The 144,179-nt window shown below is 45.8% G+C and overlaps 1 protein-coding gene and 1 long non-coding RNA gene across 2 annotated transcripts; both read right to left on the minus strand.

Annotated features, from left to right (window-relative positions):
* Positions 1–214: 214 nt before the first annotated feature.
* On the minus strand, positions 215–4,169 carry LOC136007449 (uncharacterized). Its single transcript, XR_010609716.1, has 5 exons — positions 4,070–4,169; positions 3,841–3,975; positions 1,358–1,682; positions 998–1,236; positions 215–289 (listed from the first exon to the last, which is right to left on the minus strand). It is a non-coding gene; the product is annotated as an uncharacterized LOC136007449 (long non-coding RNA).
* Positions 4,170–19,191: 15,022 nt separating this feature from the next.
* Positions 19,192–97,405, minus strand: DNAAF9 (dynein axonemal assembly factor 9). The gene is made up of 37 exons (XM_065662229.1): positions 97,312–97,405; positions 85,330–85,409; positions 78,487–78,606; positions 77,574–77,698; positions 74,577–74,673; positions 72,981–73,087; positions 70,275–70,352; positions 67,639–67,737; positions 66,486–66,541; positions 65,214–65,349; positions 63,542–63,623; positions 62,590–62,626; positions 60,715–60,802; positions 60,226–60,302; positions 59,907–59,951; positions 59,150–59,195; positions 58,701–58,812; positions 57,766–57,836; positions 56,844–56,894; positions 55,961–56,048; positions 52,205–52,308; positions 48,463–48,609; positions 44,478–44,566; positions 44,156–44,254; positions 43,769–43,886; positions 42,103–42,191; positions 40,509–40,667; positions 39,294–39,419; positions 37,316–37,353; positions 31,318–31,453; positions 30,880–30,966; positions 29,726–29,832; positions 28,944–29,018; positions 28,585–28,787; positions 26,560–26,625; positions 25,684–25,777; positions 19,192–24,191 (listed from the first exon to the last, which is right to left on the minus strand). Exons 1-37 carry the CDS (start codon positions 97,395–97,397, stop codon positions 24,079–24,081), a joined length of 3,531 nt encoding a protein of 1,176 aa, XP_065518301.1. The 5' UTR covers positions 97,398–97,405; the 3' UTR covers positions 19,192–24,078.
* Between the last annotated feature and the right edge of the window lie 46,774 nt (positions 97,406–144,179).

Genomic DNA, 144,179 nt, shown 5'->3' on the forward strand with positions numbered 1-144,179 from the left:
TACAAGGCTGAGGAGGAATCTGTACATTGATCCACTAAGCCAGCACCTTAGCAGGGGTGATGTTTGGAAATCAGGTTAGGGTCATTCAAACTGGAACCAAGCTGCATTTTGTTTCTTAAACCATATATAAGTTGTTAGAAAAGCTTTGAAGCAAGATCAAACATCGTATTGGAATATATCCTCAAGTGACAGGCCTTGGTAGAGGAATCATCCCTCTGCAGCTTATATGGTCATCTTGACAGGTTGCTGGAAGAGTTCTGGTACAGGGCTGGGAGCTGCGGTTTCAGCTCTATGGGGAAAATAGAGAGAAAATAAAGACAGCAGAGAATGAAATACCAAATGAGAGCTTGCTCCTCCCTTGCTGATGTTGGTGCAGCCCTGATGGTACGGAGGGAGCTCTCTTCCCTTATACTGGTGCACCATGACTACTAGGGATGCCAAGGGTCTTCTTGCTCCTTCCATAGCATCTTCTCCTCTCACCTTGCAGGCATGATGACTTTTTCTTCCTTACTGACCCTGAGCACTTCATTGAGACCCACTGGCCAGAGGACCCCCAATGGCAGCTTCTGCAGCCCCCCGTCTTGCAGGAAGACTTTGAGCAGAGAGTGTTTAAAACATCAGAGTTTTTCAGACTCCAGCTCTCCCTCCTTTCTCCAGACACTTCCCTCCTCAAAACAGGTAAATACAAAACGAGGGATTAATTCAGGTTATATAAAAGCTCAATTGCTTTTAAGAAGTTAGTTTGGGTTCAGGAAAACATTCCTCCTCCAGAAGTGGCCCATCTGTCTATTTTTATGCACATGTTTAACATCTAATGGAGCAGAAGCACTTATTTAAGCCAATTCTGAAATCACGGCCATTGTGTGATGCTGTCATTAGTAAACTGGGAATTAGGCTGCGTAAATTATGGTTAATTGAGTCAAATCGCTTAAGCCCTTTTGTGCCTGGCTTTTCCCATCAAAATTCACCAACAGTAGCAGAATAGCTTTGACGTTACCTGAGATACAGTCCTCCTCGTGTTCAGGAGCTGGGGAGGGAGACTCGCGGATAAAGCATAGCCTCAAATGTTCATGTCCCAATTGGAAAATGAAGGGAGGGGGTGGAAACGAAGGGAGGGGGTGGACTTGGTTTTCCTTGATTGTAGTTTTAGGTTGGATAATACATGATCTTCTTCTAACCTGGACATTCATTACACATCCATTCCCTCAGATAGCCCCGGGATTACATCGATTTTTCCTGCAATGTATTTTATCAAGAGATAAAGCAATGTCAGGTTGAGGGGAGTTGTTGGGTTTACAGAAAATATGACAGAGCAAGCACACTGTAAAGCTTTGGACCAAGAGAGGTTATTGCTTACCCAGAAATCAAACTCCTCCAGTGTTTCTCGGGTGCTGGGGCTTTGTTAAGATGGGTTATCATGCACTTCTGGAGCAGGAAATGGTATGTGGAAATCAAATTAACTTGGGAATGGCTGAAAGGTCGATGCTGCCTTTTATGCAAAGCTCTTGGAGTGCATCCCCAGTGCAGAGCCTCAGAGCATCCTGTGGAGGGGATTTTGTCTACCTCTACTCAAGGTCACACAGCAACTACGTGGCAAATGCAGGAATGGAGACTTGGAGAAAGCCCTTTCAGGGCCAGGTCACCAGGGAGGCTCCAGGGAATAAACCCAAACAACACAGTGTCTGCGGTCGGAGAGGAAAAACAGATCAATAGTGCAACCAGCCCCTTCATCTGGGTGCCAAAGCGGTAAATTGCAAAACATAGGCTCTCACCAAACATCATTAGTGGCGGTGCAAAAGCCCAAAGGGAAGAATAAGGGAAAATAAGCATTTCATCATTCCCTCCCCTCCCTGACCCAGCTTTTGATAGCTAAAAGTCAAAGGGGTGAAGCCCTGAAGCAGCTCAGGGCTTTAGATCCTTGATGGCCACTTGCTGCCTTGAGCCAAAATGGATCTGGGGATTGATCATAGAATCCCAGCCTGGTTTGGGTTGAAGGGACCTTAAAGCTCCTCCAGTTCCAATCCCTGCCATAGGCAGGGACACCTTCCACTGGAGCAGCTTGCTTCAAGCCCCTGTGTCCAACCTGGCCTTGACTCCATCCAGCTTGGTCTTGTCATGGAAGAGAACCTACCCAGCACATCCCAGGTACATCCCTCCTTTTACACCCCTTTTCTAGAGGAGCTCCTGTCCCTAAACTCACAAAGCTGGGTTGGCTACAGGCTGTTTTCCTTCTTACCTCCAAATATGAGATGAAAGGAGATACTTGCATTAGAACAGGGAGGGAATGAACCGTATTCCTGGACCTAACCTGGACAGTTTAACCTCTGCAATTCACCTCAGCAACCAGCCCCGTATCAGAAGTGTGCTTAAAACCCTGATTGCGAATCAAACCAGACATCTGCTTTTGTTGATGCAAATCATGGTTGTATTGTTCTAGGTTGATGGAATTCAGCCATCACCTTACAGGGCACACTTAAACATCTAAAGCAATCTCTTCAAAACTGCTTTAGATCTTTGGTACAGAGTCAGCCTCTATTTCCTCTTTGGCTACTGTGGATCAATTCCTGCTCTCTCCTATTTGAGCAGCTCCCATCTGATTAAAATGCCAAGATTCCTCCCACAAACGACTGACGCGAGCTGAAGGTGGGACACTTTGTGAAGGGACCTGATTTTCGGGACGTACTTGGCACCCATCCTTTGAAAGCCCAGCCCTTTGAATTGCTAATATTGTCCACGCTGTTGGGGTTGGAGCAGTGGTGAAGGGCATTGAGCCCTATGGAATTAAGACAATATAAGATAGAGGTTTTTGTATAGAAGGCAGTCATTGGTGGCATGCTGTAGATACAATAGCTAGGGTGGGAGAGGGGAAGGGAAGCCTTTTAAACAAGGCTTTGAGAAATTAGAAACATGCCTGTACTTTAATGGTGGTTTCCCCCTCCAACAATTAACACAACATACATTGACCTCCTGCAGCACTGAGTGTGCTGATGTGGGAACACATCCCCAGCTTCACCTGGAAACCAGGAATCTCTAGTGCATGGCTTCAATTCGCCCAATGAAACAACGAAATGTTTGTTTTAAACCTAGCCACCCATTATCTCCTCGGGTCTCCTTCCCAAAGCAAAACGCATCGCTGGCTTTCCCTATCTCCCCACCGCTGGCTCCGCTGCATACAATGTTCTGTTCTTTTCTTTCTTCCTAAAGCTCCTAACACGATGCAGCCGGCCAGGCCAGCAGCTTCGGAAACTAACATAGAGAGAATTTAATAACAAGCAAACCTGCAGTTAATAAAGTCTGTCATCAGTAATGTCTCCACTGAACACTTGCCAGGGGAGAATTGTTTGCACTTACTGTGTGAGCCAAGTCACAGCTTTAACAGGCGAGGCACAAATAAAAGCCAGCCTCCCCATTCTTTTCACATCTCTTTTCCAACCTACCAACAAAAACTGTGGGGCAAACAATGAAAAAATCCAGATTCAAACAGAATTAACTAAAAAAAAAAAAAAGAAGAGTCGTGCCCCCCCCCCCCCCATTATTCATTAGATTATGAAACCCGTTTCATAATCTAATAATTAGCGAGGGACCATTTTTTCAGCATGAAGCTGGAGTCTTTGTGTCATTCCGTGTTAGCACCCAAAACAAATGAGCATTGTGCACAGCACGGGTGCTGATACCAGCCGTGGGCTCCTGCCGTGCCATTGCTCTATTCAACCCTCTCTCCAGCAAAACCATGGTGAGGATGGGAGGATGCAGAGCAGCCCCACACTCTGGATGGGAGACAAGCCATCCGTGGGCACTTGGGACCTTGGGTAATGAAGTGCAGGCTCCATTTCCACAGACCTTCAGGATGGCAGGCTTAAGCACGCATCTGTATGCCAGTGCCAGGCTCTGTGAGGAGCTCTGGGATCCTTCCAGGGCAAAAAGACTCAAAGCCTTGCTCTGCTGTGGCCACTTTTCTCATGCGTTCATCTAAACCTGGAGGAAAAAAGGTATAAAGGACCATTAAACCAGGGTTTTCTAGCCAGGATGCCCCAGTACCTGTGGCTTCACATGGGATGATGTAGCTCACCACGTGCTGAAAGCAGCCTGCTGTCTGCTGGTTACACAGTCCCTTCTTCAGGGCTTGCAAAACCTTGCCGTGTCTCCACTGCAAAAGCAACCAACTGCCCCCCTTCTGCCCAGCAGCCGATGGAAATCCCTTGGGAGTGCTCGTTGCACAGGGAATCGCCCTCTCTTACTGTGGGTTTGTAAGCAGCAAGACGTGAAACATGGAGGGTGGGGGTGAAACCAAGGCCCCCATGGCTCTTCACTTGTGGGTGCGAAGGTGGGCGCAGACTGGGTTTGAAGGCACGTGCGGTGCTCAACCTGAGGGAGCAGGAGATCATAGAATAGAATCACAGAATAGTTTGGGTTGGAAAGGACCTTAAGATCACCCAGTTCCAACCCCCCCTGCCATGGGCAGGGAGATCATGTCCACTCGGAGAGCAAAAGTCACTGGGAAAGAGCCCCAGCGCTCATCTACCAACCATGGTACCACCACCAGGCAGCCGTACCAGTGCACGTACCTTTGGACCCCCTGCTCTCCTCTTCTCCTTGGTTAGCACACACTCCAGGTTTGTGGATTTCTGTGATTTGGTGAGGAAAACACTCTGAAAAACTATTATAATAATAATAAATGGGGAAAATTAAATTCAGTCCTAAAACTGTGGCAGTGATGTGGGATCTCCTACCAGCCAGGCTGGGTTAGTTTGATCCTCCCAGCTGTTCTATTGGTTTGAAGCCACAGTGTAAGACCTGCGGCTTAGAGGGGTTACTCCAGCTCAAGAAGCCATTCAAGGATTACCCTGTATGAAACATAATTAGCTTAGTTTCAGATGTCTCAGGCTCCATATAGTTATAGGTGTCTCAGGTCCAAATACTTACCTGGGCCTGTCCCTTTCAGATCCAGTGGTATCATCATCCTTCTTTCAGCAGGAGTTGAAAAATGGTAAAAGGTGGAGAAGGTAGAGGCAAAAAAAGAAGGAAAATCAGGTCTCTGTCCGCCCTGTAGGTGATCTGGTTCAAGACTGTAAAAGTGAATGTGTTACTGCTGGTGAAGGGGTTGTAAAAGGTGTTTTGCTCACTCTTTACAGCCCATGGGGAGGTGTCAGTGATGCTGGGGAGCACGCACCCAACAGAGTTCACCTACCAGCTCTCCAAACTCCAGGGCACCACAACGGAAGGGGATGTAAGCGCAGATCATGGGATGATGGTGATGTCCGAGAACAGGGTGACCATCAAGGTGACTCCCCCAACCGAGGGCCTGTTTGACCTCATGGTCTTTGCTCGTCACGCTGACTCTCAGGACCCTTACAACTGGGTGTGCTCCTATCAGATCCAATGCTTGGAGCCACACAATGGAGAGAAACTGCCCGAAAACCCTTTTCATTTCTGGGGCCTTCACCAAAAGCTGAGAGATTTTGGCATCAAGGAGAGCAGCCACAAAGGGGAGCTGCTCGTTGCACCAGAGGGAACTTTGCTCTTGACTCTCCAGACATCCCGACCCTTGCTTGCTATGTATGAGCTGGTTAATAAAGACTTAGACACTGCTTTGAGCAAGAAATGCCTGGCCGCTCAAGCTGAGGAGGACAAACTCAGTTGCCACGTGCTCTGCCCTTTCCAGGGTTACTACCGGCTCTCTGTGTTCGTGAAGGATGCAGGAGGCATCGCATTCAGGAACGTGGCCAATTTCCTCATGCGCTGTTCAAGGCCCATCAACCAGAACGAGCTCTTCCCCTTGGGGCTGAGCATGCACTGCGGGAGCGGGATCAGCTCCAGCAGCCATGGCCTCTCCAACCCCAGCCATTCAGCCCCCATCATCGCTACCAAGGTGGGGAAGTGCAACATCACCTTCCACACGACCACTGACGTCGAGGTCGCTGCCAGCTTGAGTAAGGACAAAGTCATCAGCACCAAGTACCCCTTGGAGAGATACGTCCTGGTCACCCACCTAAGGACTAAAGTCAGCGTGTGTGTTGTGCTCCCTGAGTCAGGCGTCTATAAAGTGGGGCTTTATGGGAGAAGCAAGGACCACAAGGACTTTGTCCATATTTGTGACTATGTTATACGCTGCTTCTCCGATCCCAGCTGGCCTCCCTTCCCCAGGGTCTACAGCTTATGGAGGACAGGATGCGTGTTGCTAGAGCCACGCACAGGGGTGCTCCAAGAGCAGAGCTGGGTCCGGTTCAGGGTCAAGGTTCCAAAAGCCAACCAAGCTGTGGTCTTTGGGCAAGAGAAGACGGTGCTGCAGCAGACCACGAACATGGTGTGGGAAGGGGATGTGCTCACCGGGGCTGCGGGGACACAGGTCAAACTGGCAGCCAAGTTCAACCAGCACTGCTCTTCCCTGGAGGTCCTCCTGCTGTTTGAGGTGGGAGATGGCTCAAATGCTCCCCTTGGGTGTTCGGGGTAAACCGGTGAAGTGATGGAGTCATCTAAAAAAGCCAGGGAAGTAATGGAAAGGGCTAAAAAACCCAGGGAAGGAAGCAAACGCTCTCAAAGCGAGGATGTTGAGGAGATGGGGGCAGAACTCCCAGAACTTTATGGCATGTCAGGGTGAAACCCACAGAGCTTTTCTTCCCGCAGGATATCCAGATACTCACTGGGGCCTCCTATCCCACTCAGAGCTGTTGCCGCCGTATAAATCAGCCGCAACATATGGAAGGCTCCTAATAGTTTGCTTCTGTCCGAGGAGACCATTGTTCAGCTTCTCTACAGGAAGGATGTCTCACTGCCTATTACCAGCTTGAATAATTGCTTGGAATGTTGTATTTGACGTTTATTCAAGAACTTGGAAAGCCGCGTAGTTTCTTTCTCTTGAGAGGATAACAACCACAACAACCCCGAAACAACCCAGACCAAAAGAAAAGAGCCCAAACTGGAGCCAACAGCTTCAGATGGGAGCAAGACTTGGAAAACATAAATATCTAGTAAAGGAAATGAGAGCTCTTTGTAGATGGGCTCTGTGCTTGGGTGGAAGAAAAGGGAAAGGAGGTAAAGAGGTGCTGTATTTTGTCTTTAAAACATCTTCCAGGCCTGCATCATATGGAGGACATGTAGATATATGGACTTATGAGCATTAAGGGCTTGAAACAAAGACAAGGAACAGGCAAGAAATCAGCTCTGTAACCAAAGCTGAGCCAAATCACTGAGCAGAAAGCACTGAAACTCTGACACATGCTGCAAGAAATCACAAGCACCGACCTACTGACAGCAAACTCAATGTTCATACATTGATGAGCTTGAAGATACACATGGAAATACTTCCACATGCCTGCAGTGGATTGATGCTTGAAATGGGGATTCTGGCTGCAATAATGACTCATAGAACCCCAGGCTGGTTTGGGTTGGAAGGGCCCTTAAAGCTCATCCAGCTCCAACCCCCTGCCATGGGCAGGGACATCTTCCACTGGGGCAGCTTGCTCCAAACTCCATCCAACCTCATCTGGGGCTTTGAAAAAGAAGAACCAGAACTCTAGGTTATTTTTGGATGCTATGCAAAAGATAGCGGGGCAACAGGGTCTGCTTTCTTCTGGTTTGGCAATGTAAATTTGCCTTGTAGCAAAAAATCAAGCAGAGTTGAACCATTTATGGGCTTGGAAATTAGGTAGTGCAGCTAATACATCAGGATCCACTTGTCACACCAGACTTGTTGGAACCATACTGACATGTTGGAAGATTCCTCTGAAGAACAAAGTATAAGGACTACTTCGAACTAAGGGAAGCACTTGCAGTGGTAAATGTAGGCTGAACTGTTGCCTGTGGTGCTAAACAACAGTTCAGGAAGTGCACATCCCTAGATCTTTCGTTTTTGACCAACGTTCTGGCTGCTACATGTCGGCCATCCACTTGGATGGATAAGTGAAAGAGAAGTACATGACTTGGCTCTCTTCTGTGGCCTTCTATAAATGAAATATGACATAAATGAATAATGATAAAAATGAAATATATGAATTATATAAATGGAATTATACCAATGAAACATAAGTGAAAAAATGACAATGAAAATCTGCTCCCTGCAAGGCTGAACAGATAATCCAGAGCACAGCCCCAAAACTCAGAGCCTGGAAAGCTGCTGCTGGGTGGTGTTGCCCTCCAAACTCCCCCCAGCAGCTCAGTACCGTGCATCTCAGTACCATGATGAGACGACCAATGATCCTCTGACCACATCATGCTCCCTTAACCAGCGGATGCTGCTCTGCAGCTCTCCGGACCTCCTCAGTGCATCCCAACCACTTCATTCTCCACAGGCAGCACCAGTAGTGAAACCACATCTTCGGACCCAGCAGGCTCCCAAAGCCTTTATTTTTGCTCGTGTTTTATGGAAGCATTTTGCCTTGGTGAGCAAAACCATCTGGCAAGTGACACGATTCCCAGGTCCCATTGCCACCCTCCTCTCCCTGTCCTTTTCCTCTCCAGTTTTGCTGTTAACACCTATCAGCTCTGGCCCTCTTGAGCCCCTCTATGTACCTGTGTGTTCACACACACGTTGTTAGCTGAAGCTGTCCCATCTTTGCCCAAACTGAAGCAGGCAGGTCATGATCACAAGCCTCCAAGGACAGCCCAGCTTCCAGCTCCAGTGGCTAATTCATCTTTATCCATCATAACGAAGTCCAGATTAGAGTTACATTCAACTGGGATCCAAACAGTTTATGTCAGAATATAACTACCTGGAGGAGCTGAGAACTTCGCTGGTACTCCCACAAGGGGCTTTTTACTTGAAGGATCTGAAGTCAATCTCCTATCTCCTCTCTACGCACACTAGGGTATAGCACGGAAGTGTTCTAAATGTCATTCTGATTTAGATTTGCATAGCTCAAAGCCTGCACCCAGGGCTCCAGGAGCCTTCACAATAAACAGGAGCACCAGCTCTCCAAAAATAACAGCCTTGGGCAAGCGTCACTCATGAAAAAGCAACGAGAAGCAGAAGAACAAAGCCCTGGGTCTCCTCTCCTCTTGCTCCCTTTGCCCAGCAGGATTAAATTAGGTAGAGACAGATTACAACAGATTCCTGCAGTTATAAAACACACCTAGTTCTGAGGAAACTTAGTGCAAAAAGTCATTAGGAGGCATCCAGGCATGCATCAAACTGTGGATGGCCAAAAACCAAACAGGAGTGTGATGGGCTGACCCAGGCTGGATGATGGGTGGCCACCAAAGCTACTCCACTGCCCTCTTCAGCTGGATGGGGAGAGGAAACGAAAGGTTCATGGGTTGAGATAAGGACAGAGATCACTCACCAGTTACCATCGTGGGTAAACAGACCCGGCTTGGGGATCCCTCTAGGTTCCTCTCTCCATGGGTCCACAGGAGTTTGCTCCAGCATGGGTTTCCTATGGGGTCACGGCTTCCATCAGGCATCCTCTGCTCCCCCATGGAGCTCCATGGGTTGCAGCGCACAGCAGCCTTGCCATGGGCTGCACCACGGGCTGCAGGGGAACCTCTGCTCTGGTGCCTGGAGCACCTCCTGCCTCCCCCTGCAGTGACCCTGCGGTCTGCAGGGCTGCTCCTCTCGCGTGTTCTCACTGCTCTCTCGGGCTTCAATTGCAGGTTTTTTCTCCTTTCTTAACTCCTGTATCCCAGAGGTGCTGCCGTCATCACCGATGGGCTCAGCCTTGGCCAGTGGTGGGTCCGTCTTCGATCCGGCTGCACTGGGGGAAGCTTCCAGCACCTTCCCACCGAAGCCACCCCTGTAGCCCCCTGATACAAACCATTGCCACACAAACCCAAAAGGAGGCTGAACCCAACTCTAAGAGCCTTCTTGGCTGACAGACTCCCTTACAACCAATGCCAGAGCAGGGAAGATCAGGAAGGACTGAACCAGAAACCTGCATCCTAAAAATGCATGTCCTTCCTGGGTATGGTAAGACAGAAGTCACCAGCTGGACTGAGCTTTCGTCTTCCTCTATGGACCAATGTCCACCAAGCGCTGTGCCCAGACTCTTTGGCTTTACCTGTGTTTTGATTGTTGTTAGTGTCACTTACGTTAACACTTGTTCAGGTTGAATTTATCCAATGAAGCTGTACTGTTGAGGTGTCCGTGCAAATTGTGTTTTCTTTGGCTTCTTCTTGTGCTTCTTCACTTCAGTGATATTAAAACCCGAGATGAACATCCCTTCCAGTCTGTATCTGGACTCCAATGAGTGTGTTGGGTGGGGAGTGAGGGTGTTGGAGTTAGCAGAAACAAATGGAGATGTGTGGTTGGGTGTCAGACTGCAGCAAATGAACAGCAGGACATAGGATCATATCATAGAATGGTTTGGGTTGGAAAGGACCTTAAGAAGATCCAGTTCCAACCCCCTGCCATGGGCAGGGACACCTCACGCTAAACCATCTCACCCAAGGCTCTGTCCAACCCAGCCTTGAGCACTGCCAGGGATGAGTTAAAGCTTTCCCATTTGTATGCTACAGTTGGGATGGATTGTATCCCAAATTCATACATGTGCATGGGTTTTCTCCATCAGGTCATGCCATCATACCGTAAGTCATCATGCCAATACAATGATGCATCTTCCACCCTTGGAGCAAGTCCTGGCTGTACACATATGCCTACATGCGTACTCCATGTTCATGCGTGTCATGAGCCACATCGGTTCACCTCCAGCATGGGTATCCTTGCATCCTGTACTGCTCTTACAGGTTCTGTATTGAGGGCAGGATCCAGCTGTGGGGATACCTTGGATATGGGGTAGGATTCACATCTTTGAAAGACCAAATCACGTTAAATCCCTATGCATGGCCATGTGAGTCCCACAACGAGTATCAGAACAGCACAAAAACTGCTGAACTTCGATCAACCAGGCCAGAGAATATGCCAGGAAAACCAGTCCTTATTGCCCAAATGTCTTTAGATTACAGGAAGACAAAGTAAAAAATCAAGTAGATTTCAAACTTTTCCTCTTTGGCTTCACAACAGGGATTTCATGGCAAAGACGCGAGGAAAAGACGGGTACAGACAAGAATATATGTAAGAAGTGTGCTTCTCAAAGCAGAGCTAAGCTCTTGCATGCAGTCACAGGAGACGTGTAAGTGAGAACAATCTTGTTCAGCAAGTCCCTGAGGATCTGCCAGGGAAAACGAGTGGGAAGGATGAGGGGTTAAAGATAGTTTTCAGAGGAAGCTTGGCTGTGGCTTCCTGCAGGCTGGCATGGAAGAGCAGCTGGAGATAGACTCCTATGGAGGCTCCGTCCGCCTTGCAGACCAGGGACACGGTATTGATAACTCGGAGCAGAGTGGGGAAGATGAACCTGGAAAATCCCTAAAAGAGTATGAGGATGTAGCACAAGTGGCTCTCATTGTGGAAATCCCCCTGTAAGGATGGAAATGATGAGCAAGCGCTTTGTACACAGTAGGAGAGAGACCTTCCAGAGCCAAAGGCTGATGGGAAAGCAACAAAGGGCATTTCTATAACGACAGAACCAAGAGATTAGGCTAAGCACTGGGCAAACATATCTCCCAAATCCCACATTATTAAGGATGTAAGCTGCAAACCCTCTTACAAAGCCATCCGACCATGGACACCTCGTTAGCATGTTCGTGACTGCAGCCAAAGATGGTTCATCTCCAGGAGCTACAAAAACAAACCACCGCGGGACTTAAGTTGGGCAAGAACAGAAGTAACAACGACTTCCCACTGTGTTGGAGCTGACCTCCTTAGGAGAGACTGGCCAAGAGCGCTGGAGCGATGAGAGAACCATTACATCACATTTACTTGTCTTACCAAAGCCTTCCTTGCCCTGGCTGTGCTGGTCTCCATCCGCGGGTACATGGCGTGCTCAAAACGTCCATGAAAAAAAGGGATTCTGCTGCCAGCTGCTGCGTGCACCACGAATAAAAGCACAGTAACCAAGGTTACTTGCGTTTTGCTCCTGTGATTTCCCAGAGAAAGCAATATTCCCCCTCCTTCTTCTGGTGGTGCGCTGACAGCAGCTCCTCGGATGAAACAGGGCTCCATTGCATCAAACCCTGAGTGCAGAAAGATGGGTCCCTCCAAAGGGACCTTGCAGCCAAGAAACATCCAGATCCCCCGGGATAAGATGCTCCAGTGGTTGGCCACCGTCACTTGGTGTATGAGGAAGCCGCTGCCTCCTGGGCAGTTACCTCCAGGACAAGTTAAGCTGTCCCAGCTCTGCCCTAGACCCTGCTGCAACAGAGCCTCAGCTCTAGGAAGATCCAAGGACCTGCGTCTGCTGACGGACACCTGAGCTGTTGCAGACACATCACAGCATCCCAGCCTGGTTTGGGTTGAAGGGAGCTTAAAGCTCATCCAGCTCCAACCCCTGCCCCGGGCAGGGACCCCTTCCACTGGAGCAGCTTGCTCCAAGCCCCTGTGTCCAACCTGGCCTTGAGCACTGCCAGGGATGGGGCAGCCACAGCTTCTCTGGGCACCCTGTGCCAGCGCCTCAGCACCCTCCCAGGGAAGAGCTTCTGCCTAAGAGCTCATCTCAGTCTCCCCTCGGGCAGGGTAAAGCCATTCCCCTTGGCCTGGCCCTACAGGCCCTTGTCCCAAGCCCCTCTCCAGGTTCCCTGCAGCCCCTTTAGGCACTGGAGCTGCTCTCAGGTCTCCCTTGATTCTCCCTCATTATGAACATCGATTTGTCTCATTAACTTCTTGTCTTGAGGGTTTTGTTGCAGTCGATGTCCCGGGTCCACCAAGGCCTTGCTGGAAGTCAGAGCCAGTGCCAGTGAAAAGACCAAAGCTGTTCAGTGATGGTCACCTTGCCTTATCCTCCTAGTGTTCAGCAACCTGCAATGTCCACCCTGGCAGACACGCAGTGTGCCTCTACGTTATTCTTACTGGCTCCTGATGGAGCATTTCTTCAGCAACATTTGCAAGGAGTTCCTGAGCTGAACCACAGACGGCTCAAAAGAGACCCCAGAGAGGATGCTGGTAGCCAAACCCATCCCTGTTGGGAAATACAGCGGTGCTGCTGCAGGTCAACTGCAGCAGGGTCTTCTGACCTTGAGGCAGCAAATAGTGAAACAGTAAGGAACGGTAAGAACTGACTTGATCCTGTGATGGTGGATTAGCAGCAATGCTGACTGGCTGGAGGAGGATACGTTGCACCCTCACTACTTGGCATGACTATGAGCTTGGGCAGTAATGCACAGCCGAATACGATCCAGCAAGAAGGACCAAGCACCCACGAATCTCATGGGAAGAGCATAGCTGAAGCAGCAACAAGGCAGCCAGTGATGAGCAAACCTCCTCTTTGGGCTCTTTAGCCCTGATGGACCCTTTCGAACCTTAGACTCCAAGGACACCCAAACATGTGTTGGGTTTCTTCTTTCCAAGAGCTGAGACAGGACATGAGGGAAAACCCACTCCCAGTGACTCCTTTCGGTCACCAAGGGTGTATAAACACAGCAGAAAGGACTTTTGATCATAGTTATTAGCGTTTTCTTCTCCAGAAATGCTCATTTCCTTGGACAACTTGGTCCCCTGTGGTCAAGGGGGCATCCCAAGATGGGACAGCAGGTTTGGGGTTCCATTTCCAGGTCACGTTATTGTCACGGTGCCACCTCCTGTGCAGTACATAAAGTCAGTTTTAGTTCCAGTACCTCTTTACTAGAAAGGTGCTGAATCTGTTCGTTCTCTTCTTCTTCCCTGAGCCTCCCCAAAGCCAGCCTGCATTGAACATTTCAGGTATCTAAAAATGGGAACAAAACATAGCTCAGATCCCTCAAAGAGGCCACACAGAAGCAAGGAAGCAGCCGTGCTTTCTTCCTCCTACCTTTTCATCTTCACTTGGGAGAACAGGGTAACCTCTGCTCCTTGCCTTGCAATACTCTGAGGGAACGGCTCCATGCAGGGATCTGAAGCTCCACATGAACTTCAGACACAGGCTGGGGCCTCTCAAGGGCTTTGACCTGGATTTAGCGCACTGAATCAAGGCTGATCCCCTCCTTACATCGTTTGTAGGGTAACTAGAAAGCTGGATCTGGTAAAAGGGATTTGGTGCTCGGAGTCTTCTTTAGCTGAGATTTCCCCTCCAAGCCAGAGAGGAGAGATGCTCAATATATTTCCCCATTGTTGTGCTTTCTTTCCTGCCTTCCTCCCATGGAGGCGGATCTACAACAGCATTGAGGCTAAACCCATGTCTCTAACACAGCAGAAGAGATCAAAGCCACCCCTGTGTGGCATTGCTATATGAATATATATACCCATGGGGAGAAGGAGGAGTCTTTAATGTGCTTCCGATGGGGAAGGATGAACCCAGAGGGTGGCAAAGCCATGCAAGACAAGGGCAGCCTTCACCAACCCTGGTGCTACCAGGCATGCCAAGTAAACCAGGCATGATAGAGCAGGGAAGAGCTAGTGATGAAGCCAAGGCACAAACAGCTCAAACCGGGGCTGTACTTTGAACCAGCAACCACCATTGCCCCCAAACCCCAGCAGCTCTTCGCTCTGAACAGGGTCCCCCAGCTCCCTCTTCTTCCATTGCAACGAAAGAGGAAATCCGGCTGCCTGTGATATGTAATTAATTGGAAGACTCTGATCTACAGACAAAAAAGGGGGGGAAAAAGAGGGGAAAAAAGCCAATTTGAGGAAGTTACCCAAATTAATCCGTGGTGGGATGCCTTGGTTGACAGGTCGAGACCAACTTTCTGCAAGCTTAGGTTATCGGTGAACTCTTCCAGGGCTGACTGACAGCCTCAAGTCTTGCTGCAATGCAAAAGGAATGTCTTCCTTGGGTAAAGCTGAAAGCATCCGTCACGTTTACTGAGCTTCCCTCTTGCTTTCAATGCTTGGCATTTTCCGGCAACCCCTGTACTCCGTGGCGGGGGACTCTGGGAACAACAGTTAGGAAGGAGAACATGGGTAAGGGCAGCACTGCACGGTCAGCTGCACATCCAGAGCGGAAAAACGGGGAATTAAACAATTAGAAACCTCTCAAATGTCCAGATCACAAAGAAAATACCGAAGTTTTAGCATCCTGTAGTAGGGTTTGCGTGAGATTGCTGGCCTGGACAGCAAAGGGAAAGCTGAAGACCATAAGCCCCAAACTCAGCATCTTCACATCTCACCCTTTGAAGGCTGCCTGCAACAGCGCCCACATTGTGCCTGAAACGTCAGGACCGCTGGAGGCACAAAGGGGGTGAGAGCACCTCTGTGGCGAGCAGGAGCCGCTTGGCCACGGCAGACTTGCTGCGGACAATCAATCAGAGCCCTTCACTCACAACACGAGGTTGACCCAGGGCAGGGGGCAAAGAGCCGTCCTGGTGCAGCGCAGCAGCTGCCTTCCCCACGGCAGGAGCTGCCAAAGGGATGCTCCGGGCTGCTCTTTGCACGCATTAAGCTTTGATTGAAAACGATTGTTTCTTTCCCCACCCTCAGCGGCTGCCAAGAAAGCGGCAGACGGGCGAGCTCAGCGCTGTCAGTGAGCCAGAGCAACCAGAAGCAGTGCAAGCACTGAACAACTCCATGCGTCCCAGAGGGACCGGCGAGCTCAGGACAGGGCTTAGCATAGCCTGGATGGTGCTGATGTGTCCATCTTCTGTCACTGTGCCCCATGGCATCAGGTAGAGGGTTCCATCTAGGACTGAGAGGGATGCAACCTGCAGTTAGAGTGCGGTTGAAGGAAGGAGAATGGCTCCAGCCCTATAGGAAAGACATTGCCTCTGCATCCCAATGACATAATCCTGCCCTAGATAGCAACACCCTGGGCTTGCAACATTTCTGGTTTCCTTTCCTCCAGCTGGAGGTGAGCTCTGCCCTTCACTGCTGCTCTGGGTTGTCATGTCATGCCAAGGGGTGATGGCTTAAACTAAAACAGGGGAAGTTTAGATTGGATATAAGGAGGAAATTCTTTACTGTGAGGGTGCTGAGGCACTGGAATGGGTTGCCCAGGGAAGCTGTGAATGCTCCGTCTCTGGTGGCGTTCAAGGCCAGGTTGGACAGAGCCTTGGGTGGGATGGTTTAGTGTGAGGTGTCCCTGCCCATGGCAGGGGGGTTGGAACCGCCTGGAACTCTTAGGATCCTTTCCAACCCAAACCACTCTGTGACTCTATGTCTATCCCAAAAAGGCACCACCAAGGCAGGCTCCTACCTCAATTCTAGCAACGAATCCCAACATTTTTCCTTCCCAAACCCAGCAAAGCAGCACCATTGGGTTTTCCTGCAAGGGAAATCAAGGCAGAGTCTTTCCTTGCTTGGGTGAATTGATCTGGGCTTGGCCTCATGCTAACATCATTACAAGGTGCTGGGTAGTTATATTCTCTATATTCTCTGTACAAGGTTGTCGTGGTTTAAACAAAGTCAGCCATAAAGAAATAGTTATGTAAGTAGTAAGTAAGTAAGAAGCTGTATAAGTAGCTATGTAGAGAATTATCTCCATTGGTCCCTTCCAACCCAAATCAGGTACGACCATGAAATTACTGGTCCCCCATATCTCACATTCATAGAACCCCAGCATGGTTTGGGTTGGAACGGACCTTAAAGCTCATCCAGCTCCAACCCCTGCCACGGGCAGGGACCCCTTCCACTGGAGCAGCTTGCTCCAAGCCCCTGTGTCCAACCTGGCCTTGAGCACTGCCAGGGATGGGGCAGCCACAGCTTCTCTGGGCACCCTGTGCCAGCGCCTCAGCACCCTCACAGGGAAGAGCTTCTGCCTTAAGGAATGGTTTGTAGCTTTGCCATTCTCCATAACACCTCTGAGCCCCTCGCCAACCTCAGCTGGGTCTGAAGGAAGGTCTCAAGAGCTCACATAACTGGGCTACTTTAGCAGAGGAAAGAGATCCGAGCCATCCACCATTAGGGTGCTAACCATTGCTCACCAGAAGAAAGCCAAGAGCAGCCACTCTTGCAAGCCTGCCCCAGCCTGCACCACTACCTGAAAGACCTGGTAGGATGTGAGGTTGCTTCCCTGCGAGCATGTTTGCTGCTGCCTTCTTTCTCTGCACACAGGGCCAACCAAGGCCAGGATCAGCAAGCCATTTCTTAACTTCTCTCCTGAAATTTAAAGTCTCTCACTGTATCCTAAAGCAGAAGTCATTTATCCATTGCAACTTCTAACAGCATCTGCGGTCACCAGTGCACATGAAGACATGCGTTCAGTAGATGCACAGCATCCTGGTGGTCCGTTCAAGGATGGACCACACCAGAAAGGGGCAGGTCACCTCTGACAGCACCAGGCATAGAAGAGGCTAATTCTGTCTTTGTGCTCTTTGTGCCAACAAAGGGAGAAGGGATGTGTCTGCTGGTACAGGATGAACTTCAGCCCTTATCTCGAGAGGTTCCATGGGGAAATACAACAGAACTCTCTATTGTTGCACAGGAAGCACATCTTTCAACAGTCTTCGGCATCAAACCAGCCTCTGGGACCTTCCCTGTCTGCTGCTGACATCCCTCCTGACCTCGAGCAAAGCGCTTCCTCCACATGTCCCTGCGATGAGGTGAAGCCTGTGAATAGAATCAGACATCCAATAGCCCCAGAGCACTGGGAAGGCAGTGATCCCCATCCAAACACCACTGCTGGGATGGTGTATGAAGCCTCCACGTCCAGCGCTGGGTGTTGGGGAAGAGGAGACTGAGGTAGAAGGTGGACACATGGGGCTAGGACCTGCTTTCGCCTGTGCTCCTACAGTCCAAGCTCCAGCAGCAGGACACTGAGCACATAATGCACGTTTGCACCCCTTTGACTTCAGAGGCAACCCAGCAAACCCACCCAGCTCCTGATTTAACACACACAAGCCACCCTCGATACTGTGCATCTCTCTCCACAAGATCCTGCAACCCATCCTCACCATCCCTATCGCCTCCCTGCTTCTCCAGCTCCTCAGTTACTCTTTCTCCAGTGCTTCACAAAGCAGAGGTGCAAGGAAAAGACTGTGGGCAAAACCAGCTCTGCAGACAAGATAAAGAGTTAAAGCAGGCAAAGCTCAAGCTTTAGAAGAGAAACGGGTATATAATAAATCAGATATTAGAAGGCAGGAAGGTACGCTATATAGAGGAGTCAAAGTCCGGAACAGGATGTATATAAAGCAAATATTGAACTAACTTTGATAACACAGAGAAAATAGAAGAGTTTTGGTGGGGTTAACTGAAGGCTCAATTTTCACTATTAGAAGTTTCCTGTTTTACTCGTGTCGGGCGGGTTTACAGTGATCTATACAATACATTGTGTGCTCAGTGATTTCCTAGCCGTGAATGGCTCACCCAGATTTTACTTTCCATGCTTTTTTTTTGCCTGTCCTGGAGCAATAAAGCTATTGAAATCCTCCAGGCCTTGCCCATTGGGTGTTTTCTTTCCTACCAAGACATCAAACTACCCCGAAGGTTTATTTTAAGCGAATTCAATAGGAGAGATCACACAAGCACCTTGTTGAAAATGTACAATGGGAGCCAAACCCAGAGCTATTCAATTGGCAAGTGCTCCATTTATGTGCAATTCCTGTTGTGAATTCATTACTCTAATGAAGTGAGTTTAATTTATGAAGCTATGGACATGTAGGCTAAGACATTCCAGAGGCATTTACACTGGAAGGTAGCGGAGCTTGCGTAAAATGAAGCAGAATGGAAACCTCCGCAGATAGTACCAGACTCAACAAGTTTAGACAACTGAGACCAAGGAACAGGACTTGAATCCCTGACTCGAGGGATAAGATTTATCCAGAAAAATCTAACTGATCTCTCTTTGGGAATGAAACTCGAGGAGCAGGCATCCCCATCACCAATTGCCTTGAAAAGCATTTTAATCTTTGTATCAGTTGAGGGTTTTGCTCTTCCTGACTTGTAGAATCCCAGCCTGATTTGAGTTGAAGGGACCTTAAAGCACATCCAGTTCCAGCCTCCTCTGGCCTCGCTCCAACAGCTCCACGGCCCTCTTGTGCTGCTGCCCCAGAGCTGGATAAGGACTGCAGGGGGGGTCTCCCCAAAGTGGGAGCATCCTCTTCCTTGTCCCGAGTTTTCCATTTTACTCAATCAGAAACACAGAAAAATAAGGTCTAAACTTAAAACTGCAGCTTAATAAACCCTCCGCTCAAAAAACAAAAATCAACCTTAAATCCTTAATTCTTCACAATATAATTTGAATATAAACCAGTCACCTTTCCACCAGCTTAGAAAAGTGTCAAATTTGAGAAGAAAACTGCTTTAAAAGCTTAAAAGTTCAAGTTTAGGAAATAGTTGATTAAAGGAGTCAAAGACCGACGGCAGATGGACACTGTTTATTGGTTCCTTCCATCACATCTGAGTTACAGGTGTAAAAGTCACACAAAACTGCAGGTATAAACATGTAAAACAATACAAAAATAAATGGAAAGGTAATTTTATATTTACTGGATCAAGTCGTGTAATAAATACGATAGGCAAAAAGCTTCAATCACACCGTTCAGTTTAACTGAAGTTACAGTAGTGTTTGTAAAGACAAGTTCTTAACTTAAAGTTGCAAATATTAAAGCATCGAGAACTAGTATAAAAGTGAATTTTGGCACATTGTAAAGTGAGAAGTGTTACACGAGTATCTGACCCTTGTGTCAAAACGAAGCAGTTTCTCACTAGCTTTCTGAGGTACATCTTTAAACAATCTAAAATGAGATCAACAACGCGGTTCTACCAACTCACAGTTTACAATTCACTCTACTAGTTGCAATTGGGTTGTTTTTTTTTTTCCCTTTTAAGAATACCAACGTATTCCAGAGCTTAAATCTGTGCAAATTCAGAAAAGTTTCAATTAAAAATAATAATAATAAAAAAAGAAAACTTATTAGGGAACTTTTAGGTGCAACTTAACTCCTCCCTGCAATCCCTTCTGTTAATTGCAAAGTGTAAAGTCAGACTACTACCAAATTGCACAGCTTAAAGATAAAAGACTCCGAGATTGCAGCGTGAATCCAGTTGCACACGTTCCTCTCTTAAGTTTATCACATTTTGTTCTCCCTATAACTTCAGTAACTCCTGATCACACTCATTCTTGGTGAGGAAAATAACAAAACCACCACCACAAGCTGCTAACATGAAGGTCAGCAAAGCACGTAAACCCCTTGAGGACTCTCAGCATTTCTTCACCAGATCAGAAATGCCTGGACACAACGATACTGTCACCAATTTCCAGAATACAGTGAACAGAAAGGAACAGTGTAATGGCACTTCTTCTGTATCCAAACATTTGTGGCGTAGAAATGGTGCTTTTAGTTGGTTTTAATAGTTTTACAGTAGCTAAAAAGAGTTTCAAAACTAGAAGTATCTCGATCCTCACCTTAAGACTGAGGAAACCAGATTACCCTATAGATGGGGTTTGGTACAGTATAAACTCTCCCACCAGAGTACAAAAGTTACCCTCTTCTACAAAAACAAAGTGCTGCTGATTGTTAGAAGGAACTCCGAGATAATCAGCAACTGCTCTTAAACTATCAGCAGCATCAGGCATTTACACATTGTAGTCCTCAAAGAGTTTTCTTTAATACAGTTTAACCATTTGTGCTAATATTCTTTCACTAGGTTAATTTTTAAGTCCTTTCACCAAAACCGTTTTTCCTTTAAAAACCAAAAAGTGGGTGCAAGCAATACAACCCATGACGCCCATTTATTGTATGCTTCAGGAATAAATGGGGTCACCTGCAAGGCACTACTACGTTTAAAGGATATCATTGTCACAGTTTCACTCTTTCGGTATCTCTTTTTTTCCCTGTTTTAAAGTCACAGTTAAAAACTAAGGAAAAAAAAAACCCACCAGTAATTGAGGTAATCAATTTCTTTCCATACCAAAATATATGAATTGAAATAGTACCAGTATGGTGAAAGGTCTTCTTAATACACAGCTATTACCATATAGCATGCAGTACAGTATAGAAGTATACTAGGCCTTTGTTCCGAGCTCGGCTGCTTCAGTTTTTAAGGAACAGCTCCATTTGCACAGTAGCAGCCAATTTTGGAATACTCATTTCTTTTTTGTTCATAGGGCATCTCCTAATTTAACAGGACTTGTTCCACCAGCCCCGGATGCATCAGCCCCATTCAACATTTCATTTTGAGAGCTGCACAAATAGGAGTTCTTAAAAAGAGTTCAGCAGAGCAAAATAAGCTACAGTATCTTCATCTATTGGTCAATTGCACTTAAATCTACTCTGATATTGACTTAGGAGTTGAGACGAAGCATCAACAACATGCCCATGGTCCCAACCACTGGTGTTTCTTCCAGCGTTACATAGTCATACCACTAGTCTAGAAATATGGCTTTGCGGATTAGATAACTTGGACTGGAAAGGAGCACACTGGGTTTACACTAAGTTTACTGGTAAAGAACTAGAATTTGTGAAGAATTTTCTAATGCCCCTTTTTATTGCAGTGTTACGACCAGGATTTTCTATTCTAATAATCCTGGTTTGATCAACAGTTACATGCAACCAATTGTACTTAGTTTGTAAACCACTTGCTAGCCCCCCCAATTCACTGCTAGCTACACTTATCTACCAGGCACTACAGTATCTTAAGACTAAAGTATAGCCATGCATAGATAAACTCACGAGCCTTATCATGATGCTCTATACCTGTAACATGGGCTACCCCACAAAACCTAGGAACACAAACTAATCGCTGGCTTTTAATTGTACTTCAACAGGATACAAGTAGTTTATAAAGTCTCGTGGTGTGCAAAATCAAAATGAAAATTAACTCTTAAATTCAGACAGCTTCTTAAATCTAGAAGGAAAGCTAGGAACGAAACCTTACCAACAGCTAGATCCCAACCTGCAGCACCTGGAATTCCACCTCTGTGCTGTGCAACTACCACAGCGCAGGCACCGAGGCAGCTAGTAGCAACGTGGACTGAAAGTCTACCTAAAAGGTGTTTCAGTTATTGAAATTTCAGCCATTTCATATTCCAAAGGTAAAAAATACATCTCTTAAGGAAGGCATAAAACTATATCTAGCCTTAGGTTTGATGGCAGGAGTTAAATCCCACTTTCCTGCCACAGAAAGAGACTGCATGGACATGTTACAAGTATTTTAAGTGTACTGTAAGGTATTACTCAACCCACTTCTTACTGCATTGCATACATCTGACTAAAAAGTTGCAGTTGCATTAACAGATTGAGCTGTTCCTAAGGCAAAGGAACATGAAAATAAAGAGTTCCTCCTGGACTGTTGGACTACATTCTGAACACACAGCATGCTACAATAATCTGGTTATTCAAATAGGCTTCAATAATTACCTTTAAGTAGCTGCTGGGTTACCTTATAATCCTTCAGTGGTGAGCTATGAAATCTCACTGAAATTTGTAGCAAATTAGGTTAAAGGACAAGTTGCCAGAATTCCTATTATATTATTTAGTAAGCTATTAAGGTTCTCTTGTAAAGTCCTTAAAACCTGGTGCATCAGTTTAGTGAAATGCTACGACCTGCAAATTCTTTTGAAAGCTTCACAAGCAAGTTCTTTCCATACTTCAAGTGTATCTTCGGATATTTTTTACCTTTGGAAATAAGTCATTTTCACAACAAGGAAATCTTCAGCTTCGGAATCTCCCTTGTCTCTTGCTCTGCTCAAGTCTTCTTGTGCTGAAATAAGCCTTCAGAGATAAGCTTCTAAGCAACAGCAAGTTGCAGATTACCAGCACTCATGCCATGTATTTTCTAGCACACCAATAACTGGGTAGAAAACAAGGTATCTCTCCACTTACCTCGTTTCACCCTGAAATCTATGAACATCTTTGCTTTAGACAAGCCATAATTTCAACTGCAGGTTCAAACTGTGCAGAGGTGCTGAGACACACGAGGGCCTCAGAAAAATGCAGATCCCTGAGTGTTCCCCCAGTTTTTGCTTTGGGAACACCCTGACAGCAGTGGGATTAGGCACTCTTCCCAGTTTGTGAAGTATTCCCCCATTTGTCACTTTGGGAACACTGTGATAACTGTGGGATTAGGTACTCTTCCGAGTTTGTTAACTGTTTCCCCCATTTCTCGCATTGGGAACAGCCTCACAGCTGTGGGATTAGCACTCCTCTGAGTTTTTTTACAGGTTCCCCCATTTCTCGCTTTGGGAACACTGTGACAGCAGTGGGATTAAGGGATTCTTCTGAGTTTCTTAAGTGTTCCCCCATTTCTCGCTTTGGGAACACCCTGACAGCAGTGGGATTAGCACTATTCCAAGTCTTTAAACTGTTCCCCCATTTCTCAATTTGGGAACACCCTGAAAGCAGTGGGATTAGCACCATTCCAAGTTTTTGAAGCATTCCCCCATTTCTCGCTTTGGGAACACCCTGACAACAGTGGGATTAGCACTATTCCAAATTTGTTAACTGTTCCCCCATTTCTCGCTTTGGGAACACCCTAAAAGCTGTGGAATCAGCACTATTCCAAGTTTTTGAAGCATTCCCCCATTTCTCGCTTTGGGAACACCCTGACACCAGTGGGATTATGTACTTTTCTGAGTTTTTTACATGTTCCCCCATTTCTTGCTTTGGGAACAACCTAACAGCTGTGGAATCAGCACTATTCCAAGTTTCTGACGCATTCCCCCATTTCGCGCTTTGGGAACACTGTAACAGCAGTGGGATTAACACTATTCCAAGTTTTTGAAGCATTCCCCCATTTCTTGCTTAGGGAACACCGTAACAGCTGTGGGATTGGGTACTCTTCCGAGTGTTTTAAACGTTCCCCCATTTCTCGCTTTAGGAACATCCCCCAATTCCACATACTGATCCCACTGCTCCTGTGCAACAAGCTTCAAGGGACACCCAGAGATTAAAGTGGTTTGATTACCTGCATGACAGACCAATTCCATTATTACATTCTGACCTATTAGGAAATACAGTTTTGCTTCTTTTCTTCTTCTTCTTCTTCTTTTACATAAGTTTCCACTACTAGCCAGAGATTCCAAGTGATGCTTTTTACAGTCTGGAATTAAGGTGAAGTGGAAGCAAACCTGACAGTAGAAACAGCTAAGCAGTTACCATATTAAAATGCCAACCTTACAGGAATGATCTCTTTAAGTTTTAAAAGGAGTGCTGAAAACTGTCATTACACTTAATTTTCTAGCAAGGACAACAGCATTTTTGGTTACTGACAGTAGGTGATTCAGAAAATGCACCCAACACACATGCTTATGTCTTCTGCTCAAAGAGATCATGATACTCTTGTTCTTCTAGTTCTCTGTTGTACTTCTCTATCTCCCTGTTGGCTTCCTCCAAGTAATCGTTCATGAATTGGTCCATCACTGATTTTGAAACATTAAGGAAAAACATTGATACAAATGGCAAAGAACATACAGGTTGGAAGGAGGAGTCAGTTTAGGGACACTTACTGAAAGCAGAAAACCAATGCATTACCTTCTGGGAGTCCCACAGTCAGACCTAACCACAACTACTCTGTATTACTGGGAAATAAAGGAGTTGCACAATAGACATTTCCCAATCAAGAGGAAGAATATAAGAACAGCAAAACTACAGAAGGTTTGCAGATGTTTACAACTATTTCGGTTAAGTGGAAGTCTAAAAATCTCTGCCCCACATTCAAATCATCCCAAAGTGGTCAACCAGTGCCTGTATCTTTTATTGCCAGACACCAAGATGGTGAATACTGAAGTCAAAGTGCACTATTAAGACTATTTTCTGACGCTCTACCAGGAGTAGGAGGTGGTTTCAAAGTTAAAATTCTCCCATCAGACACAGAAAACAACTGTTTGGTCTTATTCCAAAACAGAATCACAGAATCCACTTGGATTTTTGTGAAGTTTGTCCAAGATAAAGTGAAAAGTAAACTCGGAATAGAAAACCAAATTTGAAAATGATAATGAACAAAGACAAAAAACAATGGGAAGTTATGAAAACAAGAAAGGAGAATGGGAATCCACTGGAACATTAGTATTATTGTGGTGTTTCTTGCCAAAACCAGAAACGTGATCAGGTTTAAATAAAAATAATCTCTGGAAAGAAATGCAGAAGATCCTACTTTACCTTTAGCTCGTGCTCTGTCCACTGACACTAAACAAGACCAGCAAGGACAGTGCATTTGCAAGTGTGTATATGCCACAAATTGGTCAGTAAATCACTGCTAAGATGAAGCGGGTTTAAAATAAGGTTTTTACCTGATTGAGTTTTAAAAGTGATAACAAAAAGATACACCTCTCCACCTAACTCTGAACACCCTGTTCAGAACATTCCTGCAGTGCATCTACTAAGGTTTCCCTCATACAAAATGAGAGCAATCACTGAACATCAGCTTCACCACAAAATATGTGGCAGAAGAAAAGGATTCTGTAGTAAAAACTAAAAGAACCCCCATTGTTTTGACTTGAGTGTGTGCACGCACATGCCTGCACACAAGATTATATTCATTTGGAAGTTTTATTAGTCATGACCAGGCATTATGCAATATTACAGCACTATTTGGCTTGAAAAGGATTTCTTTGACAAGCTGTGGTCCATAAATTATGCTCTGTGTGAGCTCATGTACAGTTGGGGAATTGTTTGGTTGGTTCTACTCTGCTTTTTAGATCCTATCTCTGAAGTGTTTTAACAGTTAGCTCGGAATGGCAAGTAGCCATGCACAGACTGAAGGAACTAAACTTTTTACTTCACATTACCACCTGCAAATCAAACTGGCTCTTTACCATATCATCTGCTTAGACACTCTGCATTTCAGATTTGCATAGCCTGTTGCCTACCTAAAAACCCTCACCAAAAAGAACCCCACATTTTAAAGGATACATGGATGATAATCCATTTTGTCACCAAAAAAATTCACAAATTGAGTCCCGTTGTAAAAATAACCAGCTGGAAGCGGATCCAAGTGGCGTTTCACCTATATTAAGAAAGAATACAGCATACATTAAACATTTAAAGCCCAGAATTGCTTAAAGACAGTCCTCACAAACTTAAATAGATGAAAGAAAATCTCAGCAGAAGGAATTTAACAGCCTTGGAGGAAGGTATGGCTCCTGGCTATAAAAGACAGCATGAGAAATGACAACCATAGAGACTAAGGGAGTTCTGGGCAGCAACACTAGCCATAGCCGTGCCAAACTCTTAGGAACCCAATTCCAGCTCTTACAACCAAAAGGCAGTTGATGAGGGCAGGATTAGGCATTTGGGATCCTAACCTGCACAGCACAGAAAAGGGAGAAAACACAGGGAAAGACCATTACAGTAACCAAAAGCATGCACTTGTCCAACATCCAGAGAAGCTGTGGCTGCCCCATCCCTGGCAGTGTTCAAGGCCAGGTTGGACACAGGGGCTTGGAGCAAGCTGCTCCAGTGGAAGGGGTCCCTGCCCGTGGCAGGGGTTGGAGCTGGAGGAGCTTTAAGGTCCTTTCCAACACAAACCAGTCTGGGATGATTCTACAGCACCCTCCCCCTACTTTTCAGAGCTAACTTGAAGCACTGAGATAACACCAAGATTTATATCTCAAATGCCTCCTGGACAGCCTCAGTTGTGTTTCAAGTATATCAACAGACAGTAAGTGCCGTAATAATTTAGTGCTGAGCACACTTGTTGGGGCAGGTATGGGAGGTGCTCTATCATACAAATGCATATTAAAAAAAATAAGCCAAAAGAAAGGCTCGCTATTAATTGCTTCTACTTACGTGAATGTTTTTTATTTCCTGAAGGGTTAACATTCCTCTGGTTTTCAGGGCTTTCCTCTGAGGTTTCTGTAGGAAGAATTAGACCTCAGCTAGACAGATACATAGACAGACAGATAAGGAAGAAATTCTTTACTGCGAGGGTGCTGAGGCGCTGGCACAGGGTGCCCAGAGAAGCTGTGGCTGCCCCATCCCTGGCAGTGCTCAAGGCCAGGTTGGACACAGGGGCTTGGAGCAAGCTGCTCCAGTGGAAGGGGTCCCTACCCGTGGCAGGGGGCTGGAACTGGATGAGCTTGAAGGTACTTTGCAACCCAAACCATTCTATGATTCTATATACATGCACACCTTATGAGTGACAATATAATCCTACAGTTTCATTGCATTTAAAAAACAAACAGGAAAAACCCAAACCGAAATCACAAACCAGAAAATTTCTTTCTTAAAACTGCAGATAATGGTAGTGAAATCTATGATCACGTTATTATGCCCAAGCCCAGCATACACGTACTCCTTTTAATAGCATGTATTATAAAATTGGGTTTCTAGAGATAATTATTCAGTTATATCAATGCACTCAACTTTGTTCTGCAAACAAAAGTAAAAATCAAGTGATCTTACATAAAGCACTTGCAGAAATGTCAAATTCTAAAAGTATCTTAAAGAACACAATTTCAATAAGGCTTTATTGAAAAAAAGTGAAGAAAACTGGCACAGGAACAGAAAAACAACCTAGTTTTTAGTCTGAGGAGTTTTATGCCTCATTTCTTTCAAGTAGCATGCAGTAATTCTCAGAACAATCTGAAACCCTGAATTAGCCATGAATAGTGAGACTGTGCAAAGACTATTTGTAGTCTTCAACTGCTCAGCTTCACACTTGAGATAGCATTTTAGCTCCAAGTTTTCATAAACTTAAAATAGTATCGCATAGTGAGCTTCCTTACATGCCAAAAGCATTTCTCTCCCTCTATTACCCATGTGATATGTACAGAGTATGAGATATCATCACAGAAAATGTGTACTTCAAGTAACAACCTGCCAGGAGAACAGAGGGAAGAACCTGAAGATGCTTAGAAACAGCTCCAACAAAGATCTGAAGGAAACTTTTTCCCTTCCTACACAACTTTCTAGAGATACTCTGCAAATCCTAAGCCATAAAGTAACCATGAGCATTTTAAGTAATAAATGTTCCAAAATGGCATCACCAAAAGGCACAGTTGGAACTATAGGCTCATGTTCCAACTAGAATGCTAAAATATGCCGTTTGCATGGTTGAACAGTTTCTGTCCAAGTGTATTTCTGAATCAGGACTCAACTTCTTAAGACCCTGATGGGCAGCCTGGTGAATGCCTGCTGCTATTACCTGGCTATGTAGCAGTGAACCATATTGTCCTGCACTCCTGGTCAGGTTGAACTACTCACTGTGTGAAGTTAGCAAGAACCAAAGCTGCAAAATATGCCTTCTAGGCTTCTTAGGATGTGCATATTCCATGTTCTCTACTTCAACTTCTATTGCCTGGGTACATTAGCCATGCAGAAAGTCTTAACATAGCTGCACACTTGACAAATTAAGCCAGACAAAAATGAAAAGAACTACCCTCTATTTCAGTGGATTAATTCCAATAGAGTTTAATTTAGTGAATCAAAACAAGTTTTCAGCTTTGAAGCGTTCAGGTACTTCAGGAAGATTTATTTTGTACTACACTTCAGTTTTTTAGCAATCACATCTCAGCTAAATCATCTTGTGTTTATTCTGGACATACTCCATTTGCCCAAGTGTTCAAGAGCAGCTCAATCCATGCATAAGCTGTAGCAGATATTAAAACAATACACAAATTACAATGCACATTTGCAAACTATTACTCCTCTTTCTGAAACACATTTACACCCTGGAATCATACATACCTTGGTAGAAGAGAAAGGAGATTTTAACCCCCCCACCAAGTTTCATCCAGACACTCAGAATCTTCCTTTTGTTGGTAAGAAATGCAAAATAGATCACACTCAACAAACATAAGCATGCCCACGAACCTGTTTTGCTGTTTCTCTGAGCCAGTCTTTTATATCCTCTTCCTTAAGAGAGCAGCCAACGAACACAAGGAAGCACTCCTGTTGACTGCTGCAGTCTCTGTTATCACCTCTTGAATCAGGAGGAGTTGGCCCCTCCTGAACAGGCACAAGGCTTAGTGAATTAGATGATGTGTTGTGACAGACTTCAATCACTTTATCAGAATCTAAGAAGGAGAAGAGGCAAGAAAGAAAACGTCTTGATAAGTGCTGATCTACTTTAACATCAACACGTTGGTGTAGAAAGAATACAGTCCATTAAAAAGTGTTCATATACAGAGATGCAATCACAAGACAATGCCTACATAGTAATTTGCCCTTACCTGAAAACTTAACTTTGCCCATGATGTGATAAATGTTTCCAGAGAAAGGACTTGGCTTGAGCAATGACTTAATCGCTGTTTGAAACAGAAGACAAACAGATTATCTCACTTATTTTCCTTCTTCTTGGTTTAGCTTCTGGTCAAACCTATACTACAGGTCTCTAATGCACATCCCAAAGCTGCAGTGCCCTCCAGAGCCCCACTACATAACATCTCTATTAATTCCAGGGAGCAATCTCTGTATGTTCTCATTTCTTTGCTATGGGGTAGGTGGGAAATACCATGTGTTTGGCTTAATGAAGGCTTACAGTGTGTATGGAAAGTAAACTGGTGCTCCTTAACACTGTTTTGCTATGGAAAGAAGGAAAGACATGATTATATATATCTACTCTAGCAGCCTAACATAGAGTTGAGCCTATTTTCTAGTAACTACAAAGCATTATTTGGCATAAAAAGTAGAAGCCAATGGTCACTTATAAACTATTTCAACACCACCAAATAAAATTAAACACAAAATAAAAAGCTAACATATGAAGATAAGTGTCTCTAGAAACCCCAAATTAAATTAGCTTCTCAGCTGAACAAAATCATGGGTCATTTTCCCAGAGCAGACACTAAAGAGGATGATTTACTGTACTTGAAGGAAGGAAAGCTGAATTTTCAATTAGAAGTTTACTTCAGCAGTAATTAAATAACTGTGCTACGTCAGTGCCTTCCTTCCCCTCTACTCATCAGTATTTCCAACTTGGATTTCAATCAACTCAGTCAAAGTTCAGCTGTACCTTTACATTTGGTCACGAATCTTGTCTTTTCTAGAGGACGGTTGAACCATACACAGATCTGAACCATTGGAGGGAAGACAGACCCGGCTCCATATTTGCCTTCATACCTTAAAGACAATTAATATTGTGTTACTATTGGGATATTAACAGTATTAGGTTGTTCAAAGCACCCAGGACTCCAATGATGCTCTTTTTGCATCTTTTTGGATGGGGCTTTGAGCAATCTGGTCTAGCAGGAGGTGCTCCTGCCTATGGCAGCAGGTTGGAACTAGATGATCTTAAGGTTCCTTCCAACCCAAACCATTCTATGATTATCAAATAGATTAACAGTTGTCTAAAAGCTTTAAATACTTTCTTTTCCTTCTTTCTCCCTCTCCCTCTGGCTCCCACAATCCACAAGCAGCTCTGACATCCAGAGTTTTGTGCCAATTTACTTCAGGTGCTTTACTTGCATCCAATTTTGAGCAAGCATTATGAATAAAGATATACATACACACAGGGCTGGCAAGGCATGGTAAATAAATCGTGCTTCCAGCACTATAAACCTAACGAGAAACCAGTCAGGCAGCAGTTATGAAGCCTGACAGGTTTGTATTTTCTGCCAAATAGGTGCAGCACAGATAACTGCAACAAGATGTGTAAAGAACCCTGAACCATGCAAAATATCACTCAGTATTAAATGGCAAGCTTGGTATCACGTATTACTGTGGCCTCCACCTCTGCCAAGACTGTCAGTAACGTTGCTGGGGTTTATGAATAATTGCCCTGCTAATAGCTAGGCTGACATAGCAAGTTCATTCCAGTAAGGCTGAATAGCTGTCAGAATGAAATTACTCCAGTCATTATTGACCTCACCCATCCCAATCCTTCCCAGCTTATTCCCAGAGGGTTCTTTTCTATTCTTCTGAAAAGCAACAGTAATTTTGCCATTCATTTAAATGGTGTCCAGAAAAGATCCTTTTCCCCATAAAAGGACAGCAATCGTGTATCTACTAAGCAAACTCATCAGCTCTCTTTTAAAAGTGATTTATAAAGCTATTGCTTGTTCCAAATGAGTAGTCTTGATAAAAACATAAAAATTAAGTTAGTAAGACTTCTTAATCTTCAAGTTAATTAGAAAAATAGTTGTAATAGTTCTCAGCCTAGATACTTGCCAGCCAGGATACATCAAATACCGAGCTCTCATCATCTGAGGATCTGAAAAACTGCTTTCTGAGAGAATTAATTCAATGTCCTCATTCCTATAAAGAGATAAAGATGAAGATTCTTCAGTTCAATAAAATGGTTGCTATCTGCATGCTACTTACATAAAACAGAGCATCAGTCACAGTAAAGAGTAGTTTAGTCACAGTAAGAGTATTTTTCCCTTAGTATGACAGTAACCTAAGTCATACTCTGCTAACAAATAAAGTTTCCTAAAACCTATATTTATACAACTATAAAATAAAGGGAAGCTGCCTTTTGCATGAGAAGCAATTAAGAAGAAACTGAATCTTCTTTGCGTAAGTTACCAGAGTAAAACAAGAGAATACAGGTTTTTAAGCGTCCTAACCTGCCCCAAGTGACAACTACTAGACAGTGATCAACATTACCTAGTCACAACTCCATTTTCAGCCAAGATGAAGGCAACACCAGGATTTGCTGCTCTGATGAGGCTCTGCAGCTGCACGAGGAGCGGATGCTTCTGCTCGGTAGCGTGACTTGTAAAAACCACGTTACTCACCAGGCCTGTGAAAGGAGATCAGAGGATGGTTTACAGAAGTCAGGTATGCAACAGTGACTGCTAAACAATTAAGTGATGTAACAGACATTCTCCTCTTATTTTCCTTCCATCCCACTACATTAAAGTTACTAATGAGAACAACAAGCAAGGAATGTTTCATCTAACAGAAGCAATTTAGACTCAATCAATCACAAAAACCTATTAATTAAAACAGTAAGTTCATACAAGAATCAATTTGAGGAAGAATTTAATGACAAACACTAAGGTTTAAAGCCTCTGGCAAATTCAGTGTGTAGAAGGATTGGTTAAACAGCTAAAAATCAGTATTCTGGACTCTGACAGTTGTCAATTCCAAAAATAAGAGAAGGGTTTGGGGGTTTTGTCTCTGTATTTAAAGAAAGACCCCAAAATGGCACTCTCACAGCAAGACTGAACTCAAGGCATCAAAAAAGATAACAGAGAAAAACAATGGGATCACTATTTGTCCTGAGCGCCATTTCCTGAAAAGGCTCAGCTTTTCCAGACTTAAATGTGCCTTCACCTTGCACCTAGTGCCAATGATTTCATTGAAGAAATGGTTACTCTTCCTAAGCAAAAGCTTTCCAAGATTTGAAGATGGCATCACCTATAGTTCCAACCCCCTGCCACGGGCAGGGACCCCTTCCACGAGAGCAGCTTGCTCCAAGCCCCTGTGTCCAACCTGGCCTTGAGCACTGCCAGGGATGGGGCAGCCACAGCTTCTCTGGGCACCCTGTGCCAGCGCCTCAGCACCCTCCCAGGGAAGAGCTTCTGCCTAAGAGCTCAGCTCAGTCTCCCCTCGGGCAGGTTCAAGCCATTCCCCTTGGCCTGGCCCTACAGGCCCTTGTCCCAAGCCCCTCTCCAGGTTTCCTGCAGCCCCTTTAGGCACTGGAGCTGCTCTAAGCTCTCCCCAGAGTCTTCTCTTCTCCAGGCTCAACTCATCACTGTTCAAAGCAGAATGTGTGATGAAGCTCACCTCATGACCTGCTCCTTACAGTTATTCCCTATCTTTACAGAAGTCACTAAAGAACACAATTCCTTGTGGAGGCTGCACAACACAGAAATCTCTCTACCAAATGTTTCTGGGGTGCCTAAATTATACCACATCCTCCCAGTCACTGTCACTTGCATCACTGACCCTTTCAAGATAGAATTTTAATAATAGCAAGTTTCCTTCATTAATATTTTTCCTTTTTTTTTCATCTCCCCCAGAAGTTTCCAATCCAATTTTGGAAATATCCATATTTTCTCTATGACACAGTTGCTCTTGAAAGAGGTGGGGTGGGAGGATAACAGCAACAAGCACACATAGAACTCTCAGTCACAAATGTGCCTGAAATAATTATGTACACCACGCAATTAAGATGGAAAGTATGAATAAGGTAATCAACAACCACACTGTAGGTGTGCTATGTGTGCAGTGGGGTTTTCTTCTTAATATCCCCAACCTGATACTGATTTAAAGGTCAAGTTTAATTAAAAACAGTTATACTTTCTCATCACATCTCCATCTTCCCTCTGGCAGGTTAAAGCCATTCCCCTTTGTCCTGCCCTTACAGGTCCCTGTTAAAAGCCCCTCCTCTAGTTTTCTTGTAGCTCCTTTAGGCATTTGAAGTTGGCACAGAACAGTAAAAGGACTGTGTAACATAAATGCTGTGAAGCATTTACAGTTAGAAAAACCAGGTAATTCATCATGGACTAAGCTGGCAAAGCTTACAGTTAATGAAAAGATTCAAGGCAGAAAATACTGAGGAAATCAGTAACCTGTGCATCTTGTCTCATGCTCACCACCTATGCTCTTTCTCCATCAATCTCTGCTTCATTTTTGCTTGTCTAAGGGAACAGCTTTCGGGCATTAGCTGTCATTCTTGCTTATAAACTCCCACACAAAGCTTGGAAGTAACAGAAGATGCTCAGAGCTAGGGAACCTGCTTCAGCTCCATGCACACCTATGCATAAATCTAGCAAGTGCCAGTATTGACCAAGAATTGGCCCTGTGCTGGCAGGCAACAGTCTATGATACAAAACTGATGGACAAGTAGTGTAATCCAGAAGAAAAATAGCTTTTGAGAACTGGAAGGTGCCTACACAGCTTCAGTAACAAATAATTTTGACCTCTTCTATTCAAATTACCACTGTCATCTCTGTTTCTATGGCATTTTGAAGACCACCCACTTCTGTTTAATTCCTTATTTATATATTCATGTAAAGAAAACAGTATTTGCAGCCTGGGGAATGCATGTTCAATGGAAGCGCTACAGGAACAGGAGGGATAGATTTAAAGTAAGTATGGTTTACAGGAATAACAGATCCTCTTTGCTCCTAAATGTATAATGGGTATATTTAACAACGGTGATGTCTAAATCTGTAGAACAACTTCATATACAAGAGATGCCAATGTAATTAGGCATGTACATTACTTAAACTAGTGAGGTGTCATCTTACAGCTTCTGTGCAAGAAGAGGAAAGGATATTTGGAGACAAAAGGAAATTACAGCACACAGATGGCAGCAAGATCTTTACAAAGGTTTAAACAAGTATGCAAGGGAGAGACAAAGCAAAACTGCTAAAATTGGTCACTCTGCTCAAGGCCTTACCAGTTATCCCTGATCCTCATCTGTTTCTGTTAGCCTTGCGGCTTTGCAAAGTGTAACTCATGTAAAATGATGTCATGTTGATAACACGCATAGGTACCCCTTCATCACAGAGAAAGCCATGCAATAGAACAGACATGGAAAGCAGCAGCAAAAGGCTGAAAGTCTGCTCACTCCCAAAATTTGCCAGGTAGTTATTGGGGTGCAAGACACACAAAGCCAGTATGATAAACATCTCTCAAAGTGAATGCCTCACTAAATATCCCACTCTGCTCAGAACCTGTCAGGCCATCTCTAAAATACTGGGCTCAGTTTTGGTCCCAGCTGTACAAAAAAGACGTGGATGGGCTGGAGAGGGTGCAGAGAAGGACAACAAGGACAATCCAAGGGCTGGGCAATGTGTGAGGAAAGGCTGAGAGACCTGAGACTGTTCAGCCTGGAGAAAAGGTGGCTCAGGGAGCCCTTGTCACCATAGTCCAGTATTTAAAGGGTGGCTACAAAGAAGATGGGGACTTCCTTTGGACAAGGAGTCCCATGGGAGAGACAAGGGGTGATGGGCACAAGTTACCGGTGGGGAGATTCCAACTGGACCCAAGAGGAAAATATTTCCCAACGAGAATAAGCAGCCACTGGAATAATCTCCCCAGGGAAGTGTTGACTCCCCAGTGCTGGACACTGTTAAGACTGGGCTGGACAGGGTGCTGGGACATCTGGTCTAGGTCATGCTGTGCCTGGAAAGGTTGGAGCAGATGATGCTTGAGGTCCCTTCCAACCCGGGATTCCAGGATTCTATGAAATATTGCTACTGTTGCATCAGAAATGAATTCTTGATTATGCAGAAGTAAATTATCTACCTTACTTGTGATACATTCATGCATTTGTCTGGAAGGTTTAAGAGCATACCCCATCCTGGTTCAAAGCATACTTTTCCTCTTAGAACTTTTTACACAAAAATTGTTCCTATTCATGTGAAACAATTCACTGCACACAAACAGACCTCTGGGCTATCTAATGTCACATCTTGTATCTGAAAACTAGATGACAAAACCTTGCAACATGCATAAACCATTTACTGCCAGAATCATCTTCTAACCACCAATATGCTACCCTTCTTTCAGTGTTTGGACCATAGGAGAATTAGCTATACTTGTTCTAAGCTGCTTCTAGTTCCTCCTTGAACAATGACAAATGCTCATCCAATCATATTTGGACAAATGGACTCGAAAAAAGATAGATTTGAGTATTTATTTGTTTTATTCTGGCATAAACCAAAAAGGGCATTTGTGCACTATGAATTTCTCAGTAGTTATTGATAATTTGTTATATTCTTCACTCTCAGCCTTCTCCTGCTCTCTTCATTTTCACCCATGGCTATAATAATGATAGTTATTTATTTGGTAGCTCCCCAATTCGTAGCACCAAGATTTTTCTCCAAATAAGAATAAAATACTGATCATAGCAGCCTTCCAGTATCTGAAGGGGAGCCTACAAGGAGAGGGACTCTTCACCAGGAACTGTAGTGACAGGACAAGAGGTGACGGGTTAAAACTTAAACACGGGAAGTTTAGATTGGATCTAAGGAGGAAATTCTTTCCTGTTAGGGTGGTGAGGCACTGGAATGGGTTGCCCAGGGAGGTTGTGAGTGCTCCATCCCTGGCAGTGTTCAAGGCCAGGTTGGATGAAGCCTTGGGTGGGATGGCTTAGTGTGAGGTGTCCCTGCCTATGGCAGGGGGGTTGGAACTGGATGATCTTGAGGTCCTTTCCAACCCTAACTATTCTATGATTCTATGAAACAGGAGAAGTTCAGGTTAGACCTCAGGCACAAGCTCTTCCCTGTGAGGATGATGAGGCCCTGGCACAGGTTGCCCAGAGAAGCTGTGGCTGCCCCATCCCTGGCAGTGTTCAAGTAAGGAAGTACTTCTTTACTGTGAGGGTGGTGAGGTACTAGAATGGGTTGCCCAGGGAAGTTGTGAATGCTCCACCCCTACAGTGTTCAAGGCCAGGTTGGACAGAGCCTTGGGTGAGATGGTTTAGTGTGAGGTGCCCCTGCCCATGGCAGGGCGGTTGGAACTGGGTGATCCTAAGGTCTTTTCCAACCCTAACTATTCCAAGATTCTATGATCTATACAATAGCACCTTCATACTCTCATGCTTCTTCACAACTTCATTCTTTTGGGCTCCCTTCCTTCATGAATAAAAGGTGGCATAATTCTGGCAGCAAAACAGCACTACAGAGACTAAACAGGCACCAGAAAAGTGCAGCACCCGACTCCAACAACTGCATTTCAATACAAACACAACAATGGCAGCCCTGCAGTTCACTTGGGAAGACGTAAGATAAGCAAGTCATGCTGCAGTAACTGCAGTCTAACAGTGACTTAAAACCAACTCGACTGTTATTGGTCTATCCAGTTTCAGCCTCGGCTTATAGTCTGCCCAAAATAAAGATTATCTGACTGGAGAGATCTGTTCTTATATATATGCACAGATCCCACATAGTGGTTTTAATGTTGTGAATCAGCTACACAAGTGTTAAAAACAACTGTAAATGTGCTAGAGTCGAATTTGCTTCTGCTCTTGAAACTTATTTGATGATATGTCAGGAGGAAGGATATCCCAACTTAGGCTAACACCAGTTCTAAGTTCCAAGCCTGACAAGGAGGATGGTGCAGCCAATGATTCATCTCAGAGTCAGGACATCAAACTAAATATACAGGTAAGAAACAGCTCTTCTGCAACTGAGCTTTTTTGTCTGCTGCAATGTCAAATGAACACTGTGAGGATCCTCTACACCGCATTAAGAGGAGGATATGGGGAACAAAGTAACCAGCTCATTTTTCCCTTTCTAAAGTAGCATTAAAATTAAAGGAAAGCTCCATTTCCTTATGCTGACTCAAAAGATGCTAGAACTCAAATCCAGTCCATTTTTGCCCTATATTAACAGCATAGTATGAGTTACAGCAGTTCAAGATAAGCAGCTTAAGCCATAGTCTTAAGAAGCCCATCCTCCAGATGAGGACAACAAAAATGCATCATGCTCCAGAGTCCTGCATCATGTTCCAGAGTCTTACATCTTCTCCAGGTGGCTGTGATGTTTAATAGTGTAGGCAGAGATTGTCTGTTCTGCACAGATGGCTTCTACCTCCAAGAGCTTATTATGATCCTTTGACTATATGCATTTACAGTGTATTTATTTGGCCATATGGCTCAGCTACTTGCTCTGTATAGTTCAAAGTCAAGAGAAGTGACACATACCTTGTGAACACTGGTCCAAGAACTTGGGAAAAAGAAGCCTAAAGAAATAAGAAGTTTATATGTCACGAATGGATATTGTTAAGTAAAGCATTTACATTCATTTGGACACCGACAGCCAATACTTTCGTATTCAAACCATTTTCATATTCCCTTTCCTCACTCCATGTAACTGGAACATCCCTACAGGTTACGTCTTTCAGTTCTGCAAAACTTAGTTTTGTAGATGGTTTTAATTCTTTAATGCATTTAAGAGCTAATTCCCACCACACAATCCATTCTGTACTGTAGGAAGTCAGCAAAGCTTCAACGTTACTTTAATTCCTACTAAAACAATAGGAATTTTCAGCTGTCCTAAAGAATTGTGCCTTCCAGACATGCTGGGAACTCTTTATGGAAGTGCTCAATGTGCACAATGCTTTCTCTATACATCATACCAATTGCTGGTACCGCGTCAGACAAGTGACAACTATTTTTATGAGCTTTACCATGCAAACAAAAGCTGCAGAGTCCCTCTTCGACTACCTCTGCCTGCCCTGTTGTGCTATTCAACACAGGGAAGAGCTCCATCCTAGGTTCATGAGAGAGCTAAAGCTCTCCAGTAATGAACTTTGAGACAGGAAAGGATATTGACTTTCCAGACTGCAAAGTCTCAAGTCAAACATTAAAATCACTCTTCTTGATTCTCACAGTGAACTCGTCAAAGCTTCCCAACTGAAAGGTTTGTCGTTGGCAGTATGTGGCTACTTGGTAAGTTCTTATCAGGAGAAACTTCAAAGTGAGACACAAATAGCCCACAGCATAGGCTAGGCCTCTTCCTTCAATTGCTACTGCAGTTGAGGAGACAAACAATGTTAGTCAAAGGACTGCAGGCTACTGCTACTGTAAATACTACTCAATACCATGAACAGTAACACATTACTAAGCTTAAAATACCCCAAAAACCTAAAAATAGAAGTTGTGTTTCCTATAATTATGGAATGAACAAGTTTAAGCACCATTCCAGGAGCAATTCACCAATATTTTATGTAATCTTTATTATTTATTTACAATCTTTGTAATGGAGACAAAAAAGCAGTAAAATAACATCTATTTATTGACTAGTGCAAAGCACAAGAAGCACGTTGGTTAGTGTTCTAAAAACGGCTAGGAAGTTTAGGGAACACACTTCTATTTATTGGCGAGTTCACCTCTAAGCTGCGATGCACAGTTTTAGCACAAACAGAACTGACGCTAAGAACTCCCAAAACTGTAAATGCTTTAACTTACTTTTATGAAATCATTTTAAAGGCATAATTGCAACACTTGAATATGACTATTTTAGAGATAGATATGAAATTAGCTCCATGTTTGCTGAACATATACTATGAAACAGCAACCAAACCACTCTGTTTAAAATGTCACTGACTTGGCTTTGCCACTGTTTCCTCCCCACCCTCTGCCTCTACAGTAACCCAGGATATCAGACTTCAATACTTGCAATTCTTTTGCTTCCGTGCTTTGTCATTCTCTTCCACTAAACTTGGGACTGCTTCCATGTTTTAAATCTGTAAAGTCTTCATTTAATACCCAAAAGCAATGATACAATTGATAACCCAAACTGAGATTACATCTCAATTTTCAATCATACTTAAATAAAGATTGTGGAAAGAACGATTTTTAAAAGCACCCAAGAGGACAGTCGACTGTCCAGATTTTGAAGTCCTTACCCATTATAGGTATATTAAAGCAGGATGCTAATGACAATCTGTGCCTACTCTTCCACAAGCCAAACTTTTATTACTATATATTATTATACACCTGGTGGAAACCAAGTGTCATCCTTCTAAACTAAACAGCACTTCAAAGTTCATCCAAGATAGATTTCCTAAAGACTGAAGGCAGTTCAATGACATTTAGCCATCATATCTCTAATTATTATAAAAGTCATCTCAAACTTACATATCCATTTTCAAACTAATTAACATATTTTAGAGTATACCTGTGTTCCATGTAGCAACTCAGTGGCTCCACGCAAGTATTAATTGCTCCAATGATGAAAGAAGACTTCACATCTGGGTCAGGATGAGTTTGCAGAGCCTGCACAACATCAATAACATCAGTATACCTGTAAGAAAAAGAAATGAAATATGGCTTCAGAGAAACAGAATGACACATTCCAGCAGCTAGTAAGAAATAAAACAAGAGGGACGTGGAGCTGTTGGAGTGAGTCCAGAGAAGGCCATGGGGATGCTGCGAGGGCTGGAGCAGCTCTGCTCTGGAGCCAGGCTGAGAGAGCTGGGCTGGGGCAGCCTGGACAAGAGAAGGCTCCTGAAGGGGAGACCTGAGAGCAGCTCCAGTGCCTAAAGGGGCTGCAGGAAAGCTGGAGAGGGGCTTGGGACAAGGGCCTGTAGGGACAGGCCAAGGGGAATGGCTTGAACCTGCCCGAGGGGAGACTGAGATGAGCTATTAGGCAGAAGCTCTTCCCTGCGAGGGTGCTGAGGCGCTGGCACAGGGTGCCCAGAGAAGCTGTGGCTGCCCCATCCCTGGCAGTGCTCAAGGCCAGGTTGGACACAGGGGCTTGGAGCAAGCTGCTCTCGTGGAAGGTGTCCCTGCCCGTGGCAGGGGTTGGAGCTGGAGGAGCTTTAAGGACCCTTCCAACCCAAACCCATCTGGGATTCTACTGCCTTCATCTAAATCTACGGCTTTAAAGACAGGCAAACAGTACTCCAGCAGTCTTTGAAGACAGAAAACCAGCATGAAGAAGTCTCACCATCCTTTGTAGGGCAAATTCCTCTCTACCTAGGACCTCTGGGGGTAAAAAGCCCTCAAACCCAAAAGCAAAACACACACAGCTGCACCAATAAACAAAGTGCCGTTTAACAACAGCCTTCGATGTAGCTGGAAAGGGTAAGAAGATTTCTTTTGAGAAGTCAAAAAACTCCCCAGTAGGGAAGAACCACTAAATACAGTCCTTCCTTCCAATGGACGACTATGGACAATTTTTTTCCAATGGAGTAACAAGGAATAAAATTTAGAGGTTGTAGAAAAGTTGAGTTTAGTATGAGTGTAAAACACACGTCACTGTCTGCTATGCTATGCACAGAAATTTGTCTGCCTCAAAGTGATCTGAAAGTTTAGAAGTGCCTTGGAAATAAGGAAGGGAAGAGAAAATCCCTTATTCCATGCAACAGTTCAAAGAGCTTCAAACATTTACCCTTGCAAGACCACTAAGAGACGCTTCTTCTTCTTGGCATAAGCAGACTGACGGACGTTGCGGTTCTGCTGAGCCTCCAGGACACTGGAGAGGTAACGTTGGAAGTGGGTTGCACTGAAGCATTCAGGACTATCCATAGTTTGCCTATAAACTATCCACCTGAAGAACAGAAAACAAGGAAGGAAGTTTATGTTTTATGACATAATACCACTGTTCTCTTTTTATTTTGAACCAACAGCCCAAAAATACATTCAACAAGCCCTGAAATTCCGTATCTCTCATTCTACATGGGAAAAAGGAATTTACTTGGCTTTCTGTCATTTCCAGCATAAGCACATTCTTTACATTACTGCCAGGAGGTTTTGTGGGGTTTCTGCTGTTGTTTCCTAATAAAACAATGTTCAACAGCTTCTTCAAGCAGCTCATCATATGAACAATTCTGATCTCTGTTAGTGATGCAGTAAACAAAAGGTACATGAATCGAGCTCAAAGGCTTTGGGCATGAAAATATTTCACTGCAAAAATAGAAGGTAACCCTGACATTTGGAGGAAAACATGATGAGATGTGTTATTACAGAACCTTCAAAAGTCACCTTATGTTTGCCCTATAAACAGAACCACAAAACTGTCCTGAATCGACTTGCTAATATCAAGACACGAGTTAAAAGTAACATGAAAAACCTCAAAGATGAAACACTACAGTGCTTGGCTGTAAGATTTTAAAGGATAAGAATTTATTCATTTTCTTCTTTTCCAGAAACTGTATTAAACACACAGAACTGCAAATTCCTATCCCATATTTATCTTATTGCCATACAACACATCCTGATTATATCCCCTGCTATTGTAGAATAGAAACCAGGTCAGATTAAGAACAATGCCATAGTAAGGACAGGTAGTACAGCCTTTCCTCCAAGAAAAAGGCATTTTAGACTCTCTGCCACAAGTCAATAAATGGAAGCTTTTCACTTGTTTCCTTCAAATTGTGAGGGCTTCCACACTTGCTTAAGGCAGGATTCATTCAGCCCTTCTAAGATTATTCTTAACTTGAATGCCCCATCCCTGGCAGTGTTCAAGGCCACAGGGACTTGGAGCAAGCTGCTCTAGTGGAAGGTGTCCCTGCCCATAGCAGAGCGTTGGAACTGGATTAGCTTTAAGGTCCCTTCCAAACTAAAACAGCCTATGACTCTATAATTCTGTTTGTAGGATCAGTGATAGTTCCAGATATACATTACAAATTTGCAGCAATACCTGTGGTATTCTTCACATGAAATATCCCATCTCCTGTGCTATTTTTCTTGTCTAAATGCCTAAAATCTAAGGGTAAATCTACCTGGAATAACAGCTAAATGAAATGCCTGAAGTGAATAAATCTTATCCTACAGTGTGCCACACAGAACTAAGTTAAGATGTCTCATAATATTTACTGAATTTATTCTTATAACACATCTGTTTACAAATTAGAACTGGGATATAAAACAAAGGCATCAACAATGTGAAGAAATACTAATAGCTTAATGTCCTTCATGCTGAATAACTCTTTAGTGATTAGTATGACCAGTGCTGTGAACTGTAAAACCAGAACTGTACAAACCTGCCATGCTCCTTGTTAAAAGTCACCAGAAAAGCACATAGATCACTGGAACGACATCCTGGAAGACCCGTTATAATGGTGATAACCACCTGAAAGACAGGGACCAGGTGAGAAGGGGGGGTAATTTGAAGATCAGAAGTGAGCTACAATGATCACACACATGTAAGGCTTCTATCTTGATACAATCTTAAGTCTAAACACAGAAATGGCAAGATAGCATAGAACTGTAATTGTGTTTATGCAATTACTCAGGTATGCATGGCTTTAGAAAGATGTTTATGCTGGTTTTCATACCTTTAATACAGCAAAAGGATAATTAACAAATACAGAAATCAGCATTATGAAAAACTTGACATTAAAATGTAGTCTGCAATGAAAGTATTATTGCAAATGTCAGAGAAAACACTGCAAAAGACAGCAAATGGGTTATGTCTGCTATGAAGAAAAGGGTACATTCAAATACAGAGAACAGTATTTGAGCAAAATGGCTTCAAAAGGGCTAGTGAATGCGAAACAGCCTTGTCAAACACGCAGAGTAACTCTAGGTTTGTGACACTGAACCAGTCTTCTTCTATACAAAAGTTATTTCAGCAAAGCTGCATTTTGGGTAGGCTAAAACAGCTCTCTGTGCTGAACCTGGCTTAAGAAATTCTGTCACACTGGTAACCAGCCATCACACTGTGTATGAACCTGCTCCTAAGAGACAAATTACCTCTTCCTGGCTTCTAAATACAGGATATCTGAAGATAGCCATCTGCAGAGTATTTGTATCCTACCCTCCAAATTGCTTTCAGAAGGGATATAGAAAATGAGTATTCATGGTAATAGATATAGAGAAGTGACCCAGAAAAATCAGAGGTACTAAGTGTATGCTACATAGAATTTGGTATGGATACTACAGAAAGACCTGCCTTTCAATTTTAAACGTACACAACACAGTTAAACCAACCTTAAAATCAGATTTAAAAACATTCATAAGGGTTTATTACGTTATTCTTCATTTAAACGTCAGTATGGCTGGTCTCTGTGCTAGACCCCAGGTAGCCTATCACCATATTGCAATATTCAAAGAGAAGAACTGCATTCCTGCTGCTCTGTTTTCTTGCTTACAGCAGATTTCAAATGTTGGAGAGTTACAAGGAAGCATTTTCTCTGAAAATGCTATTTGAAGCACTCCTTTAGCTTGACAATTGTTATTGCCCCTATAGAGAACCGAGTGTTCTACAGATAATATCAGCAAATGTTAAGTATCATGTGCTATCTCTATGCTATTTAAAGGACTTTAATGTTCCAGAGAACAATTCAGTTAAATTATTCAGCAATTCATAAAAACAAGCTACTGCTCGAGGGCTCACACTCTCTGGACATGAGAGAAAACTGTTCACTTGAACAACTGTGCCTCATTTGCTGCCTCTGATTTATCAGGCTGAAGGACCATTAGTACTTCCAAAAGACTGTTTCAATGAAAAACTAAGTAGTAATCAGGAAAGCAGAGCAATTTATTCTAATAAATAGACTTGAAGCATGTTCAGTGTGAACTGGTCATAGTGGAGAAGGAAGCTAAACTCGTATCAGTACTTTACTTACGTTACTTGCAATAGATGACAGAGCATTAGCTACCTATTCCACACTAGGGTTAGGAAGTGGTGTTGGGTTACCTCCTTACCTTATCACTTTCTGCTTTGCTGTCAGGAGTGATGTCCGACTGTTGCAGTACAATAGGAAGATGTGCTCTCATGACTGGCTTGTGACTGATGCTGCTGACTGTAAAATGTTGCACAAACCTTTCAAAAGCAAAAGAAGTTTTATTTTCTTACAATCAACAGTAGAAGATTTCATTCATATTTTACTGATTTCCCAACTGTTTTAAACTGTCTTTAACAATAAGATTGTTAAAAGGTCAAACAGAGGATTCCTAGAGACAAAATAATTCATTTCAGAGTAAAAGTATCTAAGGACAGTTATTTAATAAGCAATTTTTACAGGAACAATACATCTCCCAAAATAATTCAGTATTATTTCTGATGTCCTGAAAACAAAAATCATTTCTCACCTCTCCAGTTCTGGAAGAGCAGCAGACAGTTTCAGCTCCCTGCATCTTTCCCCAGAAGGAAAAGGCAAGGAATTAAATAGCTTCTGAACGCTGGAATGCCTGAAACAAGCAAAGTAATGAACTGGTTGGTTAAAGGAGAAATCTAGACATTTATCCTCTTTAAATCACATAAAACTAATAAAAAAAAAATTAAGCTGGTGTTGCACTAAGACTGCAACAATTCCTTTTTGCATCATTAAAACCTTCAATGGGTGACAGCAGTTTACGGTTTGCAGCACATGGTTAATGTACAATTGCACAGGAGTAAGTGGCATGAACTTACATTCTCTTTTGATCCACAGACAGGAATTCTTCCTGAACAACCCTTAAAGATAATCCTGAGTTTGCCTGGTTTTGCCATGAAGAGAAAACCTGGAACAAACCAAACCTATGCATAAGTGCCATTATTCTGCAAAATCTGGGTTGAATTTGTTTAGGAATTGGTTTTGTTACCCTAAATAAATACATGCATTTTAACTAGCCATTAAATATGTTGCAATACTGGTTTTGCTGCAAGAATTCAAAATCTGGAAGAAGTCTCCACAGATGACATTCTGTAAGGTTCTCTTTGGTTAGACTGAAACTGCTTTAAGAACTTTACTGAAATGGTCTAGTTATCCTGGGACCAAAAGAGCTCCTTGAAAAGCACTCACAGAATCCCAGCTTGGTTTGGATTGGAAGGGACCTTAAAGCTCATCCAGTTCCAACCCCTGCCACAGGCAGGGACTCCTTCCACTGGAGCAGCTTGCTCCAAGCCCCTGTGTCCAACCTGGCCTTGAGCACTGCCAGGGATGGGGCAGCCACAGCTTCTCTGGGCACCCTGTGCCAGCGCCTCAGCACCCTCACAGGGAACAGCTTCTGCCTAAGAGCTCAGCTCAGTCTCCCCTTGGGCAGGTTCAAGCCATTCCCCTTGGCCTGTCCTTACAGGCCCTTGGCCAAAGCCCCTCTCCAGCTTTCCTGGAGCCCCTTTAGGCACTGGAGCTGCTCTAAGGTTTCCCTGGAGCCTTCTCTTCTCCAGGCTGAACAAGCCCAACACATCCAACTGCTGTACACAGCAGGAACAGAATTAATCTAAGTAGTGTTGTAATTTCATGGGGTAAGTTTGCAGCAATCATTTCTAGAAATTTTAGAACAAACTCTATTCCCTTGCAAAAGAAAAGGGAGCCCTTCATTTTGCTAGGGAACAGTGATTTGGCTCACATCCTATTGCTCCAGCCAAGTCACATTAATATGAATGGAACTCTGAACCTAGAAATCAGATTCAGATGAATCACACAGTCATTTAAGTGTTCGGTATTTCCCTTCTTTTAATAAGTAAAGGCAACAGCCATTGTCATTCTTCACAATAATTTGCTGCAAGACAAAACAATTATGGGGGAAAGACTGCTTTCCATTAACAAATCAGTATCCTAAACACAAGGGTACTGAGATAAAAACCCATCAAAATAAAATCACCTTTTTCTATTAACAAAGATATTATTGCTTGCATAGAAGAATGCACACAACCAACCAAAGAACCACTTCGAAACATGTAAAAGAGATGAAGGAAAATGACTACAAAGGATGATAAGGAATGGTCAACAGAAGGATGTATTCCTTAGAAGGGAAAACACAGGTCAGACTGAGAGAGAGCACAATGGAAATGAATTGTTCCTTTTTGTGTAACTAAATGAACATTGGAGAAAAGAGCTGCTGTGGCATTAGAGAAAGTGAATAAAACTACAGAATAGATCACAGAATCCTGGAACAGTCTGGGTTGGAAAGGTCCTTAAAACTCATCCAGTTCCAACCCCCGGCCATAGGCAGGGACACTTTGCACTAGACCAGGTTGCTCCAAGCCCTGTCCAACCTGGCCTTGAAATACGTAACACTGACTAAATAGCACTGAAGAAAAGCAGCAGGAGGATAGGGATATTCACCAGCAGAGTTGCTTAAGGAATACCCACCCTGTGACACCATTTGCAATGAATCTGGCATAGACTGAACTGACAGCATTTTGGGAATTAAGGTGGGAGACAAGTCGACACAGTATGGAGATGCTTCATAGAAATATACATCTAACAGTAAGAATGGAAGAAACAGAAAGAAGAATAGGAGGAAGGTAAGGATGAAAGCAAGCATGAGCACTCAAACATTTCTGGAATCAGATGGAGTATCAGTTGGTAGTAAAAAAGAAAGAACCTGAAGGAGTTTGTCAAAAAATGAGCACTTCCATTAGTTCAAGGTGGCAGTGAAGAGTAAAGGCAAACCCAGGGTATCTCTGAGCATTTGCAGCAGGGGGAACTATACTGCCTTTGTACAAGACACAACTACCTTCATCTCAGATACTACACACAGTATGTACAGCCAAAAATCAGATCAAGAGTATTACAATGATTAGAGGAAAACAGAACTTTTTGTAAGCATACAGTAAAAGGATTTGGTTTTATTAAGCCAAATAAGTCAGGAAGAATAGGCCCGAAATTTCTGACTACCTCAAGGATGTCTACTGGTAGAGCAATAGGAAAAAACACAAAACACCCAAATATATAAAAGTAGACCTAATAAAACAAGCTGAAAATTCAAGAACAAACCAACCAACCATTCCCAACCACTCACACACTGGAACAGTGGGAGGATTCTAAACACTTTTAAGGCCCAGAAATGTTATGGTACCATTAATGCTACCAGTGGGGACTGGTCACTGAGCTAGGTGGTCTTTCCCTGTCCAGTGTCAGGAGCATATACCAAACCCCTTGTGAAGCCCTAAAATTTCCAGGCCCGTTTCCTCAAAAGTGCTATTGTTATAAAGTTATGTTTATTAAAAGCCTCTGCATTACAATGCATAAAGCCAATATACTCAGAGAATAATACAATGCCATATGGGATACTTAGAGACTCTAACAAAACTTCCCTAAGGATCACGATCCAAATGTGTCTAACCACAAAAAAACACAATAGAACCTTTGCCACTACATACAATTGCTGTAGCCAATTATACACCAGTGCTACATTTAAAATGCAACTACTAGAAAACAAGCTGTTAGAGCACTCACTGGCTTCAGAAGGCAAAATGAAAGCACATGGTGAGCATTATGTTTAACGAGCAACAAAATCACTAGAAATGCATACATAAGTTTGTTTCTCACACATGGAAGTTCCTAAGACCAAGAGCAATAATGCTCCATAGAATCATAGAATCCCAGATTGGTTTGGGTTGGAAGGGACCTTAAAGCTCATCCAGTTCCAGCCCCTGCCACTGGCAGGGACCCCTTCCACTGGAGCAGCTTGCTCCAAGCCCCTGTGTCCAACCTGGCCTTGAGCACTGCCAGGGATGGGGCAGCCACAGCTTCTCTGGGCACCCTGTGCCAGCGCCTCAGCACCCTCACAGGGAAGAGCTTCTGCCTAAGAGCTCATCTCAGTCTCCCCTCGGGCAGGTTCAAGCCATTCCCCTTGGCCTGTCCCCTACAGCCCCTTGTCCAAAGCCCCTCTCCAATCTTCTTGCTGGTTCTTTAGGTATTGGAAAGACTGGGAAGGTAAAGCAAGCCCAGTCCATGACAATCTTAAGTCAGCAAGGCAGATACTGTAGGTCACACAGGGAATCAAGACTTTCTGGTTGAAGGTCTCCGGACCCACCTCGCACTCTAAGCAGGACTACTGATGGCAGTACAGATCAGCTCAGCCATGACTTCAAAGTCTTCAAAGGTGGAGGTTTACTGTCTGGGTGACCTGTTGCAGTCACTGCACAAATCTCCTCCTAACAATCAGTCTCTGTCTTCAAAGCTGCAGTCTATGGTTACTGCCCTTGTTATCTACACCACTACTGAAAAAGCTCTCTGTAGCTGTCCTTCCTCTTGCTGCACCCTGATTTTATATATAAGATAGGCAGCCTCAAAATCACATCAAGCCATTTCTCTCAATACCCTCCATAAATCCCATGAAGCTTCAAAGAGGAGGTTTTCAATGTATTTCCTAACTTGATGCTTCCTCAGTATTAACTGCCTATTTTCCTCTCTACACTGTTTCTCGTTCACTGAGACATAGGAAAAGCTGAGATATAGGAAAAGGTTTTGGTTGGGAAGACTGATGCAAGAAACATCTTGAATTTTAACCTTGTCTGTATTTACTTACCTGGTGACAAGATTTAGTGGCTCAACTAATAGAGAAATTAACTACATTTGAAAGAAGGGGATCAGACAGACATTGACAAACTCAACCTTCATCTGAAACACAAAGAATAATCGTGTGGTCCCCCCCTGTGCACCCAAACCAATCTTTTATTACTGTACCTGGGAATAAAAAGCTTTATAAATCTTTCTTTTGGGGAAAAGAGCAATCATCAGGAAGTTGTCTCGGGTACGGAATTCAACTGGTAGATGAGCAAGCAAGGAACTTTTGTAGTCTATGAAGAGAGCCGCAACAATACTGTTTGAATCCTGGAAAAGGAAGAAACAGGACAACGGTTACTGAAAGTGAAAAAAAGGCTTAATACATGAAACAGCAGAGATCATAACTACTACAATAATAGCTAGGCATGCATGAAGACCTAACATTCATTAGCACAGGTATGGAGCAGAAGGATCAGCTGCAGCCTCTGACAGGACTCCTCACTTTGTACTTTACAGCTACTAGAGGTACCATAAGCTTTAAAGAAAGCATTTGAGATTGTCTTAAGCATCTAAGTCTTGTCTTGCCTCAAAAAGAGAAGCTTGCATTTTAATATCTACTCTTTTCCCTCCACCAAAACTAGACCTTGAGCCCTTTCCTCTGCTAATGTTTCACAACAAAGCCATCTTCATCTACACCTACACATCTCTGACATGAATACCCTGGAAGAATGAATTCAGTATCAGCTAAAAAGATTGGAAGGATGTTACGGTGCTATTGCAGACTGGCTTTTCTATCACTTCTTGAGTTTCTGACCTGAAAGGAACCATACTGCAATGAAACTCAACTATCAGGTCTGTAATTTGAAGTGTAGGTCACCTGCAAGTTGTAAACATCCCATTCCTCTCATTCTTCAATGAGCACAAGTTCTACTAAATCTATTGCTTCTTCACCTGAATCGTGTCTTCACCAACAAAATGCTGAAGCCCCCACGGTCAGACTGCCTTAGTAACAGTGAACTCTGGTTGTCCTATTTTTGGTCTAATAAAACAACACCAACCCCTTGTTTTCTGGATTTCAAGATGGGCATTTATATGCAACTCTGAGAATGCTGAAGTAATTTACGCTTAAGCTTTGACCTGTAGCTATTTTCACACCGAAGTAGTAGAAAAACAGTACAATTGAGCAAAACGAAACATCCCAGGAAAGCAGAGTTCTAAGCAGAACTGAGCAGCATCTATCTCCCTTTAAACAAAAGTGAGCAAAGAACTCAACTTACTAACTTTAGAGAAGAAAAAGCACAAGTTGGGGAACACTTACATAGGAACTGGTATCAATTCAGGGACATTTGCAAAGAGAATCTCAACCCTTTCCTGTCTGAGGGATTAATTATAGAAGTAATCCTCTCAAAGTCATTGAGGCTACAGAAGAACATGCAAAAATGTTCTCCTAAAAGAGAACAATTTCTTTTAAGAAGAAATGGTTTTCACAACATAGTCCTCAGATCCCAGATCCTGTAGGACAGCTTAAAGCTTTCATAAGAAGTGACTAAAAGGCCATGCTGCAATCTGCATGTGAAGTGCCCAACAGCATGTTCCTCCTCCTGGAAAATGTTTAGGGTCCCATAAATTGGAAAAAGCTGAAAAACAGCAGCAATAATCCTTATGGACATTAGGTTAAAAGAAGCCAGTTCAGTGTTTTACAAGATGTTAAGTGCTGTTGTGAAATCTAAATATTACTCAGTAATGTTTCTTCACTTAATAAATGGCCAAAATGAGGGCTGGAATCAGTTATTTACAAGCTGAAATACTTGGTCTTGAATAAAACCTTAAAACTAAGCACATGGCATCTTAAACCCTACACAGTAAAGATGCCTTGATACAGTTTACAGAGACTGAATTTAGATTGAGCTGAGCTCTTAGGCAGAAGCTCTTCCCTGGGAGGGTGCTGAGGCGCTGGCACAGGGTGCCCAGAGAAGCTGTGGCTGCCCCATCCCCGGCGGTGTTCAAGGCCAGGTTGGACACAGGGGCTTGGAGCAAGCTGCTCCAGTGGAAGGGGTCCCTGCCTGTGGCAGGGGTTGGAGCTGGAGGAGCTTTAAGCTCCCTTCCAACCCCAACTATTCTAGGATTCCATGATTTCATGAACAACTACAGAAGACAGCCAAATAAACCCAGGAGTTTGGAGACTGGGTGGCAGTGGAGCCTCTTGGGTTTTCTTTCACTCCCAGGATGGCTGGTGCCAAATTTGAATAGTGTTGCCCTACAAGACAGGTCATTTATGTTTGACTCTGCTAAGATTAGGATGGTGTCTGCTTTAGACCTTCATAGTCCTTTCCAACCCTAACTATTCTATGATTCTATGATAGTACAGTTTTGTGAGGAATCTACCCTGTCCTCCATGCACTCATGGTCTCTGAGCTCCACAGACTTCAGGACCTCAAGCAGAAGGTAGGTATCCAGCTTCTCAGATTAGAAAGCCTGCAGCACGTGTTGGAGGCAGAAGTGCAGATACTTTCCAGTTAAAAAGAGAAGTACCTAGCAGGCATAGAGACACAGCTGCTAAGAAACTGTCCTTTGAATCCATAAATCCTTTGTACCCTTTACTTTAATCCTAGCATTAAATCAGCTTATCTTTTCCGTCAATATTGTTCCAAAAACTTTAGGAAAAAGCAGACTAACAATTACCCTTCTTCTGTCATTTCTGAACATTTTCAGCTCTCCACCCCTGTATTATGCCAAGTCAGTTGAACAATCAAATGCTCTCTCTGTCAAGGTTTAGCTTTACACAAAAATCTGGCACCAGTTCAAGAGTGATAGCCAGGCCCCATAAATAGCTAGTTTCATGAAAGTGAGTGTCTTGACTCAAACAATAGAAGGAAGGTCAGTGTTAAAATAGCTTCTTAAACTACCACGGAGCAATCAATATCATATACAAGAAAAGGCAGCTAAGGTAAGATTCTCTTCACTGTTGTGTTTTCATATCAATGGAATCACACACTTTGATTGTATTTTACTGGTTTCCTCCATTAGATGATGAAATCATAGCAACACAATGCTTTCTGGAGGTCACTGAACAAATGTGTAATACTGTACCTGAAGAAAATAGAAACCAAAGGAAACTGAGATTTTTAGGGCTTTTTTGTCAGTGCTTAGGAAACAATAACCAACCAAAATAATCTCTTTTCCATTCTCAAAAAGTGATGGCTAACCCAGTGTGTCTGCCTTGAAGAGGGGAAAAAATAAGCTGAGTTGCCATCATTAGCCTAATTCTCAATTCCCACTAAGCCAGAAGACCAAAATATTACCTTGGCAAGGTGGCCAAGTGATAAAAGTTGACGACAGGAACATCCGAAGTCTACCCCCAACTCAGAATATGTATTATTACATGGAACAGGCCTTTTCTTCTCACTTCTCAACATGAACCAGTCAGTCCCTTCACCCTGTCAGTTACACAAGGCTCTAGGACAGTAGACAGACATCGCTCGTGACCTCTCCAGAGATAAGGAATACACTGCCACAAGCTTTTGTCTGAAGGTTAAATGTATTTTGAATACAAGGCAGCATTTCACTCTCCATTACCCTACATGGCTCCACGGTGCTTGAACTTTTCTCTATCCATCACCTAAAACTGCTCAATGCTCTATGAACGTTACATTCTGCATTGTTTAATAAAAAGTAATTTTCCATGCTATTAAGACCACATTGGTAACTCAGCCTAATACAAAACTCCCTCCTCCTTACAGTTTAGGTCATCACTAAGTGGTTAAGCTAATCAATACCAAAAGTGTGGAGATTTGCATCAGTTATTACAGTTTAATGCTTGGGGAACTGCAACTGAAACTGAAGCTCTGCGCTAGTACCCTAAAGAAGTATTGTTAAAAACTGATATAAAATTTATGACAGTAAGAACAAATGCAATACTCACCCCATCATAGAAGGAAATGGAACTCATATGGTTCTTTGAAATGGAAATGCTGCCATGGTGGGGATCAGAAAAGAGAATGCCATCGGAAAAGAAGTACACTTTGCCTAGAATTTGAAAGAAAAAATACCAGATTAGCTTTATCTCCAGATTTCAGCACCACAGAATCACAGAATCGACTGGGTTGGAAAGACATTTGAGATCATCAAGTTCAACCATTACCCAGAACTGCCAAGACCACCACTAACCCATGGCATTGAGGCCTCCTCTCCACGGTGTGCGAACACTCCCAGGGACGGTGACTCCAGCCCTGCCTTGGGCAGCCTGTTCCAATGCCTGAGCACCCTTTGGGGGAAGAAACTCTTCCTAATATCCAGCTAAACCTTCCCTGGTGCAGCTAGAGGCCGTTTCCTCTTGTACAAGAGGAAAAGAACTGGCATTACTCGGAGTTAGATTTAGAGCAAAAGCAAAGCCAGGCAGCAAAGTATTTAAAACATAGCTAAACATGACTGCCCATGCAGCTCATCGACCAAAGGATACTCAGAAGAAATAATAAAGAAACTCGGACATTCTCCCTCTTGAAATGGCAACTTAGAATAAGGTCTTCAAAACTGTTCAGTATTAATGCTTCACTTTAATGAAAAAGAGTTTGATATGAAATAGAATCTTCACAGAATCCCAGAGATGTTTTTGTTGGAAGGGACGTTAAAGCTCCTCCAGTTACAGCCCCTGCCACAGGCAGGGACCCCTTCCACTGGAGCAGCTTGCTCCAAGCCCCTGTGTCCAACCTGGCCTTGAGCACTGCCAGGGATGGGGCAGCCACAGCTTCTCTGGGCACCCTGTGCCAGCGCCTCAGCACCCTCACACTAAAGAACTTCTGCCTAAGATCCAAGCTAAATCTGCCCTCTTTAATCTTAAAGCCATTACCCCTTGTCACTACATGACCTTGTCAAAAGCCCCTCTCCAACTTTCTTCTTGGCTTCTGGGCAACCAGGGCCTCATCAGAGATGTTCATTCTTTTGTAACAGAAAAGCAAGCCAAAAACATATTAATCAATCCAAACTAACCCAGCTTCCTTTAACATGGAAGCCAGCAGACTGTATCAAGAATGTACTATACTACTTGTGTGTGTTCCACAAGTGATTAATCACAAAAGAGAGTTTCAGACTGATTGACTTTGTTCAGTTCATCCTACAAAAATCCCTAACAGAGCAGATGCATTAACACACAAAAGGTTCAGCGGCCTGAGCTTTTCTGATGCATTTTAGTCACGAATGCATACCTTGTCACATTCAGACACAAGTGACAGGGAGAGAACATGAGTGCCTGTCTGGCAGTACCTTTTACACCTATCCTTGCCAGACTACATAGCTGCAACCTCAGCAAGCCCAAATTAGAGCACAGCAAACTGTCTCACACTGTACATGGAAGGCAATGAGATCAAGTTCATTTTCACTTGACACCTAAGAGAATATCTCCCCTGTTGAAGTGTTACATCATAGCCCTTATACCACCTACTTACACCTCTCCAGCCCAAGAGTTATCAAAACTTTAACTTCACAAATCTCCCCAAAAAAGGGAAATTGTTCCAACAGGACACACAGAGCCGGTTTTCACAAGCCAAAAATACCAAGCCAATCAGTAATTCACCATTCTGTAGTTATTTACCGATTGAATTATGTGCCCACAGCACTGTATTGCAAAACAGCTAAATACATTATTCTGCACTAACCTTTCTGTAAAAACTGTTCAATGAGAGCAAAAGCAAATTATGCTCTGTGAAGGCTGCTATTTAATTGCCTTCCACATCATTATTTATCCTCAAGACTGCATTGCACTGTTGCAAAAACATTAAAGCTGAAGGCTCCCCTCTAAAGATCGTCAGCTTATCTGAGCACTTAAATGTCAGGCAGGTATTCATGGAATCATAGCACCAAAAAATGGTTTGGGTTGGAAGGGACCTTAAAACTCATCCAGTCCCAACCCCTGCCACGGGCAGGGACCCCTTCCACTAGAGCAGCTTGCTCCAAGCCCCTGTGTCCAACCTGGCCTTGAGCACTGCCAGGGATGGGGCAGCCACAGCTTCTCTGGGCACCCTGTGCCAGCGCCTCAGCACCCTCCTAGTGAAAAGCCTCTTCTTAAGACCTAATCTACTGGTTCTCTTCTGCTGTACAGCAGTACTGCAACAACTGCATATTCCCTGTACAGTGGAATATAAAAATACTATGCCTTAAGAAGCATCTATTGATTCAAGTCAAAGTATGGCACACTAACACAAGGCTGTGGAGTGAGGGAAACCCCCCCAAAAGAACTCCCCAAATGTCCTTTAGTTATATTACTGTGATATTCATGTCATTTTTAAGTTCTTGAAGGTAAAAGGACCTAAAGAGGAGGAATGATCCAAGACTGTTGCTAGTAATCTTGTGTCATAAAGCAGTGACTTGACTGAACTTGAAAAGGATGAAGATCAAGCATTTTACAAGGTCCTGTAGGGACAGGCCAAGGGGAATGGCTTGAACCTGCCCGAGGGGAGACTGAGATGAGCTCTTAGGCAGAAGCTCTTCCCTGTGAGGGTGCTGAGGCGCTGGCACAGGGTGCCCAGAGAAGCTGTGGCTGCCCCATCCCCGGCAGTGCTCAAGGCCAGGTTGGACACAGGGGCTTGGAGCAAGCTGCTCTAGGGGAAGGGGTCCCTGCCTGTGGCAGGGGGCTGCAAGTGGAGGAGCTTTAAGCTCGCTTTAACCCAAACCAGTCTGGGTTTCTATAATAACACAGTGAGCATTTGTGCTAACATGCACTGCAGCTCCTAAGTGAAAATGACAATGGTAAAAAACTGGGACAGCATGTCAACTGCAGGAGGAGGCTTTGCTAGGAGCAACGAACACAATTCCATAAATAAATTTAGAAAGAAATCATTCCAATCTCCTCCTACATCACAGGCAGCATGTCTCATTGCCCAAAAGGTACCTATTTGCCTTCGCTTCTTGAGCCGGGAGCCCATGGCATCCTGTCACTACTGTAATGCCCAATCTTTCCAACCTAATGTTCCTGGAGGTACAGAAAAGGCAGGGAACATATGGTACATGATCTCTTAAGGACAGAATCAGCCAGTTTGTGCACAATTTGAATGTTAACTATGGAAAAAAAATCCATCTTCTAGGTCTGCAAAGCCTCACTGTCAATCATGTAAGAATCCCATGTGCCTCAAAAAGCAAGCCTATGGCCCTGGTAGGAATCCTTCTAGAGCTAGTGATTTGGGGCCTCCAAGGATGCTGGAGAGGAACTCTTCGTCAGGACTGTAGCGACAAGACAAGGGATAATGGGTTCAAACTGAAACAGGAGAAGTTCAGGTTGGATATAAGGAAGAAGTTCTTTACTGTGACAGTGGTGGGACACTGGCCCCATCTCTGGCAGTGTTCAAGGCCAGGTTGGACAGAGCCTTGGACAACATAGTCTAGGGCATCCCTGCCCATGGCAGGGGGTTGGAACTGGATGATCTTAAGGTCCTTTCCAACCTAAACCATTCTGTGATTCTATGATTTCAAGCAGAGATTGGGTACAAAAGAAGTAAGACATGGAGTTTTACAAGAGAATTCTAAAGGCAAATGGAAAGAAAGCTTAAGACAATATAGGTAGGCTCACCAGATGTGTGAAACCCAAAAGCTCTGCATCATTCATGTTTAAAAAACCCCAAAACAAACACAAAACAAGGACAAGGTGAACAACTCTATAAGCAACTGAAAACAATAAACCACACCTCACCTTCTGCAGGCTTTGCCTGTGGATTGCTAGAATAAATATACGCTCCATCACCTCCGGTGAGTAAAGTGCCCAGGAAAGATTTGTCTTCCTAAAGAGAAAACACAAACAGGAGGAATCACAGACTGGATCAAGGACTGTAATCCAGGCAGGAATATTTTCTCATGCTTTTGCTTCAAGAGAAAGACTTTTTTAACCAGCATCTGTCAGAACTTTTAAACAGAAATACTAGTGAAAGACAGAATGTCAAAGGACCATTTATCAAATGACACCCCTCTCCCCATTTTATGCCAGTAGCTATTAAGTTACAAGCTATTGTCACAACCACAAGGCATAGCTTTTTGTTTTTAGATTGTCAATCCACTAACTAAAAGTATATAACAGGAAAATAAATCTATTCATAATGAAGATTCCTGGTAACCACAAATGAAACCACAAATGTGAAACTCATGTGGTTTAAGATGTTCCCAGATCCCAAATTCTTTTCTTTTTCAGAGCGCTTACAGTGTTTTCCTTTAGCCATTTAGCATGCTAACTAAGTTAAAAGAAAGTTGCATGTAGAATGGCATTGGGTTTGGGGTGTTTCTTTGGAACACATGTGCTGCATGGGTAATACTCAGCGAGACTTCCATGAAATCCAAGCTTTAGTAGAACTCTTTCTGCTCTTGGCTTTTGTCATTCTTTGAAATGACTCAAACTTTTACACCCATTGTGTATTTTTTTGGGTAGGTCAAACTTCGAAAGAAACAGGGTAGAACAGGCAAGTCTTTAGTAGAAGAGGATTAACAAGCATAATAAAAGCCACTATGACTAGCAGCTAAGATTTTTCAACAACTGGCTCTTGCAAGTGTAACTTCTATAGTTGAACAAAAATAATTCATTTTACCTTCAATATATGCTGTGCCTTTTCAGACATTTTCACATCACTATCTTCAACCTGTAGCCAGAAAGAGTTTCCATTTGTATTATTAGTAGATAAAGCAAGTCCGATGTTAAATAAAAAGCATCAAAGAAGATGGAAGGCAAACAAGACCCTGAAGTACTGTGAATAGTTTAAGCCCTGAGAGCAGAGGGATTCAGCCAATGCAGTGCTCTTGTTACTGTGATACCCTGGGGCCTAAGGAGTTCCTTGAAACACCTTCATAGAATCCCAGCCTGGTTTGGGTTGGGAGGGACCCTAAAGCTCCTCCAGTTCCACCCCCGTGCCACAGGCACGGACACCTTCCACTAAAGCAGCTTGCTCGAAGTCCCATCCAATCTGGCCTTGAAATTCAAGGGAATATTCCCCATTGAAGACTAAAATATTATTGAATTGACACAAACAGAGTATTCCATTCAGTCTTACTTTTTATTACTCTTAAAGTGTTTAAATATGGATTGCCAAAGGCACAATGTTGCCTAACCTCGTAAAACTCATTCAAATTACACCTCTAACGCAGCATAATACATCAGAGGTCTGGAAGGAGCCCTTGCTCTCTGCTGGGGCAGACACTGAACTGATCCACAATAAACACAAGTCACATTGTGTACTTGAAAAACACCCAGGCCTTTACACAGCTAAAAACTGAAGTGGTGAAAATGAAATAATTTAAAACTCGTGCTGTGAATGAAACCAGATGCCTGTTTCTACTTACTAGTTTTTCACTCCATGCCCCAATTCAAAGTCAGAATAGTATTAATACAGTAATATTCTGTTCCAATGCCCAAGTTCCAGGTTTTTTTCCTCATACATCCATACTTCTATAACACGTTCTCATTTGTGAATTTGTATGTATAGAAGAAACCCAAAGAAGTTTTGGTGTACTAACCAGCCAAGAAGCGTATCTTGGGATTGGTGCCGTCAGTATTATGTGGCTGGTTTCTGAATTAATGCTGCCATCTGCAGGGGAGTAAATGGAAAGCAAAGTAGCATAATTCCACCCACATCCTTCAGACTGTTCAACGAGTTACTTTGAGGACTTGAAATTCCTTTAGGAAATCATCAAATCATTTTAAGGACTTATTAGTGTTTAAGTAAAGCTTTCACAGCAGACTAGCTCCTGGTCTTGGTCTGTAACATGCACAGAGCTGCTACACGATGCTGAAGAAGCCCTGCTTTTATTCTGAAGCATATGGCTTCTTCCTTTGCATTCCTCGCTACCAAAAGTGTTCCGACTCCTATAATTAAAACCCCACAGCCTGCCTGGATACAAGAGTTCATACATATTACTCAGACAACATCAGCATCTATCTTTGTCACATGTAAACAACCTGGAGAACATGCACTTGTCTGAAGTTAGGGAAATTCCTTAGTATCCTGTATTTTCAATGTTCCAAACCCAAGCTTCTTAAAAATCATATCCTTTTTCACTTCTATTTCATCTTTTCCAAATAAAAAGCAACTGAAACTAACACATAAGATGAGTGTTACAAAAAGGATGGAGAGAGCTGTTTGAATTTCCCCATACAGCAGAAAACAGTCACTAAGGTTGAAGAAAATGCAGGAAGGGTGCTATTACACTTGAATTTTTCACACCTCAGCCCTGCTGTATCACAAAACAACCATAAACCCCAAAGTCTTTTAAGTGAAATGAGAGAAACTTGACACTTAAGATATTCAAGCTAAACCACTGGGGTCTTTTAATGAACCCAAAGGCTTAAAACCATAATGCTAATAGTAGTAACAATCGGAAGCCCTTTTGCTCTTCCATCACATCAAAGCTGTCAGAACTGCAACACTGGTATTAGCATTTAAAATAGGTACCTTTTTCTTTCACTTGTATCTGGGATGTTAGAAAGGACTCTGAAAAGACAACAGATCCCAAGCATCCTTTTCCTGTGAGCAAGTCTGGAATGTCAAATACCATCATCGATGCCTACAGCAATCAAACAGAGAGAAAGGAAGAGAAAGCACAACTTGAAACATCGCAATTGAAGCAGCAAAATCCATTTGTCTTAAACCTTCTGAAACACTCTTAGACTGGGTGGAAAGTCTGAGATCATTATTCTATGTTAATACTGTATTCTAAATTGCACTGTCTGACATCATGTTAAACTCAATATTACCTTGTTTCAGCACCTGGAATCTCTCTCATCTCTCCCTTATGTTTGCATTCACACAGATAAAAACTTCAGCATGTCCCATTAAAAAAGAGGCCACTTGAGCTCAATTCTCTAATAAAATGGATGATCAGAACACAGCAGCTTACTTACCGTTTTAATCAAACTCAGGCTGTCCTCATTATCTAATGGAGTAATTCTAGAAGAGTAATGATAATGAAATATTTAAAGGTTAGATCATCGAGTCACTTCAGAGCAGCCAAAATAGCTATTGCATTTTCAAATAAACTCTTAATTGTGTAGGCCATTTTAGTCAATTACGCAGGATGGGGCTTAAAAAAACACAAGTTTGGGACTGTAGTAACAGGACAAGGGGTGATGGGTTCAGACTTACACAGGGGAAGTTCAGGTTAGATCTAAGGCAGAAGTCCTTAGGAGTGAGGCCCTGGCACAGGTCGCCCTAAGAAGTGATACATGCTCCATCCCTGGCAGTGTTCAAGGCCAGGATGGACAGGGCTTGGGTGAGATGGTTTAGTGTGAGGCATCCCTGCCCATGGCAGGGGGGTTGGAACTGGATGATCTTAAGGTTCTTTCCAACCCTAGCTATTCTATGATCCTATGGTATCAACTCAGTTAAAGGCAAACTCAAACAGTTTATGCTGCTTCTGCTCACTAACAGTGAATAAAATCGGTTTGCCCACTTGGTTTAGATATTTTACAGGTTTTTAAGATTGCACGGAATTACAGATATGAAACGATTAAACTGCCTCATACACAAAACCATTCAGAACATCTTGCCTGAAATAATCAATGCAATGTTTTCTCAGAAGTTCCAAGACAAGAAAAAGAAACTTATTGCTGTATTAAAGCCACTAATTCATAACAAGAAGTATAAGATGATGATACAAACCTGCCAAGATTATTCACAGCCTGAATTTGAAATGTGATTTTGGAGCTGTAAAAGAGAAATTGTACTGGTGAAAAATGGAGTTTGTATTTCTTCTGTATGTCAGAAATAAGCAATAATAGATTTAAAGCAAAATAACTGCTCATGCGATTGAAAAAGGGAGGAAAAGATAAATGGAATTATTATAATAGTTTTAAAAGCAAATTCCTGGTATTTGGCAGCCAGGAAAGTTCATTTTAAACTTAATATTTGACATACACTTTCCCCTCAACGAAGCTAATACATTGACACAATACATCAATAAGTACTTGATAATACATACCGCAGTGCTGTTTTAAGTTGGGTTAAATGCAGGGTATCAAACACAGACATTAGCATCTGCTCTGCCACCTCCTTTGCCTGAAAAAAAAAGGAAATGGAGAATAAAATCTCTTTTCCTACACTCCCAAATCCCAGCCACCACAGGAGCACCCGTATGGTAAACAGAAGACCACATACTAGACAACACCACACTGATGCACCAGGCTAAAATTTGTTCTTTCACGTAACTGATATTCCTTACTATAAGGTTGGGAAAACTCATGAAGGATGGAAAAACAATTGTAGATGGATAAAATTAGATATACTTTGAAATTTCTCTGTTTTAGACAAAATTCAGAGAGACTGGTTGGAGGCCACAGTATTAATGTCATTAATGTTATGAAGCTGATGGAAACATCTATTTTATGTTTTCTTTTGGTTTGCATGTAATCTTACATTGCAAGCAATCCAAATCAACAAGGACAGTGTACAGAATGGGTGCTTCATTTACCTTGGATTCAGTGGAAGTTTTAGCATAGCACTCAATGCCAGCAAGCACAGCCTCTACAACAGCAGTATATATTTGCGACAACAGCGTACTGAAGAGAGATACAAACACAACATTTACTAGACAGATAGAGTTTTCTTCCTCCCCTGTTTTAAAGGAGCTGGTTGTCCTCCCATAACACAGCTCCTATATTGAAGGGGTCCTTGATGAATTAAGTGTGGAAATCATAGAATGGGTTGGTTTGGATGACCTTAAAGCTCATCCAGCTCCAACCCCCTGCTATGGGCAGGAATATCTTCCACTGGAGCAGCTTGCTCCAAGCCCCTGTGTCCAACCCGGCCTTGAACACTGCCAGGGATGGGGCAGCCACAGCTTCTCTGGGCACCCTGTGCCAGTGCCTCAGCACCCTCATACTTTTATATTTAACCTTTTCAATTAAAATAAACTGAATTACAGCAAGTAAATTGCTCGAATTACAAATATCTTGGGGGAAAAACCTCATGGCACAAGTGTATCCCTGCTCTCATCAGTCAAGGAAAAAAAAAAACAGTGTTTTATCATTGACTTTCGTGGCAGTTGTGTTGAGGAGCACAGCCTAAATACTCCAACAAGAACAGAATGGGAGCCCCGTGTTCCACAAAGCAAAACTGGAAAACAGTGAAGCACCTTCGGCAAGGGAGCATGTCAAAAAAAAGATACCAAAGCAAACCAGTCTTTTGGAACACAAAGGCAAGCAGATCAACAAAACAGTCCTAATTCCCCCAATTTTCACTCCTCTGCAACTGCCAGACATTGAGGGAGGGAAGACAGAGAAGGATACAGCATTTAAGCTATATGTACCATATGTAAAGCATTTCTGAGGGATGAAAAGAAGGGTCTGAGGCTCCCAAACATGGCCCAAAATGCACCAATGCTTCTCCATGAACTTCCAGGGATGGGCAGCCACACCTTCTCTGGGCAACCTGTGCCAGTGTGGTCTGGTAACTTCACTCTTTTGCCTTTGAGAACCACACCACAACTGCCAAAAGTCAATAGTACTCAGCATGAAAGGTCACCACCACCAGCTCCCTCTGACACATATTCAATTTCTTGCTAACCTGCTTCACTGCAAGAAGCAAGAAAAGGCTCCTAAAATCATCCTAATGAGCAAGGAGGACAAAATCTCTAAGGAAAGGTCTGGTTTATCAAGACTGAGACTGAGAGCAGTACCAAAGCAGGTTATCTACTATGTTCTTCAAGCTCGACAGGCATCTACAACATGCAGAGAAGTGGACATCAACATGGATAAACAAAGTCTTGTTTTGTGAAGGTTAAAATGTGCTGGAGCTCTGCTGCTTACTAATAAAAGAATTCAGAAGTTAACTTCTATCTATCCTCTATACAGTGAACTTACTTTATCCTTTAATACAGTGAAATTTCTTTACAAGTTTCAGTGTTCCCTGCTGGCATTTTTACTAACCATTATAAATTTAACACGTTGTTTAGCTTAACTGAAACTAACAAAAAAAATCACTTTTACTTCTATCAGTGGAACATTCATTCTCTCATTCAGTTACAGATATTTTCCCCTTAGTATATATAAAGTATATTTTAAAGCTATTTAAGTGTTAAGATACAAGAATTCAAACAAAATTTACTAATATTTCCTTGCGTACTTTGCTGTACAGTAGAAGGAACACCACACTAACAATTCCTAGTTTGCTTACTGGAACCTTCGATGAGCAATTTGCCTTTGAGACCCTCTCACATTCACAGGACGCTAAATCAAAGTGTAGCTCTGCAAATGCCAACAGCCACTGCTGACTAAAAGCAGCTTTGACCTACTGCCACCAGGTAAAGAGTGAAGAATTAAGCCATAATACAAAGTTGGCAGCTTACATTTGTTCAGCTTCCTTGTGCGTCTCGTTGTCATTTCCTGTGATGAAGAAAAAAGTGTTTGGTTTAAGCACTTTCAGAAGCATTTACAAAGATCTTCTTGGACATAACATTTCTGCTGAGGATCTTACATGACATTTAGCCAGTATTTTATACAACTGCACATTTAAAATAGAGCCAAGCACAGGTTAAGCTGTTTCAGTACAGACAGTACAACCCACAGCCAAGACTAAGATCTGCAACCCCTAAAATTAGCTACACTGGGTCGTAACTAAGATCCTGTCTCCCACGCGTGGATGCCTAAGAAAAAAACACAACTAGAGCATAATATGCCATAATTCCTCTCATTTTGCAAGCCTCCAAACATCTTCTTTTCAGATGCTTTCTGAGCTGGTTATGGTTTCAGGATAAGGAGACTGACTTTATCCATGGACTCCTGCAGGCATTTAAACTGCGTAAGAAAATTGCTTTTAAAGATTACACATGGCTTGTTTTAATTAGGGAAGACAGTTGTTGTAACATACTCCACTGGACCCAAACCAGAGGATAAAGGATAAAAATCAAAGAATTTTCTCTATCCTATAAAAATCCTCAATTATATTCTCAAATCAAAGATAAAGCAGGCTTATTTGACAACTACCACTTTGAATTATTCTATTTTGGGGGAATGTTTTGCTATTAGCCAGTATGGAACATGGATTTAAATGCTTATGGACTAGTTGTAAAAGGCCTGCACACTCAGCTCTGAGAGATTTTCACACTGGAAGGTAGGATGTGGAAAGGAACAGTGATCTATGATGATTTCATGCACTAATACAGAACTACATATTATCTACCACTCCATACCCTAGTGCTCATAAAGGAATCAAAGCCCTGTTTTAATTGCTACAGCTTTTAAGTAATTAAAGAGAATAACGGCCTTCCATCACTGCTTGGCATTTTTTAATGTACTTACCCAGGAAAGGAATATGAGTGGTTCCAAAAAAATAGGTCCTTGAACAAGCCAGAGGTCCCTTTGGAGATACACACTGCACTACCTAGTTGTCAGTAGTAATGAGATACAAAAAGACTTTAGTAAAACAAATTGGTGCCATCACCAACCATCAGCTAAGCTCCCCTTAAGTCTTCTAACCACTGACATACTACAGGAAGAGTACAACACAGACTGAACTGGAGTGTAAAAAAGCAACTTACGTTTTCATAGGAATATTTCACTTTTGACTTGACCTGAATGGTTGAAAGACTTTGGAAAGGAGATGAGCTCTGACTTCCGTAAGCGTTAATGTGTGTTCAATTTCCTACGTCAACTGCTCTTTTCATGAAGAGGAAAGTGTGTCAGGGTCCCAAAACTATGCTTGCACTTGGTCTTATTTACTATTTTCATGACACCCTATTAAAACAGTATCACCTGTACCTGTAAATAAACCACCTTTTTAAGAACAACATCAGAATCTGAGGACAACAGCGGAGCAAGTACATCAGAATAAAACTGTACTTGCATTTTGGAAGATATCAAATAGTCTTAATGGGAATGTTAACATGGAAAGAAAAAGCAAAATTTGAACTGTTTTTACAGAAACAGACTTAGAGTAGCAAATGGAGGATGAGATTTCACCAGGATGCTAAAACAATCCTTTCTCAGGCTCTCAACACAGGCAGTGCTCAGAATACCCACGTCCATCCAGCCCTAAGGCATCTCCGCATGAAATGTTGTCACAACAAGATCATAAACTCACTCCCTCAATCATCCTCTCACTCCACGATGACCTGTACTCAACCACATCCATCTCCTCAGCAGCACAGACTCTGGACTCGCACAACTGATGGACACTCCTGGAGCCCATGGGAATTGCTCACAGGGAGAACTATGCAACGCAAGCTCCACGCTACCTCTCCTCCTTCGCTGCGAGTTACCTTCTTGATGCACCCAGCCCAGCCAGGCAGAGGATCTGAATTCCCTGGGGTCGCTTCCCCAGTTACGTGCAACAAGCCATCGACCTCATCATATGTTTTAAAACTAAGCTTTTACTTGAAAATGGAAACAAGTTAATCTTACAACTTGAGCTTAACATTGCTTTTGAACACCAGAAAGAGTTGCAGAGTTTCATGAACTGTTCAGTTGCTGAAGCATACATGGAAATTTGGATACACAGAAGTACCCTGTGTCTACCCACAAAGTCATTATCAAAATGTGACTATTTCTTTTTAAGAAGTGGCTAAACAGTGCTGATTAAAATAAGATTCTGTGTGTCAGAGTTGAGTACATCATACGCTACTTTCAGGATATTTTTACTTTATAAAGGAATGCTAGAACAAAGGACCTCATGAAAACCTTTCCCCCACCCTACATATTTACAGCACCACATGAAAAGCTGTCTTGTCATAGGGGAAAAATGTTTTTTCACTCATTGAGGAATCCTTGATTTAACATTCATTATAATATGTCTTGGACAAAGTAAGAAATAAGAAATTTGTCCCTTAAACTGGGTGCTAAGGTAACGTGGTTGTATATACTAAGAAGAAATGGGCGTTTAACTCAGGGAAGGTAACCATTTTAAGGGCACAAAAAGTATACAGGGAAAATGCACGCTACTTCAACACAGCAGGTAACTACTTAGAAGCCTTACCATATGCTTTGCAGTGCTTCCCTCAAGACCAGTGTTTCGAACCAGATGTCCTTCTGATGGAAAATTAAAGTTACCAGAGTTCAAGTTTTCCTTAGTCGAGTGGCTACCGAACAGGACGAAGGGCTGCCGGCTAGGGCTAAGGAGGAAAGAGGGCATCAGCGCCATAATATACAAAGAAAACTTACAAACAACAAATGAAATCAAAGATTTCAAGTCTGATGGACCAACTATTGGATTTATAGAAGAGTAGGACAAAAGCAGCTTACTATAGTTGTAGAAAAGTTCCCATCGAAAAGACCAAGTTCCAAAGGAAAACCTGCTTTAAATATCTCAAGGCTGTTTCCCAAATGCTATTAGGGTTTTTTTTTTCCCCCTCTTTTTTAATGTAAATTGCCTTGAAAAGCTGACTAGCTGAAAATTTACCATCTTGAAAAAGCCTGAAATGACTATATTGTTGAATTAAGCAAAACTATTTTGGTTGCAGTTCTGGCTTTGGGCCCAAGACTCAGCTGCAGAGGTCAAGGTCTTTCTTTTCATTATTTAAATGCAAACAACATAGGATGCTGAAAACAATGAAGGACATTGAACTCCACTGTTTAATTCCAAATAAAGAGGAATCTGCAGACATTCAAGTAGCTAAGCAACCTTTATTTAGCTCAAAACAGCAGAAGTCTTGGTTTTGCAACACAGGACAAGCAACCTTCCTCTCTCAGTTACTATTTCACGCTGAAATGAAATCAAGCTCCATTTCTCAGCTTATACTGGCTAAGATTTAGGTTTTAACGACCCTAATTTAAGCATTGGTTCTTGTGCATGTTCTGACACACAAAAGCATACTGACTTTTTCAACCTTCATATTTTACTTGGGTTTGAGTATCATAAATAGGACCAAGAGTATCACAGAAGATCATCATACATATAGGACCAACTGAACTGTGTAAGATCATGAGTTTGTTTAGATCACAGGATATCACATAAGAAGGGACCAGCTATCTGACCATGAAGACATTGATCATACTAGAATGCACAAAGTGGATTGTTTCAAACATATTGACGTTCTATATGTAATAACTGCAGCACTACATTTCATTAAAATCTGGCTTACCCTTCCCAGAAATGCCTTTGCACATTTTTTTTTCCCCTATGTAAAGATGAGATTCAATCTACTGAGATGGTCCCAAAGGAATTAAAATCATTATAGCACCAGAGATACAGAAATAACATAGAGGTACTAGTGACAGCACAATTTCACAGGGAATAATGAGTCAATACCTGTTATCTGTTATATGGCTTGAGATCATTCCATGACTGAAATAACTTCTGAAAGGCTGTGAAGTAGAAAAAAACCAAACACATGAGCAAGTAAATGAACAGAAAGCATGATATATTTTCACTATCACTGAGAAGAAACCTGAATTAGCCTTCTCTGAGAAAACTCCTAAACCTTCAGAAACCACTTCTAACCTTTATGAGCAAATCCAAACACCATTAAGTCTCATACACAATTAAAAAGCAACAGCCACTACCAAAAACTACTGTGCTATTTTCACCCATGCTGTATGGTATCATCAGTTATCATAGAATCTCAGACTGGTTTGTGCCAGAAGGGACCATAAAGCTCATCCAGTTCCAACCCCTGCCAGGGGCAGGGACCCCTTCCACTGCAGCAGCTTGCTCCAAGCCCCTGTGTCCAACCTGGCCTTGAGCACTGCCAGGGATGGGGCAGCCACAGCTTCTCTGGGCACCCTGTGCCAGCGCCTCAGCACCCTTCCAGGGAAGAGCTTCTGCCTAAGAGCTCAGCTCAGTCTCCCCTCGGGCAGGTTCAAGCCATTCCCCTTGGCCTGGCCCTACAGGCCCTTGTCCCAAGCCCCTCTCCAGCTTTCCTGCAGCCCCTTTAGGCACTGGAGCTGCTCTCAGGTCTCCCCCTTCAGGAGCCTTCTCTTGTCCAGGCTGCCCCAGCCCAGCTCTCTCAGCCTGGCTCCAGAGCAGAGCTGCTCCAGCCCTCGCAGCAGCTCCATGGCCTCCTCTGGACTCACTCCAACAGCTCCACATCCCTCTTGTGTTGAAGTCCCAGAGTTATGTTTGAGATTTGACACATGCAGCCTTGTTTGGAAATGCACATACCAGAGCTTCCACCAAATTAAAGTCAATCTACAAACAGGTATTTGCTGTGCAGACATCTATCAACTAAATTTAACTATCAATGAACAAACACTCAACTGAATTACACCAGGCACTGCTAAGCCATGGATAGATAAGGTGGGATGGTAAACTGAACAGGAACACAATAGGTTTCTGCTCCCAAACCATAAAAGGTGATGTGGGGCAGGGGGAAGAAATTAAAACCCAGAAACCACAATGCTGAATACTTATTCCTTGTGTGAGAATGCCATGAGGGCTCAAAGGTTTACTGAAGTTGGCCTACCTCCCCGGCCTGAGATTCCGAGAGCTCCAGAATGAAGGGAATTTCAGTATCAAAATTAGCAAAAAATTTGGTCCACTGGTGCTCAAAAACCATTAAATCCTACAAGAAAAAATATTCAACATTAAGGGAAGTGTTATAACAGAGAAAAGAGTTCACAGATAGTACTGAATGAACCCGAATTACTTTAGAACAACACAGATTACATTTCACTATGCAGTATAGAGTACAGCCTGCCCAAAGAAACAGGAAGTACAAGAAAATAAACCTGATTTAAAAGATAAGGACTTTCTGCTGGATGTTAGGGGTCTTTTTTAGGTGTGTGTGGTTATTTGTTTGTGGGTTGGGGTTTTCTGAAAGATAGAAGAGGCAGGAGAGGAGAAATGACCAGAGCTTTGCACTATCTGCTCTTAACCTAGGGGAATACACTGGTTTGAGATCATTCCCAACTCCGACCTCCTGTTTCCCCTTAAGATCTCCAAATTGAATGCGTGGACAGCTTTAAGTTTTGATTTTTAGATCTGTAGCTGGTTCTGCAATAATGTGTATCTGATGTTAAACAAGCTTGTGGACAGAAAATGAGCAACAGGGTGGGGAATTGTGGGAGTTCGTGATACACAAGTGCTAGACAGTCATTTCTTCATCTGCATTTGTAAAGACAATTGGTAAGTGGAAAAGGCAGTATCTGTAACACCTCACTGAAGCAGAATAAAACAGGAAGGCGATTACAGGTAAAAGCTGCACTCATAAAAATCCAAGCATCAGTGAAGAAAAGATTGCAGCATGCTGATAAAGCAGGAACCTTATAGAACTAGGCTGCTCTCAAGCTTCCTTTCAGTTACTTGTCACATACTAACTTAGAAGATGACACTTACCCTGATTTTGAAAATTGTAGTTCTCAGATATATACAATGAGCAAACCCAGAACTATGTTTTTAGCAGTGGTACAAGTATTCTACAGTATTTTACATCAGCTACTTCATTACTGCAGCAATGAATGAAATTTAGAGAGTCAATGTTGATGATATCTTACAAGCTAAAATACCAATAAAGCTATATTAGTAGTTTAAAATACAGGTTTACAATTAGAGGGGAAAACTATCATTGAAGAATACTCCAGCGTCAATCTTTTCATGGAAGATAAGAACTAACAAGTGTTTTTGTCAGGTTTTGGAACATGCCAATATTGTACAGAACACTCTTTTAAACCCCAAGCAGAGCTCAAATCAGAACTTAGCAAAATCAAAACTATGTTAACAAAGCATAAACATATATCAGCTTCAAATGGTCTTTAAAGTCGCCTAACTTCACACTCACTGCAAAAATAAGTCATTTTTGAAATCACCAATGTCTATGAAACCATAGTTGTATGAAAATCCCATTCTTTACTTTGCTTTCCAGGAAAATTTGAAGCCAATTTAACAACTCTCAGGTTCAAAACTTCAAAATAGGATAAATAAGTATACTTCAGGGTCGACTTACCAAGTACAAGAAAAGTCCCAAACATTTACCCCACTTCAACAGGAATCATAGAATCATAGAACAGTTAGGGTGGGAAAGGACCTCAAGATCATCCAGTTCCAACCCCCCCTGCCACGGGCAGGGACACCTCACACTAAACCATCCCACCCAAGGCTTCATCCAACCTGGCCTTGAACACCGCCAGGGATGGAGCACTCACAACCTCCCTGGGCAACCCATTCCAGTGCCTCACCACCCTCACAGGAAAGAATTTCCTCCTTAGATCCAATCTAAACTTCCCCTGTTTCAGTTTGAACCCGTTACCCCTTGTCCTGTCACTACAATCCCTGACGAAGAGTCCCTCCCCAGCATCCCTACAAGCCCCCTTCAGGTACTGTAAGGCTGCTATGAGGTCTCCACGCAGTATCAGAAACGGACTGTTTAGACTGACAGCCTTGTAAGCTGTATGACATTCTAATTTTCATGACAGCAGTTGGTAAAACAACCAAATTGGGGTGAACTACCAGTATTTTATTCACAAAGGATACTTACTGTTGAAATTCCTACATATTAAAATCCTATTTTGCTGCCAAGCTAGAAACTGAACAAAAATGAACAACAAAATCATATGTCCTAATAGTCATATGTTGGTTGTTTTCTTCTCCAGCACTGAGATCAGAGCATCACTTTAAAATCAAGAATCACTTTATACTGGCCGTTGGTATTTCACAAAGCATCAGTTCAGCCACTATGTGTCACTGTTACCCACTTAAAGCGATCCTGAGAAGTGGTTTTTCCGGAAGAATGGCTGTATGCTAAAGTGGATTTTCCCCCCACCCTTGCTGCAGGAGGATTAACCCACACAAACATACCACCAGTCTGTTCTTTGTACATAATCCTATGATGTGAAGAGTACTCACATGCCATTTAGAAATACTTTAAGGAGAATTTCAGGCAAATTAAGAAATTCCAGGAATCCAAAGCAAGCTATTCTAGTTTTTTGTGGATTTTATGATAGATTTGAGGAAAGGAAAGAGACCCTACAAACAACACTATGCAGAGCCAGTAGATTAAGTTCATAACCACTATTAAAACCAAGCAAACAAAACCACATCAGTTTTGTTCTGCAGCTACCCGAACAGAGTAGCAGCTGATTCAGAGTATTTCACCTGCATTACCTCAAAGAGCAGGTCCTCCAAGGAAACAGGATCCATTTTGCTGTATGTCTTCCACAAATCGACGCTGACATCCATTAACTGAAAAAGATTTTAAACACACTGCTGTGAGAAACACCATGAAGAATGGCACAGATTCGGGTTTAAGCCATACAGCCATACTTGCAGCACACTGCCCAGTCTAACAGCCTCCTTAACTCTGAATTCAGCGCTATTTTTACACAACTGGTCACAAAACAACTGACCAGATGTCAGTGCTCTGGTTTCCAAGACTCATCTCCTCAAGTGAGGGTTTGATGTGGAAAGTTTTGCTTTCACCTTTCAAACAAATCATCTCCCAGAGTTTTTCAAGTTGAGTTAATAGCAAAGAATAGCATCAGCTGGTGCAAGCAAAAGGGAAAGATCAGTTTTCTGAGACAAGACAGACAAGAAGCAGACTCCAAGGCTACTTGTACTCCACACCAGGCAATTCTTACTGTAAGCATAATGTAAATATAGGCTGAGCTGGCTGAACTTAGCAATCAGCAATACCTCTTTGCAAGTAGTGAGACGATGCATGAGAACACTGTTCCAAAATATATTAAGGAAAATTTGACCCTGAATAATTTCTGCATTCACAGAATCCCCACCACCCACTTGATTAAAAGTTCACCTAATGGCACGCTAAATTGTCTGAATTACAGCATCTTGAGCAATTCTGATTTCTGTAGTAAGAGCAATAGAGCAACAGCCTTTAAAGCACTGAAAAAAAACAGAGTAAGTTACCATAGAATCCCAGACTGGTTTGGGTTGGAAGGGACCTTAAAGCTCATTCAGTTCCAACCCCTGCCACGGGCAGGGACACCTTCCACTACAGCAACTTGCTCCAACCCCTGTGTCCAACCTGGCCTTGAACACTGCCAGGTATAGGGCAGCCACATCTGTGGGCTAAATACTACAGAGCATAACAAAAGCACATTTTATGAAGCACATTTATTGCATGGCTCATTAGATTATCTTCAAATCTAGCAGCACAGAATGCACAGCAGAGGGGAAGTCTGTTTGAGGAGCTAAAAATGCACTGAGAACACCCCCTTTTAATAACGGCAGTTTTCACTTACAGGTCATCTACAGTGATCCAAATGTACTTCCTCCCATAGATTGTTTTTCCACCCCTTCTGTGACATACAGCAGCTGCCTACCAGACAACCATGCATAAACAGTTGCGTAAAGAGTCAAGAATGCCACTTCCCACTTGAAATGCCCTTATGATTTTAAGGGGGCAGAAAGCAAAAACTCAGGCTGGAACTGGCTGAAGTGCCAGAGCTAAAAGGCTTACTCTTAGATACTAAGAATTCCCATTGCTCCTTAAGCCTTCAAGAGTGCTGTAAAGACAGTAGCAACTCCCACAGTTTAACAGGAGAGGCTCTGTCTTTATGAATGTCATTGTATTTCCTCAAAGCAGCTACAGATTCCTGAAGGGAGCTGGCAATTAAAGACCCAAACAACTCTTGAACTTACAGTCAGATTTCCATTGACTCATTTCAGACATCAATAAAGGCTACTGATACTTAGGCCAACCACTACAAGGATGCTCATCTATTTGCACTTTGTATTTATTGGTCTGATTAAAACCATTAAAGTATTATAAGTTGCATAGATAAGTTAAAGTACTGACAGGTTGATACAAGAAGATGATTACAGTACTAGTGATGGAATTAATTAAAAGAAGAAAAGCATTAAGAAAGGTATCAATAGCAATGGAGTGAATTAAAAAATGATGAAGAAAGGTATCAATGTGAAGAATATAGTGCTCAGAAAGGCACACTTCGACTCATATAATAGATTACTGAGTAAGCGTGTACAGTACTACATGTGATGAGACTTTAACAATGGTACTATGAATTCCCTGGGGGCTTTTCCAGTTGTCAGAAGCCAGACAAAGAACATTCTGGCTGTAAAAATGGAGGATTGACAAGAAAAATAGGACATCTGCATTTCTGGGGCAGAGGTCCAAGAAAATGAAATAAGAAAAGCTTCAAACAAGTACATAAACACAAAGCTGTCCTCTGAAGATGCTGCTAGACTCGAATTAATCAATAAGCAAGTCAAACAACACAAGTGGCTTAGAATGGAACAGCAAACCATTATTAAAACTAGGAACATCATCCAAAACCTTGACTGTTGCCCTATTCAGCAGCATGTGATGACCTAACGATATATAATGTTAGTGAGAAAAGTAGATGCATCTCTTGCGTCAAAACCAATGACACAAGAAACACAGTTACTTCTTATTTTCCCAGTTTATCTCAAGGCATTGGTCACTAACCAGTCTAACCAGCTTCTTTTGCATTGCTCTTGAAGATCTATACGCATGTAGCTGAGTTTAAAGAAGTGTTTTCTGTTATTGATACAGGAGGCTCTAGAAAGTAAGGAAAGAAGCTCTAAATCACAACAGGGGGCTTGGAGAATGATCAAATAATCACGGTTTAGCCAGGACCAAGCGCTGTGCAGCTCCTAACAGTTTCTCAACAAAACTGTGGCATCTCCATCCCTGCACATTCAGAACTCAGCTGCATAAGGTCCTTAAAAACATCACCCAACTTAGAAGCTTGAGTGGTGAGTCAGGAGGAGAAGATGTCAAACAGTACTTTCCAGTGGAAGTAATTCCATGAGTCAACTTTTGCTTCAGAATAGGAATGGAATAAAAGGGAAAAGGTAACTACTCACTTCATATTTCATTGTAAAGAAGCCATCGCCCCCGATTCCCTCCAGTGCAAAAGCCTGCACTATCGGCCACTTCTCAACAATGAACATGTCAAAGATCTGCAGATGACCTGCAAAAGAAATGTTTCTGTGTTTAACATTGTCTCACAAACATCAGCAGTTGAACTTGCTGTGTGATATTAGAGTTGTTCTGAGTTGTTCTAATAAAGGATCTCAATTATCCTGTCTTTGCACAATGTAAAGTCTCTAATGAAAAACTGGGTTTTGTAAAGTATCTAGCTTTCAGAAATTTCTTTCTCTACACCCCAGATTATACCCTTTTTTTCCAGCTATCGCTCTAGTACAGGGTGTTCTGTCTCTGCAAATTTCATTCCAACATTATTAGTAAAACTGTACCCACTAAAATTCAAGATAAAAACCAGGGAGCTTTGCTTACCCCAATTTCTTCAGATGTTCAGCCTTAAAATACTGTCATCATCATAGAATCCCAGAGTGGTTTGGGTTGAAAGGGAGCTTAAAGCTCATCCAGCTCCAACCCCTGCCACAGGCACCTTCCACTGGAGCAGCTTGCTCCAAGCCCCTGTGTCCAACCTGGCCTTGAGCACTGCCAGGGATGGGGCAGCCACAGCTTCCCTGGGCACCCTGTGCCAGCGCCTCAGCACCTTCACAGGGAAGAGCTTCTGCCTAAGAGCTCATCTCAGTCTCCCCTCTGGCAGGTTAAAGCCATCATCCCTCTGTTAATCAAAATTTTAAGTTGGGGGAGAGGAAACCCCTTCTGCCTGGTACTCCTCAGTGCAGCCATAAACCATCTGAAGTGATGTGTGATCATCCCACACACCTTCTTTAGATACTTCACAGCAAAGCATTGTCACCTTTCCCCCACACCCTGACCTGTTAGTGATTTTTCAGGCAGTCAGAGTGTATCATCCTTTCTTCAAGAGGTGCAGGGAAGAATTAGGAATTAAATGGAAAAGAACCAAAAAACTGAATTAGCTTGTTTTGAACTGACGTGATTCAAAAATAGAAAGTAATTTCCTTTATGGTTTGCCTCTCACCTACTGTACTAAGGTTCCTCACCACAGTAAATCATACAAAGCCCCACATGCTCATGCTGCACCGTGAAGTACAAGTACCGCATTGCTTTGGCATTATTCACCGTTGGGGATACTGCAAACCTCCCTGAACAATGCAAGATTACACTGTTGGGGCTGTGAGGCTGGCTAGAGATCACAACAGGAAGTCGCACAGTCCTGGTTTTTTCAGTGCTAAAAAAGGAACCTTGCATAACGAAATGTTTATTCTCTCCTTACATAAAGAAGTATTTATCTGGAGCTCCCATCTGAACAGAGAACTTGTGTAGCAGCAGAACACACTTCTCTGAATGCAAATTGAGTCACGCTGTGAGCATTCACCCTTCAGATGAAGCTTCCATTTTTCAGAAAGGAATCCAACTCTTAAGTAAAAAGAGGCTCAAAGGCAACTACTGACACACTAATAGTTATTTCTTACCAAAGGCAAGGAAATCTTCATTCTCTAAGCTGCTGATTTGCATGCTGCAGAGCACTTACAACACTATAAGCAGAAACCAAGCTACCCTACCTTGGCAGCTGTATGGAATGCCAATGCGACTGCAATCCCGAACCATGTCTACAAAGCTGGAAATCTTGAATTCCTCTGCAGCTTCTTCATCTTCATACTGAAGGAAGTAATTGAAAAGAACATGTGATTAGGCATGCCTAATTAATTGTTAGTTTTGCAGAAAAGAGGATATTTATGCTACTGTTTCAATTCCATAGCAAGTGTCACGTAATCCACTAAAATATCACCTAAAGCTTCCAGAAGCTTAAGAACCTCTTTAGTCTCTACTTTGGAAACTCCATCACAGCAGTGATTTATTTAAGCCAATGGAAATAGTTCTTTAAAAATCAAACTTCACAGAAAGGTTTTCAATAAGGTCATATGAAGGCATTACGATATACTTTATTTTCAGCTTTTGGTGAAGTCTTTCAATATCAGCTACTGGATTATGGACAACTTCTAAACAATAAAAGATATTTTCAGGATACCAACTGATGTGGCACAAAAAACTTGCCATACCTCATGGGGAGAGATATTCCTCAGGTCACAGAACAAGCAAAGAGAAGCAGTTGCTGTCTGAGGGAGAGATGGATATAGGAAAAGGAGGAGGAAAGAACACCACTACACTGCTGTTTCACACCAGTAGCAGACTGAAATTGTCTGAAGACTTCAGTAGACTGAAGAGCAGGAGTGAAGAACCAATATCATACTCACAGCTCAGAAAAGTGTAAAACCTAGACTGAAGAGCCAAATCGGACAAAAAACATCTTTAGAACATAAGAAAACCATAAAACTGCTGATTTTTATCTGGAAAGGGATAGTTTCGCAGCAAGTCTGAAACCAACAGGGTGAGGCCCAATGGGTACTTCAAGAGTCATTTGCTTTCTGGAACAAGATCAGAAGGTAGTGGTGTTTTGTCTATTTACTTTCTTCCTTTTTCTATATACAGTGCTCTGAACTTAATATCAAGGCAAATTACCCAATTATAAACTTCTTGTATACAGCTCTTGCGAGCTTCAGGGTACACCCAACAAGTTATTTTAAGAACAGGTTCTTTTAAGACAAGCCTGAATTGAAGATGCAGCCCCAGTTCCTCCCAGATATGTTCTTTCTTCAATCCCAGGAAGTCAGATCAAAGTTCGAGTTCCAAGCCAAGCCCCAAACAACTGCCAGTTTCTCAAGGCTTAAAATGCTGTTAGAATAAGACCTTAGGTTTTGGCAGGGTGCTAAAGGCTTGCTCACTATCTAAGATTGCATAAATACAGGCCGGTCCATAAACCACACAGTCATGACACCCAGAAAGCTTATATCATATTCATGAGATTTCAGTACTTTATCTTATTTGGCTATTTTGGAATATGTTAATAATAGGGGTTTTCTTCCAAGAAGTAAGAAAGAAACGGAATGCTGCAGGTTTTGCCATATTCAAGGTGCATAGATCCAGGTACGGCATTCACTTGCTTTATTTTTATAACCCCTGAGCTTTTTGGGTTTCATTTTTATAAAAGCAAGCAAAAGCTATTTTTATCACTGAAAAAAAACAACCTTAAAGGCCACTACAGACAATGCTCCTGTAAACAGGATGCACTTAAAGCCTGACATTGCAATAGTTATTCGTTTCTCTTTCAGAAGTAATCTAGGAACCTGGCAATACTTATACATTAGGAATGTGGCTGGGAATGCATTGCTCAGCTCATTCAGAGGAAGCAGCAATGAAGTAAATGTATTTTCAGCTTCAGAAATCAAACGTTTCCATTCCTTTTCACAAACAGCAAGATGTGTGGTTTAGCTTTCTAGTTACACAGCTATTTCAAGCCAATACTGTGTGATTAAGATTACTACTCAGCACAATAAATCATATAGAAATACATAAGCAGATGCAGCTTAAAATTCAATAGCTGAGATTGCAGTTGTCCTAGCAATAGTGTGTTAAGAACCACTCCATTCTCGATTCCCAAATGCATGTGTTTTACCACCATTCAGTTATGCTTTAGGATTTGCCTTTTCAGTAGGGATTTTGGCATCAGAAAAAAATTGTGAAGCCAGGCTTCAGATTTTGCTGTGGCATGCTTTAACCTGCAGCTCTGCAGTTTATATCTGCAGATAAAGATCTTATCCCCCTCCACGGAGCACTCAGAGGAGTCTACCTACAATACTGCATCCAGCTTTGGGATCCATGTACAAGCAAGACATTGGTTCTTCTTGTGGAGCAAGCTCACTGGAGGGCCACCACAAGGGTTGACGCACTCATCCTACAAGCCTGAAGGAGGCAGTGACTGGACCTCATAACTGCCTTCAAACACCCACAAAAATGCTACTGACATGGGTGAAGCCAGGTTCTTCACAGTGGACTGTAGTTGCAGGATGTGTGACAAAGGGCATGATGTGTGACAAAGGGCATGATTTAAAACAAGACAGGTTCAGATCAGATAAAAGAAAACTCTTTCTTACTGTTAGGAAGGATGCCCCATCCCTGGCAATGTTCAAGGCCAGACTGGACAGAGCCTTGGGTGACATAGTCTAGGGTGACACATCCCTGCCCCTGGCCAGGGGCTAGAACTAGATGATCTGAGTAAGGTCTTTTCCAACCCTAACTATTCTATGATTCTATGAACTATTGGCAAACACCACATTAAAGCACTACTTTGGTAGCAAACAAGGCCATCATTGGAAATCTCACTGCCAACTGTAATAGTTGATTCAGAGTCTGCATTTCTCACAACCCACATGTTTTTCCTCATTAAAAGATCATTGACTCAGGTCAAAACAATAGTAATTAGTGGGCGAGGGGAACAATTTGTCTTCATGCTCCAACAAACACGAAGTATTAAAACCATATTCTTCTAGCACACATTAGCAAAATGATTAATATCCATTAATACACAGATCACTCCCCTGCTGAGTACGAAAAAGAAGAGAAAAGAGCTAAAAAAGCATTCAGGAAGGAATGTTACAAAGAAGTTGCACTGTGAATATCAATTCATTAGCAAATCTCATCTGTATTCATGTTGCACTTACCTCATTTTCAGTTAGACAGTGAAAATGCAAGTTCCTCCAGTATGCCACATATGGCAGAAGATGATTATAATTCACAGGGTTACAGTACAGATGGACACTGTCAGGCTTTATCAATATGATTATATCTGTAACAAGCAGAAGCAATATTATTCCAGCATCAAGCCTCCATCAACAGAATTAGATGTGCGTTAAAAAAACCCTCACAGAAACTGGATAGAAAACATTTTTCCTATGCTGTACCTCACTGAAAGAAAATAGTTGAACTATTTGAACACACAGTCATTCCCCAATTCTCAACAAAAAGAACAAGAAACAGCTGGCAGCCACACACAGTTCTAAGCACAAGGGCATTTCTTACTGTTCTGAACAACCGTGGGTTTATTCTGAAGTCTTGCATAGAACTTGCATCAGCCTCTCCTTTGAAAAGCCAAGAGTGTCAGTGAGGAGTCCCGAACACAGCACTTACGCAACTGGAAACTAGAGCTGCTCTTGCCTGATATTACATTAGGTTACTCCAACTAAAACTGTGGAGTAGATATTCAAAGTTTCTTGTAAGGGAATAATAATCTACGATCGTGGTGACTGCCACCTTCCAAATGTTACAGAAACAAGTTGATATGTTAAAGTAAAAAAGAGCTCAAGTATTCTAGAACTCTGGAGATGTGATCACAGTCATCGCTGACACGTGTACATACATACCGTGGCTGAAGTAGGGCTCCTCATCACGGGCTGGATTTGTTTAGATTTCAAACAATTTGCGGTACATGTTTAAAAACAAGAGCTCTTCAGAGGTGTTTTTCAGATGTATATACACAATTAGAGACTTATTTTCTCTTTTTTTGTAGTTTTGCCCCTTTTTCTGCTCACCCTCCTTCCACAAAGACGGAAGAATAGGTCTGAGTATGTTACTCACCATCCAGAACTTCTTCGGGAAACTCAGTTCTTTCAAAGTCATTGTTATACTGGTTATACAAGCCAAAAAGCAGATAGTTTGCCAGTTCCCTGCAGCCTTCATTGTACCGGCTATCTATTCCTGCAAAAGCAAAACCATGTGAAGTGTTACATGTCCCAGCTACACCTGAGAAGGTTTAATTCCTTCACAAAAGGCCTTTAAAACAGGAGTATTAACTCCCTCACATAGTCAATGGGAACTTAAACCCTGTGAACACACTGGGAAAACAGGGTAGAGGAAAAAAAGGAGTTGTTGCAAGGTCATTGCCACACACTGACATTCCACTCTTGACCTAAATCCACAGGCATTGCTTTAAAAACATTAAGTCTAGTTTTGTGCTGTACTCTGCATCAACTAAAGTTCCATTTTATCTCATCATTCAAACTTCAACATCTGTCTGGGTGCAGGATGCATTGTAATTAATATGTTCTTGATTGAAGCTTCCTAACAAACTAATCCCGTGACCTAAATCTCCTGCTTTGGAATACATGATTAAACATTATCTTACCGGTATTACAGTGCAATCCCTGAGTCACCAGAAAGCCAGTGAGGCCTTCTAACAAATGATGAAGAGGTATTCTGAAAAAACATATGGTATAGGAGCAGTTTCCAAGGAAAGCCTTTACTGGGCCTTGGGAATATCAAATTAAAACACTTGGAGATCTGGAGCGTGAAGAGATAGAAGATAAATGCTAGAAGAAAGGAAGCATGCCACAAAAAAAGAAGGACATGGAGCTGTTGGAACAAGTCCAGAGGAGGCCACAAGGGTGATCAGGGACTGGAGCACCTCCCGTATGAAGACAGGCTGAGGAAGTTGGGGCTGTTCAGTCTGTAGAAGAGAAGGCTGCGTGGAGACCTCAGAGCACCTTCTGAAGGGGGCCTATAAGGATGCTGGGGAGGGACTCTTCATTAGGGACTGTAGTGATAGGACAAGGGGTAACGGGTTCAAACTGAAACAGGGGAAGTTCAGGTTAGATATAAGGAAGAAGTTCTTCACTGTGAGGGTGGTGAGGTGCTGCCACAGGGCACCCAGAGAAGCGGTGAATGCTCTGTCCCTGGCAGTGTTCAAAGCCAGGCTGGACAAAGCCTCAGGTGATAGTCTAGAGTGAGGCATTCCTGCCTATGGCAGGGGGTGGAACTTATGGTCCTTTCCAACCCAAACTGTTCTATGATTCAGGAAGCATTTTTCATCTCTCTGGAAGACAGTCACAGGTCCTAAATCTACTGGAATACATCAAGCTTTTTCCACAAGTAAAGTTATGCGTAAAGCAGGATCCTTGACATCCACCTTGAACAGAGGTCACCAGTCTCGACTGCTTCAAAGAATCTTAGTCACGTCAGGCTTTCCTACCAAGTTGTATTAGGATACAGTTGGATGGTGGCCAACAAGTTAAGGTCTGTTTCCACTGTCCAAAGCAAGACCAGTACAACGATAATGTAATAACACAGCCTGAATGTCTGGGTTTCAGGACTTGCATCGGAAACCAAACTACACAAGAGTCACCTGAACTTAGCAGAAGTTGGAACAAATCCTAGATACTCCTAATGATATTCCTTTATTTATGTTACCTTTCAGCTTTAAAGTACTAACCAGAGGCCATGTCTGCATCCAGCTACTGAATCACACACCTCAATAAAACTCCATTGTTTGTTTAGTAACTGGCCTTTGGAGATCTCATGTATACTCGAAGGTATCAATACATGGTGTGAGGCTACAGAAGAGACAGAATCAACCACCCAAACTTCTAGCACAGATCTCCCATTCATACATATATCCCTGGAGCATGCTCTTTACAAAAGTCACAATCCTCTGTGTTCAGGGGCATCCCTTGACAAAGGGAGAACCAAGAGCCTCAGCAGCCCATTTACAGCTCAGGTCTGAATCCGTAAGACTCAGCTAAAGAAAGCCCAGTCACTCATTTCCAACCCCTGTTGCAATGTTATGCCATTGCTGAACCAGTAGTATTCTGCATAATCAGACTGCCCTGGATCTGCGAACTCAGAAATACAGCTTAAAAGAGACAGAAGAAGCAAACACACCATCCCTACTTTATTTATATTTCCAGACACATGAAAACTGGGGCTGAAGTATAATCTAGATTTCATTGGGACTCAGTGCACTAATACTGGTCCTAAAGCCCCTGTCTCTAGGTGGGATTTTAGTTACAATCAAGACTGGAGACTCTGTTCTTCCAGGAAGCAACTGTCCCATTGTTGCAGGGAACTCCATTTAAACACAATCAGTCTCTTTGAAATCAGCTCTAGCCTTAGCAAGCAGCACATACAATGTCCTGAAGATAATCTGGTTTACTGATTACTTGCCTGAGGCAACTTTTGAAGGCAATCAGATGAGCACATAATCTGGCACAAAGGAGGAATGAGGACAGTCCCTTTCAGGGACAGCAAGGTGATAGGTCAATCCTAGAATCCAAGGTTGGAAGGGACCTCAAGCACCATCTGGTCCAACTAGGCAAAGCATCACCTACACTAGATGGCCCAGTACCCTGTCCAGCCCAATCTTAACAGTGTCAAGCGCTGGGGAGTCAACACTTCCCTGGGGAGATTATCCCAGTGTCTGGCTGTTTTCATCGGGAAACATTTTCCTCCCGCATCCAGTTGGAATCTCCCCAGCAGTAACTTGTGCCCATCACCCCTTATCCTCTCCATGGGACTCCTTGCAAAAAGGGAGTCTGTCTTCTTTGTAGCCACCCTTTAAAGACTGGCACATGGTGCCAAGGTCTCCCCTGAGCCTTCATTTCTCTTTAGCTTACCAGAAAGGCATTAACTCTGAAGAACGCTTGGTTTGTGTAGGTTTTATTGGTTGGGGCTTTAAGTATTCAGTACAGCAGCTTTCATACTGAGGCTTTAATACTATTCTACAGAAACATATGGAGTTAAATGAACAGATACAGTCAGCGGAAAATAAACAGGAAATGAAACAATGACAAAGATACCTCCAGAAGCATATCAGGAGTCCTCCATGGAACAATGGGGAAGGAATTAATGAGGAAACCCCCACGCCTGCCTCGGGCTGAGCCAGGAGTTTAGTAACTCCCAGCCTGTTCCCAACTCATCACAAGGGTTTAGTGAGACAATGACTCAGTCCAACAGCCCACTGCTGCCCGAAGAGCCATTCCCACTCCTTCTCCTGCAGTTAGGGTTAACCCAACCCGATTCAGTTTGCTAAACAAGCAGGAAATGAGTTTGGCCAAATACAGAGAGGGAGGGAAGAATTCTTGTCTGCTCAGTAAGATGAAGCAGATGCAAGATGTCAACCACCAGCAGTGATGTAAAATGCATGTGGGGAGTAAAGAGAGGAAAGGAGTGGTCTGAGGGTAGGCTGAGACTCCCCTTTGGCACAGCAGAAAGTATTCAGCTCAGCCATCCTTTATGTCTGAGATATCACAGCTGCTAAGCTGACATAAACACAGCCTGCAGGTAAAAGTCCTGTTTTTTGTCCCAGCCATGCACTCCTGACATGTCCTTGTGTATGGAAACAAAGAACAGTTGTTCCATAACACATTGAACAGCCACGTGAGCTCCAGGGAGAGCAGGGAGGTGGTAGCATGGTGAGGCTGGAGAATGGACATATCACCTTTAGAGATTTGCCCAAAACCCAACATGCAGCTGCAGAACTGCCATCAGAAGTGACAGGCCAAGGGGAATGGCTTGAACCTGCCCGAGGGGAGACTGAGATGAGCTCTTAGGCAGAAGCTCTTCCCTGTGAGGGTGCTGAGGTGCTGGCACAGGGTGCCCAGAGAAGCTGTGGCTGCCCCATCCCTGGCAGTGCTCAAGGCCAGGCTGGACACAGGGGCTTGGAGCAACCTGCTCTAGGGGAAGGGGTCCCTGCCTGTGGCAGGGGTTGGAGCTGGATGAGCTTTAAGCTCCCTTCCAACCCAAACCACTTGGTCATCCTATGATTCTGAGTGGCACAACAGTCATTAACATCATCTCTATTTGGAAAGGGAATGTGATGAGCAATCAATGTAACGTACTAAACGCTGGTGAGGTTTCTCCTACATCCTCAGAGCAAGAGCTCTGTGTGGGATGGATTATAATGGAGGGGGAAAAAAAAAACAAACAAAAAAGATATCAAAAGAAGTAGTCATACTTGAACAGAAGATAAAGATTTACTGGTAAAGCCCCTAATGTATTCCTATCCTCTTCAGGAAGGATAAAAAGTAAGTATCAATACTTAGCCCACTGTCATCTCTCTTTGCAATCTCACAACGCTGTTTTCAGTTTCAATATAAATATTAATCTCCTTGAAGCAAAGCCATAGAAGTTTATATTGTTTTGATCTCACAGCCCAGTGTGTTAAATTAAGGTTGGGGTGAGGGAACTCTTGGTCATTAAAGACAGACAAGTGAAACAGAACACACACTGACTGTCTAAAAACACCATTATGCCTATGTTTCCCATACAAGTCAACAGGACTAAAAACATAAGACTACATATTTTTTGTCACCTGAAGGTAGCATTTGAAGACAGATTTAATGCATTTGTAACAGTAACACGCCTGCTTAATCAGAAGTTATGCTAAAAATCCTGCTGGCTACATTAGACAGGTCAGATTAGGCAACAACAGTTCTTTTGTGGGTGCTAAAAGAGATTAGTGCAAAGCACAAGACTAATAACAAAACACACTTCCTGTAATTCCATAGCAGAAATACTTCTTTATTAACAGCTATGATCTTATGCATGGACTTAAATATTCCACATTACACTGAGGATTACATAAAGCAATTCCTTTTGCCTGTAATACTTTCCCAGAGCTGCACAATGTTTTGAGTGACTATTCTCTGTTTGGGACTTAGTGCAGCTTCAGAGTTAACAACAGTCAAGAAATACCATGGTATCAATGGCGAGATGGCACAACTTGATGTATTTTATGTAATTCAACTAGCATCAAAGGCAAAATCCAAGTATGCTATTTCTGTATCAGCACCAGTGTGGCAGCAGGACCAGCACAGTGACTTTCCACCTGTACTGGGCACTGGTGAGGCTGCACCTTGAATCCTGTTCTCAGCTCTGGGCCCCTCACTACAGGAGAGGCATTGAGGTGCTGGAAAGGGGCCAGAGAAGGGCAATGGAGTTGGTGCAGGGCCTGTAGCACAAGTGTGATGGGGAATGGCTGAGGGACCTGGGGGGTTCAGTCTGGAGAAAAGAAGGCTCAGGGGGGACCTGATGGCTCCCTACAAGTTCCTGACAGGAGGATGGAGCCAGGAGGGGCTGGGCTCTGCTCCCAAGGAACAAGGGATGGGACAAGAGGAACCAGCCTCAAGCTGCCCCAGGGCAGGTTTAGATGGAGCTGAGGAACAATTCCTGCCCCAGAGGGTGCTCAGGCATTGGAACAGGCTGCCCAGGGCAGGGCTGCAGGCACCAGCCCTGCAAGTGTTCACACAGCGTGGAGATGAGGCTCTTAGTGCCACAGTTCAATGGTGGCCTTGGCAGTGCTGGGGAATGGTTGGACTGGATGATCTTAAAGGTCTTTTACAACCTAGTTAATTCTATGACTCCACATTATCCCGCATGATTAAGTTTCCTTGGAAGGTTGACACAGTAACCTTACAGACCTTCTAGATTTAAAGTTACTAATGAGCTGAAGACTTCTTAAACTCCTACCCTAGAAAATAGGGACAGTCATGTCACACAGTTAGCATTGACCGAAAGAGAGCTAAGTTATACACATTTACAACTTCTCTGTGGTTCAGTAAAAGAGCTTCTTCAAGTTTTCTTGCTACATCTTTAAAAAAGGTCACAAAAATCCCAAATAACACCCCAAAAAAACAGGCTGTTGTTTAATTTCTTAATGTTATTACACACTTTTGGGCTACACTAGATTCCTCCACCTTTAACTGTAACACATTATTTAAACAATCACTCCTTAGTCCTTTTCTCTAAGGAATTTCAATCATCATTCCTTAATTTATCCTTTAATATCTTGATAGTGATTATATAATAAGAAACAAGAGTCAATGTGACATATAGAAATGACATTAAAGCAGTACAAAAAACCTGTTACTTTTCTAGGGGATATTTGCACATACAGCTGGATTTCATATCCCTCTTTCCCCCAACCCCAGAAGAAACAAAGGACTAAAACCACATAAATGCTCTGTATATGCCACCATTTGACTCATAACTGCATCCCAGATTTGCCATGCAACTCTAAGTGCATTTTGAATTACTGAGGCAAGATGTCCCTCCCCTAAATTCAGGGTTTATTAATTCTGCCAGTTTGCTGATTATTTCCCCCCTCTCTATATCTCTTTCTCAGCCACCACTTGACTCTGTACACCACGGTCCCTACCCTTGGTGCTCCTCTTGTCTCTTCTCCACTCCCTTAACCTCAGCATCTTCTAATCCTTTCCGCTTCCTTGCCTCCATGGGGAAACCAGCTCCAGCAAAAGTGCCCTCAGTCTTGAGCTTTTATGCCAAGCACCAGCCAGAAAGCAAACACTGCCTAGACTGCTGAATGTTTACTCCAAATAGATATGGATTAAATTCTCTCCATTTCTCCTTCAATTTAGAGATTAATGAAGATTCTCTCTTCTCTCCAGCCACTGAATTTTCATAAGGCTTCATAATGTTGATGTTATTACTATTATAGCAAGTCTGCCTAAAATTAGTAAATAGGCTTAAGAATAATGTAGGGAGAAAAGAGTGTGACAATCCAATAACTGCCCATTCACTGAGAAACAGAGCTGGGCCTTGGGGAAGGAAGGAGATGATCATCTTTCTTAAACTCATGGTACCCTTATCAGTACAGTGAGAATAAAAGGAGAGAAAAGTAAAACTAACCTAAAATGCAGAGGATCCCATCAGGTTGAGATTTGCTGCTCTGTGTCAGGATGCTCTGAATGTTTCGAAGGCGGCTGCAGCTGCAAAAGAGAATTCAAACTTAAGGTCAGTGCTTTGGAGTGCTCAAGTTTGGTAGGTTAAAGAGCTGACCTTGCTTTTTTTCTTTATTATATAAACTAAGTGGACACACTTCAACTTGGGTCTCTTCAGTGTGAAATACGTTTAGACATCATAGTAAACCATTCTGGCATTACTACTTTTTGTCCACTAAAAGAGGAAATACAAAGCCTTGAAAGATTAGAACCTGTGACTATCCCTTCAAGCCAAGTACCCTGTTCGTATCTAGCCTTTAGCAAAAGTTTCCTCTCACCAAGCCAGCAACGCTCCTTTCTCTATGCGAGAAGCAAAGCAACACGGGGGTAGGTGAGGCCCAAGCAGAAAGTTGACAAGAAACTGAGTAGCTCCTACACCCCAAAAGGAGTTTCCAAAAGATCAGTTCAGCATCATCAGACCACTTCCACCCTGCGTAAGTACATAACACAGTCACGTCCCAGCCAAGATCAAAGCGTGGTATTTGTGTAGGGAAGAAGAGGGGAAGGCACAGAGAACTCCGCCTGCACTCACAAACCTGCAGGGTCTCACTCAAATCCTCCGCTCCTAAAGCCTGTGTCATGCAACCTGCAGTGTCCCAGTGATGCTTTTCCTTACCGGTACGACAAAGACTTGAACAGGTCACCCTGTCATTGTCACAAGCACATACATAAATGCAGAACCAAGGGAACTTTCAGACAGAAAAGAGAAAGCAATTTTAGCAAACACCCTGAGACACAGCTCCTGACCAGAGGATTTTCTCTTCTATTTAAGCCTCAGGGGCTACAGCTCTTCATTGCATCTGCCATTACTCTCTAGAGCATTATTTAGTCCGTAATGGAAAAATACAGTCAATACTCTCATTTAACACAACAAAAGCTGAACTCCAGGAGAGTTGAACACCTTTAAAGAAAGATTATTTTTCTGCAAGACAAGTTAATAAAGTGAACTTGTGGGTTTCTGGTCAGAAATGAAATCACAGCTCGAAACAAATAACACAAGGAAATCATATAACTTTAATAATAACTTTAAATCATAACATTCACTGTGAGGGTGCTGAGGCGCTGGCACAGGGTGCCCAGAGAAGCTGTGGCTGCCCCATCCCTGGCAGTGCTCAAGGCCAGGGTGGACACAGGGGCTTGGAGCAAGCTGCTCCAGTGGAAGGTGACCCTGCCTGTGGCAGGGGTTGGACTTGGATGAGCTTTAAGGCCCCTTCCTACCCAAACCAGTCTGTGATTCCATGAAATATCTAGATAATTTTCCTATGATGCATTTTACCTCTCTCATGTATTATTGCTATATTAAATCAATGATATTTTTCTAAAATGAACAGCCAGGGAAAATTAAAAGCCCGAAGTATAATCTTCAGGAACAATCTACAATAAAAACAAATGAAACAATGCCGAATCTTGCCAAGATCGTCATAATAAAATGAATTGCTGATTATATAAAGTTAAATTCAGTTGGCCAATATGCGTCTTTTAAGCCAGGCAAAGCATTCAGCTACAACAGCCAGAGAGAGAGCAACATTAATTTGGGCTTCTAGGCAACGTTTTGTGAGCTTGTGTTAATACAGAGAGAAGGCAAGAAATTTCCCTGCTGATATCACTGTGTCTTCTTGTAACGGTCTTGTTTATACAACTAAGAGCTGTTCAGCTCTAAGAAACAAATGTCTCTTGCAGAAACACTTAAACAGAGCTATATTTATGATCAGCTCGAACAAACAACGAGTATTCCTATTTTCATAGCTAAGCCATGGAAAAAGCAAATCAATCTTTTCAGTAAGGCTACAATGATCATGCTCTACTTCCTCTGAAAGACAGACTGAACCCCAATGGTTTCCATTATAGCTCATCTAAGCACAGTTTGAACACCCACTGTAATAAACAGACATTTGAAGATGCTTTCATGGGAAATACAAAATCAGTGCAAACCACCCCAGGTTTTTAGATTGCCTATTTGAGGTCTGAATTTCTCAATTCTTCTTTTTGCCTGAAATTTCTCAATTCATATTTTATGCTGTACTGTATCACAGTATGTGTATGTGTGAACAGATATTCTGATCAGTCTTAGATACAGAAACAAATTAAAGACACAGATAATGGCTGACAAGAAACCTGGAGAGGGGCTTGGGACAAGGGCCTGTAGGGACAGGCCAAGGGGAATGGCTTGAACCTGCCCAAGGGGAGACAGAGATGAGCTCTTAGGCACAAGCTCTTCCCTGGGAGGGTGCTGAGGCACTGGCACAGGGTACCCAGAGAAGCTGTGGCTGCCCCATCCCTGGCAGTGCTCAAGGCCAGGTTGGACACAGGGGCTTGGAGCAAGCTGCTCCAGTGGAAGGGGTCCCTGCCCGTGGCAGGGGTCTGGAGCTGGATGAGCTTTAAGCTCCCTTTCCAACCCAAACCACTTTGTGATTCTATGATTAAGACGCTTGATTCAGGTATTTTCAGATGTTGCTGCTCATGTAGGTGATGCTATGAAGTCGGTGAAAGAAGCATTCAACTTTATGCTTCTCATTTTAGCATCTTTAAATATTAGCTCTTCAAAACCTAACCAAAAGCTGACTCTCAGAGCTATCCAAACTTAACATTTTATATTGTATTCCCAATATCTTCATCCCACCATTAAACAGGACCCCAGACTATCTAGGTGAGAGATGATCCACCACAGCAAGCAAGATCAAGAGCAGAAAAACTTGCTAGACTCTTCACTGTGGGTACAAACAAATTTGACTTACTTAATTTTTCCATATGCAAACAGATCTACAGTTATTTAAGGACCAGATGTTGGCAAGCAAAACTGCTACAGCCTCTCTAAAACTCATGAAATGGAAGCAGCTTTATGTATAAAGCTAGGATGAGAACTAAAATGCTTCTCAACCTCCCTGCAGAGTTCTATTCAAGAGAAGCCCACACTTCTACAACTATGTGAAGGATGGAATGAGATGACTGTGCCAAAGCATGTCCAAAGACATCCCAAGTGACACAGCAAGCAGAGTTTTATTACAAGATTTACCATATCAGAGGATGCATCTTCCTGCTTCTGCTCAGAGAGTGAAAAGAAACTGTCATCAGAAAAAAACTATCATGAAGGCTTCCAAGCTGCAGGCACAAGAGGCAGATTTTCATTCAACTCCTCTCAAGATGCAACAGACCCTTTATTACTTGTGTTCAGCTTCACTCTCAAGGCACATTTAAGTTATGCACCAGCCAAAGACAGGTTCTGCTGGATTGTAAAGTGGTTTTAAAACCTCTTGTGCATTATAAACACTGCATGAATATACACTTTGATTTTGCTATTATTCCCCCCCCCCAGCACTAATAAAAGAAAGGAACAGTTAGCACTCAATTTGAGAAAGAACATGTACAGAAACTCCTTTTATGAAATGCATGGGTAAGATACTCCCATTTGTTAAAAAAATCATTATATGTTACAACGTAAATTATTCCTAAAATCTTTAACTTCTAATGCACGCTAACAGCTTCAACAAAAGGGAAATCTGATGAAATCTCTCATTTAAAAGTAGTGTTATGAGCTTGTGCAACAAGACAAGCAAAATCCACAACGTTTTTGTCTTCTAGAGCTCTGTGAAAGTATTTTGCGATGTGCTGCAGTAAACTGTGATGGTGGAGAGGGAAAGAGAAATTAGGGGAGGAAAGGACTTCCATGTTTGTTGTGGGTTGGGCATTTCTTTCCCTCTTTAAGTTTTGATTTAAGATTAGGCATCTTCCTCTCCTAGAGCCACTTCCAGCATCTTTCACAGATAAAACAACTTTGGTGCACCCCTTAAAAAACAGATACAGTTTTGAGATTAAGCTGCTAAGAAATTTCTGCCATGTGAATAATAAAATCAACTAGGTAGGAAAAGACCTTTAAGATCATCAAGTCCAACTTTTACACCAGCACTGCCAAGGCCACCACTAACCCATGGCACTAAGGGCCTCGTCTCCACGCTGTGTGAACCCTTGCAGGGCCGGTGCCTGCAGCCCTGCCCTGGGCAGCCTGTTCCAATGCCTGAGCACCCTCTGGGGCAGGAATTGTTCCTCAGCTCCATCTAAACCTGCCCTGGGGCAGCTTGAGGCCGGTTCCTCTTGTCCCATCCCTTGTTCCTTGGGAGCAGAGCCCAGCCCCTCCTGGCTCCATCCTCCTGGCAGGCACTTGTAGGGAGCCATCAGGTCCTCCCTGAGCCTTCTCCAGACCAAAACCCTCCAGGTCCCTTAGCCGTTCCCCATCATGCTTGTGCTCCAGGCCCAAGTGAGTTGAATATTGGTGCTAAACTTCCTTAAGGAGACAGTCCAGACATAAAAGGAAAAAGCATGCAGCAGATTATATATTCATTATTCCATTACATTTATGACCATAAAGATGTTTATTTCAATCTTAATATTGAAGAGCCTTCAGCAGCAGATGTCTCCTTGCCTCATTTAAAGTGGTTTCTGGGAAAGAAATCTTTAGAAAAGCTTCTTGACAGATTAAAATATTTTCAACATCATTTCCAGTGTGTATAAATCATTATATTCAAAGGCTGACATTAAGAACAGAAGACTTCTGTGGCTGGAAAAAGGCAGCATTCAGAAATGGTGAGGAGAATAATTAGAATTCTTACTACATGCCTTTAAACAATACAGGCTAAGCTGTGGATAAAGTCAGAGGGGGGGGAATGGCATTTTCTTGCATTTCGCATTAAACAGTCATCTGACAAAAACAAAGCAACTGTGCTGGGAACAAATATCCACGATTCTTCCCGCCTCCAAATCAAGCACCCCAACAAGAGAAGAGTTACTTCTTTTCAGTTGATCCCGATAACTCAATTTCAAAGAGAAACTATGAAGAAAAACCTCCACAGAATAGCATAAGCTCACTTTCCTGGAGGATGTGGCTCCACATCCACCACATACGTAGCCACAAGCATTTTTTATAGTAGCTTACTGCTGAAAAATCTGCATAAGTTGTGTTTGAAAACACAACTGAAGCCCTTCTTAGGAAGCCCCAAACTCCTGGACTTCAGTGAGACCTGGACAAGACATGAGCTGCAGGTTACTTATCCAACGAGACAACCACAGACAATGAGGTTGCTTTACAAGTGGATAACAAGTTGAAGTATCAAAGTGAGAATTTGCCCAGCATGCACTTTGGAACCTAAGATGCAATTCCTACATTGTCTTAAGCCAGTGCAAGAGCCCAGAGCGCTGAAAATGATGGTTCAGCCACCCCTGCTGTCCTGCATCCAGCTCTGGGGCAGCAGCACAAGAGGGACGTGGAGCTGCTGGAGTGAGGCCAGAGGAGGCCAAGGAGATCCTGCAAGGGCTGAAGCAGCTCTGCTCTGGAGCCAGGCTGAGAGAGCTGGGCTGGGGCAGCCTGGACAAGAGAAGGCTCCTGAAGGGGAGACCTGAGAGCAGCTCCAGTGCCTAAAGGGGCTGCAGGAAAGCTGGAGAGGGGCTTGGGACAAGGGCCTGTAGGGCCAGGCCAAGGGGAATGGCTTGAACCTGCCCGAGGGGAGACTGAGATGAGCTCTTAGGCACAAGCTCTTCCCTGGGAGGGTGCTGAGGCGCTGGCACAGGGTGCCCAGAGAAGCTGTGGCTGCCCCATCCCTGGCAGTGCTCAAGGCCAGGTTGGACACAGGGGCTTGGAGCAAGCTGCTCCAGTGGAAGGGGTCCCTGCCTGTGGCAGGGGTTGGAGCTGGAGGAGCTTTAAGCTCCCTTCCAACACAAACTATTCTATGATTCGCACTGCCTTTGTATTTGCACCGTCAATCTTGAAGCCATGTCAAGCCAGACCAACTTAAGGATCCAAACCAATCCTAGCCTAAGAATTTAAAGACAACCCCACAGAATCTTAGAACCAAACACGCAGAAACACCAGCAAGCTGATCCTACTGCTGCTGAAGGCAGCACAGAAGGCAAAGCCACCCTTTGGGGTAGCATCTGGCAATAACATGTACTTGGGCAAATTAAGAAACCAGATATTGAGGTACTTGATATTCCTCTCATCTTGGACTAGAGCCAAATGAAAGGGGGCAGATAACTGACAATCATTAACTTCTAAGAATTAGTGCTCATCTGTTCACACGTCTTCATTCTCATTATGCAAAGTACCTGGCTTTACGACAGGCTGGTCTGTCACAGCTTAGGAACAGACACGGTGCTGCAAGCCATGTGTGTTGGCAAATAACACGACATTAACAACTGTGTCTTTCTCAATCAAGAACGAATTAGTTTTTACATTATACCCCACAGCATTTTCCTTTTATTTATGTTTCCACAATGCCATTATATAGTTTCCGTACATAGTGTTGCTAGCATTCAGCCTGCGTGCAAGCTTCCTTTCCTTGACATTGTAATCCAGCAGCAATGATAACAGCATTGATCCTGGAGTGATTCCCGATGGATTCCCACAGGCTGGTTTACCATACGGCTGGGATGGCTGCAGCTAGGGTTGACAAAGCTGACAAAGGACGTGACTGCACTGTGGTGAATATGGTTTTGCTCCATACTGGCAGATGTTACGCTCCTCCCCCACAAAGACTCCAGTCCTAAAACCCCACACGTGCTGAAGCCTTGAGAAACAGCAGTGAACAAGAGGAAAAACCCGGGACAGCCATGGCCAGCTTGTGCAAACCCTTACATTGACAAGATTGAACGCTGGTTTTAACATAAAGGACTTAAGGAAGAAAAAGCTGGAAAATAAATAAAATGGAAAGATAAAAGAGTTTATTTTTTTCCCCCAAATCTCACTTCTTGTTAACTTGCCGCTACCACCATCTGTTTCCACTCTAGCCCCAAAACGTCCAGTTTATTTTTCATGAGCCTTTTGTTGACCTCACTGTTTCTAACAGAGACATTATTACTGTCTGCTTACATTAGAGGCCAGGATTTCCCATGCTCGGACATTATCACCATCTTAATGTATTTGTGAAAGAGAAACAAGAAGTCAGACTGAATCCAAGACACTTGGAATTTCATTTTAAAGCAGTTCCTTTGAATATTACTATCTAGCTTGAACAGTAACATACACAGTTTGGGGTTTGGTTGATGGTTTTTCTCCTCCTTAGCTCACCAAAATACCTGTTTTACTGCTGACAAAAGACAACAGTATTCACCTACTTCAAAATACATGACAGTTTTCCAGCTGTTTTCAAGATTTCTCTAAATTGAACATAGGGACTATAAATAGGAAATATAGCAACTTTAAAAACCACTTAGCATGTTTAGGAACAGTAAGCAGCAAATATTAAAAGTGGACCTAAAAGAAGACAATTCAATGCTGCATGCATTTTACAGGAACAAATCTTTTGTTTCATGACTTGAAATGGACAATAATATTCAACTCTAATTCAGAGACCTCAAAGCACGTACAAACAAGCACGAATCTCTGCTTACTAAACACTTGGGACTGCCTGATTCTATTTGCAAATTACAAGTTTATTCAGGATCTTTGGCACTTCAGCACATCTTAACAGTAGCACTATTTATTAAGGATGAACATCACTATCCATGCTGGTATTTTATATAACCACACTGGATAGTGCAGCCCTTCCGCAGACTTGTTTGCTATAAGCAACTCACAAAATCCCAGCCTGGTTTGTGTTGCAAGGGAGCTTAAAGCTCCTCCAGCTCCAACCCCTGCCCCGGGCAGGGACCCCTTCCACTGGAGCAGCTTGCTCCAAGCCCCTGTGTCCAACCTGGCCTTGAGCACTGCCAGGGATGGGGCAGCCACAGCTTCTCTGGGCACCCTGTGCCAGCGCCTCAGCACCCTCACAGGGAAGAGCTTCTGCCCAAGAGCTCATCTCAGTCTCCCCTGGGGCAGGTTCAAGCCATTCCCCTTGGCCTGGCCCTGCAGGCCCTTGTAAAAATTCTCTCTCCAGATCAGACCTCAACACCAGCTAACAGGCTGCAAATGAATCACAGAATCAAAGAATGGCTCCCCTCTGAAATGAAGTTCCTCCATGGACGCAACCAAATGATAGGTTGCCCATCACCTACAGCATATACACACCAGTTAGACCTGCAGCTTTGATGCATTCTTCCACAGGTTGATTTACAAATATCAGGTCTGCGTTTTCACTCTCTTAAATTGCAGCACACTATCAAGAATGCCAACATTATCACCCGACAAAATACCTGAAGCAGTAGCAAAGACCAGCAGCTGAAGTGTAATTATTCTGCTATCAGTCCATCTCTGATCAGAAAAACAAAGCAAGCACGTGGCACTTCAGCAGAAATCAGAAGTTAAGCTGCAGTGCCTTAAGACTAAATATACTTTCAGAGCCCACTGCTGGACTACAACCACTGCAGCCACAAAACCCTAAGCCAGATGATATACTATCCATTCAAACTAAAGGATCACAAAGGGGTGAAGCTTCCTGCTGAAGCGCCATAGGCAGCTCAGTTAACACGATGGCTCTGCTCCCCACCTTTAGCAGCTTTTCCTTCACAAGCACTCATTCTACTTTTCTAGTCCTATCAACCACCCAGTCCCACATCCCTCTTTTGCCTTAGCCTGGCACTCAACAGGCTTCTTACATCCTTAACACAGTAGAAAACCCATCCATATTCAAGCAACGGGTTCTGTTTCTCTTTGTTATCCTCCTGTATTTCAGCAAGTTCAATTAGTTCTCTCTTTGCAAGGCTAAAATACAGCTTGTTCCTTAAAAACAACTTGGTGAAACTGTTCTCTTACAAAATCCTGAACCTCAGCATAATTACACAAGGAACACATGGATACAAACCGTTAATCTTTCAACACAGATGTGTCCCTTAATAAAACTGGTTGGGAAACCACAACTTCTTCAGCCCTGTACCACCTCCCAAACACCCCCCCAACCGCTCCTCTGAAGCCACAGGAGAAAAGCCACACAATTAACCACGATGTAATTAAAACCAGAATGAATTTCAGCGTGATAATATTAGGCATGTAGGCAGAGACAACATAAAAATTAACCCAAGTACTCATTTTCTACAGACACACAGTGAGAATTAATCTGTATTATGCTGACAAAGTGAGTAACTAATGAGGATTTGCCTGCTCTACGTAAAGGTAATGAAACATCGGGTGGGTGCACTATGAAATAAAACAGATTCACCTTGATTTTAGATGGTGATATATAACAAAAGCATTGAATAAATTAAGTTCAGAAATGCATGTACTCTTAAGGAAAACACCACTAAACAAAGACACATGAACATGACATCACCTTCTAAAAAGCCATCCCCTTTTTGGACAACAGGCATCCCCTAGTTCCTTTTTATTTACTAAAACCATCCTTTCTTATGTTGCTACAACGCTGAGGATCGCTGTGGTAAACGCCAGCTCCTGACACACCATATGGCAGACCAAAACTCTGAGGTATGTGGAAGAACTCCAAGAATTATCTCTATTCTTTATATAGTCTTCAGAATTTTTCCATTCCTGTTTGGGACTTTGGAGGGGTGGGGAAAAGGGGGACTGTTTTGTTATAAGTTATTTTTATTAAGTGCCTGCTCTCTGCTGACTGCTTGGGAAATTTATTGCAAATACTGGTCTCCCTGCCTCCATCTGGCCTGCAAAATAAAACCACCCCCAAAACTGCACATGAACAAATGTTGAGGAGGAAAAAGAATTAACGGATGACATGCCTCTTGCAAACATGCCAAAGTACAGATGCTGCCTGGATCTCCCAGTGGAGCTCGAAAGCTTGCAGATGTTCACAGTCTGAATGTTCTCATGTCAACTCTGAAACAGGATCTCAGATTACAAAAATCACTGGTAAAGACAGAGGTTTGAGTGGAAACCATTTTCCCTTTCAGCTCTTCTTTTTTTACCATCTTGGTGTTTTATTACTCATCACGAATTTATAGATGCTTTCCAGCTATAAACAGATACTAAGCTCTTTCTAAACAAGATTCATTTACCCAGTGAAATTAAAATTCACTGAAAAGGTCACTCTTCCTTCCCTCTTATGAGCAATTCAGTTTCTAGCTGCAGGCGGAGAAGGAGCACAACCACCACAGAACAGCCATGCTCATGCATTTCAAACAGACGCCCTCCGTTTCTCTCTCAGGGCTGGGTTTCTCATTGCACAGGCAGATTGTCTGAGAAGTGTAAATGCTTTTGTTCCCTTCTTATATATATCTATATTAAAAAAAACTTTATGTTTTGTCTTTTAATTCAAAATGTACAGCAAACACGGACCCACTTTAATAGCCAGGTAGCTCAGCCAACTGTTCGGTTGCAATAGACATGCAATTGACATGCAATCTCCCAGTTACTCTGACTTCACACTGGCGAATACTTCCACTTATTGTGCTCTAGCTATTGAAAGCAACAAGCACTTCAGTTCCTGGGTTGCTGTGAATAGAATCATGGAATCGTTTAGGCTCGAAAAGACCTCGGAGATACTGAGTCCAACCCTTACCACAGCACTGCCAAGGCCACCACTAAACTATGTGCCTAAGCACCACATTTACACATCTTTTAAATACCTGCAGGGATGGCGACTCCAGCACTGCCCTGGGCAGCCTGTTCCAATGCCTGAGCACCCTCTGGGGAAGGAATTGCTCCTAACACTCAATTTAAACCTCCCATGGCACAACTTGAGGCTGTTTCTATTCAGACACTTCAGATATACATGTCGCCTAACACACACAAGGGTGCACCTTGAATCTTTAGGAGGAAACAGAGCTCTAGCAACCAAAGGATACCTGAGCTGACACTTGAGATCTCACTGAGCCAACCCTATCATCTAACGTGTCCCCACAGTTCAGCTCTTGTCCAGCTCTACCTCCTCTATTTCTGTTGCCTTCTCCACAAGCCCCCCAGCGACGCCCACACAATCTCCTTTCCTTCCATAATCCCTCCACCCCTCCCAAATCTCTATCCCTACCCTACTTCAGCATTCCTACCTTCCAAGAGCCCTTCTTCCCTACTTCCAAAGTGGACCCACGTCCATTCCCTACCAAACCAGACCCAGACTTCGCTCCCTATAGTAACACCACCCAAGCCCATCACTCCAGACCAACCCCTCTTTAAGGTCCTCAAACCTCTCTTTTTGTCCCTCTGTCACCCCCTTCTCCATCCCAGCCTCCCGCTCACCCTTCTCCAGTGGGATTCTGGATGCCACAATCCCTACAGCCACAAGGTCAAGCCAGGCCCCTGCTGCCATCCTCTCAGGGCCATCAACCCTTCCCTCCCAGTTGCCCTCTGCAAAACCAGCCTTCCATTGCCCCATCCCCGGCAGTGCTCAAGGCCAGGTTGGACACAGGGGCTTGGAGCAAGCTGCTCCAGGGGAAGGGGTCCCTGCCCATGGCAGGGGTTGGAGCTGGAGGAGCTTTGAGGTCCCTTCCAACCCAAACCATTCCATGATTCTGTGCTTCCCCAATGACGTTCCATCTCTTCTCCCCATAGCTCCAGCCCCCCATAACCACACCAACCTCCTTAATACCTCCAAGTCTCCCTGCAATACCCCCAAAACTACATAATGCCCCCTGCAAGCCACAAAACCTCCTTAACACCCCCAACCTCTCTATTCGAGCCCACCCCAGCACCTCCATAGCCTTTAACCCACTCAACCTTCCCATCAACGCTCTCAACACCCTCTTCTCTTCCCAGTCTCCACCTTCACGGCCCTCAGCTCTCTGAACACCCAGCTCCTCCCCACCAACCCCCTTAACACCCCCGACATCTCCCTCAACACCTCGCCATCACCCCCTCGCTGCACCCCAGCACCTTTAGCACCCCAAGCCCGCTCCGTGCAGCCCCTTCAACGCCCCCAGCCTCCCTCACACCCCTCAGCGCCCACCACCGCCCGGCCGCACCCCGCCAACCCGCCCCAACGCAGCCCAAAGCCCGGCCCTTCGCTGCCAGCCCCTCCGCTGCCCCCCGCACCCTCACCGCCCTTCCCCGGAGCGCCGGTACCTCAGGAAGGCGCTGGCAGCCCGGGGTGGCCGCGGCGAGGGGCGCGGGGCCGGCGGGAGGAGCGCGGAGCGGCCGCACAGCGCCATGGCGACAGGGATGCAGCGGCGACAGGAGGCGAGGCAGCCGGCAGCACTGCGGGAGCCGCGCCCCGCCCGGACCGCACCACCGCGCAAGGCGGGGGGGGGGACACAGAGGTACGGCTCGCACTCTGCTACCCGCACTGTCCTCCTCACCGACAGCGCAGCGTTCAGCGTGAGCTCCTGCGAGTCTCACACAGAGGAAGAACGGAAACGCTGCCACCGCAGAGCACAGCTGCGTGCGAACACAGGGGCGGACGCGGTTGGGTCCCCCCTCTGTGAGGCGTGGGCTCGTGCAACTCCTGCCTCCTTGCACACACCCCCTCGCAGCGCCCGTTCCAACACCCCCTCTCCCCCCCCCCCGCTGCTCATGGGCGCGGCCAACCCCCACCACAACCACCCCTCCACTGTGAGTGAGCTCGCCCGAGTCCTCCGAGCCCTATGGGGTGATGTGACATGGACCACAGGGACCCCCCAGGGACCCTATGGGGTGATGTGACATGGACCACATGGACCCCAACAGGGACCCTATGGGGTGATGTGACATGGACCACAGGGACCCCAACAGGGACCCTATGGGGTGATGTGACATGGACCACATGGACCCCAACAGGGACCCTATGGGGTGATGTGACATGGACCACATGGACCCCAACAGGGACCCTATGGGGTGATGTGACATGGACCACAGGGACCCCCCAGGGACCCTATGGGATGATGTGACATGGACCCCAACAGGGACCCTATGGGGTGATGTGACATGGACCACATGGACACCACCAGGGACCCTATGGGGTGATGTGACATGGACCACATGGACCCCAACAGGGACCCTATGAGGTGATGTGACATGGACCACATGGACACCACCAGGGACCCTACAGAATGATGTGACATGGACCCCATGGACCCCAACAGGGACTCTACGGGGTGATGTGACACAGATCCCATAGACACCCCCAGGGACCCTATGGGGTGATGTGACATGGACCCCATGGACCTCCCCAGGGCCCCAGGGCCCCATGGGGTGCTGTACCCGGCTTCCCCCAAACACCCTACAGCACCCCAATGTCTTCCCCAGCACTGCTTCCCGCATGTAAACCCATCCCAAATCACTACTACCTGCATCTTTGTACCCCAAAACCACTGCATCCCATCCGGGCACCCTTCTGGGGTGAGTCACCAGCACCCCCACTACCACCCATAGCCCCTCTCTTGTTACCCTCCAGCCCAAATACCCTGTTTCCATCCAGCATGGTTGGTTCATGCGCAGGTACCAGGACGAATCACCCTGCTCTGCTGACCGTGTCCTGGTACCTGCACAACCCAGACACCATTTAATTGCTTTACATCAGAAATCTGGGGGTCAGAGGAGCAGAGCATCCCCCATCCTGCCCCATTCTGTCCCACTCAGAGGTGCCAGCCTCACCACCGGCTCTGGATTTCATCACATCTTCCCCAGCCTTTTTCCACCATCCTCTTGGGTCTGCGCGTTGCATCATAGAATAAAACAGGTTGGAAAAGACCTTTCAGATCATCAGATCCAACCGTTCCCAGCCCTGCCAGAATTGTTCCTCAACTCCATCTAAACCTGCCCTGGGGCAGCTTGAGGCCGGTTCCTCTTGTCCCATCCCTTGTTCCTTGGGAGCAGAGCCCAGCCCCTCCTGGCTCCATCCTCCTGGCAGGCACTTGTAGGGAGCCATCAGGTCCCCCCTGAGCCTTCTCTTCTCCATCTGAACCCCCCAGGTCCCTCAGCCGTTCCCCATCACACTTGGGCTCCAGGCCCTGCACCAGCTCCATTCCCTTCTCTGGCCCCGCTCCAGCCCCTCAATGTCTCTCTTGTAATGTCATTGCCAACCCCCCCCCACCAGCACACCCAGATCCCAGCACCATGATGCTGGAGCAGGGATTTTAGGTCCCGCACACAAACACCTCTGAGTATCTGTGATTAAAGGACTGAGGTCAACATGATGCAGGGAAGGATCTGGAGCAGGGATTTAATGAACCGTTGCAGGGGCACATGGCTTGAAAACCACTGATCATAGGGAACGCATCTCCTGCATCCTCCATCCTCACCATCACAGCCTGGGGGAAGGAAGCATGCACAATGGCATCCCTGCCCGGGGCAGGGGTTGGAGCTGGATGAGCTTTGAGGTCCCTTCCAACACAAACCAGCCTGGGATTCTATGATTTTATGGCACGACAAGCAGCTGAGGAAGCATTAAGGGAAACCAAATTTGCTGCTATCACTCTCATCCCCCTATGTTGTGCTTTTTTACTCACAGAAACCCCCCTGTTAATCTGCAATGCCGAGCTTTGAACACCCGTTTCCATCCCCATTAATCCCCTGCTCCTCATCCCTGGTGGGAAGCAAGATAAGGCCACTCGTCTGCATCTTGTTTTAATGACCTGATGTTTGACAAAGCAGCACCAAGTCCTGAATCTGCAGCCTTTGGAGATGAGGGGCTCTCACGTACACCTCGCTTCCAGCTCAGTGCAGGTGAGACCACATTCCAAATGGCTATTTCTTTTTATCCCTCCAAAGCAAATTGGACTTTGCTCACTGGGGCAGAGCACAGAAGACAAGATAAATATGCCAGGCCATGACCCAGCTGCCCCGGAGCAGCCAGGAAGCATTTTAGCTGTCCTCACTGATAAACTGAGATGGGTTTGATGGACAGCCATGGCTTACACCACCCACTGCCATCCCATGAGCTGACAGGGACTTGGCACCATCTCGAGGTCTCCCTATTTTCTGAGCCCCTGGATGTGCTTTGGAATGAGCTTGCTAAGGCAACAGCAGCAGTGGGAATTGAAGCACTGAAAGGAAACGCAGCTTCGGTGCTTGACAGCGCTGCTGACACCTCTTAGCCTGCTGACACACTCATCCCTCCTGCCCCTCCTCTTGGATACCCAATGGGACAGTCTCCTGCAGAGCTCCTGCTGGTTGCCCCATCCTACCCCATGGACGCCACCCTCCAAAAGGCTTTCCCAGGCTCCCTCTGCATCCAGCGCCCATGTAAAGAAAGGGCCATGTCCTAACAGCGCATCCTTGCTGTCCTTTCCCTGCAGCAAGCACCATCCCTAACATTTGGTCACTGTGTCAGCTCCTTCCACCTTCTCTTTGGGATGCAACCAAGACCCTGATGGCCATGATCCATCACCATAGGGGTGTTCATGTGCCTGCACAGCGGTGTGCAAGGCTCCAAAACCACCCCACAGTGAGAGGAGAAGGGAAAGGGATCTTCCCCGGACAGGAGTTGGTGCAATTTTGCCCCCAACGCTTTTTCTTTCAGCCAAGAAGAGACTTTTCACACCCCATGTATGGCACCAGGCTGTTACCTGCAGCCTTGTGTTTCCTTTGGGTGCAGGGCAATGCAGAAGCAGACCAACAGCCTGGAAAACACCCAACAGAGAGGTCAGATTTCCTGGAGAAGGAGTGATGGGGAAGGGAAGGGAAGGGGATGCCTGCAGCAGGGCTGGGAAAGGACACAACATCAACTATTGTTCCTGCTCCCCGGCATCCTGAGCTTCATTGTCCCACGGGTTTGAGGGCTGCAAGTGAATTAAATCCATACCAACCACCACAGGAAGGAAGAGGAAAGCAGAGTGCTTTGGCAAAGGAGGGAAAGCTGCTGCTGATGTTCCTTGGTGGATCCTTCTGACCTAGATCTTGTCCAACAGTAAACCACCAAATCTGGGTTAAGTCTCTGCTCGCTTGACCTCCTGGGGCTCTCTCTGGCTGTGCTTTCAGCTTGGATACCTCACCATTGGCATCTGCCTATGGAAAGAGCTGCCTTTGCCCCCTCTCCCGTGCATACCTGGTTATTTTTAGCAAATCCCTGCTGCAGCGATGGGGAAAACAATGTTGGATACAGAGGCTAAAAATAGCTGTTGTTTGCCCCAAGCCGTGCACCTGGAGATGTCCTCCATTCCCTCATGGATGAGGAATGCCAACCCCAGGCTGGAGGCTGTGTTTTATTAAGGAATTAATGCATACACCCCCTGCTACTGGTATGTACCCAACCCTTCCCTGCAGAAGGCATTGGCTGTTGGTTTGGCAGCTGCAGGAAGGCTTTGGTGCCCTGATGTACGCCAAGGAGCCATCCAGGAGGACTTCCCAGGATGGTGGAACCCCAGTTTGCCAGCAGGAAGACCTTTCCCCATCCCTTGTGTGTCCCCATCCCCAGAAATGAAACGGGAGGTTACAGCTCCAGCCCTGGCTCTTGCTCCTGTGCCAGGCACAGCTGAGAGGCAGCTGGTAACCAGTGGCAGTGACAGCACAACAGCTACAAATAAAACAAACAGAACAGCTCTGTGGCTTACACAAATCCTGCTGCAGCTTCCAGCTGCCGAGGAGCCAAGGATCCATAGAACAGTTTGTGTTGGAAGGGACCTTGAAGCTCCTCCAGCTCCAACCCCTGCCCCGGGCAGGGACCCCTTCCACTGGAGCAGCTTGCTCCAAGCCCCTGTGTCCAACCTGGCCTTGAGCACTGCCAGGGATGGGGCAGCCACAGCTTCTCTGGGCACCCTGTGCCAGCGCCTCAGCACCCTCCCAGGGAAGAGCTTCTGCCTAAGAGCTCATCTCAGTCTCCCCTCGGGCAGGTTCAAGCCATTCCCCTTGGCCTGTCCCTACAGGCCCTTGTCCCAAGCCCCTCTCCAGCTTTCCTGCAGCCCCTTTAGGCACTGGAGCTGCTCTCAGGTCTCCCCTTCAGGAGCCTTCTCTTGTCCAGGCTGCCCCAGCCCAGCTCTCTCAGCCTGGCTCCAGAGCAGAGCTGCTCCAGCCCTCGCAGCATCTCCATGGCCTCCTCTGGACCTGCTCCACGAGGTCAACCAATACCCCCAAGTCCTTCTCCTCAGGCTGCTCCTTCCCGTGTCCCCCAGCCTGTGTTTCCACTGGGGATCACCCTGACCCAGGTGCAGGACCAGCTTTGGGGGCTTTCAATTCTCTTTCTCTTATCCCTATATTAGCATCACGAATTCAAAGAGCCATTTTCCCACTCTAACAGCACTAGGAAACAGAGAGAAAGAATGAAGCATGGTGAACAAACAAGGTAGTCCCCTGCTGCGTTCCATAAGTATTGGTTTTCCTCCCTTCCCTTCAGATTTATGGGATCCTGTTGCATTTATGGGATCTCATAAATGTTTCAGCAGAGCCCACCCTCCAGGCAGGGTCCCAGTGGCAGCGGATGTTCGTACCAAGAACAGACTTGCTGCCTACAGAGCTCTCCATGAAACAATCATGAGCAGCACGAGGCAGGGATGAAACAAGAGGGTAACAAAAGTCTCCCACTTTTCACCTCCTGAGGGAGAATTGAATAATAGATTATGATAGCAATGAAGAAACCCCTACTCCGTTCATCCACGTTCTTCGGGCTGTAAGATCTCAGTCCTTCTCAAGCGCTGCGCTGGGAGGAGCGATATGAAGATTTCCTTTGCCTCTACTTTATTGGTTTATTCTCATTGCAAAAGGCAGCCCCCAAGTCGAAACAATACAAAGGCAAGCTCATTCTCCAGCCAGCTGAGGTCTGCGTGTTTATAGCACCATGCATCTGGCATCGCGCACCCATGGAACAGGGTGGAGATGCAGGAGATGATGGAGACACAACACACTGAGGTCCTGTAAGCGCAGGAAATGTACTACAAAAATAGCAGTGCTGACCCCGAGTTACCCAGGCTTTTATCCTTACAGCCACCGCTCTTTGTAAATGGAGAGTTTAGCCAAGAGAGAGATGGGGCTGAGGGTGACCGTGGGGTTTGTTAGGAGGTTGTAATGAGGTGGGGATCAGTCTCTTCTCCCAAGGAACAAGGGATGGGACAAGAGGAACCGGCCTCAAGCTGCACCAGGGCAGGTTTAGATATAGCTGAGGAACAATTCCTGCCCCAGAGGGTGCTCAGGCATTGGAACAGGCTGCCCAGGGCAGGGCTGCACGCACCGGCCCTGCAAGGGTTCAAAACCAGCGTAGATGAGGCCTCAGTGCCATGGGTCACTGGTGGCTTTGGCAGTGCTGGTGTAAAGGTTGGACTGGATGATCTTAGACTCATAGAATAAAACAGGTTGGAAAAGACCTTTATGTTCCATTTGCAATAGCTAACTCCATGCAAAGTGGGCTTTTGGCGCTGTTTGTAGTCATTGCTGAAGCTGACTTCTTCAGTGATCGCTGGAGCAGAGAGGTGTTTGCTGTCCGATCGGGGAACCACCATTCCTGAGAATAATTTAGTGTCACAGCTTCTTAATCCCAACAGGGTCTGGGACATCTCCAGGTGCTATTGTAAGACACCTCTTGATGAAAAAGTAAAGATTAGTTTCTAGAATTCTTCCCAGCTTAATTTCCATAGCTTTACTCCATCTGGCTCCATGGAATAAACCTCAAATCTCATCTACTCACTCGCTGTGTGGCCATGGAGGTTAAAGGCAGCACTTCCTAAAGCTGTTTGGCAATATCAGATTGACCACTGTGGGTTTTTTGTGTCAAAACACAGGGAATAATTACCTGCAGTGATGTGCTAGCTTCTCTCCTCTAACACCCTGGATGCTCTGGAAAGAGGAAACAGTCTGGATATATTTCAGGCTACTAGGGAAATTCATGTTGGAAGGGACCTCAAGAGCTGTCTCCTTCCACCTCCTGCTTGCAGCAGGATCAGCCATGAAGTCAGTCGCTCAGGGCTGGATTCAGTCTGCTCTTGAAAATCTCCAGGGATGGAGACAGTGCAACCTCCTGCACCCCGTACACCAAACCTCAGTGGTTTCCTTGGGATCTGCTCCTCTTCATATGCTTGCCCATTGCAACCATGTACCCACCATCAGCACTATGGCTGGCCCTTTTGGGAGGCCACCAGCTCTACACCCATCTTTTCCCCTCCCTTTGGTTGAGTTGTTTAAGCCTCAGATGGAAGAGGAAGCCAGGACCTACAGCACTTGCTGTGTGGCCTCCCCTGCACCTTGTTATCTCCAGGAACAGCTTCCCACCTCTCCCATCCCTCTTTCTCCAGGGCTCAAATCCCTTCCCTCACTGTGCTTCACCCTTCCAGGAGCCTGCTCTCAACGCTGCCTGGGGATACGGTTCTTAAAACATGACTTGAGCCAACAGCATCTGATTTTAGAGCTCTCCAGCTCGCTCTCAAGTCTCTACCTGTTGGCCTCGAACATCAGGCTGGGGAGAGGCTGCAACTTCAGGCAATGCAATGCCTTCAAAGGCTGGATGTGGAAGTGAAGAGCAGCTCTGAGCCTCTCCATGGTGGTCCTGGAGAGCTCTGGGCTTCTCCCAAGGGGCCCACAGAGGGTGACTAAGACAGGAAATCTGCCAGCAGGCTTACACTTACTTTAACTCCATTGCATCTCACTCGAAACTCACACTGCTCTATGAGCATCTGCACGAGCCATGCTGCGCTGAGGCACCTCTGCTCTCAGTTTCCCTCTCCTAAAGACTCCCAGAAGCTGTTTCTCTCCCTCTGAGACCGTTTCCCCCCACCACTTCTCCCAGAAAACAGCCAGAATTTCTCTTTATCCAGAGTTTTGCACTCTTGGACTCCCCAGGTTGCAATGGTTTCTGGCTCAGAAAGGTTGTGAGCTGACAAGGCCAGGGATGTCAGGAAGGGAAAATCCACCTAAGCTTTTAATCTCATTTTGCCAGCATTTCATTTACGTGAGATATTGATGCTGCCGATGCCAACATCTTCCAACACTTCCTGTGTACCACTATGTTCAGTCCAGTGCTGTTCACCTCCTTTGCAAGAGGAGGGAAACACCAACAGTGCATTGGGAATTGGGACCTAACTCCTCTGAGCCCCTTTATCTCCTTTTTCATCGAAGAAGGACGTTTATGTCCAAGACTCCATCGCTAATTTTCATCCTGCAGAGTCGCTGCTGCCTTTCCATCTCCTTTTAAACCTCTTCCATGGCAAAAGTCAGCTCCTGACCAAGGTTTCCCAGATCTCCAAAGAAGCAGTACCTCACTGACCACTTTGCTTGCTGGATCCTGGGGAAGGAAACAGCAATGAGATCATGTGGAAAGCTATTATTTGCTGTGTTTTGGCTTGGCCAGCGGAAAGCCAGGAGTCTGATCAGCAAACACTGAGCAGTGATTGCCTTCACTGTCTGTGATAAATTAAACCCATTTGCACTCATCTGTGAAAAAAAAGGTGATGATAATTAGAGCCAGCAGCACTCCATCCTCCCCCATCCTTCCTTCAGTCTAAAGGGAGAAAGTTCTCAATTCAACCCCATTTGGTGGAGGGGCCTTGAGTACCAGCGTGGACCAATGAGTGGGACAAAGCCAGCAGCCAAAGCATTGCTCCGAGCTCAGCTCCCCGGTTTTGTTCAGTGATGGATGGGGAGTAACGCATTGTCCCCTCCCTGAGCCATTCATTCATGGATTTGATGTCCATCATGCATCCTGGTGCTCTATCACGGGCAGCTGGGATGCGCCCAGCAAGCGTCTCTGCATGGCACCATTCAGGGCTCGCGAGCCCTCTGTTACCAAGACAAATTAGAGGAACGCAGCTCATTTTATGGCTTGCTCTGGTCAGGTCTGCTTTAGATCCTAGCAAATGGATCCTTTACAAGTTAAATACATGATTACAGAGATTTGGAAGGGAACACGCAGGGGGAAAAAATGTTGCATTGGGTCAATTCGCTGCCCTTCGTCGTGAGTCATTTTCACATCTGCAAGCAACAGAACCACCACCACTCGTTTAGGAAACAATGAGCGGAGCCTAAAACGCAGCCTTGGGAAGGAAAGCTGCTGGGAGCTCCCCCATTCCCGATTACTCTTGTGAAATACACAGCTTGGGAAAGCGCCCAGGCGTAACCAGCCGTAAATCTTGGTTTCCTAATAAACTCTTCTCTCCTTTCCTCTAGGACAGTTAGAGCTGGAAAGTGAAACGCTACAGCCAGTTGCTTAACATGCTGGGGGGATCTGCGCTGAAAAGCAGAGCTGGCAGGCAGGCAGGCTGCAGAGAAACTCTATTCCAACACCAGCAAGCAACCTTTATTGTGTTTCATGAGCTAAAGGATCTCCAGAGACTTAAGGGAAGGCATCTACAAGTAAGAGCCAGTTGTGAAGAGCTTATGGGGAAGACACAGCACTGAGGCTCCCTGTAAGCACTGCTTTGGCCCCATGTCTTAGGAAATAACAGCCCAAAAAGCTGCTTTTTGGCTGCTCTGCGCTGCAGGACTGAATGCTGAATGTTGGAGGGGCTGGGATTTGCTGGAGCCAACTTCTTCATGACTCAAGAAACTTCAGGTCTTGCATCACCCCAGCCTCTTCCATCAGTTTTCTGGGCCATGCTGCAGGACAGATCCATTTGCCCAGAGAAGCTGTGGCTGCCCCATCCCTGGCAGTGCTCAAGGCCAGGTTGGACACAGGGGCTTGGAGCAAGCTGCTCCAGTGGAAGGGGTCCCTGCCCGTGGCAGGGGTTGGAGCTGGACGGGCTTTAAGGTCCTTTCCAACCCAAACCATTCCATGGATCTATGACAAGCATGAAGCACTTGTGCTGAGGATTATTTCGCATTATTTCACCTTTGCCAACCCGACCGTGTTGTCCCACACCCCATGGTTCAAGTTCAAAGATCAAACCCATGTCTTTCACAAGAAGAAAATCCCAATTCAATAGGGACAGCAGCCCTGATTCCTCACCGCTGGGCACGGGCAGGCATTGTGTCACCCTGACTGCGAGCACAAAAGCCTTTGTGGGCTCTTTATCCCCTGCACTAAACCAGCACCAGCCTCTACAAGACCATGATTTACAACCTTCTATCCCTGCCGAGGGCTGTCCCAGCCAGTGTGGCAGTGATTTGAGCAGGAGCAGCTTTCCCAGCAGGTGCTGGTAAAGTGGGAGACGCAACGGAGCGGTATCTCGATGGGGAATCCCACAGGCCTTAATGTATTATCATTAGTCCTAATAACACTAATACAGCAGCGCAGAGATTGAAATACCCAGTGCACAAGCATAAGGAGTTTCCCAGAGCTCTGCCAGCCGGCAAATGGCTTGCTGCGAAGTGGTGCCACCACTTCTTTAACCACACAGTGCTGCCCTTTTGTATCGCCCCCCAAAGACAGCATCCATCCCCTCGCCCTTGATCCAGAGGGGCGGTTAAACTCCACTGAGCACATACACCCGTCGCTGTCACCGAAGGTCAGTGGCTTTGACGGGCGGCTGGTTTGCCCGTTAGCGCGGAGCCAGCTGGACAGCCTCTTCCCAAAGGCTTTTCCCACTGCTCCGGCTCGCACTCGCCAGCTTTCCTTGGGAAAGGGGCATTGTCAGCCCCTTCCTGGAAGTTCTGTGTGACACCGGCTAGCAGCAGCTGGGTTATTTATGTCGCTCTGCTTGTCGCCTGGAAATACAATGCACAAAACGGTCCCTAGTAACTCCTGGAGCAGGGATGCAGGGCACACAAGCAAAGCTGGAATCACGGCTCTCATTTAAAGCAAAGGCTCTGCGTGCTTCTGACCACCAGGAGAGGAAGAAAACAACAAACCCCTTTATAAAGATCACATGCTTTTCTTATGAGCCTCCTTCAACAGAGAATACAGTGACTGAACTGCAGCTATTGGAATCTTTCCTCATGTAAAGCTTCAATTCCTGACGATATTGGTTGAATTGGGTTTGGATTGGAGTAACTTGGTCTAGTGGAAGATTTGCAGGTGGCTGGAATTAGATGAGCTCTAAGGTCCCTTCCAACCCAAACCATTCTGGGGTTCTATGACTTCATGATCTTGGCTGTTACTGGCACTGCGATGTCACCTAGAACCCACAAGAGAGATGTGGGTCCCCGACGGATGCACATCACAGGCAGTGTGGCGATGCTGCTCCCTGTATCCCCAGCAATGAGCACAACAATGGGGCTCAGCCAGGATCTCTTTTGTAAGAGCAGGACCTGGGGACTGGAGCAGTGATTTGAGCCATGGTAAATCCCTGAAAAAGGAATGAATTCACTCAAACTAACATCCAGGTCCCTGCCTCGCCTTAGATGAACCCCCAGTGCTCTGCTGCAAGCCGCAAGCGTGCGGCACAGGCTGCATGAAACATATGGGGACCGAAAGGCAACCTCAAGTGTCATTAAGTGGGAGAATAAATACCCGGTAGGTGTCTGGCCTCCGTTGTCCAGTTTTATATCTGGAACTAATTTTGTCGCCATTCTGAGTGATGAGATAATTGCTGCAGCTGGGCTATTCAGCCTCTTCCAAAGAATCCCTCTTTTCATTAATTCAAGCCGTGATTACATACTCCAAGCCAAATTTCTTCGGCATGTAACACCATTAAGGCAGCTCCTTTACCCCTGGGATGGGCTTAGCCCTCCCTGTTTAAACAGCGTGTTCCCATTTCTTTGTTCTATGGGAGACAAAGGAAAAGCTTTTTTCCTAAACAGAAAAACCTGACGGAAATGTGATGTCTTCCTGCACGAAAAGGGACACTTGAGATGCAATCGCAGATAGTGAAAAATGATCCATTCTTGTCCCTGAGTCAGGAAAATGGCCAAATTACTGTCTTAAATTAAAACACCTTTGGAATACTGAGAGCATGGGGCAAGAGGAAGAAGGAACGTGCTGCTCACTGGTACAACAGAGATGCTGCCTCTGCATGACAGATCTGGGAACAATGATCAGAAACTATTCCTCGACCAGCTGGGAGAGATTTGGAGTCGAGGAATGCTTTATGCAGAGGCAGGGACTGCATAAAAGCGAGACATAAAGAGAGGAGGGGTGAAGCTTCCTGGGGTGATGGCTGCGATAGCATCCGCACAAACACCCGCAAAGCCCTTCGTGTTGATGCTGTGTGCTTTTTCCCCACACCAGCAGCTTAATGCTCCTCTGTGCTATGTGGGAAATACAATAAAACAAGGGAAGGTTTAAGGTTCAGCGACAGAAAATGAGGTTTTATTGCTTCTTGTTTTCCTAACTGTAAAATAACGATGTGAGGAAATAGGATTGTGCATTGTATCTGCAAAATGCAGGTGGGGTTTTGTGGGGATGGAATTTGTATTATTCGATAGCTAAAAGGAAGCTGAAATAAGGCTTAAATCAGTGTTCTCCACTGACAGCACAGAGATAAAATTGCCCTATTGTCTAGAGAGGGGCATGGGGAGTCTCCCATCTTTGACCTTGACTTTGACCTTGTCTGCCTTCCCCCTTGTGTTATCCTCAGCTTTTCAGCTCCTGCTTTACCTTTCTCCATCTTTAGAAAGGAAACAATAGGAACGGAGCTGTCAAGTTAAATGGCAATTTATAGCTGTCGCCTGCATCGGAAACAAAGGAGTTGGGCTTTTACTCCATGGCCTCCTGGCAGCCCATTACATGAAAGCCAACCACTGAGCTCATTAACAAACATGCTCCCAAGGCTCAGCTCTTGGGCTGCCAGCACCATATGAAGCCTTGTAAAGGCCAATTATCCTGTTCTTTGTCAAAGGGGGTGTTTTTCCAATCAGATGGTGCATTGGAAATAGCTTTTATCATCACGTGTATAGCCCTGTGGGTGAGGAAGGTGGTGTTTGGTATTCAGCGCAGAGGTACCTGCCTTTGCCCTGTCTCCATCAGGGCTTTCTGTCTGCTTTCAGTGCAAATCACAGCGGTTTTGACCTTCCATTAAAACTATGGCAACATCTTGGAATTCTGTGTTGAGCAGCTCGAAACTCACTATGGAAGCAAAGCCTGAAACATGTACCTTCAGGCAATAGCTTGGGAAAGAGGACATTTCATGAAATCAGTCTCACTTTTAACAGATAGCTTGCACTTAGTTCTGCAGCATCTCCTCCGGCAGTAGGGGTGAGCGATGTGTCATCACAAATCTCCTTGTGGCAACTAGAGCCAAGCAGGTCTTAATTCGACCATGTCATTGCAACTGGCCTTCATAGGATCATAGACTGACAGAGTGGTTTGGGTTGGAAGGGACCTTAAAGCTCATCCTGTCCTAACTCCCTGCCATGAGCAGGGACCCCTTCCACTGGAGGAGGTTGCTCCAAGCCCCTGTGTCCAACCTGGCCTTGAGCACTGCCAGGGATGGGGCAGCCACAGCTTCTCTGTGCCAGCGCCTCAGCACCCTCACAGGGAAGAGCTTCTTCCTTGCATCTATTCCTCCTAGATTCACATTGGAAGATCTCACTGCTGTTGCTGAGCTCATATAGAGAAGCAGGGCTGAGGTGACAGGATTTCACTCCTAACTTCTAATTTCAGGCAAAAAGTAATGAAATCACCACACCTCACTTATCCCATCATAAAATGCATCAGCCTTTGTAAAGCTCTTGATGAAGATGAGTTAAAGCTATACAAGGGCTTGCCGTTAGCATTGCAATTGCACTGTGAAACCTCCTGCAATCAAACAGCCACAAAGAGCATCCTCCAGTGCCTCCCAGTATGCAAAAGTAGTTAGAAAACGCTCCTTGGGTTTAAAAAAGAAATAAAGAGGTAAATCTATGTAATATGTGCAAGGAGTTTCTTAGGAATACATCCCAAGAGAAAACAACCATCTCCTGGTCACTGAGAGGGGATAATGGCAGTGAGAGGTGAGGACAACCCAGGGCAGCATTCAAGTGTGGTTGCAGAGGATGGGGCAAGCTTCAGGAGTAGATTACACTGGGCTGGCTGTTCCACTGTTTAACAGGAGACAAGTTTCCTATTCCCTCTGGATTTGTGTTTTCCCTTCTTCAGCGAGCGCTTTAAGTTTCTCTTTCAACACAATGGGACAAGGCAGTGCCCGTGCTCAGAGCCACATGCAGACATAAATGTCAAGCCCCAAACCCACACCACTGGGGATGTGCCTTTCAAATATCAGCACTTTTGAAGCTGGCGGCTGGTCATTTCTTCATCACGTTTATGATCTGAGGGAGATTCAGCCAAAGCATCGGAAAAGGCAGACAACGAGCCAGCAGGATGAGACTCGAGGGCCAACCGCATGTGCAAGCCCTCACTTGCGTTGGGTTTATTTTCTCCCTAGATCGGCTACGAAAGGCTCCAGAAATTAACATTCAGTTAAATACATCCCATTGTTATTAACTTAAATAACACCTCTCATCCCTGAGGAAACTTTGCTCATGTAGGAAATTCTCTGCACCAGGAAGGCTTTCACCTCCCGCTGTCTGAATCTATTATAAACCCCTTTCTTTTTCAGCGCATCCTCTACGTGCATAGGTTGATGAGCTCCCAGTTTCTAAGAGCATCAACAGTGAAGGCTGGCCCAAATGTGCTATCAAACAGCACAAAACACTGGGGGCTGGACTTGCATTGGGTCGTGATGTTTCCACCTCCGCAGTTGCTTCGTGCCTCCCGCTTGTGCTGCCGGCACGAAGTGCTGCTCCGGCTCCCTGCTTCACAGGCACCAGGAGGCAGCAAATACACAATAAAGGTGCCGAGCCAAAGAGAAAATGCATCCTGGCTGCTGCTTTGCCTCCTGTCATCGTCGCTTTGTCTCCTATCACTATCCCTGTGCCTCCAATCACTATTGCTTAGCTGGGGAAGTAGCAAAATGTTCCCCTATGCTCCTGATTGTAATTGCAGCAGCTTCTCCCTTCTGTGTCTGCAGAGTTTTGCTGGCTCACACGGGCCCTTTCCTTCACCTCCAGGCAAAACCTGACATTGCTTCCACCCACAGCGCAAGGTGCAGCCGGATCCTGGAGCCAGCCCCATGCCACGGTGCCAGGGGTGGAAACTCTGCAGGAAAGTAATTGCCCCTCCTGGCTTCTGCTTGGACACAGAGCTTGCTTCTGGGGGTAGAAAATACAGCGGCTGTTGTGTCACTCAGTGCCTTAAAATGGGCCCGTTTGGTGTAACATGGGGGCTGTGATTTACTCCTAGGAGTGCAGGAATGGCTGCGCTGGACCTGGACCAATCCCATTAGACAGTGCCCATCTCTGCAGTGGGCACACACCAAGTGCCCTTTTCTCCAAAGCCTCGCACGAGACGGGGCTTGGGAACTGGCTGCAGAGCTGCACTGAGCATTCAAATATTGATGTCATCCTCAAAAATACCGGGGGGGGCAATCACAGGCGAGAAGCTCCCAGATTAAGGTAAGGGATAAGGAGTCTGTGCAAAGGTATCACCATGGACCACAAAATACGGGTGCAGAGGGTCCCTGGGGCAAAATCACCCTCCTGTGGTGGTTACATCCTCAACGCAAGACATGGTCACTTCTGGAGGACAGCAACACCAGGGCCCCATAGCAAAGTCTGAGCACTCAGTGATTTGTTTGCTGCATGCAAAAGCAGTTTTCCTTTCTCCTTCCTATGCTAAAGAATCAGTCAGGGATAGTGAGAAGCCAAAAGGATGGGTATAACCCGGATGGCAAAACAAGAGCCTTAAGCGATTGCCATGGAGAAGAGGATGCCCATCTACGCAGAGCGAACACACACCAGCAGGCTTTTTCCTTCTGAAGCTATATAGATTTTGGTACAGCGGGTTGGTCTGAGCCATCAGTGGAATCTAGGAATCATAGAGACATGGAATCATAGGTTAGAAGGGACCTCCAGGATCATCTGGTCCAACCTTTCCAGGCAAAGCATCACCTAGACTGGATGTCATAGAATCATAGAACAGTCAGGGTTGGAAAGGACCTCAAGATCATCCAGTTCCAACCCCTTGCCATGGGCAGGGACACCTCACACTAAACCATCCCACCCAAGGCTTCATCCAACCTGGCCTTGAACACTGCCAGGGATGGAGCACTCACAACCTCCCTGGGCAACCCATTCCAGTGCCTCACCACCCTCACAGGAAAGAATTTCCTCCTTCGATCCAATCTAAACTTCCCCTGTTTCAGTTTGAACCCGTTACCCCTTGTCCTGTCACTACAGTCCCTGACGAAGAGTCCCTCCCCAGCATCCCTATAGGCCCCCTTCAGGTACTGGAAGGCTGCCCCAGCACCCTGTCCAGCCCAGTCTTAACAGTGTCCAGCACTGGGCAGTCACCACTTCCCTGGGGAGATTTTCCCAGTAGCTGCTTGTTCTCATTGGGAAGCATTTTCCTCTTGGTTCCAGTTGGAATCTCCCCCACAGTAACTTGTGCCCATCACCCCTTGTCCTTTCCATGGGACTCCTTGTAAAAAGGGAGTCTCCATCTTCTTTGTAGCCACCCTTTAAATACCGGACCATGGTGACAAGGGCTCCACAAGCCTTCTTTTCTCCAGACTGAACAGTCCCAGCTCTCTCAGCCTTTCCTCACACAGCTTCTCAGTCCTTATTTATTACTTGTAGAACCTACCAAAGGAGGTGGCTACACCAGGTTTAGTTCCTGTATGTATTTTAAGGTGCATGTTTAAGGAGTCTTTCTCTCCTGGAAGGGCTGACCCCTCAGCAGAAGCCATACAACAGTGACTTACAACTACAACGTGAACCCTCATGCTCCAGGTCCAGGTATTGGGCTGGGACCCCTGAGAGTGATCCCAACATTTGTGACAGGGGTGTCAAGCAGCACAAGAAATGGCATCTCCAACCAAAATGGAGAACCACAAACCTGGAGGAGAAGCTTGAAGGGCAGTTTCTAGTAAGAAGACCCCATTGCTCCATCATGGACTGCTCCTTCACACAGCTTTTAGTATCAACAGGCAGGTCTAAATAAACCACTGATTCAAAGGGCATTGACCTGCCCCTTTCTTTTCCTGCAGAAGGCCCTGAAAGCTCCTCTATGAAGCATTTACAGCAAATACACACCTGAGATCTCTGGGTAGTTGCAGTTCAAAGCGCTGGGAGGTTTGCTCGGAGCAGAGGATCAAGCTCTTTCTCCATCTCTTTCTAGGGAGGTACCTTAAAGCTATCGACTCGGCAGAGCACAGAATGAACTAACCAGCAGTGCTGTGACTTGCTGGTTATTCCTCTACTCACTGTTTCACTGTGGCCCTTGAGTGATGCCAACTGCAAACAGCAGGATTGAAATGATGTTTGCTCTATCCTCAACCTCCCTGCAGCACATGCAAAAACCCTGAGGACCCAACCCCATTTCCCCCCTTAATTTATATTAGGAATAAACCTATATTTCTTCCTCCCTGTGAAAATCATTATCCTTCCAACCGAGAGCTCGAGGGATCCCATCAGGACGGCTGAGTCCATGCCTGGAGTTCAGTGGGATGGAAATGCACAAACTCTTTAGGATTCTACCCAAATTCTCCCACTGTGTAATTCACCTTGTCAGTACAGGATAATGCAAACTTCTCTAACTTGACGAATGTCGCAGATCATCTGCAGACTAAACAGATGCTCTGCAGAATACACCTATAACTTATTCATTTTAGTGTGCTGAATGACATCCGTAGTGCAGCTAGGGAGGAGGGAAGCGGAGGTACTGTAACACACTGCTTGAAGAGGACTGCCCTAATCTTGTTGCTGGATATTGCACCTAGGGAAAAGGAAGTTAGTATTCCCCTAAGCTTCCAGGCCCATTACTTCTTATTTTTAATACTTCAGCCTTATTTCCAAAGCTCAACACCCCACGGGAATAAATCACTGCAGGAGGCACAAATGAAAACTACAGTTGAAGAGCAACTTGTATTTATGATCCTTTCTAATATTGCTGAGGGCCTTGCAATGCCCTGGATTTGTCTTCCCAATACAGATGCGGCAGAGATGCTCCCATCATAGAGTCATGGAATCACAGAATGGTTTGGGTTGGAAAGGACCTTAAGATCCTGCTCCATCCCTGGCAGTGTTCAAGGCCAGGTTGGATGAAGCCTTGGGTGGGATGGTTTAGTGTGAGGTGTTGTCGTGGATGGTCTTGAGGTCCTTTCCAACCCTAACTATTCTATGATTCTATGATTCTATCCTCCAGTTCCAACCCCCCTGCCATGGGTAGGGACACCACGCACTAAACCATGGCATCCAAGCCTCCGTCCAACCTGGCCTTGTACTGCAAAGTTGGTTCAAAGGTGTTTGAAACATACACCAAGTTTATTTAAGCTTCAGTCTCTTATGGATTCCCTTAGAATTCTGGTACCCAAATGCTTTAAAGGCTTAGTGCTGAGTGACCTGATGCAGCTGGGTGAGAACTGAGCTTTCATTGCTGGACTGCTTGGAGGCTAAAGTCATCTGTGGTGGAGCCGCACCTCTGCAGGAGCTTTGCAGGGATTGAAAATCCAATTTCAAGTTATTCAGCCGCTGTGAAGCCTTTAATGCTTGCAAAATTCAAGGTTAATAAAAAAGAGAAGGAAAGCAAAAGAAGCAAGAACAACACACGGGCAGCTTCTCTATTGGCGTGACAGGATAAACAAATCCAACAAGGTAAAGTAATTGTGTGCGTGTATGTGACAGGCCACAGGGCACAGCACGCCAGAAAGACTCAGAAACTCACTTTTGGCATTGATCTGCTACAGTTCCCTTGGGATCAGAGCTTTTCCCCATCCTTGAATCACGAGCAGTGGCGCAGACACGCTTGCAGGGTGCAGAGGAGGTGGGGATGCTCCAGGACAGAATAGCCCGTGCTGTAGGAATGGGCATGGATTTCAGTTTGGAGGGGTCAATGTTCAGATGCAGAAGCAAAGCAGAGGGTTCATCATGCCCAACAGCCACTGCAAACACTGTGTAAAGAGCTTCTTCCTTAGACCTAATCTCAGTCTTCCCTCTTTCAGCTTATAGCCATTCCCCCCCTACGACAGTGGCTCCACAGACAGCCCTGGGCTAATGGCAAAGGTTGGGATAAGAAGAAGCATCTCTGTCTTTAATGGACAAGCTCAGACTTGAGCTCCTGAGGTTCAGACCTGCTCCTGTCTCTCCTAACTGCACTAACCCAGACTTACCCAGGAAGCACGAGCACCCAAACAGCATCACTGCCCGACCAACGCTTGGCTGGGTGCTTCAGTTTCCTTTTGGATACCTGGAGGTAGCAACCGAACACACCCTCAGCACAATGCAATGTGTGTCAATCCCGTCTCGCACCGCCGCAAGCAGGGTCCATGTTCCAACCTGCAGGTCTTTTAGCCTCATCACGCTAATGAAGACAACCACCTAGGTTGCCTCTTGTATAGTCCTCAGGCATTGATTCCTATCTCACCACCTGGGTGCTTGACAAATGCCCTCTTTGAAGTTTGATGGGCAGAAATCTCTGCCGCTGTCTTAGAATCATAGAATCACAGAATGGTTTGGGTTGGAAAGGACCATAAGAACACCCAGTTCCAACCCCTGCCATGGGCAGGGACACCTCACACTAAATCATGGCACCCAAGGCTTCATCCAACCTGGCCTTGAACACTGCCAGGGATGGAGCACTCACAACCCCCCTGGGCAACCCATTCCAGTGCCTCACCACCCTCACAGGAAAGAATTTCCTCCTTAGATCCAATCTAAACTTCCCCTGTTTCAGTTTGAACCCGTTACCCCTTGTCCTGTCACTACAGTCCCTGATGAAGAGTCCCTCCCCAGCATCCCTACAGGCCCCCTTCAGGTACTGGAAGGCTGCTCTGAGGTCTCCCCGCAGCCTTCTCTTCTCCAGGCTGAACAGCCCCAACTTCCTCAGCCTGTCTTCATACGGGAGGTGCTCCAGTCCCTGATCATCCTCGTGGCCTCCTCTGGACTTGTTCCAGCAGTTCCATGTCCTTTTTATGCGGAGGACACCAGAACTATTCTATCTTCAACTTCTGATGGCTGCACCTGGATCCTGAAGAAAGGTTTGGTGTCCTCTGGACCTGCAGAGAAGGGATTCACCATCACTGCTCCCTCCTCCAAGCCCAAAGAGTTTCTCTACTTGGCTTTTGCCACCTGTCCACGCACTTCCCTTCTCCTGCTGCCAGGATGTGTGCTCCAACTGCACCCAGGCTGCTGCAGGCAGCGTTCACAGGTGCCAAAACCAACGTGGGCTTCCTCTGGGAAAACAAAAGTCATTAAAATGACTGATAACCTGCCAGGATCTCATGATACAGGAACCACCATTTAAGCTCAGAGCTCATAAGCTCTCTACAGCCTGGCCTCATAGGGCTTGGAACCTGGAAGAAACAGGTCTCAAATAATTGTGTGTTCCTGCTTGGATTTTAATCGTATCCACATGCAGACACTGTTTCAGCATTCCTCTTAAAGGCATGAGTCTGGGAGAACCACAGAATCCAAGGGAGGCAGTGAGTGAATTATACACTCCATCTATCCATCTATCCCCCTGTTGCGATAGGACGAGGTGTGATGGTTTTCAACTAAAAGAAGAGAGACTGAGGCTGGAAGTGAGGGATAAAGTTGTTATAATGAGGGTGGTAAAACCCTGGCACAGGTTGCCCAGGGAGGTGGTGGATGCACCATCCCTGGAGACATTCAAGGCCAGGCTGGATGTGGCTCTGGGCAACCTCATCTACTTGAAGGTGTCCCTGCTCATTGCAAGGGGTTGGACTGGATGAGCTTTGAAAGTCTCTTCCAAACCAAACTAGTCTATGATTCCATGGTTCTATGGTCCTGTTATTCTACGATCCTATGATCCATCCATCCATCCATCCAGATATAAATTATGCCTGAACATGATTTCAAGACCTTGTCCCTTTATTAGAGCCAGCTCACCCCAGCCTAGTAAACCTGTGTAAAGGCAACAGAGAGGGAAGCCAGCCCTGAGCTGCAAGGTCTGTAACCAGCTCCCAAACAGATGCTCTGTAAATCAGGGGACTTGCACGATCCTATAAATCACTACTCTGATTTGGGTCAGAGGCTGCACGTGTTACACACATCAGTGCCGCTTGGATCGCAGCGATCCTATGGGAAGAAAGCCAGTGTTTCTCTCTATGGCAAACTGCAAATCACTGAGCTCTGCAAAGTCCTTGTCTCAGAGGAGTCCAGCAGCAAACAAAACGAATCCTGGTCTTTTAGGGCTTCTGCTCTCACCTGATCGAGACATCTGTCTCCACAGGAGGAATAAGAAGAGTTGCATTGCCAGATTTAATATCTTATAATAGCACCACTTGGAAGCTGCTCAGAGCTCTACAATACAATAAGCAATCCTGGTGGAGATGGATTAGCAGGCAGAGTGTAGGTGAAGGGGGCAGCCATGCAAAAGAAAAGGAGGTTATCCACATTTCTGGGGCCCAATGACTGCATTGAGCAATAATCTGTAATAGCTTCCCTGCTAGCAGCAGCCACCAAAGAGTCTCAGCATGCTTGACATGCAGCAAGGCACTGACATGTGGCCCCACTGTCTGCCAGATAAAGGTCACTTGGTTCATTTGAAGCCAAGGAAATAGGAATCACAGGATCCCAGCCTGGGTTGGGTTGGAAGGGACCTTAAAGCTCATCCAGCTCCAACCCCTGCCAGTGCAGGGACCCCTTCCACAGGAGCAGCTTGCTCCAAGCCCCTGTGTCCAACCTGGCCTTGAGCACTGCCAGGGATGGGGCAGCCACAGCTTCTCTGGGCACCCTGTGCCAGCGCCTCAGCACCCTCCCAGGGAAGAGCTTCTGCCTAAGAGCTCATCTCAGTCTCCCCTCGGGCAGGTTCAAGCCATTCCCCTTGGCCTGGCCCTACAGGCCCTTGTCCCAAGCCCCTCTCCAGGTTCCCTGGAGCCCCTTTAGGCACTGGAAGAGTAAACCTGCTTCAGTCGTGCTCTCACCTGCACATCAAATAAACACGGCATTCTTTTCCCATCACTGCTTCTCTGTAAGAAACCCAGCACCTCTGTGAACACCACCTACCTGAAGGCACAGGATGGGCGCCAGGCGCAACCCAAGAGGACACAGGCATCCAGAGATGCTGATGTTCCAGAGGAGGGATTATGCTGCAGGACCTGATTTATCTGCACAAGCAGGCATAGCTGGGACACCTGTGTTTGTTTCTGCTTATAGTCATAGAATCATAGAATGGTTTGGGTTGGAAAGGACCTTAAGATCATCCAGTTCCAACCCCCTTCCTTGGGCCGGGCTTCATAGGCTATAGGGGAAGCAGAAACGTGCTGCCTGTTTCATATCTTTAATTTCTTGTTTGTTCAACACTCCAGCAGGAAGAGCTGCAATTGCCCACATTTAATGTTGGGCAGGTTACATCCTGCAGTGTAATTTCATTAGCTTCTCTGGGTACGTGGAGCATGAACCTGATCGGCTCAAAGCTGCGCTGTGTTCACCAACCACAGCAACAAGGAGGGGAAAATCGATCCATAACGGTAGCAGTGAATTTGCTGTTGGCTGAATGCAAACAGACACAAACAGCCTCTTAATTAGCTGGAGAGATAATGAAATCACTTGGTCAGGGAAGCACGCACACATACACACACATACCTACACACAAGCTTACTTTGGGAAGGTTTGCCCAGGGCCACCAGTGTAAAACATGGGGTATTCAACAGATCAGGCCTATAGGGAGCTAATAACTTTGGAGAAGGGAAGATCCATAGTGGTGGAGTTTAACCCTTCCAGTGCTTCCTAAGCACTGATGCTCTGATCTTTACTGAGCATGTGAGACCAAGCCAGAGATTTGCAGAGGATCTGAAAGCATCAAGAACTTGGAATCACACGGAATGGTTTGGGTTGGAAGGGAGCTTAAAGCTCATCCAGTTCCAACCCCTGCCATGGGCAGGGACCCCTTCCACTGGAGCAGCTTGCTCCAAGCCCCTGTGTCCGACCTGGCCTCGAGCACTGCCAGGGATGGGGCAGCCACAGCTTCTCTGGGCACCCTGTGCCAGTGCCTCAGCACCCTCCCAGGGAAGAGCTTCTGCCTTATATCCAACCTGAACATCCCCTGTTTCAGTTTGACCCCATTGCCCCTTTGCTATCACTACAGTCCCCGTCCTATCACTACAGTCCCAACTTCATCCTTAGCCTCAGGACCCCATCATAACCCCCCTCCTAAGGCTTTCATTTTCCCTATTAGAGCTTAGGATCTGCAGTCTCATGAGACAGCCCCGCATCCCTTCACATCCGAGCTGTAACCAGTCAGTCCCATCCTGCCATCTGCCTCTCCTCTCAACCAGTCTCTTCCAGCCGTGCCCATCTGGCATCAGGGTAAGCTGTTAGCTGGTGGACACAGCTCTGTTCCATACACTTTAACCACTACCCAGAAGCTATTGTATTGGTGTCGGTGACAATACATTTACATATCAACTCTAAAATGAAGCTGAAATCCCCTACAAGTGTGTGGGTGAGCCCCACAGGTCCGGCTTTCCCACTTTTCATGCCCAACACTTGTAAAACACACTCCACATCCCCAGCAGCCTGGCTCAGTGCAGCAGTGTGTGACCAGTGCAGGCAATGACCTGAGAAGATGCTTTGCTTCAGAAAAGCTTTGCAAGGCCAGCAGACATCTTATACAGCTCCTTATCCATAGTGCTGGAATACTGGGTTCAGTTTTGGTTCCCACTATAGAGAAAAGCTGTGGATGGGCTGGAGAGGGTCCAGGGAAGGGCCACAAAGATGGTCCAAGGGCTGGGAAGCATGAGAGGAAAGGCTGAGAGAGTGGGACTGTTCAGCCTGGAGAAAAGGTGGCTCAAGGAGCCCTTGTCACCATGGTCCAGTGTTTAAAGGGTGGCTACAAAGAACACGGAGACTTCCTTTGGACAAGGAGTCCCATGGGAGAGACAAGGGGTGATGGGCACAAGTTACCGGTGGGGAGATTGCAGCTGGACCCAAGAGGGAAATGTTTCCCAATGAGAACAAGCAGCCACTGGGATAATCTCCCCAGGGAAGTGTTGACTCCCCAGCGCTGGACACTGTTAAGATCGGGCTGCACAGGGTGCTGGGCCATCTAGTGTAGGTGATGCTTTGCCTACAAAGGTTGGAGCAGACGATGCTTGAGGTCCCTTCCAACCTGGGATTCCAGGAGTCTATGGTACTGCCAGTGGGAACAGCTTTTAGCTGGATCTAGCAGGGGATGGAGGAGAAGCACGGACAATGGAAGGCTTTTTGGAGGACCTGCCTCTTTTCCCAAAGCACCACGGTGCCATAGAAGAAATAAAATGAACGGAATCTCCCTGAGAGGATGGGGAAGGGAAAACCACGTTGTTTGGTCTGACTCACGCCAGGACCATCTGGGATCTGAGCTCACCGCCCTGAGCCACCGCACACGTAGCATCCCAATGCCTGCTGCTTTGCGAGATGCGCTGGTAACGTTGGAGACAGGTTGTTCCTGTGAGGCTGAAGCTCTGTAAAGTGGGACAGCAGCTGAGAGCCAGCACCTATGCTTCAGAGCAAAAATAACCTGAAACAGGCCCAGTCCTAACAGGGGATTGCAGAGGGGAATGGGGAGGAAAAAGGGCTTTTCCAGGCACAAAAAGCAACTGGAGGTGGGCAGCACACTGCTTTCCTGAAGGATCATAGAGCCATAGAACAGTATGGGTTGGAAGGGAACTTAAAGCTCATCCAGTTCCAACAGGCTACAGGCAGCTGTAGAGCTGGAGTCCTTTTTAACCTTGTGCAAAGATGTAAGTCAAGTTAGAATTGCTGAGCAGAGACAGCCCATGGTGCACGAGCCCTGCAAATCAGAACTGAGGTTGCACAGAATAAAGGATCTTACAGAATCAACAGCCTGGTTTGTGTTGGAAGGGACCTTGCAAGGGGCTCATCCGGTCCCAGTCCCTGCCACAGACAGGAACACCTTCCACTAGAGCAGCTTGCTCCAAGCCCCTGTGTGAACTTGCTGTGTGATATTAGAGATGTTCTGAGATTCTAATAAAGGATCTCAATTATCCTGTCTTTGTACAACGTAAAGTCTCTAATGAAAAACTGGTTTGTAAAGTATGTAGCTTTCAGAAACTTCTTCCTCTACACCCCAGATTATACCCCTTTTTTCCAGCTATCGGTCTAGTACAGGGAGTTCTGTCTCTGCAGATTTTCTTCCAACACTATTAGGCAAACTGTGCCCATTGAAATTCAAGATAAAAACCAGGGAGCTTTGCTTACCCCAATTTCTTCAGATGTTCAGCCTTAAAATACTGTCATCATCATAGAATCCCAGAGTGGTTTGGGTTGAAAGGGACCTTAAAGCTCATCCAGCTCCAACCCCTGCCACAGGCAGGGACCCCTTCCACTGAAGCAGCTTGCTCCAAGCCCATGTGTCCAACCTGGCCTTGAGCACTGCCAGGGATGGGGCAGCCACAGCTTCTCTGGGCACCCTGTGCCAGCGCCTCAGCACCCTCACAGGGAAGAGCTTCTGCCTAAGAGCTCAGCTCAGTCTCCCCTCGGGCAGGTTCAAGCCATTCCCCTTGGCCTGGCCCTACAGGCCCTTGTCCCAAGCCCCTCTCCAGGTTCCCTGCAGCCCCTTCAGGCACTGGAGCTGCTCTCAGGTCTCCCCTTCAGGAGCCTTCTCTTGTCCAGGCTGCCCCAGCCCAGCTCTCTCAGCCTGGCTCCAGAGCAGAGCTGCTCCAGCCCTCGCAGCATCTCCATGGCCTCCTCTGGCCTCGCTCCAGCAGCTCCACGTCCCTCTTGTGCTGCTGCCCCAGAGCTGGATCAGGGCTGCAGGGGGGGTCTCCCCACAGTGCAGTAGAAGGGGAAGCAAAGCACTTGCATAGGACACACACTCTCCTGCTGTGTTATTATCGAATCAAAATAAACCCAACTCCTCAGCACCTTTTCCCCCCTTTGCTTCCTCCCATCCCACAAAGCCCCTATGCAATTCTGCTGGATTTGCAGCATCTTGTTCACTGCCATCCACAGAGGTTGCAGTGAGTGTGCCGTCCATGGGCAGATTTAGGCAGGACCAGCTCTTTAGCATTCTCCTGGCTCTTATGAAATGCAGACAACTCCACCCCCCAGTCAGGTTTATTTGTGTCCTTTTATGTTGCGTTTGGAACGTGTCATTCTGTGTATTTTTGCTGGAAAAGGAACAATCTGAAAGGAGCGTTAAATAACGAACTGCCCTACATAACAGCCCTACCGATACCACTACTGACTAGGAAGCTGTCATCCTCGGATAGAAGCACAGCAATACATGGTGTTCTTGTGGCTGTTTTAAGCATACATCAGCAAAACATCTGGAAGTTTAAGTTAGTGATTAAATAAGCCTCTGAGCATCTTTTAGGGGGATAGTTTTAGAGAGTTACTGTTTTGATAAATAACCCACAGACATAAAGCGATGCTACATAAATAAACATCCTTAATCTCTCAGTTCCTATTTTTTATGCCTCTTCAGTCGCTGGCAGCTGCAAAAATACATTTTTTTTATTGTCCCATTAATAACAGAGCACAAAAGGACAAAGAACTCCAATTCCAGCTGGGTACGGAGGGACCGATGCCAGTGTGGAATCTGGGTCGGTTGACGTCTGCTGAGATTTTCAAGTGACAGAATAATTGGCTTGATAATAATTCACTGAAAGGAGGGAGAGATGGAGATGTCGCACTCCCCACACTCTACACATGGGAGCCAAGGGCTATGCTGCTCATTTTGCTCCTCATTAGCGACTGCAGTGATAGGACAAGGGGTGATGGGCTCAAACTGAAACAGGGAAGTTCAGGTTGGAGATAAGGCAGAAGCTCTTCCCTGTGAGGGTGCTGAGGTGCTGGTGCCCAGAGAAGCTGTGGCTGCCCCATCCCTGGCAGTGCTCAAGGCCAGGTTGGACACAGGGGCTTGGAGCAAGCTGCTCCAGTGGAAGGGGTCCCTGCCCGTGGCAGGGGTTGGAGCTGGAGGAGCTTTAAGGTCCCTTCCAATCCAAACCAGTCTGGGATTCTGTGATGCTTTATGGGTTGTCCCACCAGCTCTGGAGAAATGAGAGGGTTTCATATCACCATCTGAGCATGCAATGCCTGGTTTCTCCCAAGCCGGTGCGATTCAGGAGAGCTGGTGCCTTCAACAGCGAGCGCCCTTCGAAATGGCAGAGAACAAACACCGGCTGCAGCTGTGAAAATGAAAAAGCACAGGGAACAAGTGAAGAAACTGAAATAAAAGTCAGTTTTGGGGGTTTCTTATTTGCATTTGCACATGTCAAAAGAAAGTTGTGTCTGGTTAAGAACACGTAAGCAAAGCTCCATCACAGAGCTACCGTCATCAGCTTGCGATGTTGAAATGCAGTTGGATGATGACAGTAGTAAGATAAGGGGAACATAAGTAATGATGTGCTGTATAAATAACCTGCAGGAAGCTCTGCTGCCCCACCTCATGGGTGCTGCAGGGAGGAGATCTGTGCTTTAAGCATCAACCAAACCAAAGACCCAGTGAGACTGGTCCAACTGGTGGGGACATTGACTTGTGGTCCAGCGGATGCCAACCCTGGTCATTGTCTAAGGCAGATTTGGATGCAAGGTCAATTTGGGCGAGTAGGGCATGGACAGGAGGTATTGGGGTGAGGTCTGCAACACCCATGGCTTCTGTTCCCCATCCTGAGTAAATAATGGGGTGTCCCTTGTGGGCAATCTGATGGCTCTTACAGAAAACAAGTCTTGATGACTTCCCAATGCGGCGTGATGTTGATGGGGAACAACAGGAAAAATAAAACACATCAGGAATCTCTGGAATTCTGGGATTTTAGGTTGATCCAAGCAAAATGGGGTGGGTTTTCCTTCTGGTCCATTGATTTTGGGTGAGTCTCTGATTTCTGTTTATAGTGGAGCTCTACCCCATTTGCCTTCTGCTTCCCCAAGGATGCTGGAGGAAAGGAGTGAGAGGACAGGTCCCAGCAGAGCTTGGTGGTGAGCCCTTAGCTGGGCTTTCCAAGGACCTCCAAGGGGGGAGGCATAAAGGTGCACATAAGATGTGGGCACTTCTGCTGCAATAGAATCATAGAATCATAGAATCATAGAATCATAGAACAGTTAGGGTTGGAAAGGACCTCAAGATCATCCAGTTCCAACCCCCCTGCCATGGGCAGGGACACCTCACACTAAACCATCCCACACAAGGCTTCATCCAACCTGGCCTTGAACACCGCCAGGGATGGAGCACTCACAACCTCCCTGGGCAACCCATCCCAGTGCCTCACCACCCTCACAGGAAAGAATTTCCTCCTTAGATCCAATCTAAACTTCCCCTGTTTCAGTTTGAACCCGTTACCCCTTGTCCTGTCACTACAGTCCCTGATGAAGAGTCCCTCCCTAGCATCCCTATAGGCCCCCTTCAGGTACTGGAAGGCTGCTATTAGGTCCCCACGCAGCCTTCTCTTCTCCAGGCTGAACAGCCCCAACTTCCTCAGCCTGTCTTCATACGGGAGGTGCTCCAGCCCCTGATCATCCTCGTGGCCTCCTCTGGACTTGTTCCAGCAGTTCCATGTCCTTTTTATGCTGAGGACACCAGAACTGCACACAATGCTCCAGGTGAGGTCTCACAAGAGCAGAGCAGAGGGGCAGGATCACCTCCTTCGCCCAGCTGGTCACGCTCCTTTGGATGCAGCCCAGGATACGGTTAGGATACCTGTAGATATCAGCCCTCAGGCACTAAGGTCTTTATCGCTTTGTTTTCAATACAGTCATTCCCTACTGCACGTTCCTTTGATATTTTATGCCCACATGGAGCAACATCTTCTTCAATTCCTTTCTTTGACCTTCATGCACCAGAGATCCCCAACCACCTCCTTGGCTCCATTTTGGAAGTGCCTCCCCATGCCCATCATGATGAAGGCTCCTCAGCCTCCTTCCCTGTTCAATCGCGCCTCCCACAGATCAATCCATCTTTCTAATTCCCTTTAGTGCCAGTGCCACAGATGCCTTGTTCTCTGAGATATCAATATCCAGATGTCTGTGTGATTATTGCAGCTTCAGGAGTCTACAGCTGGAGGTCACCTCCAGACTTCTTCACAAATAAATCATAACACATCATGATTTATATGGTGTCAACCATGTGAGAAGTGCAACATGAGGCAAATTCACTGTGGCAGCCAACTCCCAGTCTGTTTTCTTCCTGCACATTTCTGATCCAGCTAAATGGGGAGCTCTCTGTGCAATTGCTCAGCTCCTCTGAGAATCATAGAACCATAGAATGGCTTGGGTTGGAAGGGACCTTAAAGCTCCTCCAGTTCCAAGCCCCTGCCACAGGCACGGATGCCTCACAGTAGATGAGGTTGCTCCAAGCCCCATCCAACGTGGCCCTGAACACTGCCAGTGATGGAGGAGCACGATTTAACCCTCTTGCAGTCAATGGGGTCTCGCTGCTGATTTCCATCTCATCCAGGATTCACCCCTTGTGTCACATCTCTCACATGAAGGGGCTGGGAGCACCTTTGTAATCTCATTTCCCCCCCTCAACCATCCAGCCTGAGTACTGATGTCTATGATAGCAGCATCATGATGGTCCATTTGGCTGGCTCACAGACCACCACACCTCAGGATGTGTCAGTGATGGAATAAGTGTTAGAAACAGCTTGAGACACGAGAGGTTTTCCATTTCTCACCGATCTGCTAAGAAAGGAAGGCTGCAGGCAGCTTCTTGCCTTGAGCATCGTATGGAAATGCACAAACCCTCCGGGCCTGCACACGCAATGGAGCAACCCTGGTTCAAAAGAGCACTTGGCTCTCACTGCATCACAAATGTCAAGGCAAATAGGGGCTCCAATTAGGCAGAGCCTCATCTGGCCAATTAGACACACACTTCAAGGAGTCTTTCCTACTGAATAAGTTATTTCCGCTGCTGGGACAGTGTCCTGTGAGAGGCAACAGCAGCAGACTGGTTTATTCTAATTGCTTCGTTTAGTCTGTGTCAATATTACCAGAAAGTGACCTTTAACATCTACCAGCATGGTACGAAACCCTTCCCTGCACAAAACCCCTGTTTCATAGACCCTCTAACATTTGTATTTAAATCACCCAGGGGATGTTTCACTCTGAAAAGGCAAACTGGGCACTCCATAATAACTCCCAAGCAAACGTGCAGTTTAGCTGGAGAACCGGTCGTGCTTCTCCTCCATGATGGGTTTGCACCAAGAAAGGATTAAACAGGGGAAGTTTAGATTGGATCTAAGGAGGAAATTCTTTCCTGTGAGGGTGGTGAGGCACTGGAATGGGTTGCCCAGGGAGGTTGTGAGTGCTCCATCCCTGGCGGTGTTCAAGGCCAGGTTGGATGAAGCCTTGGGTGCCATGGTTTAGTGTGAGGTGTCCCTGCCCATGGCAGGGGGGTTGGAACTGGATGATCTTGAGGCCCTTTCCAACCCGAACTATTCTATGATTCTATGAACCCAAAGAGCAGCTGCGGCCCAGACTTCATGACTCTGGTGTTTCCCACAAGCAGACATCAAACAGCCCAGCGGACCACAAGCTTCAGCTCCTGATACTGAGAGCTGCTCTTCCTCGGCGGCTGTTTGCATGCAGCTCTGCTTGTCCCCTTACATCTGCAGGCAGCAAACCTTGACCTGAATGCACCAGGACTTGGTCAGGTTGAAGGCCAGGTTGGATGGGGAGCAACCTGCACTAGTGGAGGTGTCCACGCTCGTGGCAGGGGCTGGAACTGGGTGAGCTTTAAGGTCCCTCCCGACACAAACCAGGCTGGGATTCTATCACTTCCAAGCTCCATCAAGATGAGAGCATCTCCGGAGCAGAGCTTGCTTTGTTCTTGTTAGCTTTGAAGAGAGAAACTCTGCCTGCAATGGCCTTACCTTCAATTTTGAGGAATGAAAAAGCAGCTTATATCTGCAAGGTACAAGGCAAATCCTTCAGATCCATATTTTCTACAGGTCCTAGCTCTTAGTGGGCCAGGTCGGAATATTTGCCGAGGCAAATCAAAGAGGTGAATCTCCCTGAGAGCAAAGATTTCACTAAAACAGAGCTTGGAAACAGAAATCTGAGAAGCTCACAAGTGTTTTAAAGGTATCAAACCAGAACATTTCAACATCCAAGAGCGAAGCCTCTGCGTTTCTCCTTTCAGAAGGGCTTTTTTATTTCAGTGGCTTAGGTACTGAAAAACAGTCAAAATAGGAACAGAACAGTTTGATTGACCAGAAGGCTTGGGGGATTTTCAGTGGTACTCTCCAGGAGAGGCTGCGATGTTTTCTCTGACTCAGAGCAAGAACCTGATTTGGAAGTGTGGCATCTTTTCATGCTCAAATTGTGCCCTTGCTATAACCCACTGGGGAGTAGAGAGGATTTACATACTGGGCTTGAGCGAAAGGCAGGGGAGGAACGCAACCCTGTCATTTAGGGCAGGAAACAAAGAATCTTTCATCTAATGGAGACAATGATGGGCTGGGAAGTGGGTTTGAGAACTTGGCTTCTCATTGCCAGCTTTTGGAAATAACGTGGACATCTTTCAGCGCTGTCAAGCTGCCCAGTTCTCAGCCTCATCCAAAAGCAGTGCATCCCACAGCATCCCCTAACACTGCGCTGAAGCGACGCATTTGTACAAGCTCAGGGGATACAGTACAAAAAAAGCCTGGCATCCCATACTGGGTCAATGGGGCAATGGGTTTCCTCCCCTCTTCTCTCCAACTGATGTGCTCCAAGGGGTGTTGGCTGCTATGAGATGGTCACAGACTCACAGCCGGATTTGGGCTGGAAGGGACCTTAAATCCCATCCCATCCCAAGCCCTGCCCCGGGCAGGGACCCCTTCCACTGGAGCAGCTTGCTCCAAGCCCCTGTGTCCAACCTGGCCTTGAGCATTGCCAGGGATGGGGCAGCCACAGCTTCTCTGGGCACCCTGTGCCAGCGCCTCAGCACCCTCCCAGGGAAGAGCTTCTGCCTAAGAGCTCAGCTCAGTCTCCCCTCGGGCAGGTTCAAGCCATTCCCCTTGGCCTGTCCCTACAGGCCCTGGTCCCAAGCCCCTCTCCAGCTTTCCTGCAGCCCCTTTAGGCACTGGAGCTGCTCTCAGCTCTCCCCTTCAGGAGCCTTCTCTTGTCCAGGCTGCCCCAGCCCAGCTCTCTCAGCCTGGCTCCAGAGCAGAGCTGCTCCAGCCCTCTCCAATGATCTTGGTGCAGTCCCTATGCATTCCATGGTCCCTATGGTTTTTCTACCTATAAGACTGAGCTGGAAAGAAAAACAACCCTACAGCCCTAACATTTCTGTTTTGAAGACTCTCAATGCTACCTGCATTGCAGTTCTGCAAATGAATCCTGTGGATGCTCACACACACAGTCAGTATCTGTAGAGTCTGCACATGAGAACAAACCTGAGACACTGCTGGCTGGAAGGGAGGCTCGGGGGGAGAAATACAGAGAGCGAGATCGATCTGCTCCAGTCGGCGTATCAAAAGCACTGGAGAGAATCCCGTCAATAGGATGTACACCAACCCACAAAACACCTTCACCTCCCTCCCTCCTCACACATCGGATCAGTGAATATAAAAGTACAGAAAGGTCGCGGGAAGAAAAGCAGCTGTAAAAGGTGGTTGGCATCTCTGTGTGGTTGTTAACAAGAAAGAGAAGCAGAGAGAGCAGCAATGCGGGGAGAAAGCACGGCTATCAAAGGGCCTTTGGATAAAAGACAAACTTGTTGGCATCCCTGATGATGAAGGACTGCAGCTCATGCTTGCAGAGACCTAAACTTATGATGTGAGCAGTCACCCCCATCACTCATGCTTCAGTTTTGTGTCTTGCATTCTCCAGGAGAGAAAACTTGAACTTGAATAGGGGAGATCAAACTTGTACAGGGGAGATTTAGGCTGGATATAAGGCGGATAAGGTTGGATTCTTCCCTGGGAGGGTGCTGAGGCGCTGGCACAGGGTGCCCAGAGAAGCTGTGGCTGCCCCATCCCTGGCAGTGCTCAAGGCCAGGTTGGACACAGGGGCTTGGAGCAAGCTGCTCCAGTGGAAGGGGTCCCTGCCCGTGGCAGGGGTTGGGGCTGGGGGAGCTTTAAGGCCCCTTCATCCCGAACCAGCCTGGGATTCTTTAGGGGGCCACAAACCTGGGGGCTGTGAGCTGCCATAGGGGCAGGGAAGGCCAAGGCAAAAGGTCTGTTTTCTGGGCTAGAGCAGAGTGAGCATTTCCACAACCTCTTCATCTCCATCACCCAGGAGAGAGCGGCTGAGTCGAAATCTCCGGTCGAATTTGCCCTGCTTATAGAGATGATTGCAACCAATACGAATTAAAATTCAATTACTTCCCATTGATGCTGCTCATCTGCTGCTTGGCACGTTCAGCGGGGACAGCAAAAAGAACAAGAGCTTTTGAGCCTCGTTGCCTCAGTGCTACCAGAAGGATTTCAGCCGTGGACATCAGTGTTTGGATTAGGTTTAACATGGAGGGGGCCTTGAAACAATATTCGTGTCGACTGAGACTGAAAGAGGAATGTGACAGGCAGCAAAGAGCCCCGAAAGATGAGGAAGCAATATCAGAAGTGATAAAGAAGCACAGAACTGATGTGCTGGGTGACATATTTGGGTGAAAACCCCAGCAACAATCCCTGTCTGTATGTCAGGCATCAGACACTCGCTAGGTGAGAAAAAAGGGACTGAAATGGAATTTGAACCGATTCACTGCGTTTTTTATGTCCTGTTTTCAGCCCTGTTAGCCCAAAAAGGGACAAAACAAACCAGAAAGCAACAACAACCTTCCTTGCGTTGCTGTGTTAAATATCCTGCCTTCCCAAATCCACGACAATGAAATTCCTCTTTCTCCTCCAGCTATTTTATCCCCCATGCAGGAAAGGGCTATGAATCCATTAACATGTTGATGCACCTGATCCCTGCTGCATTAAAGACAAGGAGCTCGGCTGCATGGTGCAGCTGGAGCAATTATCACTTCTCCAGCCTCAGAGACAGTAAAATTGGTCTGGGACATCAAAAAAGGAGAAGGGAAAAAGGAGATGTGTGTCTTCGATTTAGCTGGGTGATGCCTCTCAATTAACACAGAATAAAGGGTTCGTGTGATTTCAGCTTCATCCTCCACACCTCTCCGCTACAGAGAGAGAACAGATCAGAAGAGATGGATAAATTCAAGACACAGACTTGCTGCTTTCCAGCTGGTTTTTGTTCCTGTTCAATGCTTGGGGTATTTTTTTACCTAGATAATCAAATAAGAACATCTCCAGATTGGTTGTTGCTTATACAGAGATGTCTCATATCCCTGGTGGCTTGCTCTTTTCCCCACTGGACTGTCATAGGATCACCAGCATCACAGATGCTACACTTAAGAAATATCAATGCCATGACTATTAGGGCACTGCTCCAGCAGCTGGGCCCAAGGTTGCAGCCAGTAGTCCATAAAGCAGATTTAATGAAGATCTAATGATCTCATATGCAAGGGAACTTGACTGCAAAGTCAAGAGGACAGAAATGAAACCATCTTTGTCATCACCCCCTTGTGCAACCCACCTGGGGCACTGAATGAGGACATTCCCAGGTGGAACAAGTCTTTTTGCAAGACCTCTGTGCAGTTCTGCTTGGCTGTATTTTGAATCATAGATCCCAGCCTGGTTTGGGTTGGAAGGGACCTTAAAGCTCCTCCAGCTCCGACCCCTGCCCCGGGCAAGGGACCCCTTCCACTGGAGCAGCTTGCTCCAAGCCCCTGTGTCCAACCTGGCCTTGAGCACTGCCAGGGATGGGGCAGCCACAGCTTCTCTGGGCACCCTGTGCCAGCACCTCAGCACCCTCACAGGGAAGAGCTTCTGCCTTACATTTAACCTGAACTTCCCCTGTTTCAGTTTGAACCCGTTACCCCTTGTCCTGTCACTACAGTCCCTACTGAAGAGTCCCCCTCCAGCATCTTTGTAGCCCCCTTCAGATACTGGAAGGCTGCTATTAGGTCCCCACGCAGCCTTCTCTTCTCCAGGCTGAACAGCCCCAACTTCCTCAGCCTGTCTTCATACGGGAGGTGCTCCAGGCCCTGATCATCCTCGTGGCCTCCTCTGGACTCTCTCCAACAGCTCCGTGTCCTTATGCTGGGGACACCAGAACTGTACATGGTACAGTGAATGCATACTGAGAGTTTTACCACTTGTTGCAGCCCTTGGTGTCTGCAGGCTGCACGGCTGCTTTAGCACGGGGGCAAGGCTCACCCCAGGGTCTCTGATCCACCTGAGATGCTCATCCCTAACCGAGGCACCAGCCTGGCTGTATGAAGGCAGCACAGATGAAGCTCCATCCTTTCTCCTCCTTGGGCGAATTTGGAAGCCAGGTGGGATGCTAACGGCAGTATCTGTCACTGACTCACTGTTTATATCACTTCAAAGCCAATAAAGCTGCTACATGAAGGGGAAGCCGCCCTATGCAATGTGGGTGCCATGTGGCACCTCAGCCACATCCAGAGCCACAGTGATGACGGTGCATCCCTGATGCTGGGTCGGGGATGGAGGAGCAGGGAGGACATGGAGACCTGGCCCCATTCCATCCCTTCCCCTCCGTGGACCAGGAGGGCTTCTTCCATGTCCGGTGTCTTGAGATGCTCCAGCATCCCCACCACCTCCTTGCTGGATGGGAGATTCAGTTTTCAGCCTGCACTGGAGGGGGTTCAAGAGAGGAAAATCAGGAAAACCATGAAAATAAGCAAGCAATGGTGGTTTTACCCTTCATGTACCAGTTAAAGCGATGGGAGTTTGCAGCTCTGGACACAAAGAGGCAGGTTTAAAGAAAGGCTGAGCAGGAACAACCTCTATTTCAGTGAAAAGGCTTCAGAGATGCTGCAGAAGCAGGCTAATTGATCACATTAATTAAATGACTGCAAGATACACTGGTAACGCGGCTCAGTGAAGGAAGGGGAGGAGAAAAGAGAGTGGAAATTGTGCAGCCCTCAATAGGAAGATGCTGAATTCAGTCTCCCATGCCTTGGTTCAGCCACATGGACTTTAAATGTGCTCAGACCCAACCTTGTTGGAACCCTTGTTGTCCTATAGACACAGCAGCCTAGGGTTATTTACCCAGGAACACGCAAATTCCTTGGGCAAACCCTGCTTTAGGATTTAAGCCTTGGTTTTAATGGCTGTTTGAATGCAGGCTGGAGCGCTTTCACCCTGACTTTCCCCCGTCCCTTGTGGAAACAAGCAAGGCAGTGTGTCATAAATGAGTTCATTCTCCTCCACAAAGAGGACATTTACTATTAACTGTCCCTGTTAATATCTTGCACAGCCTGGTAATGAAATATTTAATGCCAAGGTCTTTTATACCAACCTCCAACTTGCCAAGACCACGGGGATGTGAATGAGGATATTAATTACAGCCACAAGAAAGAAAAGGCTTGGAGAGGTCAAGGCAGCACCTTGGGAGGTGCCCAGGAGCAGCAGTAACAGAACATTTGAGACGAACACGGTATTTCCATGGAAATGGGGTGGCCCATTGGAATAGTGAGCAGTTTCATGGCGCAGCTTTACTGGCAAGCACTCACCTTGCTGGGGAGAGGAGATGCGCTAAGACATGGGGAGCCTGGTAGTCCCCAAGGGACATGGGGAGACACCTCCATAGGCAGCTCGATGGCACCAGTGGGTGTTCGATGGCAATTTGACCTCTTTTCTTCTCAAAATCCCTCTAAGTGGCAGTGTAAGGCTCCAAGGAAGTTCCTCCTGGCTCTGAAGGTAGAGCGGTCAAGGAAGGGATAGCCTGAGGGGGGTACAAGGATGCTGGAGGGAGAGTTTTCATCAAGGACCGTAGCGACAGGACAAGGGGTGATGGGTTTAAAGTGAAACAGGGGAAGTTCAGGTTAGAGATAAGGCAGAAGCTCTTCCCTGGGAGGGTGCTGAGGCGCTGGCACAGGGTGCCCAGAGAAGCTGTGGCTGCCCCATCCCTGGCAGCGCTCAAGGCCAGGTTGGACACAGGGGCTTGGAGCAAGCTGCTCCAGTGGAAGGGGGCCCTGCCCATGGCAGGGGTTGGAGCTGGAGGAGCTTTAAGGTCCCTTCCAACCCAAGCCACTCTGTGATCCTATGATTCTGTGACTCAGGTTGATACGCAGGTGCAAAGCCTGAGGATTGCTTTTCCTATAGGTTTCTGCCCATGGAATGAATGCTATTAACTTTTTCCCCATTGATCTAACCCAGGGATCTGGTTTTCCCCTCAGTCAGATGTGCTCGTGAGTCGCTTGTAGCTCAGCAAAAGCAGTCATGGCAAATCAATGCAGCCCAAGCCCAGCTTCCCAATGAACCTGATCCTCCTCGCCGAGACTTCAACCTCCCTTAAGAGAAGCTTTGTTCTTTGACTGTTCCACTGCCAAATCACCTGTGTCCTGTCTACTTTCATTGATTATTCATGTAATTTCTGGCTTCTTTGAGCTGGAGCAGGCTCAATTTAAAGCAGTTACTACACTCTGTGGGCCACGTCTTCGACAGAGAGCAGAATGGTTCCTGTTGGCTTCATTCACAGCTTTTTAGGCTGAAAGGGATCGCTGTGTTTGTGTATTTAGGCCCCCAGAATAATTCCAGACATGGGATTTGGCTGAATTAATCCACAATTCAAATATGGAGGTCTCAGCAGAAGATCCTACAAATGGCCACAGGGCGTCAACCTAAAGCTTCTCTTAGCCCTGGATCTTGGCTCTCCCTAATAGCAGAGGGCAGAGTGGTCCTTCCCTGGACATCCCCAGCCTGCAGCTCTCCATGGCTCAATGGGTGCCAGGGACAAACTGGCTGGTCTCGTGTGTGACAGAGCTGTCTGGCTGCTTTCTGAACCAATGGAAAGCATTGGCATCCTCATCTACCTACAGAAACCAGTCGCACTGGTTAACCCTCCTCTCTGCTCGTTCAAGCTATAATCTCACTTGATGGCCCCAAACTGTTGCATCACAACAGCATGACGGCTGGTCACCTCTTCTGTGTGCCTCTTCTCAAGAGCACAGCCTTTAGGAAAAGCAAACCAGTCTTTGACCTTGGAGAAGTCATCACATCTAGGTTAAGGTATAGCTGGTGGTCACAGGAAATGGGTTCGTCCTCTCAGCTGCAAACCTGGACCCATCCACCCTGTATCGGAGGGGTCCAACCTGCCTGAGGCCTGATGTGGTCTCCTCCTCTCCCTGTGGCCAGTCCTGCTCTATTGCTTCTCTGAGTAATCACCAGCACATCCATGGGCTCCCCAGATCCTACCCCATTGGTGGTGAGGGGTCCCTGGTGCACCTTGTGTGTACCGGCAGCCATCCCCCTCCCCACTGCCTCCAGGATGTCCCCTATAGAATCACAGGTTAGGGTTGGAAAGGACCTTAAGATCAGATAGTCCATTCCACAGCCTCTCTAGGCCAGGGGAGCTCTTTAGCCCTCAGCCTCGACAAAATGAGGTGGTGGGAGCTGAGGGTGAGCATGGAAACTGCTCCCATCTCCAGGAGTGCTCAGCTTGGTCTTCCGCCAGTGCATTCACTGAGCCCTTGGCCTTCACCCCCCTTCTTGCTTCTCATTAGTTTCAATTCCATTAATTCTCTACTAAAAAGAGAGGGGAAAAGGCCCCATTTCCCTGCACCTGATTCTCCTGAGGGCAATCACAGATGTCAAACAGGACTTCACCAAACCACCAGTGCTCCGACAAAACCCCATCTGCAGGTCCCTCTTATCACGAGCACTGTTGGAGCATCACCAGCTAAGCCACGGTGACCACATACCCAGGCACATGAGGGCCAAGTTCATTCCTTCACAGCAATATCCTGCTCTCCTCTTTACAACATCCCTGGCAGTGCTCAAGGCCAGGTTGGACACAGGGGCTTGGAGCAAGCTGCTCCAGTGGAAGGGGTCCCTGCCCGGGGCAGGGGTTGGAGCTGGAGGAGCTTTAAGGTCCCTTCCAACCCAAGCCAGGCGATGTGATTCTGTGATATTATTTCTGAAGGAAAGGCCTCCAAACACCATAAACCCCAAAACGCAAATGAAAGGTGCTCCAGGCTTACTCATAGGACACTTCTATTTTCCTCCCCAGCTTTTCAACCCCGTATCTCCTTTCCACTCCTCCATCCCTCCAGGAAAGCTCTTATCTTTTTGGCTGATCACCAGGTTTACGGCTATAAATGAACAGGATCATACTGAAGAAACCAAATTGCAGGAGCTGTCTTTATAGGCACTGACATCCAAAGGGGTAAACCCAAAGAGATGTCCATCCTTCTCAGTGCCAAAGGCCATGAGGCTCCGTAGGAAAGGAGAATCCTGCACTGCTGCACTTGGGCTGTATCTGAGCAAATCATGTAGGCACCTGCTTCGTTTTAAGGTATGTACTTTATTTCCATGCTTGATTCCTTCCCCTGAGGTTTTCTTTCCCCAGCAAGAGCTGAAGCAAGCACCACCTTCAACTTCCATAGTATTCACCTGGAATTCTTCATGAGCCCTGGACTTGGTTAAAGTGCTTTTAATTTCTCCCCAGCAAACAAGTCTCTTTGGTTAATAAAACATGACTCTTCCTAGAGGGATCCAAGGCATCCTTTGATTTGCGCTCCTTGCGCAGGAATGAAGCTGCCTTGAGCCGTCCTTGAAGAGGAGCAGTGGAAAGGGACAGGATAACTCTATAAAGCTGCCGGCAATAAATTATTAAAACCTCTATGAATACAACATATTATCTGTGCCGGTGCCTTCAGGCGTTTTCTGTTCCTTTTGTGCTTTCAAAGCAATTAATCTTGCAACCACGCATCGCTTTCCGAGCTGGTCTTACACGTCTGGAGAAGGTGTGAAAATGGAAGGAATCACAGACAGCGAGTGGGGGGCGAGCTCAGGTCCCACCAACGTCGATTCACTGGATGGAACCATCCTCAATGGGACGGTTGTGCCTATAGGAAATGACAAGTTCCCCATGCTGGGACCTTCATCCTTTTCTTGAAGAACTGTTAGAAAATGCACCTTCCTCATCAGCCTGTTCCTCCTTCTTCCATTAACCACATTCCTCATCTGTGCGCCCCTGAAGCACTGATTCCTTGGTGGCAATCCTTGTCTGCTTCCCAAGTGCCAAGCAGAAAATCGCTCTGGTTTTCTTATTCCTTGTCGTAACCCCCCCAAAATCAGCATCTTCATTTATTTCTATGCTTGTCGGGAATGTTTCACTTGACATAAAACCACATGGACCCCTATACAGCACACAAAGGACTCGATTCTTTGTAGTCTTGCTGCTTATGCAGTATCGGACAGTGAGAGATACGGACCGGGATGCTGCTCCAGAGCCCTAGCCAGGGAGATCCCAGGCTCCCAGAGTTGGAGCTGAGGGATGCTCTTCTCCATCTCTCTGCTGATACTGGGCAGTTTTGTGTGAGTAATGAAAGAGAAAAGAGAAGAAATCTTCGATTTTCCCTTTTCTGGGAGAATTCGTTGCATTATCCACTAGAGCCATTCCCAGCATCACCTTGGCAAACACTTCAGTGCTTCATACATGGTTGAATGGGTCAATCAGGACAGACCTCAAGAGAGCACTGATCCATGTCAAGACACCAGCCAGCCTTGTTTTATGGCAAGGGAGAAGGGGTTTCAATTTGAGCACTGCTGCATGGATGGTAGGGGCCCCAAGACTGCTCCTTCAGACTGTTAGTGTGGGGTTGAAGGCATCCTATAGACCCACAGGGCCAGTCCCAGGGGCAGGTTGGTGCAGCCATCACTGGTTCAGCACTAAAATAGGGCTTCACCAGTGGGACCCTCAACCTCTCTGCCCAGATTCTGCAGGGCTTTGCTTGCCAAAACCAATTTGGGTTGGTTTTTCAATAGCCTGAGATCCTAATTTTGGTAATTTTAACCTTGCTGAGAAAGCTTCTGGTGGCTACAACAGGGCTTGTGGAAGCTGGGCTTCTCCAGACGCTGTCATGGTGGTTGCAAAGCCTCTTCCCAGTGCCATGGGAGGAGACCCGGTGCTTGGGACAGGGCTTCTCACCACAGCGAGGTTGGAGCCATCAGCCAAATCTCCTGGAAAGCTCATCTGGAAGATGCTACAGATCCAGCTGGATGGGTGAAGTACAGGGTGATGATACCCAGCTCCAAAAGGAAGCTGATGGGGGTGATGAGATGGAGCCATTCGGTTTACAACAGGAGCACATCCTGCGGAAACCCCTGGCCACCGGGATGTGATTGCACAGCTCTTTAGGAACAGGATACGCTAGAAAACATGGCTGCATGGAGAAGTGTGCAGCTGGAGCAGAGAAGGCTGGTGCTGTCCGTGCTGGGAGCCTGCACTGCAGCAGGGCTGCGGGCAGTGGGTTTGCGGAGCAGCCAGGAGATGGAGCCCATATACAGGGCCCCAGGAATGGAGCCTGATCCCATCCCCGACAGACCATGGTGAATGGAGACCCACACCCTGGTGCTGGGGTGCTCTGCAGAGAGGCATCCACGGGCATCCTTCTATAATGCAGAACGGCTCGTGCCGCCTCCCCATCTTCTCGAGGGTCCCCCAGACACAAGCAAAGAACCTTCGTCACTTCATCAGGGACTGTAGTGACAGGACAAGGGGTAACGGGTTCAAACTGAAACAGGGGAAGTTTAGATTGGATCTAAGGAGGAAATTCTTTCCTGTGAGGGTGGTGAGGCACTGGAATGGGTTGCCCAGGGAGGTTGTGAGTGCTCCATCCCTGGCAGTGTTCAAGGCCAGGTTGGATGAAGCCTTGGGTGGGATGGTTTAGTGTGAGGTGTCCCTGCCCATGGCAGGGGGGTTGGAACTGGATGATCTTGAGGTCCTTTCCAACCCTAACTATTCTATGATTCTATGAACCACCAAGGGCCTCTTCTTGTTGGTCTCAACACCCCTGATTGCTACAAGCATCAAATGACCCACATGTAGCTCCTTGCACAGTGCTGCAGGCACACACCATGGGCTGAGTCTCATGACCGAGTAACAGGACAGATGCTCTTGTGTCAAAAGAGAGGTTTGTGTGACCATTCTACGGCCGCATCCGCCTTGCCTTGTGACAAGAGGGCTGGCATCGGGGCAGATCTCGTCACAAAGACAAGGGAAGCAGGAGGGAGAGCACCATTCTCAGAGCCCCTGTGGGGTGTGTGGCCTCACCCTGCAGGGTTTGTGGTCCAGCAGTCTGAATGCGGAATCATGAAATCACAGAACGGTTTGTGTGGAAGGGACCTTAAAGCTCCTCCAGCTCCAACCCCTGCCACGGGCAGGGACCCCTTCCACTGGAGCAGCTTGCTCCAAGCCCCTGTGTCCAACCTGGCCTTGAGCACTGCCAGGGATGGGGCAGCCACAGCTTCTCTGGGCACCCTGTGCCAGTGCCTCAGCACCCTCACAGGGAAGAGCTTCTGCCTAAGAGCTCAGCTCAGTCTCCCCTCGGGCAGGTTCAAGCCATTCCCCTTGGCCTGTCCCTGCATCCCTGTCCCAAGCCCCTCTCCGGGGAGGCTGCCACATGAACCAGCCTCCTCCTCCTGAAAGGCCTGTTTGCTCACACCACCAGCGGGGTGACGCGTCCTTCTGGTGTGACAAGAACACAGGCAGGATGTGGGAGCTCCCATGTCATTACCTCCTGGCTCAACAAGACACCCCGAGGTATGGAGGCAGGAAAACAGCCCCGAGCTTTAGACCATCCTTCCTGAGGAAAGCTATGGCTGGGTGGGCACTGCCTTGTGTCAGCATCCCAAGGCATCTGGGCCTCCCGACAGAGAGCCAATAGTCAGAGACCCTCCTGCAATGGGAGACCACGTGTGTAAGTCTGCGATGAAGCCATCTTTATTTCATCGTCTATAACACACTCATGCTCCCCTCCAGAGAGCAGCACTTCTTGCCTATTAGACCTTACTCATGCCGCGAAGTGACCAAAGATAAGGATATTCCAGAGCCAAGGACCTGATTTGGGGCAGGGATACGATCACTACTATCCCATGAAGCAACAAGGACCGGATTTCACCATTTTCCCAGGAAAGCAGGATTTTTGTGGTCTGGGACATCTGGTCTGCAATGATACCCAGATTCCTTCGCCCCTATTTCAGTCACTACAATGGTCACACTCTAGTGGGTCTCACTGAGGCTGTTCAAGTTGGATCACCCATACCAATTGCTCAGCTTCGCAAACAGCTTCCCTACTGACCAGCAGGATGCTCAGAGCAGGGCAATAGTCCCATCCCCAGCACATGGGAGCCTGGGTCCACACCAGCTCCAGTATAAGGAGAAGCCTGCTTCCCCCAGCTCCCTCTAGGGAGAACCACCCCGGCACATCCCTCCTTCCTGCGGGGCCCCCCGCTCATAATGCCCCTTTATAAGGCTTCACAAAGCCCTTCTTGGTTCATATCCAGGCTGCTAAGAAAGGTTGCCAAGGGTGTCTCTGCAAACAATAAGGGGCCTCTGTTCGGAAGGCGGCTGCGGCCACAAGCGCTATTTTGTGACCTCCAAAGGCAAATAGCTTCTTCTTTCCCAGCAGATCTCCTTCTTCTGTGGCTTCAAGTCACATCTGAGTGCTGGAGCACACAAGGGCCTTTCTGCTGTCAGCGTGGCAGCACTGAGAGCTTGGGCGAAGGGAGCTCTGTCCCTTTGCTAACGTCCTTGCCAGCTGAGTCCTCCTTGTAAGCTTCTTTACTGCTTGTGGAGCCCAGGAGCCTCAAAGCCCAGTTGGCATCGCCCAGCAATGCTCTTCACAGTGCAATTGTGTCAAGCGATTCAACAAGCTAGGTGAAAATCAACTGGGCTGGAAAACACCTTTAAAATCATCAAGTCCAACCCCATGTAACACCCCTGCCCCATGGCACTGAGGCCTCGTCTCCACGCTGTGTGAGCACTTGCAGGGCCGGTGCCTGCAGCCCTGCCCTGGGCAGCCTGCTCCAATGCTGAGCACCCTCTGGGGCAGGAATTGTTCCTCAGCTCCATCTAAACCTGCCCTGGGGCAGCTTGAGGCCGGTTCCTCTTGTCCCATCCCTTGTTCCTTGGGAGCAGAGCCCAGCCCCTCCTGGCTCCATCCTCCTGGCAGGCACTTGTAGGGAGCCATCAGGTCCCCCCTGAGCCTTCTCTTCTCCATCTGAACCCCCCAGGTCCCTCAGCCGTTCCCCATCACACTTGGGCTCCAGGCCCTGCACCAGCTCCATTCCCTTCTCTGGCCCCTTTCCAGCCCCTCAATGTCTCTCCTGTAGTGAGGGGCTCAGAACTGAACACAGGATTCACAACCCTGCTGGACCCCCTGTGATGTGGGTGCCCCCCAAGCATGCTACCAGATCAGGCTGCTTGTGTGCCTGGAGAGCTCCCAGTTAAAGGCTTGAATCCGTCTCCCAGTTGAGGCCACTGCTGCACAGGCACTTGGCACCCTACATTGCTGCTGGGTGCAGCTCCTGAAATCAAGGTTCTCAGCTATGCCTCCAAAAGGATGCGGTGTTTCCAAGAACCTGGCAGTGCTGGATGGTGAGACAATGGCCTCATAAATGATTTACTCTCAAATTAATTTTGATTGTATTCAATAAAGGAACGATTTACTATTGAGCTCTTCCCTGTGAGGGTGCTGAGGCGCTGGCACAGGGTGCCCAGAGAAGCTGTGGCTGCCCCATCCCTGGCAGTGCTCAAGGCCAGGTTGGACACAGGGGCTTGGAGCAAGCTGCTCCAGTGGAAGGGGTCCCTGCCCGTGGCAGGGGTTGGAGCTGGAGGAGCTTTAAGGTCCCTTCAACCCAAACCAGGCTGGGGTTCTATGACGACCCTGCAGATGAATCATTCCGTTGAAATCCCAGTTCTGCAGACAGGGATGGTTTTCCTGGGAAAAGGAAGGAGTTTCTCTCTTTGAGGGAAGGGTATCCGGGCTGCTCAGATGTGGAAAAGATACCACTTGGAGCAGAGGCATGTGCAGCTACCTCCTGCTCTACACTAACGTTGAGACGAGGGGGGCACAAAATCACAAAATGGAATATATAAACCTTTAGAATTAGTTTTAATTGGAGACAAGGGGGGCACAAAATCACAAAACGCAGTATGTAAACCTTTATAATTAGTTTTAAGTAATGTTAAGTTTGATGGCTTTGCAACAGTAGCAATGGAAAATTACTGAGGTGCATGGTACATAGAAAAAAATAGAGTGCAGCTAGAGAACATACCGAGAACTCCTGTACAAGATAAATCGTTATAGTTGACATAGTTTTAAGAAAAACAGGCTAGAAGTACAGGACACAGGGATAAGGAGTATCTGGGAATGGCAGGTGTCCAGGATGGGATACAGCTAAACTAACTGATAAGTAGGATAGGAGTCTCTGGTACTAACGAACCAATTAAACTGGTATGAGCATCTACTGTGTGTGCTTCGAAGGCTGCCAGAAGTGATGAAGGTCGTTGGAAGAAGCAAACGACCCTCAGAGACCAGCACCCAAATTCTGTACGCATGCGGGGAGCTTTCTGGAAAATGGTGTAATCAATACGTAGCCTCATGAATAAGGATGTATGCCCAGGGACTATAAAAGGATGGCTTGTGTGGCAACTGGGGAGACACACGTTAGGAGGAGCTATCCCCCGTGTCTCCCAGCGCTACAATAAAGAATAAAAAGCATAAAGCATAAAGAATCAAGAATCAAGAATAAAGAATAAAGAATGAAGAATAAAGAATAAAGAATCAAGAATAAAGAATAAAGAATGAAGAATACCTGCTTGTCAACTTGAAAACTTTGTTGGCAATTTTGTTCCTGGAGCTTTCCCCAAATCACGTTCTGCCAGCACACGGACTCACACCGTGGATTCGGTACAAACTCGGGCTTTAGCTTCCTTGGCTGACCTGCTAAAGCCTGGGAGAGTCGAGAACACCACTCTGCAGGCAGAGACACCTGGGGGTATAAATGCATGAGCTCATGTTACTGCACATTTGCCTGATACTTCCCAACCTGGGATGTGTTTTCCCTGTCTCGCTCCCTGAAGAGCATCATCATCTATTAATTAACCTAAATGGCCTAAATGCTTCCCTCTTAGTGCATGACAAACAAAGCCAGATGACCCATGGATGAAGGATAGGGTGGTGACCTGCTCTGAGCAGCATTGTTGCATGATAAAGAGATACCGGCACAGCAGGATGGATTGCCCTATGATAAAAGATCAGGCCCAGGAGGGATGGACTTGGCTTCTTGAGCAAGCCTGATATGGGCTTAAATAAATCACCGCACAGCTGAGAATGGACCAGAATCCACAATTGCTGAGCAGTGACCGAGCATCATTCCCACCAGGTGACCATTAGCTTTGTGTGATGAGTTTAGTGGCCTCCCTAGACAGGCTGTTTCAGTGATGAGTTGTCTTCTTTCCTTGTTATCTCATGAGGATTTGGTGATAGATACTAAACCCCTCCTCTCCATAAGGTGCAGAGCCAGGTTAGGTCAGGTGTGGGGCGAACTGCTCAGAGAGAGACTTGCTCTGCTGCTGAGTCCTTCAGGGACTCATCTATATATAATATAAACTCATTTGCACTGGGAAAATTCTCTCCTGACCCACAGCAAAGGGGTGACTGGGTTTTGGCATGGGACGAGCGCGGAGGCTCAGCAGCCTATGGCAATCTGTGCTAACCCCGCGAGCTCAGATGTGCCATAAATCCACAACCCTCTACCTCGAGCCAGCCTGGCATGGAGAACTTGCGGAGGAATTGGAAAGATTTGTCTTCAGGTCGTGCCGAATCCATCATTTTGCTCCCATCACTTCATTAATTGCTGTAACTGAAGAGCGGGGAGGAAAAAGGAACGACAGCATCAGGATTTATACGCCCGCACTGCCTGCAGGCACGTCAGTAACTTCCTCTCTGCTCTCCATAGTTACCTGAGATATTATTGCTCAGGGTACGTGATATGCCTTTGATGGACAATCAGACAGAGAAGGACTGGGACTATGCAAGCGCTGGTCCTAAACTCTGAGCCATCTCCAACCCAAGCTTGAGGTGACAGCCCTCGTCAGAGCAGCCTGTGCTCTGGTCATAGCTGCTGCAAAGCCAGTTAGCATTAATATTACTCATACCTAGTAAAAGAGATTAAGCTGCTCTCACAGAGAGAAACAGCATCTTCCAGGGTAAGTATCCCCCTCTAGGGTGAATTGCAACCATTCGCTTTCATGCCGTCAGGCCCCTCTGCCCACCTCACTAACAAGGAGGGCTTTACTAAGCCCCTGACAATCTCAGCCCCTGATACCTCCATTACTCTTTGCAGCAGTGTCCTAAATCTGGGCTCGTCAGCTACAGCCCTGACAGCCTGCGCAGCTCAGCTGGGAGGCAGGATAAATATCCCATCATTTCTATCACATTTCAGAGCCCCCAGGGCTGACACTGGGCTATTAGGAGACAA

Source organism: Lathamus discolor, chromosome 1 (genome assembly GCF_037157495.1).
Source record: "Lathamus discolor isolate bLatDis1 chromosome 1, bLatDis1.hap1, whole genome shotgun sequence".
NCBI classification, from domain to species: domain Eukaryota; kingdom Metazoa; phylum Chordata; class Aves; order Psittaciformes; family Psittacidae; genus Lathamus; species Lathamus discolor.

Bases quoted from the DNA above. Each gene is read 5' to 3' on its own strand.
- DNAAF9 (XM_065662229.1), bottom strand. From the start codon at position 97,397: ATGGCGCTGTGCGGCCGCTCCGCGCTCCTCCCGCCGGCCCCGCGCCCC. The intron at 44,255-44,477 runs GTAAGTTCATGC...TGCTTGTTTCAG, and splicing joins TCTGTGGATCAAAAGAGAAT to GCATTCCAGCGTTCAGAAGC. The intron at 42,192-43,768 runs GTAAGGAGGTAA...CCTGTCTTTCAG, and splicing joins GCAAAGCAGAAAGTGATAAG to GTGGTTATCACCATTATAAC.